This window comes from Mytilus trossulus, chromosome 13 (genome assembly GCF_036588685.1).
Source record: "Mytilus trossulus isolate FHL-02 chromosome 13, PNRI_Mtr1.1.1.hap1, whole genome shotgun sequence".
NCBI classification, from domain to species: domain Eukaryota; kingdom Metazoa; phylum Mollusca; class Bivalvia; order Mytilida; family Mytilidae; genus Mytilus; species Mytilus trossulus.
The window spans coordinates 41,620,589-41,764,767 of record NC_086385.1 but is presented as its reverse complement, the minus strand read 5'-3'; the positions used below and the strand labels follow the sequence as shown (position 1 = coordinate 41,764,767).

At 31.9% G+C, this 144,179-nt stretch overlaps 2 protein-coding genes across 7 annotated transcripts; one reads left to right on the top strand and one right to left on the bottom strand.

The window, feature by feature from the left end:
• The first annotated feature begins 52,645 nt into the window (after nt 1-52,645).
• Nucleotides 52,646-132,592, top strand: LOC134695203 (uncharacterized). 6 transcript variants are annotated; one of them, XM_063556418.1, is made up of 31 exons: nt 52,661-52,808; nt 57,595-59,117; nt 74,207-74,425; nt 75,240-75,528; nt 80,413-80,561; nt 80,807-81,433; nt 81,945-82,592; nt 83,238-83,873; nt 90,075-90,605; nt 91,488-91,913; nt 92,511-93,005; nt 103,890-104,191; nt 106,092-106,115; nt 109,470-109,601; nt 110,265-110,417; nt 110,833-111,571; nt 112,569-112,754; nt 113,388-113,608; nt 114,382-114,393; nt 116,600-116,708; nt 117,875-118,645; nt 119,066-119,182; nt 119,671-120,027; nt 122,170-122,268; nt 122,637-122,757; nt 123,527-124,034; nt 127,042-127,572; nt 128,100-128,294; nt 128,716-128,871; nt 129,512-130,132; nt 130,986-132,592. In XM_063556418.1, the coding sequence occupies exons 2-31, from the start codon at nt 58,391-58,393 to the stop codon at nt 131,232-131,234; spliced, it is 10,350 nt and encodes a 3,449-aa protein (XP_063412488.1). In that variant the 5' UTR covers nt 52,661-52,808; nt 57,595-58,390; the 3' UTR covers nt 131,235-132,592. The 6 variants fall into 6 exon arrangements, with proteins under 6 accessions (XP_063412489.1, XP_063412488.1, XP_063412484.1 ...); XM_063556414.1 differs by having other exon boundaries at nt 89,994-90,605; XM_063556415.1 differs by lacking the exon at nt 106,092-106,115 and adding an exon at nt 105,409-105,432 and having other exon boundaries at nt 89,994-90,605.
• A 10,961-nt stretch (nt 132,593-143,553) lies between these two features.
• On the bottom strand, nt 143,554-143,889 carry LOC134694383 (uncharacterized). The gene has a single exon (XM_063555388.1). The coding sequence runs from the start codon at nt 143,887-143,889 to the stop codon at nt 143,554-143,556; it is 336 nt and encodes a 111-aa protein (XP_063411458.1).
• Nucleotides 143,890-144,179: the final 290 nt, after the last annotated feature.

Genomic DNA, 144,179 nt, shown 5'->3' with positions numbered 1-144,179 from the left:
AAAACACTGGAATTATTATTTTTTAGTAGTTGTTAGAGATAGCCACTACGTGGTTTTACTTCTATAATGTAAATTTGTAATAAGGGACAATGATTATTATTTTTTTTTTTTCAAATGTGAATATTTTTTTTTATTGTAAATGAAAAAGTAAAATCACAATCGGAAAGTCGATGATAACATGGCATAATCAAATGACAAAACACATCAAAAACGAATAGACAAGAACTGTCATATATATATTTGTTAAAAAAATAAATTGTTAAAAAAAAAGAACTGTCATATTCCTGACTTGGTACAAGCATTTTCAAATGTAGAAAATTGTGGATTAAACCTGGTTTCATAGCGCTAAATTTCTCAAAGAAACTAAAAGAAGTACTTACTGTATTTGTATTGTATTTGTTTGTTAAAGCCTCTGGAAATTATAAGCGTCGGTTGCGTAAGTTTTTGGCATGGGCGTTAGCTTTGCTGGTTTTTATCGATAATTACAACAGTTTTAATAATAAAAAAAAACAACATTTTGTATTTATAAAAATTATGAAATTCCATAACCTAAGTAAAATGTTTTCGTGGTTACGCTCTTGATTTCTTCGAAAATGCATTTATTGATCTTATGGAATTTCCTATTGGATATCAGATGTGTCTGATTATAATCAAATTTTTCATGCAACATTAAACTAATTCAATACTATCAAATGACACCGAATAGTATTTGTTTTCTTTATCTTACCATGAAGGTTACACGCTGGGGAGAACATATTTGGAAAAATAAATCTTTAACTGTTTTAAAAAGAACTAGTACAAAAACAACTATTTAAAGTTGTACGCACAAATGCTATGTCTTATATTTGCAAACGAAACAATTATATTGAATCGATACTAGATAAGCAAAGAGCTATTTTGATTTTGAAATATCATATATCCATATGACTGCTTAGAATCAAAGTATTCTTTCTTTTGATAGTAATCTTCTCTTTTATCTTTAATCCATGTTTGGCACTGAACATGCAGCAAACATGAAATTGTATCTCAAGATCAAAACAGTGTCCATAACGACTGAAACATCATTTGAGTAAGTATACATTAGATATTCATACCCATTTGTTAATATTTTAACTATCACAGCTCTCGATTTCATTTTCGAATAAAAGTTGACAGGTAATAAATACATGGGTGTAAGAATTGAATGCACAAAATTTGGTATTCCAAAATGAAGTATTTCCTAAAATAGTTTTATGGTTTTTCAAATTAGTTAATAAGAGAAACGTTCTTTCTGTACTAGAGCAATGAAATAGAAATGACGACATCATATTTAAGGTGTGTATGTCATTTTAAAGGAGCTCCTAGCAATAAATACCGAACCACTAATAATTGAAAACAAAATACTGGTAACTATTTCATGTAGATAAATATTTGCTTACAGAAATTTTGCTGAACCAAACAAGATTTGCAAATTAAATAAATCCTCGAGCTGTCTATGTTACTGAATTTACAAGACTTCATTTAATTAGAAAGTTATTATCGTTTCTGCATTTGGTTTTTTCATATACTTTGCGTTAACTTAAATTTGAACATTTAAACATTATCATTTGCCTGTAGGGACTGAAAGATGACACATTAAACCCAGAACGGGCTGGGATGGGTTCTTTTTTACCTCTGCGAATCTTCCGTTATTGGTGATAAACTTCGACCAAATATTTATATATGAAGATATGGAAGTCCATTTTCAGGCTTTTAACAATTAGAAAATGCGAACAAATATCTTATTAAAACACATCTACGGGTGCAAAGTACAGCCAATGGATTTTGAACTTTGTCATTATTTCACTATTCTTTGTATATAAACAGTATTTCATACAGTTGGTATCCATTCGTTTGATGTGTTTTGATATTTTATTACGATTGAACTTTCCTCTCTGAGTTATTTTTTTTTTGTGATTTTACTTTTTTTCATTGTTATTTATGCTTGACGTTTGGACTCTGGTGGATAGTTGTCACAATTGTAATGATACAACATATAGTTATCACTATTTGAATACTTAGTATAAAAGGATTACACTATTGAAAAAAATGTATTAATAGAAACAACTATAAGAAAATGCCTGAACAAAGTCGGTAATATGACAATTGTTATCCATACTTGTGATGCTCTTGAGCTTTTGATGTTGTCATTTGATTTGGGACTCTTCATTTTGAATTTTCTTCGAAACTCAGTTTTTTGTGATTTTTTGACTACTTTTCATGACCTTTTGGGGTTTTTTAGGAAAAGAAAATGAAGGGATGTTATTATTCTGTTATTGCTATGAACTTAAAAGATGTTGAAGATTTTCTTGCAAAAGATATCTTCCTTTCCGTTACCACACACTTTTAGAACGAAGACATTTGCGTTCACACAAAAATGTTTTTTTTTTTTTCAATTTGATCTTCAGTAAGACTTTATAAAACTCTGTCAATATACAGTGGCCCTTTTGTGTCAAAAAATCTTTTCGTAATCGTTGCTCCTTGGTTCAGTCTATTTTGCATTCCTTAACACGAATGTTGTTTCATCAATTCACACGTTTACATAAAGGAGGAAATATGAGAGAGTCATCAAATTCAATATGCATAACTGAAGAAAGTTAATTTCATCAAGAGAAATCAGTATTCATATGAATATTTTTTTAATTGTAAACAATGTATAATTTGGTTTGTTCGTTTTGTGTGATTGTAGACCAGCTATAATAATGTATTGAGACAACAAAGAAAAAAATTAATTGCAAATTTAAGAGCACATTCTCGGCGACTATCAAAAGGGGGAAAACACACATGTGTCCTGTCAAGCTGTAAATAAAGGCAACAGTAGTATACCGCTGTTTAAAACTCGTAAATCTATGGAAAAAACTAAATTGGGATAACAAACTAAAACTGAGGGAAACGCATTAAATATAAGAGGAGAACAACGACACAAAATTAAAATGTAACATACACAGAAACGGACTAAGCATTAGGCAACATCCGATGAGAATAACAAATATAACATCAAAACCAAATACATGAATTTGGGATAGAAAAGTACCGTGACACGTCTTATAGTAATGTGAATTCACACTCAAATATAAAAGAACACAAACGACACAACGGAAACACAACGTTAAAATGTTACACACACAGAAACGAACGTATGCATTCAGGAAAGACGTCAATACATGTGAGTTGATAGAATAAGATTTTATTCATATTAAGGTAAGAAACAAAATTGGTCTTAACCATGTAAATGTAATAGTGTGACTAAAACTTTTCTCAACCATAACAAAATAATTAAAATTAACAAAAAATCAATAATAGCAAAGTGTCTCTGTGGATAACGATACGTCTATACGCGTCTGGCGTATATATGAAATTTCGATCCTGGTATCTATGATGAGTTTATTTACGACCACTGGGTCGATGCCAATGCGGGTCACTTCTGTGTTGACTTCAGTTATTATTGATATATTTTTTTGAAATACTAACTTAAAGGCTTTTCTGCCTCATGAATAGATTCCCTTAGCTGTATTTGGCAAAAATTTTAGGAAATATTTGTTTCTCAATGCTCTTCAGTCAACTTTGTACTTTATTTGGCCTGTTTAACATTTTTTTGATTTGAGCGTCACAGATGAGTCTTATGTTGACGAAGCGCGCGTCTGGCGTATATATGAAATTTCGATCCTGGTGATCTACGATGAGTTTATTAAATTCGAAATCCTTTCTAAAAACTATGCTGATGCATTATATACAATTGTTAATCGTTACCGTGTTACAACGATAAACATCAAATAACACATCAGTTTTCACAATTAATTGTTTCAAATTTACAAAATGCCGTGTATTCCTTCAGAATAATATTTAATTAGATGCCGAAGACACTCATGACCAATAATACCTGACTTCATGCTAAGTAAAGATAATGAAAACTAAAAAAAGTGTTGAAATTTAATTACAAATGTACATGCTTCAAATTCTATCAAAAGATTGTTCAACTAAATTTCATTCTGTCTAACGATATGCCTAGCGCAGCTATCAGAACAGCACACATGCACATTGCAGTAGAACATACTAAAGTAAGTGTTGCGTTCCTTTGGTTGAAGGTTGATGTTTGATGATCTTGAGTTGCGGGTTCTGTCTCCTCTATACGGCATGTGCAACAAATATAGATAAAGAAAAATAAAAGTAAAATAGTAAAAATACTTGTTATTGCAAGTTGTACAATAGCAAGGCCAACAGTGTCGTCATATTTCAGATATTTTACAGTCACCACTATGTTTTCAATAGCAAACATAAGCGAAGTGATAAGTGTGGTGACTAAAATCCCTTTCTGTAATCCTTTTGCCATTTTCTGGAAAATAAAATGTATTTGAGATAAAATATTAAATGAGGCTGGTTATAGTATTGACATAATTATAATTATGCTGGTGTTCTCGAAGCTCTTTTCCTTTATGATATATTGTAAATACCGATCTAATTTTAGGACGCCTATTTAGGTATTCTAAGATCACTACATCTGCATTCTAACTTTATGCATGCTTTTTGCTTAATTTCTTACGTGAAGATGAAGATGAAATGAAACGCACCATCGGTTATTAACTCGTATATTAAAAATTGTGCCTGATTTTTATCTTTAAACTTCGTGATTCACGATACGAATTTAATTCTCATTTCAAAACAAATTGTTTTCCAGTTTAAATTATAGTCCTTTTTGATAATATTTTATAATTTAATTATGCATTTAATTTATAAATACATGTAATTCTTAAATTTCATAATTGGTGTCGTGTTTTATAAATGTTTTATAAAACAAATATACTTACAAATATTTATAATTTCGCACTTAGGATATGTTAAGGACGAGCTAACATAATATGCGTCCGAGTTAGCTTCGAGAAACAACTTAAGAGTGTCATGAGATTATCCTAATTCCATCCTAAAATTAGTCTTAGGTATGACTTATGACAAATCTTAGGATACTTTCGAGAACTCCACCCTAGGTTGGTAATTCTATAAAGTGGATATAATAAAAAGATGAGCAAGTATAATTTATTTTAAAATATTGATTGTAACTTTGTAGGATATAAGAAAAAATAACTTACTGTATGTGCTTGTTAACAACTATTGCTATATTATATGTCGATTCGAAAAGTTGTTAATTATACTGGCGCATGTCTGAACATATTTATTTAAGGAACTGATGCAATTACTTAAATTATGGAAAATATAAATTCATTGATCTTGTTTAATCCCTTAATTTCTACGAAACGTACTTATAGAACAACTGAATTTCCTTTTTCATGTACATAAAAGTTATCAATCATATCGCTGTTTACATTTTAACGACTGATTTAAAACAAAGACCTAAGAGTGGACAAAGGGTATACACAGGTGACTTTGTAAACATTTAACAGTAGTGATTGAAATATAAGATGTAAAACCAGATAACGGACTATTTAACAAAAAAAGCAATTTTAGGACGCCTATTTAGGTACTATTTCCTTTTGCTTCTAGTTCTGTGCCAAACACCTGTTAATTCCATTTTTTAAATATGATAAGCATCGACAAAAAACATTACTTTAAAATACAATTTTTTTTGGCGTATAAAATTATAATCCTGGTACATTTGATAACTATCTAATTTTTAGTTTTAATTTTATACGTACTGTTAAATACGCAATAGGCAATAATGATCCTGAATTTATTTGAGATTGATCACAATCAATTAATTTTTAATTTTGTTTTATACGTACCTTATACAATGAATAAATTAGTATATTATATGAAGTATCAATATGCAATAATGATCCTTCATTTATTTTTTATTAATTGAAATCAATTTTGTTTCTTAACTTAATTTTGATTGTCTAGGCAATTAAAATTGATAAATACCAATAATTCCTATAAATGGTTTGTTTATCTTTACGTTCAGAATATATGATGGTTGAAAGCATCCCACTATAGTCATTACTATGGTTGTGGTCCGGTTATATGGTCTATGAATCTGCTAATTATATCACACCTTTGTATATGTCCCATTTTGAACCCTTTCTTTTTGATACTCACGTTTTATTCACGTAGTTTGATTCTCAATGTTTCAATCTTGTCCATTGACCTATTGACATTTGCGCCTTATTTAATCAAGTTTGTACTTGTCATTTATACATTGGAAGATGCGGTATGAGTGCCAATTAGACAACTCTCCATCCAAATAACAATTCATAAAAGTAAACTATTATAGGTCAATGCACGGCATTCAAGACGGAGCCTTACCTCACACAGAACAACAAGCTATAAAGGGTCCCAAAATTGCTAGTGTAAAACCATTTAAAAAAACCAACTGTCTAATCTATAATTTTTTTTTTAAAACGAGAAACGAAAAACACGTATAAATTACATAAACAAACGAAAACTACTGTACATCAGATTCCTGACTTAGAACAGGTGAAAACATTTGCAGCAGGATTAAGCGTTTTAATGGTACTAAACCTTCTCCCTTTTTCTGTAACAATAGTATAACATCACAACATTGTAATAAACGTGTATTACATTTACTGTGTTTTAGTTTTTCAGCTGTAAGGCTGCGTCTCAGTGAACTGAATAAAATCTCCCTAGCTTCCCGTTTTAGATAGAAGAAAATTCGACACCGTGTATTAAACCGTATTAAATTGGCTAAAGTGCTTACTTCCATGGTTTTTTCTTATAACATTAAGAAATATTTTGGATTTCATATGACTATACAAAACGTTTGAGGAGGTCAGTAACGGTGATAACCAGTAGAACTGAAACTCGTTAATATCCACATTTGCTGAATTATATATAAATGCAAGTGAAACAAACATGTTTGTAGAAATTAGACATTATAGATTTATTATTCTTATTGAATTTTTCAGATCGTAAAATAAAGGCATTTGCCTAAGTGCTGTAAATTTCAAAGGAAGACGTAAACATAAAACATGATTTTTATAAAAACATTTATAAATACGAAATATTAAAGTACTTTTTCGCCAATTTCGCCAAAAAGTAACTTAAACTCGGCTTAAAGCAGGATCTGCTTACCCTTCGGTCATCCTAAGTTTTTGGTGGGGTTTGTGTTGCTTATTCTTTAGTTTACTATGTTGTGTTATGTGTACTACTGGTTGTCTGTTTTTCTTATTCATTCTTAGCCATGGCGTTGTCAGTGTATTTTCGATTTATGAGCTTGAGTGTCCCTCTGGTATCTTTCATCCCTCTTTTGAAAACGTATCCATAAAACCTAAGTTTGAGAGGGATGGAGATGGGTTACACCTGTACTACATTACATAGATTACTTAGTATTTCTGTTTACGGGAACTGTAGTACATGACTGAGCCTGTTTATGCTATTGTACGGATCTATATATTTTGCATATGCTTGTCGGTGGCGTCGAACAGTTAGTGTCGTCTGCCATACATGTTGTTGTTATGTGGCATTTTAAACATATTGGAATTAGTACAAGCAGAATTCTTACATCCTATAAGCTGTATAGCTATGCTATAAAAATGTACTTAGTCAAAAACTATAATGATGGAATAAGTGCTTTGCTATAAGAATGGACCAAGGGCTAACTTATGAACATGAATTTTATGCTATGCTAATAAAATGCACCTAGTGCTATGCAATTGTTTAACTTATTGGATTGTTACATGCATACGAATATACCTAACACTATGTTAAAATAATATACTTAGTGATCTGCTATATAAATGGGCCAAGTTCTTGCTAAAATAATATGATGTGTGCTGCTATTCTTAAAGAATGTATTTAGAGGAAAACTAAATATTCTTCGTGCTATGCTATTAGCATATACCTAGCGCTATGATATGATAATGTAACTAGCCTTGTTTTATATGCTATTATAATGTACCTAGTTTTATACTTTCAGAATGTGCTTAGTAGAATGCTATAACAATTAACTAATTGCAAAGCTATAAGAAGATGTCTGTGGTATTGCTATATTATACGATAAGACCTAGCGCTATGTTACACAAATGTATCTCGCACTATGTAAAAAGAACGGACCTAGTTATACGCTATTAAAATGTACCTAGTGCTATGCTATAGGAATAGTTTAAGTGGAATGGTATACAAATGGATCTTGTTTTATGTTATAATGGCTTACCTAGTGTTATGCTATTAAAATGTACTTACTGTTTTGATATAAGAATGTACTTAGTGTAATGCTATAAGAATGTACTTAGTGCTATGCTATACAATTTGACCTAGCACTATGGTATGATAGTATATCTATTACTCTGCTATGAGAATGAAATAAGTTTTCTGCTATTATAATGTACTTCGTTCTTGGTAATAAGGGTACAAGCTGATATGTTTAAGAAACAGGCTGGCAAATGTTTAACGAAACAGGTTGATATGCATCTGATACTTTTAGTAGTATCTTATTTACATGATTGAGTTACAAAACTATTTCTGCAACATGTAATTGAGTAAGGACACTTTGTCATCTTCATGTGAAAGAGTAAGGGTACAGCTTCTCATTCTGGTAACCCAAGCTTGACTGGTAGGCACCTAATTGAGAATCCAAGCTTGTCTCATTTGCATGTGATTGAGTAAGGGTACAGCTTCGCCAACACAGATGACTGATCCAGGCTACTCTACATTTGGTTGAGAAAGGGTAGTGCTTCTCCAACATCTAAATGAGTAATTTTGCGCCTGTCCCAAGTCAGGAGCCTCTGGCCTTTGTTAGTGTTGTATGATTTTTAATTTTGGTTTCTTGTGTATAATTCGGAGTTTAGTATGACGTCCATTATCACTGTACTATTATGCATATTTTGAGGGGCCAGCTGAAGAACACCTACGGGTGCGGGAATTCTCGCTACATTGAAGACCCATTAGTTGCCTTCGGTTGTTGTTTGCTCTACGGTCGGGTGGTTGTCGCTTTGACATATTCACCATTTCCTTTCTCAATTTTATTAGTGGAATGTAATGAGAATGTCTTAGTGGTTGTTTTTATAATGTACATAGTAATATGCAACAAATATTTGAATAATTCTCTGCTATAATAATGTACTTAGTGCTATGCTATAAGAATGGACCTAGCGCTAAGTTATAATTATGTATCAAGTGATACGCTTTGAGAATGGATGTAGTTCATTACCTAGTCCTATGTTTTAATCACGTACCTAAAGCTATGCTATAAGAATGTATTCAGTCACTTGCTATAATGATGTAATTAGTTCTTTGCTATAAAAAAAAAAAGACAAAGCCCTTACTAATGATAATGTATCTTGTGCTATGCTATTTGCATGCTCCTTGTGCTATGCTATAGGGTTAACTTACAGGAATGGTATATGAACAGACCTAGCACTATGTTAAAATATTCTTCTAAGTGATTTGCTATAAGAATGGACCAAGTTCTAACTATAATAATACGCGTTGTGCTGCTTTTCTTAAAGAATGTATTTATAGGAAAACTAAATATTCTTCGTGCTATGCTATTAGCATATATCTAGCGCTATGATATGATAATGTAACTAGCCTTGTTTTATATGCTATCATAATGTACATAGTTTTATACTTTCAGAATGTACTTAGTAGAATGCTATAATTATTAACTCATTGCAAAGATATAAGAAGATGCCTGTGGTATTGCTATATTATACGATTAGACCTAGTGCTCTGTTATACAAATGTATCTCGCACTATGTTTTAAGAAGACATAGTTGTTCTTTGCTATTTAAATGTGCCTAGTGCTATGCTATAGGAATTATTTTAGTGGAATGGTATACGAATGGATCTTGTTCTATGTTATAATGGTTTACCTAGTGCTATGCTATACAAATGGACCTTATACTTGCTATTAAAATGTACTTAGTGTTATGCTATAAGAATGTACTTAGTGCTATGCTATACAAATGGACCTATAACTATGGTATAATAATCTATCCATTGCTCTGCTATAAGAATGAACTTAGTTCTCTGCTATAATAATATATTTCGTCCTTTGTAATAAGGGTACAAGCTGATATGTTTTAGAAATAGGCTGGCAAATGTTAAACGAAACAGGTTGATATGCATCTGATACTTATAGATGTATCTCATTTACATGATTGAGTTACACAACTATTTCTTCAACATGTAATGGAGTAAGGACACTTTGTCATCTTCATGTGAAAGAGTAAGGGTACAGCTTCTCATTCTGGTAGAGAACCGAAGCTTTTCTCATATGCACCTTATTGAGAACCCAAGCTTGTCTCATATGCATGTGATTGAGTAAGGGTACAGCTTCGCCAACACAGATGACTGATCCAGGCTCCTCTACATTTGATTGAGAAAGGGAAGTGCTTCTCCATCATCTAAATGAGTACTTAGTGGAATGTTATGAGAATATCTTAGTGGTTGTTTTTATAATGTAATTAGTAATATGCAACAAATATTTGCATAATTCTCTGCTATAATAATGTCCTTAGTGCTATGCTATAATAATGGACCTAGCTAAATTATAACTATGTATCTTGTGATATGCTTCCAGAATGGGTGTAGTTCATTACCTAGTTCTATGTTTTAATCACGTACCTAAAGCTATGCTATAAGAATCTATTTAGTCAAATGGTATAATGATGTAATTAGTTCTGTGCTATAAGAATAGACCAAGCCCTAACTTATGATAATGTATCTTGTGCTATACTATTTGTATGCACATAGTGCTATGCTATTGGGTTAACTTACAGGGATGGTATATGAACAGATATAGCACTATGTTAAAATATTCTACTAAGTGATCTGCTATAAAAATGGACCAAGTTCTTACAATAATAATATGCTTTGTGCTGCTATTCTTAAAGAATGTATTTAGGGGAAAACTAAATATACTTCGTGCTATGATGCTATTATCATATACCTAGCGCTATGCTATGATAATGAAACTAGCCTTGTTTTATATTCTATCATAATGTACCTAGTTTTATACTTTCAGAATGTACTTAGTAGAATGCTATAACAATTAACTCATTGCAAAGCTATAAAAAGATGACAGTGGTATTGCTATATTATACGTCTAGACCTAGAGCTATGTTATACAAATGTATCTCGCACTATACTATAAGAACGGACCTAGATCTACGCTATTAAAATGTACCTAGTGCTATGATATAGGAATAGTTTTAGAGGAATGGTATACGAATGGATCTTGTTCTATGTTATAATGGTTTACCTAGTGCTATGCTATAAAAATGGACCTTATACTTGATATTAAAATGTACTTAGTGTTATGCTATAAGAATGTCATTAGTCTTTGCTATAAGAATGTCCTAAGGGTAATGCTATAAGAATTTACTTAGTGCTTTGCCTTACAAATGGACCTATCACTATGGTATAATAATCTATCTATTGCTCTGCTATAATAATATACTTCCTCCTTTGTAACAAGGGTACAAGCTGATATGTTTTAGAAATAGGCTAGCAAATGTTAAACGAAACAGGTTGATATGCATCTGATACTTTTAGTAGTATCTCATTTACATGATTAAGGCCGTGTTCACAACAAACGCCGTGTAGAGTAAACATGTTTACAATTAGTTTAGTGTAGTGTACACTGGTTTCACATTACATTTGTTCACATCTATACACCTTGTTTAGCTACCTGTACATAAGATTTGTTTCCACTTGCAAACTATATGTCATTTAAATGTTCATTACGTAGAACTGAATTCAAAATTTTTGGAAAATGTTTCTAGCGGTAAGGAAACAACCATTTGACTTCAAAAGGGGGCGGGGGATGGGAATGGTAATATTTCGATCCTCAATTTGATAAAAAAAAAAAAAATGATCATACAGTTGATAAAAAAAAAAGTATTCTGAATCAAGAGTTTCCCTATACATTATAGTGTTAAATATTGAAAAAAAAGTAAAAGATCACCAGCATCTAAAAAAAAGGAATGAAAACGTACGCGCGAAAAAAAATCTGACTCAAATAAAAAAATAAAAAACCCTCCCCCGTTTTTTAAGTGAAGTGGTTGCTACGTTAGGGGGGGGGGGGGGGGGCTAGGATGAAATTTCAAAAAATAGGCAGGACAGGAGTTTTGAGTAAAAAAAAAGGCAAGATGATACACTTCCAAAAAAAAGTCAGGACGACAATTCAGATAAAAAAAAAGTCAGAAAAAACTAATAAAAAAAAGGCAGGACCGAACAGAGTGAAAAATAAAAATGCAGGACAGATGCTAAAAAAAATGCAGGACAAAATTTTTCATCCTAACAGCCCCCCCCCCCCCCCCCCCCCCCCCCCTAAAAATCAAATAGCAGCTCCCTTAGGAAAGCAATTTTTATAATTTTGCAGTAGTTTGAATATACTAGAGATGTCTTGATAACGCATTAGAAAACGTTAGGTGCAACATCGTGCTTACAGCCGAAAAAAAGGATTTAGATATTAGGGATCACTACATTTTTATCTTTTCTGTTCGTTTCAAATGGCATATGGCATTTCTTCTCCAAGGAGTATTTGGTAAAGGAATAGGGTAACTTTTTTTTTATCTATATTACGTGTTATTTAACGGATCTGAGATACTAGACAATATCATTTCACTCACATTTTTTTAGTCATGCATTTATGCGTGAATCGTTTTTTGAGTAAAGACCAGTGGCGAATATTTCTGTGTACGTCAAGTCTATTCGGGAAGACCTTTTCAAATGAATTAGGCAGCAACTATTTACTTCATTTTTTGTGGAGGGGGAGTGGGGCGTGAGCTATTGATTTTTTTCAGGACACATTTTGGTGACAAGTCGAAATCAATTTTAGTATTATATATAGTGGCAGCTGAGGGTGAAACAAACAAATTTTTTTTCAGGGCCAAAAACTGGAAACATTTTTTGTTTCCAAAACAAAATCCATAGCTCACCACCCCCACCCCCTTGCCTTTATGTTTTATACTCAACTATAATAGCCCCCACCCCCATAAGTCAATTGGTTGCTGCCTTATGGGTTCGGCAATGCTGCTTTGAGTCTTGATTAGGTGTTAATAAAGTACGTTAATTTTTTTTAACAAAAAAAATCTGTAAAATTTAGACAACTAATAATTATCAAAAATATCAATTTTACTCAAAACATATACACGATAAAACTAATGTCCTAAATGCCTAGTTTAGTGTACACTTAACCTACACAAGGCTTGCATTGACTATCGACTGTGTGTAGGTAAAACATGATTTAAACTACATGTAAACATTGAGTTTTATCAATGGGAACGCAATTGTGTTTCGTTTACGTGTGAGTTACACTAACACAACACCGAATTTAGGTCAATGTGAACACGGCCTAAGTTACACAACTATTTCTTCAACATGTAATGGAGTAAGGACACTTTGTCATCTTCATGTGAAAGAGTATGTGTACAGCTTCTCATTCTGGTAGAGAATCCAAGCTTGTCTCATATGCCTGTGATTGAGTTAGGGTACAGCTTCGCCAACTCAGATGACTGATCCAGGCTCCTCTACATTTTGTTGAGAAAGGGTAGTGCTTCTCCATTATCTAAATGAGTACTTAGTGGAATGTTATGAGAATGTCTTAGTGGTTGTTTTTATAATGTACTTAGTAATATGTAACAAATATTTGTATAATCCTCTGCTATAATAATGTCCTTAGTGCTATGCTATAAAAATGGACCTAGCGCGAAGTTATAATTGTATATCTAGTGATATGCTTTGAGAATAGATGAAATTCATTACCTAGTTCAATGTTTTAATCACGTACCTAAAGCTATGCTATAAGAATCTATTTAGTCATATGGTATAATGATGTAATTAGTTCTTTGCTACAAGAATAGACGACCAAGCCCTAACTTATGATAATGTTTCTTGTGCTATGCTATTTGTATGCACCTAGTGCTATGCTATTGGGTTAACTTACAGGGATGGTATCGGAACAGACCTAGCACTATGTTTGAAATATTCTACTAAGTGATCTGCTATAAAAATGGACCAAGTTCTTACAATAATAATATGCTTTGTGCTGCTATTCTTTAAGAATGTATTTAGGGGAAAACTAAATATACTTCGTGCTATGATGCTATTATCATATACCTAGCGCTATGATATGATAATGAAACTAGCCTTGTTTTATATTCTATCATAATGTACCTAGTTTTATACTTTCAGAATGTACTTAGTAGAATGCTATAACAATTAACTAATTGCAAAGCTATAAGAAGATCCCGTGGTATAGCTATATTATACGATTAGACCTAGAGCTATGTTATATAAATGTATCTCGCACTATACTATAAGAACGGACCTAGATCTACGCTATTGAAATGTACCTAGTGCTATGCTATAGGAATAGTTTTAGTGGAATGGTATACGAATAGATCTTGTTCTATGTTATAATGGTTTACCTAGTGTTATGCTATAAAAATGGACCTCATACTTGATATTAAAATGTACTTAGTGTTATGCTACAAGAATGTCCTTAGTCTTTGCTATAAAAAATGTCCTTAGTGTTATGCTACAAGAATGTCCTTAGTCTTTGCTATAAGAATGTACTTAGTGTTATGCTATAAGAATGTACTTAGTGCTTTGCTATACAAATGGACCGATCAATATGGTATAATAATCTTTCTATTGCTCTGCTATAATAATATACTTCGTCATTTGTAATAAGTGTACAAGCTGATATGTTTTAGAAATAGGCTGGCAAATGTTAAACGAAACAGGTTGATATGCATCTGATACTTTTAGTAGTATCTCATTTACATGATTGAGTTGCACAACTATTTCTTCAACATGTAATGGAGTAAGGACACTTTGTCATCTTCATGTAAAAGAGTAAGGGTACAGCTTCTCATTCTGGTAGAGAACCCAAGCTTGTCTCATATGCACCTAATTGAGAACCCAAGCTTGTCTCATATGCATGTGATTGAGTAAGGGTACAGCTTCGCCAACACAGATGACTGATCCAGGCTCCTCTACATTTGGTTGAGAAAGGGTAGTGCTTCTCCAACATCTAAATGAGTACTTATTGGAATGGTATGTGAATGTCTTAGTGGTTGTTTTTATAATGTACTTAGTAATATACAACAAATATTTGCATAATTCTCTGCTATAATAATGTCCTTAGTTCTATGCTATAAGAATGGACCTAGCGCGAAGTTATAATTGTGTATCAAGTGATATGCTTTGAGAATAGATGTAATTCATTACCTAGTTAAATGTTTTAATCACGTACCTAAAGCTATGCTATAAGAATCTTTTTAGTCAAATGGTGTAATGATGTAATTAGTTCTTTGCTACAAGAATAGACCAAGTCCTAACTTATGATAATGTATCTGGTGCTATGCTATTTGTATGCACCTAGTGCTATACTATTGGGTTAACTTACAGGAATGGTATATGAACAGACCTAGCACTATGTTCAAAATATTCTACTAAGTGATCTGCTATAAAAATGGACCAAGTTCTTACAATAATAATATGCTTTGTGCTGCTATTCTTAAAGAATGTATTTAGGGGAAAACTAAATATACTTTGCGCTATGATGCTATTATCATATACCTAGCGCTATGATATGATAATGAAACAAGCCTTGTTTTATATTCTATCATAATGTACCTAGTTTTATACCTTCCGAATTTACTTAGTAGAATGCTATAACAATTAACTCATTGCAAAGCTATAAGAAGATGCCAGTGGTATTGCTTTATTCAACGATTAGACCTAGAGCTATGTTATACAAATGTATCTCGCACTATACTATAAGAACGGACCTAGATCTACGCTATTAAAATGTACCTAGTGCTATGCTATAGGAATAGTTTTAGTGGAACGGTATACGAATGGATCTTGTTCTATGTTATAATGGTTTACCTAGTGCTATGCTATAAAAATGGACCTTATACTTGATATTAAAATGTACTTAGTGTTATGCTATAAGAATGTCCTTAGTCTTTGCTATAAGAATGTCCTTAGTGTTATGCTATAAGAATGTACTTAGTGCTTTGCTATACAAATGGACCTATCACTATGGTATAATAATTTATCTATTGCTCTGCTATAATAATATACTTCGTCCTTTGTAATAAAGGTACAAGCTGATATGTTTTAGAAATAGGCTGGCAAATGTTAAACGAAACGGGTTGATATGCATCTGATACTTTTAGTAGCATCTCATTTACATGATTGAGTTTCAAAACTATTTCTTCAACATGTAATGGAGTAAGGACACTTTGTCATCTTCATGTGAAAGAGTAAGGGTACAGCTTCTCATTCTGGTAGATAACCCAAGCTTGTCTCATATGCACCTAATTGAGAACCCAAGCTTGTCTCATATGCATGTGATTGAGTAAGGGTACAGCTTCGCCAACACAGATGACTGATCCAGGCTCCTCTACATTTGGTTGAGAAAGGGTAGTGCTTCTCCAACATCTAAATGAGTACTTAGTGGAATGTCATGAGAATGTCTTAGTGGTTGTTTTTATAATGTACTTAGTAATATGCAACAAATATTTGCATAATTCTTTGCTATAAAAATGTCCTGAGTGCTATGCTATAAGAATGGACCTAGCGCTAAGTTATAATTGTGTATCTAGTGATATGCTTTGAGAATAGATGTAATTCATTACCTAGTTCTATGTTTTAATCACGTACCCAAAGCAATGCTATAAGAATTTATTTAGTCAAATGGTATAATGATGTAATTAGTTATTTGCTACAAGAATAGACCAAGCCCTAACTTATGATAATGTATCTTGTGCTATGCTATTTGTATGTACCTAGTGCTATGCTATTGGGTTAACTTACAGGAATGGTATATGAACAGACCTAGCACTATGTTAAAATATTCTACTAAGTGATCTGCTATAAAAATGGACCAAGTTCTTACAATAATAATATGCTTTATGCTGCTATTCTTAAAGAATGTATTTAGGGGAAAACTAAATATACTTCGTGCTATGATGCTTTTATCATATACCTAGCGCTATGATATGATAATGAAACTAGCCCTGTTTTATATTCTATCATAATGTACCTAGTTTTATACTTTCAGAATGTACTTGGTAGAATGCTATAACAATTAACTCATTACAGAGCTATAAGAAGATGCCCGTGGTTGTGCTATATTATACGATTAAACCTAGCGCTATGTTATACAAAGGTGTCTCGCACTATACTATGAGAATGGACCTAGATCTACGCTATTTAAATGTACCTAGTGCTATGCTATAGGAATAGTTTTAGTGGAACGGTATACGAATGGATCTTGTTCTATGTTATAATGGTTTACCTAGTGCTATGCTATAAAAATGGACCTTATACTTGATATTAAAATGTACTTAGTGTTATGCTATAAGAATGTCCTTAGTCTTTGCTATAAGAATGTCCTTAGTGTTATGCTATAAGAATGTACTTAGTGCTTTGCTATACAAATGGACCTATCACTATGGTATAATAATCTATCTATTGCTCTGCTATAATAATATACTTCCTCCTTTGTAATAAGGGTACAAGCTGATATGTTTTAGAAATAGGCTGGCAAATATTAAACGAAACAGGTTGATATTCATCTGATACTTTTAGTAGTATCTCATTTACATGATTGAGTTACAAAACTATTTCTTCAACATGTAATGGAGTAAGGACACTTTGTCATCTCCATGTGAAAGAGTAAGGGTACAGCTTCTCATTCTGGTAGAGAACCCAAGCTTGTCTCATATGCACCTAATTGAGAACCCAAGCTTGTCTCATATGCATGTGATTGAGTAAGGGTACAGCTTCGCCAACACAGATGACTGATCCAGGCTCCTCTACATTTGGTTGAGAAAGGGTAGTGCTTCTCCAACATCTAAATGAGTACTTAGTGGAATGTTATGAGAATGTCTTAGTGGTTGTTTTTATAATGTACTTAGTAATATGCAACAAATATTTGCATAATTCTCTGGTACAATAATGTACTTAGTGATATGCTATAAGAATGGACCTAGCGCGAAGTTATAATTGTGTATCTAGTGATATGCTTTGAGGATAGATGTAATTCATTACCTAGATCCATGTTTTAATCACGTACCTAAAGCTATGCTATAATAATCTATTTAGTCAAATGGTATAATGATGTAATTAGTTCTTTGCTACAAGAATAGACCAAGCCCTAACTTATGATAATGAATCGTGTGCTATGCTATTTGTATGCACCTAGTGGTATGCTATTGGGTTAACTTACAGGCATGGTATATGAACAGACCTAGCACTATGTTTAAATATTCTACTAAGTGATCTGCTATAAAAATGGACCAAGTTCTTACAATAATAATATGCTTTATGCTGCTATTCTTAAAGAATGTATTTAGGGGAAAACTAAATATACTTCGTGCTATGATGCTTTTATCATATACCTAGCGCTATGATATGATAATGAAACTAGCCCTGTTTTATATTCTATCATAATGTACCTAGTTTTATACTTTCAGAATGTACTTAGTAGAATGCTATAACAATTAACTCATTACAGAGCTATAAGAAGATGCCCGTGGTTGTGCTATATTATACGATTAGACCTAGAGCTATGTTATACAAAGGTATCTCGCACAATACTATAAGAACGGACCTAGATCTACGCTATTTAAATGTACCTAGTGCTATGCTATAGGAATAGTTTTGGTGGAACGGTATACGAATGGATCTTGTTCTATGTTATAATGGTTTACCTAGTGCTATGCTATAAAAATGGACCTTATACTTGATATTAAAATGTACAATAGTGTTATGCTATAAGAATGTCCTTAGTCTTTGCTATAAGAATGTCCTTAGTGTTATGCTATAAGAATGTACTTAGTGCTTTGCTATACAAATGGACCTATCACTATGGTATAATAATCTATCTATTGCTCTGCTATAATAATATACTTCCTCCTTTGTAATAAGGGTACAAGCTGATATGTTTTAGAAATAGGCTGGCAAATGTTAAACGAAACAGGTTAATATTCATCTGATACTTTTGGTAGTATCTCATTTACATGATTGAGTTACAAAACTATTTCTTCAACATGTAATGGAGTAAGGACACTTTGTCATCTCCATGTGAAAGAGTAAGGGTACAGCTTCTCATTCTGGTAGAGAACCCAAGCTTGTCTCATATGCACCTAATTGAGAACCCAAGCTTGTCTCATATGCATGTGATTGAGTAAGGGTACAGCTTCGCCAACACAGATGACTGATCCAGGCTCCTCTACATTTGGTTGAAAAAGGGTAGTGCTTCTCCAACATCTAAATGAGTACTTAGTGGAATGTTATGAGAATGTCTTAGTGGTTGTTTTTATAATGTACTTAGTAATATGCAACAAATATTTGCATAATTCTCTGCTACAATAATGTACTTAGTGATATGCTATAAGAATGGACCTAGCGCGAAGTTATAATTGTGTATCTAGTGATATGCTTTGAGAATAGATGTAATTCATTGCCTAGATCCATGTTTTAATCACATACCTAAAGCTATGATATAAGAATCTATTTAGTCAAATGGTATAATGATGTAATTAGTTCTTTGCTACAAGAATAGACCAAGCCCTAACTTATGATAATGAATCTTGTGCTATGCTATTTGTATGCACCTAGTGGTATGCTATTGGGTTAACTTACAGGGATGGTGTATGAACAGACCTAGCACTATGTTTAAATATTCTACTAAGTGATCTGCTATAAAAATGGACCAAGTTCTTACAATAATAATATGCTTTATGCTGCTATTCTTAAAGAATGTATTTAGGGGAAAACTAAATATACTTCGTGCTATGATGCTTTTATCATATACCTAGCGCTATGATATGATAATGAAACTAGCCCTGTTTTATATTCTATCATAATGTACCTAGTTTTATACTTTCAGAATGTACTTAGTAGAATGCTATAACAATTAACTCATTACAGAGCTATAAGAAGATGCCCGTGGTTGTGCTATATTATACGATTAGACCTAGAGCTATGTTATACAAAGGTATCTCGCACTATACTATAAGAACGGACCTAGATCTACGCTATTTAAATGTACCTAGTGCTATGCTATAGGAATAGTTTTAGTGGAACGGTATAAGAATGGATCTTGTTCTATGTTATAATGGTTTACCTAGTGTTATGCTATAAAAATGGACCTTAAACTTGATATTAAAATGTACTTAGTGTTATGCTATAAGAATGTCCTTAGTCTTTGCTATAAGAATGTCCTTAGTGTTATGCTATAAGAATGTACTTAGTGCTTTGCTATACAAATGGACCTATCACTATGGTATAATAATCTATCTATTGCTCTGCTATAATAATATACTTCCTCCTTTGTAATAAGGGTACAAGCTGATATATTTTAGAAATAGGCTGGCAAATATTAAACGAAACAGGTTGATATTCATCTGATACTTTTAGTAGTATCTCATTTACATGATTGAGTTACAAAACTATTTCTTCAACATGTAATGGAGTAAGGACACTTTGTCATCTCCATGTGAAAGAGTAAGGGTACAGCTTCTCATTCTGGTAGAGAACCCAAGCTTGTCTCATATGCACCTAATTGAGAACCCAAGCTTGTCTCATATGCATGTGATTGAGTAAGGATACAGCTTCGCCAACACAGATGACTGATCCAGGCTCCTCTACATTTGGTTGAGAAAGGGTAGTGCTTCTCCAACATCTAAATGAGTACTTAGTGGAATGTTATGAGAATGTCTTAGTGGTTGTTTTTATAATGTACTTAGTAATATGCAACAAATATTTGCATAATTCTCTGCTACAATGATGTACTTAGTGATATGCTATAAGAATGGACCTAGCGCGAAGTTATAATTGTGTATCTAGTGATATGATTTGAGAATAGATGTAATTCATTACCTAGATCCATGTTTTAATCACGTACCTAAAGCTATGCTATAAGAATCTATTTAGTCCAATGGTATAATGATGTAATTAGTTCTTTGCTACAAGAATAGACCAAGCCCTAACTTATGATAATGAATCTTGTGCTATGCTATTTGTATGCACCTAGTGGTATGCTATTGGGTTAACTTACAGGGATGGTATATGAACAGACCTAGCACTATGTTTAAATATTCTACTAAGTGATCTGCTATAAAAATGGACCAAGTTCTTACAATAATAATATGCTTTATGCTGCTATTCTTAAAGAATGTATTTAGGGGAAAACTAAATATACTTCGTGCTATGATGCTTTTATCATATACCTAGCGCTATGATATGATAATGAAACTAGCCCTGTTTTATATTCTATCATAATGTACCTAGTTTTATACTTTCAGAATGTACTTAGTAGAATGCTATAACAATTAACTCATTACAGAGCTATAAGAAGATGCCCGTGGTTGTGCTATATTATACGATTAGACCTAGAGCTATGTTATACAAAGGTATCTCGCACTATACTATAAGAACGGACCTAGATCTACGATATTTAAATGTACCTAGTGCTATGCTATAGGAATAGTTTTAGTGGAACGGTATACGAATGGATCTTGTTCTATGTTATAATGGTTTACCTAGTGCTATGCTATAAAAATGGACCTTATACTTGATATTAAAATGTACTTAGTGTTATGCTATAAGAATATCCTTAGTCTTTGCTATAAGAATGTCCTTAGTGTTATGCTATAAGAATGTACTTAGTGCTTTGCTATACAAATGGACCTATCACTATGGTATAATAATCTATCTATTGCTCTGCTATAATAATATACTTCCTCCTTTGTAACAAGGGTACAAGCTGATATGTTTTAGAAATAGGCTGGCAAATATTAAACGAAACAGGTTGATATTCATCTGATACTTTTAGTAGTATCTCATTTACATGATTGAGTTACAAAACTATTTCTTCAACATGTAATGGAGTAAGGTCACTTTGTCATCTCCATGTGACAGAGTAAGGGTACAGCTTCTCATTCTGGTAGAGAACCCAAGCTTGTCTCATATGCACCTAATTGAGAACCCAAGCTTGTCTCATATGCATGTGATTGAGTAAGGGTACAGCTTCGCCAACACAGATGACTGATCCAGGCTCCTCTACATTTGGTTGAGAAAGGGTAGTGCTTCTCCAACATCTAAATGAGTACTTAGTGGAATGTTATGAGAATGTCTTAGTGGTTGTTTTTATAATGTACTTAGTAATATGCAACAAATATTTGCTTAATTCTCTGCTACAATAATGTACTTAGTGATATGCTATAAGAATGGACCTAGCGCGAAGTTATAATTGTGTATCTAGTGATATGCTTTGCGAATAGATGTAATTCATTACCTAGATCCATGTTTTAATCACGTACCTAAAGCTATGCTATAAGTATCTATTTAGTCAAATGGTATAATGATGTAATTAGTTCTTTGCTACAAGAATAGACCAAGCCCTAACTTATGATAATGAATCTTGTGCTATGCTATTTGTATGCACCTAGTGGTATGCTATTGAGTTAACTTACAGGGATGGTATATGAACAGACCTAGCACTATGTTTAAATATTCTACTAAGTGATCTGCTATAAAAATGGACCAAGTTCTTACAATAATAATATGCTTTATGCTGCTATTCTTAAAGAATGTATTTAGGGGAAAACTAAATATACTTCGTGCTATGATGCTTTTATCATATACCTAGCGCTATGATATAATCTGAAATTAGCCCTGTTTTATATTCTATCATAATGTACCTAGTTTTATACTTTCAGAATGTACTTAGTAAAATGCTATAACAATTAACTCTTTACAGAGCTATAAGAAGATGCCCGTGGTTGTGCTATATTATACGATTAGACCTAGAGCTATGTTATACAAAGGTATCTCGCACTATACTATAAGAACGGACCTAGATCTACGCTATTTAAATGTACCTAGTGCTATGCTATAGGAATAGTTTTAGTGGAACGATATACGAATGGATCTTGTTCTATGTTATAATGGTTTACCTAGTGCTATGCTATAAAAATGGACCTTATACTTGATATTAAAATGTACTTAGTGTTATGCTATAAGTATGTCCTTAGTCTTTGCTATAAGAATGTCCTTAGTGTTATGCTATAAGAATGTACTTAGTGCTTTGCTATACAAATGGACCTATCACTATGGTATAATAATCTATCTATTGCTCTGCTATAATAATATACTTCGTCCTTTGTAATAAGGGTACAAGCTGATATGATTTAGAAATAGGCTGGCAAATGTTAAACGAAACGGGTTGATATGCATCTGATACTTTTAGTAGCATTTCATTTACATGATTGAGTTTCAAAACTATTTCTTCAACATGTAATGGAGTAAGGACACTATGTCATCTCCATGTGAAAGAGTAAGGGTACAGCTTCTCATTCTGGTAGAGAACCCAAGCTTGTCTCATATGCACCTAATTGAGAACCCAAGCTTGTCTCATATGCATGTGATTGAGTAAGGGTACAGCTTCGCCAACACAGATGACTGATCCAGGCTCCTCTACATTTGATTGAGAAAGGGTAGTGCTTCTCCAACATCTAAATGAGTACTTAGTGGAATGTTATGAGAATGTCTTAGTGGTTGTTTTTATAATGTACTTAGTAATATGCAACAAATATTTGCATAATTCTCTGCTACAATAATGTACTTAGTGATATGCTATAAGAATGGACCTAGCGCGAAGTTATAATTGTGAATCTAGTGATATGCTTTGAGAATAGATGTAATTCATTACCTAGATCCATATTTTAATCACGTACCTGAAGCTATGCTATAAGAATCTATTTAGTCAATTGGTATAATGATGTAATTAGTTCTTTGCTACAAGAATAGACCAAGCCCTAACTTATGATAATGAATCTTGTGCTATGCTATTTGTATGCACCTAGTGGTATGCTATTGGGTTAACTTACAGGGATGGTATATGAACAGACCTAGCACTATGTTTAAAAATTCTACTAAGTGATCTGCTATAAAAATGGACCAAGTTCTTACAATAATAATATGCTTTGTGCTGCTATTCTTAAAGAATGTATTTAGGGGAAAACTAAATATACTTCGTGCTATGATGCTATTATCATATACCTAGCGCTATGATATGATAATGAAACTAGCATTGTTTTATATTCTATCATAATGTACCTAGTTTTATACTTTCAGAATGTACTTAGTAGAATGCTATAACAATTAACTCATTGCAAAGCTATAAGAAGATGCCCGTGGTATTGCTATATTATATAATTAGACCTAGAGCTATGGTATACACATTTTTCTCGCACTATACTATAAGAACGGACCTAGATATACGCTATTAAATTGTACCTAGTGCTATGCTATAGGAATAGTTTTAGTCGAACGGTATACGAATGGATCTTGTTCTATGTTATAATGGTTTACCTAGTGATATGCTATTGAAATGGACATTATACTTGCTATTAAAATGTACTTAGTGTTATGCTATAAGAATGTCCTTAGTCTTTGCTATAAGAATGTCCTTAGTGTAATGTTATAAGAATGTACTTAGTGCTTTGCTATACAAATGGACCTATCACTATGGTATAATAATCTATCTATTGCTCTGCTATAATAATATACTTCGTCCTTTGTAATAAAGGTACAAGCTGATATGTTTTAGAAATAGGCTGGCAAATGTTAAACGAAACGGGTTGATATGCATCTGATACTTTTAGTAGTATCTCATTTACATGATTGAATTACACAACTATTTCTTCAACATGTAATGGAGTAAGGACACTTTGTCATCTTCATGTGAAAGAGTAAGGGTACAGCTTCTCATTCTGGTAGAGAACCCAAGCTTGTCTCATATGCACCTAATTGAGGACCAAGCTTGTCTCATGTGCATGTGATTGAGTAAGGGTACAGCTTCGCCAAAACAGATGACTGATCCAGGCTCCTCTACATTTGGTTGAGAAAGGGTAGTGCTTCTCCAACATCTAAATGAGTACTTTGTGGAATGTTATGAGAATGTGTTAGTGGTTGTTTTAATAATGTACTCAGTAATATGCAACAGAAATTTGCATAATTCTCTGCTTTAATAATGTCCTTAGTGCTATGCTATAAGAATGGACCTAGCGCTAAGTTATAATTGTGTATCTAGTGATATGCTTTGAGAATAGATGTAATTTATTACCTAGTTCTATGTTTTAATCACGTACCTAAGGCTATGCTATAAGAATCTATTTAGTCAAATGGTATAATGATGTAATTAATTCTTTGCTATAAGAATAGACCAAGCCCTAACTTATGATAATGTATCTTGTGCTATGCTATTTGTATGCACCTAGTGCTATGCTATTGGGTTAACTGACAGGAATGGTAGATGAACAGACCTAGCACTATGTTAAAATATTCTACTAAGTGATCTGCTATAAAAATGGACCAAGTTCTTACAATAATAATATGCTTTGTGCTGCTATTCTTAAAGAATGTATTTAGGGGAAAACTAAATATACTTTGTGCTATGATGCTATTATCATATACCTAGCGCTATGATATGATCATGAAACTAGCCTTGTTTTATATTCTATCATAATGTTCCTAGTTTTATACTTTCAGAATGTACTTAGTAGAATGCTATAACAATTAACTCATTGCAAAGCTATGAGAAGATGCCCGTGGTATTGCTATATTATACGATTAGACCTAGAGCTATGGTATACACATGTATCTCGCACTATACTATAAGAACGGACCTAGATCTACGCTATTAAAATGTTCCTAGTGCTATGATATAGGAATAGTTTTAGTGGAATGGTATATGAATTGATCCTGTTCTATGTTATTATGGTTTACCTAGTGCTATGCTATAAAAATAGACCTTATACTTGATATTAAAATGTACTTAGTGTTATGCTATAAGAATGTCCTTAGTCTTTGCGATAAGAATGTCCTTAGTGTTATGCTATAAGAATGTACTTAGTGCTTTGCTACACAAATGGACCTAGCACTATGGTATAATAATCTATCTATTGCTCTGCTATAATAATATACTTCGTCCTTTGTAATAAGGGTACAAGCAGAGATGTTTTGGAAACAGGCTGGCAAATGTTAAACAAAACAGGTCGATATGCATCTGATACTTTTAGTAGTATCTCATTTACATGATTGAGTTACACAACTATTTCTTCAACATGTTATGGAGTAAGGACACTTTGTCATCTTCATGTGAGAGAGTAAGGGTACAGCTTCATTTTCTGGTAGAGAATCCAAGCTTGTCTCATATGCACCTAATTGAGAACTCAAGCTTGTCTCATATGCATGTGATTGAGTAAGGGTACAGCTTCGCCAACACAGATGACTGATCCAGGCTCCTCTACATTTGGTTCAGAAAGGGTAGTGCTTCTCCTACATCTAAATGAGTACTTAGTGGAATGTTATGAGAATGTCTTAGTGGTTGTTTTTATAATGTACTTAATAATATGCAACAAACATTTGCATAATTCTCTGCTATAATAATGTATTTAGTGCTATGCTATAAGAATGGACCTAGTTAAGTTATAATTATGTATCTAGTGATATGCTTTGAGAATGCATGTAATTCAGTACCTAGTTCTATGTTTTAATCACGTACCTAAAGCTATGCTATAAGAATCTATTTAGTCAAATGGTATAATGATGTAATTAGTTCTTTGCTACAAGAATAGACCAAGCCCTAACTTATGATAATGTTTCTTGTGCTATGCTATTTGTATGCACCTAGTGCTATGCTATTGGGTTAACTTACAGGAATGGTATATGAACAGACCTAACACTATGTTAAAATATTCTACTAAGTGATCTGCTATAAAAATGGACCAAGTTCTTACAATAATAATATGCTTTGTGCTGCTATTCTTAAAGAATGTATTTAGGGGAAAACTAAATATACTTCGTGATATGATGCTATTATCATATACCTAGCGCTATGGTATGATAATGAAACTAGCCTTGTTTTATATTCTATCATAATGTACCTAGTTTTATACTTTCAGAATGTACTTAGTAGAATGTTATAACAATTAACTCATTGCAAAGCTATAAGAAGATGCCCGTGGTATTGCTATATTATACGATTAGACCTAGAGCTATGTTATACAAATGTATCTCAAACTATACTATAAGAACGGACCTAGATCTACGCTATTAAAATGTATCTAGTGCTATGCCATAGGAATAGTTTTAGTGGAATGGTATACGAATGGATCTTGTTCTATGTTATAATGGTTTACCTAGTGCTATGCTATAAAAATGGACCTTATACTTGATATTAAAATGTACTTAGTGTTATTCTATAAGAATGCCCTTAGTCTTTGCTATAAGAATGTCCTTAGTGTTATGCTATAAGAATGTACTTAGTGCTTTGCTATACAAATGGACCTATCACTATGGTATAATAATCTATCTATTGCTCTGCTATAATAATATACTTCGTCCTTTGTAATAAGGGTACAAGCTGATATGTTTTAGAAACAGGCTGGCAAATGTTAAACGAAACAGGTTGATATGCATCTGATACTTTTAGTAGTATCTCATTTACATGATTGAGTTACACAACTATTTCTTCAACATGTAATGGAGTAAGGACACTTTGTCATCTTCATGTGAAAGAGTAGGGGTACAGCTTCTCATTCTGGTAGAGAACCCAAGCTTGTCTCATATGCATGTGATTGAGTAAGGGTACAGCTTCGCCAACACAGAAGACTGATCCAGGCTCCTCTACATTTGGTTGAGAAAGGGTAGTGCTTCTCCAACATCTAAATGAGTACGTAGTGGAATGTTATGAGAATGTCTTAGTGGTTGTTTTTATAATGTACTTAATAATATGCAACAAATATTTGCATAATTCTCTGCTATAATAATGTACTTAGTGCTATGCTATAAGAATGTGTAAAGCAAAATAATGTCCTATGAAATATTGTCCAACAAGACAATATATCATGACTATGTACTATGACATTCTGTCCTCATCTATAAAATTATGTCTTGAGTTGGACAAATTTTCATAGTGGAATTTGGTCTGTTTGATTACAATAATTCACAGATGAAAAGTATGAAATTTTGTCCTGCTAAAGGGAAGTAATCATTTGTTTATATTAAGACAATATTTCATAGACTGGTTGTTATGAAATTTTGTCTTGATATGAAGGGGAGGGTATCATCATATATCATGATGGTTAAAAAAATCCTTAAAGTGTTTTCTTCAATTGGCAATAACAAAAAAGAAAATAACAATAAATAAATACAGGTATAAATAGAAAACTAGTTTTGTCATCATGGATGGCAAGGAGCATAAAATACTTTTTGAGTTTCTCAGTCTAAAAGTTTTACTGGAAGGAATTTTAGAAAATCAGAAGAGAGTAATTAGAAGAAAGTCTAATTACTTTTGTATACAGAACAATGAAATTTATTTCAAAAGTTTTGATAAGAAATCAAATGAAGTTATGAAAAGACTTGTGATTCATGAAGACAAATTAGAAAGAGTGATGGTATCTATATAAATATTAATAACCAAATTACAAAATATTTTTTTATTATTATTCAAAAATCTGCATGCTGCATGTTTGTGTAATATAACTTGTATTAATTTGAACAATAATTTTTATTGTGGACAGTGTTCTATAGGAAAATCAATATTGCGCTGTTGACAAAATTTAATATAAAATATTGTTAGCAGACACGTTTTCATAATGATATTTTGTCATGGACAGAATTTCATAGTGAAATATTGTCAATTGGACAAAATTTCATAGTAAAATATTGTCATTGACAAAATCTCATAGTGAAATATTGTCTTTAAGGCGGTGACAATATTTCATGGACAAGCACATTATATCATAATGAAATAGTGTCCTTGACAATATTTCATTATGAAATGGTGTCTTAAGACAATATTTCATATGAAATTTTGTCCAACAGACAATATTTCATGGAGGACAATAATTTATGTTACAAATGGACCTAGCGCTAAGTTATAATTGTGTATCTAGTGATATGCTTTGAGAATAAATGTAATTCATAATTACCTAGTTCTATGTTTTAATCACGTATCTAAAGCTATGCTATAAGAATCTATTTAGTCAAATGGTATAATGATGTAATTAGTTCTTTGCTATAAGAATACACCAAGCCCTTACTTATGATAATGTATCTTGTTCTATGCTATTTGTATGCACCTAGTGTATGCTATTGGGTTAACTTACAGGAATGGTATATGAACAGACCTAGCACTATGTTAAAATATTCTACTAAGTGATCTGCTATAAAAATGGATCAAATTCTTACAATAATAATATGCTTTGTGCTGCTATTCTTAAAGAATGTATTTAGGGAAAAACTAAATATACTTCGTGCTATGATGCTATTATCATATACCTAGCGCTATGATATGATAATGAAACTAGCCTTGTTTTGTATTCTATCATAATGCACCTAGTTTTATACTTTCAGAATGTACTTAGTAGAATGCTATAACAATTAACTCATTGCAAAGCTATAAGAAGATGCCCGTGGTATTGCTATATTATACGATTATACCTAGCGCTATGCTATACAAATGTATCTCGCACTATGTTATAAGAACGGACCTAGTTCTACGCTTTTAAAATGTACCTAGTGCTATGCTATAGGAATAGTTTGAGTGAAATGGTATACGAATAGTTCTTGTTCTATAATAACATTGTTTACCTAGTCCTATGCTATGAAAATAGACTTATTGTTCTTCTATAATAATGTACGTAGTGATATGCTATAAGAATGGACCTTGTGCTTTGTTCAAATCATGTACCTACATCTATGCTACAAGAATATACTTAGTCAAATACTATAATGATGTTATAAGTGCTATCCTATAAAAATGGACCAAGCGCTAACTTATTATAATGTATTTTGTGATATGCTAATAAAATGCACCTAGTGCTATTCTATTGGTTGAACTTAGAGGAATGGTATATGAACAGACCTAGCACTATGTTAAAATAGTCTAATTAGTGATCTGCTATAAGACTGCACCATATTTTTATCATTATAATATGCTTTGTGCTATGTTTAAAATACGGAAAGCTATGATAATGTACTAAGTGCTACATTATATTTTATAATAATATACGTAGCGCTTCATTATCATAATTTATTTTTAATAATGGACCTTAATTTATGCTATCATAATGTATCTAGTGCTAAATTTTAAGAATGTACTAAGAAGATTGATATAGCGATTAACTCAGTTGAATCATATGAGAAGATACCTGGTGTATTGATATGATAAAGTGGAATTTTCTAACAATTTACCTAGTTTCATGCCTTATAATTCTACTTAGTTCTCCATTATATTAATGCGTGTAGTGCTATGTTGTAAGAATGGACCTAGCGATATGTTATATTCATGTATCTAGTGTTATGCTATAAGAATGGACCTAGCGATATGTTGTTATAATTAACGTATTGCTTTGCTAGTAGAATTTTCTTAATGGATTTCTATAATTATGTTCTAAGTGCTATGCTGTAAGAATGGACCTAGTTCTATGTTATTTAAATGCTTCTAGCCAGTTTTAATTTCTAAAAAGACTTAGTTGAAATGTTTATGAATTGATATAGAACTATGTTATTATAGTTTACTTTGTGCTATGCTATAAGAATGAACCTTATTCTTGTTATAATAAAGTACTAAGAGGGGGTTGCATGTATGTAATAATAATGTATCTAGCATTATGCTTTTAAGAATAGAAATAGTTATCTGTTATAAGTATGCACCTAGTTCTATGATATGAAAAATTACTTAGTGAAATCAATATGAATTGACTCAGCATTATTTTATAACAGCGCACCTAGTAATATGCTATATTTGGTGTTTGAATTTTTGTTAGGCTGTACATGTCAGTCTGGCATGTTTTATTTGACCTTAACCTAATTGTAACGGATCATTGCTCAATGTTAAGGTCTTTCTACAAATAATGTATGCAATAGGTATATTATATTTAGTGTATGGAATTATTGTAAGGTGTAAATGTCCAACTAGCAGGTGTGGTCTGACCTTTACCTCATATTCATGGTTCAATGGTTAAAGTTAAGTGTTTGTGTTTTGGTCTGTCTTTCTAATGCTGTATGCAACAGGTCAAACTATTGTTGATGTATGAACATATTTTATGTTGTACATGACAGTCTGGTATGTTTTATTTGAGTTTGACCTCATTTCAACAGTTCATTGCTCAATGTTGGTTTTTTTTGTCTTTTTTTCTATTCTTTATGTCTAATAAGCTTTATTAAGTCAACTATATTTGATGCATGGAATGATTGCCAGTTGTAAATGTCTGACTGACAATTTTAATGTCACCTTGACTCTATTTTGACAGTACATTAGACAATGTTTAGTTTTTTATGGTTTGGACTGTTTCCCGGATTCTGTAACCAATAAAGCCTCTATATTTGGTGAATGGAATGAAGTAAGGTGCACATGTGACCTTTCAATGGTTCATTGGTCAATGATAAGTTTTCATGGTTTTGTCAATTTACCATATACTTTAAGCAATAGGTAAATTATTTTTGATGGATGTAACGATTGTAAGGTGTGCATGTCTGTCTGGCAGTTTCATATAAATATGTCCGAATTTCATGGTTCTGTGGCCAATGCCAAGTTTTCTATTTATATTATTTTATCAGATATTATAAGCATACGTTTACTTTTGTTGTATGGAATGATTGCATGGTGAAATATAAAAATAAGGAGTTTGATTGTCTATTTTAATATTAATGTGACCTCCGTTTCATAGAACATCGCGAATATTAAACAACAAAAAAGATGAGCAAGACAAGATATACAAATGAGCCAAAACGTTGTCATTTGCCTACTCAAAGTCATAATAGTAGTTTTGCCATTAAAGGATATTTTAGCCCTTTAATGTGTAGGGCAAGAACAGTAGAAGATAAAGGCAAACCATAAACAAAAGACAGAAGAACTTATCAACAAAACAAGATTTACAAAGGTCAACAAAGCCTAACTAGTAAGTCCACTTCTATTCACGTTTTTGCCCTTGAATAATGGTTGTTATTATAAGATGTGGTATGATAAAAGAGAGAACTATCAACCAGATTTTATTTAGGTGGATGTAAGCAAAGTAATTACTTAATCAGAAAACCTATACCCTATACATACTATAGTTATCTATAAAAGACACTACATTCAAATTTAAGAACAATTCAAACTTCAAATATAGCAGGCTAGTTTATAAAAAAAATAATATAAAACACAAATATGACAGACACAAACCAGCATCAAACACTCAACTATTTACAGGCTCCTGATTTTGAACAGGAAGAAAATGGCCAGGTTGATATAAAAATAGGATGAGGTATGATTGCCAATAAGACTTTTCTCCACTAGAGACCAAACGAAAATAACAAATATAGTTTACTGTATAGCAATTGAAAAGGAGAAAACATGTACCGCGTAGTAATCTAAAAAGGCAATGAAATAACAAATGTAAAACAATCTTAGACGCAAGCTAAGTGCATGATTTTTGCAAAAAACAATAAACAAAAAACAAATATGATATATAGTAACAATTGACAACCACTGAATTACATGCCCCAAACTTGTGACAGACAAAATGTGGCATGACGATTTAACATGTTTGCTGCACTAACTCCTCCTCTAATTAAAAATACAGTGGGTAAGTGTCCGTTCAAAATAAAAACTATTAAAAAATTAGATGAAAAGGGCTGTTTTCTGCTCTCGGGATAGGTACTTGATTTATTATCCCCTGGATATATTCCCGTTTCAATTCTCAATTTTATTAACTCATTAGAATGCAACAAAGCAGAAAACAGCTACCAGAGAAAGGGCTAGAACTTTCTTCTTTCCATTTAGAAATCGTTTGCATATTCGTGTACTGCAATGAAACTATAACAAAGAAAGCTATACCTGACTATAAACTGTCAATATATTCAGTCAGAATTTCAACTATTTTTTTATCTCTTTTTTCATGATAAAATTAACAAGACAAAGATTTCAAGCAACATTTTTTTTCTTTTATTTAGACATGTCATCATTTTATTTTATTTCAATTTAAGGATTTTATTTTATTGACTTCAAATATTAATATACTTTCCAAAATACTGATTAATTCATTGAAATATACACATAACTGTATATTTATAATTTGATTCCCATGGGATTTCATTTTGTCCCATGGGATATTAAAAATCCCATAGGTTAATTATAGTCCCATGGGACAACAAAAATCATATGGGACTATAATTATCATATTGGACCCCAAAAATCCAATGGGATAATGATCAATCCCATTAAATTTTTACCTGTCCCATGGGATACGGAAATCCCATGTTTTTGTTTTTTTTATTAAATCAAATTGCAAACATATTATTATAACAGCAGAAAAGCTAAGAACTTATTGAATCCCATGTAATTCCGCATATTTTGGTTATATACATGACACTGTAGCTCTAATGAGAGGCGGCGACGGATTTGTAAATGAGTGTTTTGCAAATTAAAAAAAAAAGTGTAAATAATGTACAAAATGCACTTAGTTGAATGCTACAAGCATGATAAAAATGGAGCTAGTGCTATCTACAAGAATGTACCAAATGCTAAGCTTAAAATATGAATTCAGTACAGACTTGGGGTAATTGTAATTGTAATCGTTAATCAGCTGTAATTGATTACAATTTTTCAAGTAATCAGTGTAATCATTAATCAGCCAAAAATCTGATTACATGTAATTGAATTTAATCAATTACTTTTCAAAATACCCTGTAATCATGATAACGTTTTGATTACATTCTGATTACAATGAAAAAAATCTAAAATTGTGTTTTTGGTCATTAAATGAACCTCTGTGTTATTCATATTTGATAAATTTTTAACATGCTAAAATAGTTTGGTTACTGTAAGCATGTCTACTTCAGTAAAAAATAAACTGTTACAGTATTGAAAAGTCATCATTAGCCTAAGCAGAGACATGTAATACAATCATATACCTTTTATCTTAGTAAAATATATTGTACATACATGTATATTCATCGTTTTATAATGATCTTCATATTAATATTTGATTATAACTGTTATTATGGTTATATATTCAAGTAATACTTTTCTTTTGTTAATTTTTGTGATTTTTGTCAATTTTAAATTGACAGGTAGGAGACTAATTAAGGTTTGTTTTTATTGCAATTACCAATTGAGTATGGCTGTAGGGAAATCTAGATGATAAAAGATAAATCAGACATGAACATGATGAAAATTTATCTAATTAGAACAAACTAAATTAAAAATTGGACAAATATGTTGTTTAAAATTTTTTTAAATGTATTTGGACTGGACATGTAAACTGCAATGATTTTTTGTACTTACATATTGTTTACAATTTGATTAAACATTTCTATCAAAATTTAACATAGTTTTAACTAGTATCTTTATTTCATCCATATCTAAATTTCCATAAACTGCACCGTGGAATACATATAAATTATAAAAGAGGTCAGAAGACAAACAAAAAAACTCTTGATTATGATATTTCTTTATTGAATTTAATTCAAAATAATTCAGAGATCATTGGTGATAAAGTGTAATGCATATATGTAGTGAAATTTTGTGATTATTTAAATAGATGAAGTTTAATTATATTTAATAGTTGAAACAAATAAAATACATTCTCAAAACTGCTATAGTTATATTGAACATTTATTCATTCACATCATTCAAATGTTTTGTTTTTAAATTCATTGTAATCAGATGTAATCATGATTACTTTGTCAATGTAATCATTAATTTAATCAGATACTTTCAGAAATGATGTAATCATTAATTTAATTTAATCGTACAAATGACAAAGTAATTGTAATTTAATCAATTACATTGAAAGAAATCGGACCCATCTCTGATTCAGTATTATGTTATAAGAATAAACATTGTTCTCTGCTATAAGAATGTACTAAATGGTATGCTATAATAATGTACTTTTCCATTTAGAAATCGTTTGCATATATTCGTGTACTGCAATGAAACTATAAAAAAAGAAAGCTATACCTGACTATAAACTGTCAATAAATTCAGTCAGAATTTGAAATATTTGTTTAGCTCTATTTTTCATGACAAAATAAACAAGACATAGATTTCAAGCAGCATTTTTTTTTCTTATATTTAGACATGTCATCATTTTATTTATTTCAATTAAAGGATTTTAGTTCATTGACTTCAAATATTAATATACTTTCCAAAATACTGAAAAATTCATTGAAACATAGTATGTAATATCCCATGGGATAATGGTCAATCCCACGGGATTTTGCCCTGTCCCATGGGATATTGAAAATCCCATGTTTTTTTTAAATCAAATAGCAAAATAGATATAATAGTAACAGTAGAAAACCAATGAAATTATTGATCCCATGTAATTCCGCACATTTTGGTTATATATATGACACTGTAGCTCTTATTTGAGGCGGCGGCGGATTTGCAAATGAGTGTTTTGCAAATTAAAAGTGTCCAGTGTTATACACATAACTGTATATTTATAATTTGAATCACATGGGATTTCATTTTGTCCCATGGGATATTAAAAATCCCATGGGTTATAAATTATAGTCCAATGGGACAACAAAAATCCTATGGGACTATAGTTATCACATGGGACCCCTAAAATCCAATGGGATAATGATCAATCCCATTGAATTTTGCCCTGTCCCATGGGATACGGAAATCCCATGTTGTTTTTCAAATCAAATTGTATAATATATATTATGATAACAGCAGAAAAGCTACGAACTTATTGAATCCCATGTCATTCCGCATATTTTGGTTATATACACGACACTGTAGCTCTAATGAGAGAAGGCGACGGATTTGCAAATGAGTGTTTTGCAAATTAAAAGTGTCCAGTGTAAAGAATGTACAAAATGCACTTAGTTGAATGCGATAAGCATGACAAGAATAGAGCTAGCGCTATCTACAAGAATGTACCAAATGCTAAGCTTAAAATATGTAGTCAGTGCTATGTTATAAGAATAAACATTGTTCTCTGCTTTTAAAAGAATGTACTAAATGGTATGCTATAATAATGAACTTAATGTTATGCTAGAGGAACGGATCTACGCTTTTGTATAAGAATGGACCTAGCACTATGCTACAATAATGCCTAGTGTAATACTATGAGAATGTACTTCTAGTGAATGTTATAATAATTTACTTAGTACTCTGCTGTGAAAATGTTTCTAGTTCTCTGCTATAATAATGCACCAAGTGCTATGACATATGAATATACCTAATGCTATGTAATAAAACATCATATGTACAGTGTAGCGGTGTTTTCAGGGTCATAAGATGTAACATAATCGAAAAAAGATGGTAATCCGTCTATGAGATACAGAAGGTTAATCGTTTTATATATGTTACAGACATTTCTAAATTTATGCATTTTGTAAAATGACTGAAAATTCTGGCAATTTATAAAATGCCTGACCTAAAAAGTCAATGTACAATACGAAATGACTAAAATTTTGAATTAAAATTTTAAAAAAATGCCTGTTCAGTTTCAGGCAACTTGTTAAAGAAATATATCATTGAGATGCACATGATAAAAGTGGGTTAAACACAATATATTGCAAAGAAAACATCTAATGGTCCAAAAACTAGCTGGGAAGGTTTGTAAAACATTTGATGTGTTCTTTATAGTAAAACTATGTTAAGTATGTACTCGCTCTGTATTTCAGATACTAGAAGAAAATTAATAATTATTTTGTCAAAATGGCAAAAGGACAAATGGTTCTGTCAATAAACAAATTCAATTTTTTTTTAGAAAATCTAGACTCAGAACATAAAAGTGAAACATATGAAGCAAAGATAAAGAAGTTTGTTTGAATCGACTGACTGCTGTTTGTTTGCTTGTTTTCAGTCAGGAATATGACATTTGTTGTCTAGTCGTATTTTATGTGTTTTGTCATATGATTTTGCCATGCGAATAGAGACTTTCCGATTGAATTTTCCTCGGAGTTCAATATTTTTGTGTTTTTACTTTTTGCACACATTTTAAGACGTGAACAATGTGGTTATAACTCGTATGGGTTATTTCTTCGATGGATTGATTGACCTGGATATATGAATTGCCATTGCTGCTTGTATGGAACTCCATACCTGTTTTAGTTGGCATGTTCTATTATATGCTGTGGACATTTCATTATATGATTGTGCTTTTTTTATTATAAGAATGTGTTTATTATTATAAGAAGGTTTTTTTTTTTGGTCTTTGTAAACTGATTGATGAATAAGACTGTAGTTGACTGTGGTTAAAATCTCCACAAAGAAATACAAACACTAAAATCACAAAAATACTGAACTCCGAGGAAAATTCAATCGGAAAGTCCCTAATCATAAGGCAAAATCAAATTACAAAACATATCAAATGAATTTAAGAGTGTTTAGACCAGATAAGCGTCTCCCAGTATATACGCATCGCTCGTCAATGGCAGATCTCAAAAGTCAAATTAATCATGATAATGTATTTTAATTTTTGTGGGAACATATGTAAAAGAAGATATTCATGAATGACGTGTGTGCTTATTGCGAAACCAAATGGTGTCGAATGTTAAGAGATTTATCAGTGAAGATAATGAAAAACCTTAATGTGTGATGATTCAGGTTTTACCAAATGTGGCTCAACAATGTATCTTCAAAAAATCAGGATAAATAGTGTCTAACAGTTCTGGCATCCAAACATGCCTAAATTTAGAAAAATGTCTGTAACATATATATATTTAAATTTAATTTACTTACAATTCAGCAACCAAATGTCTTTCTCATATGTATGTTTTGTTGTCTTTTTTCATTATGATTCATTCTGTTTATTTCTATTCCTTCCAAACGGTGCTGTATTAGTTCCTACAAATTGTACACGATTCATTAAAACGTTTGATAGCTGGAAGGATGTTTAACTTCATGCTGGAATCCTTTGGGGTAGAAAAGGGTCGCTATTAGGCCAACGTTTAGGTAAAAGGTCTATAATCTATACATCTATCATATATCAAGCTCAACCAGGCAGTCCCACTCTCCTGTGCCCCTAAATATGCCTCATTTTACAACTTGCAATGAGGTCACGGTCATATGAAATCTGACAGATAGACATACAAATCAAACAATAATTGTTAACGCCAAATGTAGTGACTCTATGTTTAACAGTTATTTTTATAGGCCGTACCACAAAAATTAACCATGAAAATGAAATATAAAGCTTGGTACAAAATAGTTTACTTCGCCGCCGCCACCGCTAGATAATAATCCCTATGGCTCGCTTACTACGACAAAATAATGCGACTTTCGTCGTGGAGAGACAAATAAAACCGTACGAAAGAGCTGGACTCTATAAATTGGCCATCAACACAAAACAAAACAGCAATCTTAAAGACACAAAGAACTCATCTAAGAGTATTTGCACACAGGGACAGGTAATACTAACTAAAGTTACATGTTAAGTATAGACTGTCCCAGCTGTTTGCAGTAGAAAATAACTAGAAGCTATTTCAAAAGCAATTGTTATTCCTATGAAAATTATAACTTTTGTTTAAAAAAAAAATATTCTTTTTGGATGAATTGGTGTATAAGATAATTTTATCATGAAAAAAGAACACTTAAAAAGGTTTTTTTTCTTACAAAGATGAATAAACACAATAAGGAATATATTTACAGTGTATATTCCGTTAGTGCCACTTTGAAAATATCAAGATTCTTGTTATTACGAAGCTTATTTGACTGCAGTGACCCAGAATATAAAAAAGAATACTAGTGTTCTTCGAAAATATGCTTTATCTTTTATAACCTTTAAATAAAAATTGTAAAGCTTAAAAATAAAGAAAATTGAAATTGATTTTAAAAAGCAACCTCAATCAGGCATGCACCAGAATGTAATATTCAAAATGTTGATGGTTTTCTGTTAACTAAAGAAGAAGAAAACCTATGAAAGCTCTTCCTATCTTTTTATTATTATTTTATGATTCCATTGTCTATCATGAGCCCGCCTCCAAAATTTCATCAGATGCTACCTTTGTTTCAAATACAAATGAATAAGTAAATCAATACAATAAATTAAAAGAAAAATATCTCGCAGATTTGATTTCGAAAATCAGAAGAATTAAGTATACTTTTTCCGTTAAGTCTATGTATTCGAATCGCAAATATAAGATGAGGTAAAATCTACCTTGTATACATATTGGGTCATTCGAACAGTTTCAAAATTACCTGTATAGTATGAGACTGTCAAATTTGTAGCATCTGTTAAACTTTTATCGCCCTAAATACGCATGAAATGTTGGCCACTGAACATTTTCCATTTTCAGTTTGAGGAAATCAGCCAGCATAATGACTCCCCTCACCATTCAGGATCGAAGTAATTTACCGGAACACTAAGCCTTTAATACGAAATTGGCATAATTGAATAGGATTGTATTGTATTATAACCTTTTTTTTAATTTGATTTTTGCGAAATTTTAGATGTAAGACATGTATGTTTCAATAACTAGTGTTAGACTCTCTAATTTATAGCAACCTTTTAAACTATTCTTGCCAAAAAAGCTACAATACAAAATATTGCTTGCCAGCGTATTACAAGCAAAATAACGAATGGCAATAAGTCGTTACAACTTCATCGAAATTAAATGTCAGATTGTCTCATTGAAATGAGAAAATGAAGAAAAAACATAAAGTTTATTTTCCGCCACTTACATAAAACGAAAATAATCAGGGAAATATAAAAAGATAAATATCTACCTTGTATATGCGGATTTTCATATAGTTTAAAATTCAAATCCAATCTTTTGCTTCTTTTAAATATGTCTGACGACAAAATACTGGTTGTAAACACAAACCATTAAACCAATGAAAACCCATAATACAAGACACACCCTCGGTACAAAAACGACTCACAAAGTGAATTTGACCACAGACTTATTGATCAATTAACTTTTATCAATTTGAAAAAAATTAGCCTACGGACAAAAAAATTAGCCTACGGACAAATTTAGATATAAAATAGAGCGTTGTAAATTAGTTTACCGTGTGCTTCATTTATCTAAATGTGTGTGCTTCTGTCTACAATTTTACATTCCAATAAAATTACAAAAAACGCAACATTCAATATTTTTAAAGGATTGTTTTTGACTTTTGAATCCTCTGATTTTATCCATATATCGCTAAAACCTATTTTTCTTTTCATAATTTTATGACATAAAGTTTAAAAAGACAAATTTGAAAATCTTGGAAAATAAAATCCTTGTTATTTTTTTTTTATAGTTTTTGAAACATAAAAACGGCCAATGTTAAAAGCATGAAAAATCTTCAGAGAATCATTCCCGCGATATTTTCAATGGCTCATATCATAAAAACAGGCACACAGACCCTTCCTTTTTATGCTTTTTAGTGCTTTATTTATCTACTATTATTTTAGAAAAGATTTTTTTTATAAAGCTAGTTATTTTCAAACAGAGAAGAGGGCATCCTCAGATGAAAACGGGTCGTCATAAATTTTCAGCTCATTCGAATTTGGTACACACATGTCATACGAACTAAAATCAGTATACATATTATATAAAAAAAATAATATGTGCTATGATTGCCAATGAGACAACTATCCACAAAAGACCAAAATGACATCAACATTAACAACTATAGGTCACCGTACGGCCTTCAACAATGAATAAAGCCAATACTGCATATATCACAGAATCAGATCTGAAAATAAATAAAGGCGAGCGTATAGAGACTTGTACTTACGGGGCGCCGAATGGGACTCTTGTGGTTTTGTACAAAATTCAATTCTGTCATAACAAAATCATTTTTGTCTTACAAAGCTATGTGCTACAGACTTGTTTTGTGAGAACTTCAATTTTGTTAATTACAAAATTCATTTGTGTAGACAAAATTCATTTTTGTCATGACAAATGTTCATTTTTGTCATGACAAATGTTCATTTTTGTAGACAAAATTCATATTTGTCATGACAAAAGTCAATTTTGTCTAAAAGGTATGCAAATATGTGCAAATATAAACATATTTGCATACAAAATTGACTTTTGTTACCTGATATGGAAATTAAATCACAAAAGTCTATTGTGTGAGGTAAGATTCAATTTTGTGAGACAAAATTGACTTTTGTGAAACAAAATTAACTTTTGTGAGACAAAATTGACTTTTGTGAGACAAAATTGACTTTTGTGAGACAAAATTGACTTTTGTGAGACAAAATTCAATTTTGTGAGACAAAATTCAATTTTGTCATTTTTGTTGAGACAAAAGTCAATTTTGTTAATTTTGTTGAGACAAAAGTAAATTTTGTCATTTTTGTTGAGACAAAAATTAATTTTGTCAATTTTGTTGTGACAAAAGTAAATTTTGTTAATTTTGTCAATTTTGTTGAGACAAAAGTCAATTTATGACGACAAAATTCATTTTTGTGACGACAAAATTCAATTTTGTAACAACAAAATTAACTTTTATGAGACAAAATTGACTTTCGTGAGACAAAATTAGCTTTCGTGAGACAAAAATCAATTTTGTTGAGACAAAATTCAATTTTGTCAATTTTGTTGAGACAAAATTCAATTTTGTTGAGACAAAAGTCAATTTTGTCTCACATTGGTCAATTTTGTCAATTTTGTTGATCACATTGGTCAATTTTGTCAATTTTGATGAGACAAAATTCAATTTTGTTAATTTTGTTGAGACAAAAGTCATTTTTGTCTCACATTGGTCAATTTTGTCTCACAAAAATCAATTTTGTCAATTTTGTTGATCACATTGATCAATTTTGTAAAATTTGTCTCACAAAAGTCAATTTTGTGTAACAAAAGTCAATTTTGTGTAACAAAAGTCAATTTTGTGTAACAAAAGTCAATTTTGTGTAACAAAAGTCGATTTAATATGCAAATTAGTTCACAGAAACCAAACTAAACTAATTTGAATACAAAATTGACTTTTGTCGCTCAATTTTCAAATTAGGTAACAAAAGTCAATTCTGTGTAACAAAAATGAATTTTGTCATTACAAAAGTGACTTTTGTCCACTGATAGATAATTGTGTATGACAAAATTTTAAATTTGTAGTATGATACAAATTTTGTTAAACTGAACTCATTTTTGTTGAACAAAAGTCACTTTTGTCCGTACAAAATTGAATTTTGAGTACAAAACCACAAGAGTCCCATTCGGCGCCCCGTATTACGGGGCGCCGAATGGGACTCTTGTGGTTTTGTACAAAATTCAATTCTGTCATAACAAAATCATTTTTGTCTTACAAAGCTATGTGCTACAGACTTGTTTTGTGAGAACTTCAATTTTGTTAATTACAAAATTCATTTGTGTAGACAAAATTCATTTTTGTCATGACAAATGTTCATTTTTGTCATGACAAATGTTCATTTTTGTAGACAAAATTCATATTTGTCATGACAAAAGTCAATTTTGTCTAAAAGGTATGCAAATATGTGCAAATATAAACATATTTGCATACAAAATTGACTTTTGTTACCTGATATGGAAATTAAATCACAAAAGTCTATTGTGTGAGGTAAGATTCAATTTTGTGAGACAAAATTGACTTTTGTGAAACAAAATTAACTTTTGTGAGACAAAATTGACTTTTGTGAGACAAAATTGACTTTTGTGAGACAAAATTGACTTTTGTGAGACAAAATTCAATTTTGTGAGACAAAATTCAATTTTGTCATTTTTGTTGAGACAAAAGTCAATTTTGTTAATTTTGTTGAGACAAAAGTAAATTTTGTCATTTTTGTTGAGACAAAAATTAATTTTGTCAATTTTGTTGTGACAAAAGTAAATTTTGTTAATTTTGTCAATTTTGTTGAGACAAAAGTCAATTTATGACGACAAAATTCATTTTTGTGACGACAAAATTCAATTTTGTAACAACAAAATTAACTTTTATGAGACAAAATTGACTTTCGTGAGACAAAATTAGCTTTCGTGAGACAAAAATCAATTTTGTTGAGACAAAATTCAATTTTGTCAATTTTGTTGAGACAAAATTCAATTTTGTTGAGACAAAAGTCAATTTTGTCTCACATTGGTCAATTTTGTCAATTTTGTTGATCACATTGGTCAATTTTGTCAATTTTGATGAGACAAAATTCAATTTTGTTAATTTTGTTGAGACAAAAGTCATTTTTGTCTCACATTGGTCAATTTTGTCTCACAAAAATCAATTTTGTCAATTTTGTTGATCACATTGATCAATTTTGTAAAATTTGTCTCACAAAAGTCAATTTTGTGTAACAAAAGTCAATTTTGTGTAACAAAAGTCAATTTTGTGTAACAAAAGTCAATTTTGTGTAACAAAAGTCGATTTAATATGCAAATTAGTTCACAGAAACCAAACTAAACTAATTTGAATACAAAATTGACTTTTGTCGCTCAATTTTCAAATTAGGTAACAAAAGTCAATTCTGTGTAACAAAAATGAATTTTGTCATTACAAAAGTGACTTTTGTCCACTGATAGATAATTGTGTATGACAAAATTTTAAATTTGTAGTATGATACAAATTTTGTTAAACTGAACTCATTTTTGTTGAACAAAAGTCACTTTTGTCCGTACAAAATTGAATTTTGAGTACAAAACCACAAGAGTCCCATTCGGCGCCCCGTAGTACTTGTTGTTGATTATCGCTTTATGTCAAAAAATTTCATAAGAATAATTCATCATGCTTGTCCCATGCATATCTGGGTCCGTATAAAATAAATAATAAAAAAATAATTGGTTAAAAGCTCATTATGTCGGTTAAAAGCTCATTAGAGCTTATGTTTGTCTATGTTTTATATACCATGCCGCCTCTAAATAAAGCTTATTCATTTATTTATTTAAAACATATTCATATGCATCTATTAAAAAATGTATGTTAACCTATTTAATCGGCATCCAATTCTTTAATATAAGGTTAGCGTTTGAGATAAATAATTCAGAGCTATTTGGTGTACCCAACATTTAGAATTTTCAGAGAAAACTGACCAACTCGCAGTAGGCCAAATAGTACTATTCACCTTGTTGACGTTCCTGATGAAGGTGGACCCAGAAAAAGCGCTTCGGTCACATGCATCTTTGAACGTTTTGTTTTCTTTATTATCGATTGCATGACGATAATATATTGCCATGGTTCTTATATATATAAGAAGAAGTGGTGTGAGTCCCAATGAGACAACTCTCAATCCAAATAACAATTAGATAATAAAAGTAAACCATTATAGGTCTATGTACGGCCTTCAACACGGAGCTTTTGCTCACACCGAACAAAAAGCTCTAAATAGCCCTAATCAAACGGGAAAATCAACGGTCTAATCTATATATAAAAAATGTTCTTGACTTTCAAATACTCAGTTTTCAGCGTTCCTTTGGTGAATGCTTTCCTTAAAATTCAGAGATTTACATTGTACTGGTTTTTCGAGAGCAACATTTGTGCATGGCCAAAAATGGAAAAATCCATCATGCGTCAGCGTAGTACTCTCTTCACACGCCCCCTTTCTGACTAGACTTACCTGTGTTCTTTTAATTTGCTGGTACGATAACGTAAAAATGCCGTTAACAATACACAAATAACAAATACGGAACAATGATATCCCTTTTCCTTTTATTTGCAATTTAAAAACAGTAATTGGTTGAAGGCCCCATAATGGAGCTACGTATATGAGAAATGCATATACTTTTACAAGCATCAGTCAAACATGTTCTAAGTACGGGGCGCCGAATGGGACTCTTGTGGTTTTGTACTCAAAATTCAATTTTGTACGGACAAAAGTGACTTTTGTTCAACAAAAATGAGTTCAGTTTAACAAAATTTGTATCATACTACAAATTTGAAATTTTGTCATACAAAATTATCTATCAGCGGACAAAAGTCACTTTTGTCATGACAAAATTCATTTTTGTTACACAGACTTGACTTTTGTTACCTAATTTGAAAATTGAGCGACAAAAGTCAATTTTGTATTTAAATTAGTTTAGTTTGGTTTCTGTGAACTAATTTGCATACAAAATCGACTTTTGTTACACAAAATTGACTTTTGTTACACAAAATTGACTTTTGTTACACAAAAATTACTTTTGTTACACAAAATTGACTTTTGTTACACAAAATTTACTTTTGTCTCAACAAAATTGACAAAATTGACTTTTGTCTCAACAAAATTGACAAAATTGAATTTTGTCTCAACAAAATTGACAAAATTGAATTTTGTCTCAACAAAATTGACAAAATTGAATTTTGTCTCAACAAAATTGACAAAATTGAATTTTGTCTCAACAAAATTGAATTTTGTCTCAACAAAATTGAATTTTGTCTCAACAAAATTAACAAAATTGAATTTTGTCTCAACAAAATTGATTTTTGTCTCACGAAAGTCAATTTTGTCTCACGAAAGTCAATTTTGTCTCATAAAAGTCAATTTTGTTGTTACAAAATTGAATTTTGTCATCACAAAAATGAATTTTGTCGTCACAAAATTGACTTTTGTCTCAACAAAATTGACAAAATTGACTTTTGTCTCAACAAAATTGACAAAATTGACTTTTGTCTCAACAAAATTAACAAAATTGACTTTTGTCTCAACAAAATTTACAAAATTGACTTTTGTCTCAACAAAATTAACAAAATTGACTTTTGTCTCAACCAAAATGACAAAATTGAATTTTGTCTCAACAAAAATGACAAAATTGAATTTTGTCTCAACAAAAATGACAAAATTGAATTTTGTCTCACAAAAGTCAATTTTGTCTCACAAAAGTCAATTTTGTCTCACAAAAGTCAATTTTGTCTCACAAAAGTTAATTTTGTTTCACAAAAGTCAATTTTGTCTCACAAAATTGAATCTTACCGTACACAATTGACTTTTGTGATTTAATTTCCATATCAGGTAACAAAAGTCAATTTTGTATGCAAATATGTTTATATTTGCATACCTTTAAGACAAAATTGACTTTTGTCATGACAAATATGAATTTTGTCTACAAAAATGAATTTTGTCTACACAAATGAATTTTGTAATCACAAAATTGAAGTTCTCTCAAAACAAGTCTGTAGCACATAGTTTTGTAAGACAAAAATGATTTTGTTATGACAGAATTGAATTTTGTACAAAACCACAAGAGTCCCATTCGGCGCCCCGTACTAAGGGAGCAATCATATTTAACTTCAAAAGTGGGAATATGGTTGTTTTGTCGAAGTGAAGAAAAAAAATCGAGCTAAGCGCTAACAATTTTATTAAGTTTTTCATTGCTATTAATCAAATTATTTGGTTCAAAATTTAACACTATATATACTGTCCTCTGATTGCACAGATTTTTTTCCCTCATAAATTGGGGATAAGCATATTTTTTATGTACCTTTCTTGAAGCCCCACGTGGAAGTATCAAAGTAAAAAAAGTGTCACCTAAGTGACAATATTTATATATCAGATTCTCAAAAGATTACCATGTATCGCTAATATAAACTTTTGAAAATAATTTTCAGTTTTCAAAATGCTAACACCTACAAATGGATAGATGAACGCTTAATGTACATCAGCAACTATTACATAAATATGAAGGTTCAAAATAATGTTTATGGTATACGTTGATATGATATGAATGATTAAAAAATATATCAAAAACCTTCACTATTCAAGAATAGCACATGCACGTTCATTGTGACACCATGAATTCACTATTCCAACCGTACCAATACTTAGAACTGAAATCAGTGATAAAAGGCAATATATTTTCTTCAGGAATGCTCAGAGCTGAATTTCTAAGGCCAACAATTTATAAAGAACAGAAATAGTTGATTAAAACGTTAAAGATGATCGTTCAGAATGTACATGGAATGATATATCCATCTGACATGATTGCAGAAAGTAAGAAGTCGTAGAGCAAAACAGAAAAATGTGAAATCAAATGAGATAATACAAATGGGTGCTGGAACAACCAGCAAATAAAATGATCATTATCAGAGCTGTGCGTCTTGTTTTTAAATAAATTTTCATCTTTTAAGAAATATTTATTTTGTCATCCATTTTTTCACCGCCTACAACTGTCTGCCTGTGGTTTTATTTTATAAACTTTTAAGTATCAGTTTATTTTATTTCATTTTGTTTCGTTTCGTTCCGCTTTTTTTTTCGTTTTGAAGTTTACAGGTACCCCTCTTTTCGTCCCTTTTCTATTTTTGATATCTTAATCAAAAACTTAAAAAATCAAACTTTCAAAAAGTGAAATAATCAAAATTTAACGTAAGGTTTAATATTTTTAAAGTTTGATCAAATTTCTAAACTATCAAATTTAAAAACGAAATTTAAAATTTAAATATTTTTATTATTTGGTTAAAATTTCAAAATTTCAAAACTTTTACACAATTTGGAATTTTGATATTTTAAAACTTTGATCAAAATTCCAAAAATCTAAAATTTCAAAACTTTTTAAAACTTTGAATTGATAAGTGTTACACAGACCATATCTGATGATAATGTATCTATCGTTTTGATTTGCAATAAGTAAAATTGAGAATGGAAATGGAGAATGTTTAAAGAGACAACAACCCGACCAAAGAGCAGACAATCAAATGTTTCTTTAACTTTTAGTTACTTTGTTGTTACAATATTTTTGTGGTCCAACATCTAATATTCAAGGGTAAGAAGACATCGTAAGTTTTTGAAGAACTGTTTTTTTTTCGGAATTCATGTTAAACTTTATACTTCTATGGTGCAATTTGCCTTTAAATTCAGATACATTTATCTAACGAATTTTGCCAACTATATAAATTATGTCAGGTATTAGTTGTGCGATATCAAAAGACTTCTATTGTTAAGATGTGTTAATATGGATAGCTGTTTAATATCCGATGGCAAGTATAATGCATATTAAGAAAAGATAACACCCAGTGGCATGTATTACATTTATATCAAGCCAAGCTAACATCCAATGACAATTATTACAGCATATTGAGACAAGAAAACATCCAGTGGCAAGTATTACATGCATATCAATACAACATAACATCCAGTGGCAAGTTTTACATGCATAAGATGCTCTTTATAGCTTGCTGTGTAGTGTGAGCCAAGGCTCCGTGTTGAAGACTGTACTTTGACCTTTAATGGTTTACTTTTATAAATTGTGACTTGGATGGAGATCTGTCTCGTTGGTAGTAATACAACACCTTCTTATATCTATATCAAGACAAGATAACATCCAGTCGAAAATGTTACATTCAAATCAAGACAAGAGAACATTCGGTGTCAAGTTTTACGTGCATATCAAGACAAGTTGTTGATACCTATATCATGGCATTGCACAAATTAAGGTCATGTTTCTGCTCCTTGTGGGCGCTTTAATCAACAATACAATATATTTGAATTTTAATTTGTTTTTTCTCCTACTGTTTATGGCGTCTTTAAACTATATTCATTAGATGTTGGACGTGTACTGAATTATGATTTAGTCTAAGATGCAAGATATTTCTTTAGTTGTAATTGACTTTGAACTACATGTAGCTGTCAGTAACCGCTAGTACTCTCAGATCGGTAATTATTGTCTTTTTTTTGTTTGGATGTATAAGTACCCTGCCACATCCACTCTGTGTTTTTGTTAAATGTATTTCTAATTGTATTCATCTGAGGAGTTTAGTCTTTTTTTTTTTAACTGATTTTTAAAGTGCGTTCTTATGTTGTACTGTTACAACACTTTCCCGGGTTAGGGAAGGGTCGGGATCCAGCTTACCTGTTTTACCCAGCCACATTATGTATATTTGCGCTTGTCCCAAGGTAGGAGTCTGTAATTCATTGGTTGTCGTTGTTGCTATGTGATATACAAGTACTTGCTTTTCGTTCATTTTTGTACATGAATTAAGATAGTTTTCTCGTTTGAATTGTGTCGTTTCGTTGCATTTTATAGCCGACTATATGGTATGGGTTTTCTCATTTTTAAAGTCCATACAGTGACGTATTATAGTTGATAATTTGTCATTTGATCTCTTGTGAAGAGCTGTATCGTTGGCAATAATACCACAACTTCTTTTTTTTTAATCTAAATAAAGAATTAAAATTTTTTAGACTAAATCAGTTTATTAGAGGCTTGGTCCTTGGGTGTCAGTAACAGCTATAGTAGTCCTTTGTTGATTGATGTATCATCGTCATTTTGATAAATTTTCTTCAGTTACCTATATTCTGACACCGGCCTAAGATTCTTTTAAACCGTGTTTTACTGTGCGTATTACAGTGTATTGGGTTTTATTTACTTTTATCTATAGGTATATAGGCGGAGGGGGAGATCTAAAAAAAAAACATGTTTAATATGGCCGCATTTTTCACTTGTCTCAAATCAGTGGCCGTCTTGTATTTTTCTGTTTTTCATTTATATGTCTTGTTTTAGTTTAGTGTGATGTCCATTTTCGCTGAAATAATTATGGGATAGTTGATGCCCGCCTGCGTGTGTGTGACTTTCTCTCTTTATTGAAGACCAATTGGTTGTATTGTGCTGTTGTCTGCTCTTTGGTCGGGTTGCTGTCCTTTTAACACATTCTCTGATTCTATTCTCAATTCTAAGAAAAGAAGAATAAAGAAAATTAGGCAAACAATTTGAAAGGAGAGATAATGATTGGTGATAAATTGTATAGGATAAAGAATAATGAATGTTAAACAAGCAAAGAATAGAGTAAAAGGGTCTCAACTTAAGAATACTGGGTTAAACAAGCAAAGAACATCTATTAAAAGGGAATGAAATTAATAATAATGGGTTAAATAAGCAAAGAAAAGAGTAAAAGGGTTAAAGGGTAAAAAAAAAAGAATATAGCAAAAAGGTCTTAAATTAAAAATAATGGGTTAAAGAAGCAAAGAATAGAGAAAATGGTGTAAAATTAATCTTACATATATCAGCTCTAGTTTCATATGATTTAATGTCGGATTACTTCTTGTGGCAAATATTTCGTATAAAAGAACACTGTTTTGTTTAACACCGACATATGAAGCGGATTTTTAACAAACTGTAAAACATTAATCACGTGATGACGTCGACATATATGACTACGAGATAACTGAAAATTTTACTGAAGAAAAATAGTTCGTGAAACGTTTATGGTTATCATACATCAAAATATAACCCTTAACAACAACAACGTGCGCCAATCTAGTAGAAAATAAAATTCACATATAGCCTACCTTTAACTGATCTAAACACTGTTACCTTCTATAGATATAACACAACACAAAAAAGACTTTTTTTGTATATCAGTGATTTTATTTTAATGTTTTGAATGAACACCGAAAGGTTTTTGTAGCTTTAAATTATATATAAAGTTTTATTTTTCCGAAGTTTTACAGTAACTGTTATATAAACAAAACATTTAAAAAAAATATGATTATGTTTTTTCTTTTGAGTTATCCCCCTTAGACTATGACGTGCAAAATATATATCCGAACTGAAAATTAGAATCAAACATTAATTACGATTTTCATATTCAGACAAGACTTTAGTTATATAATTATTCCCAGAAAACATTACGTCAACTGTTTAATTTAACTTGTAACTTCTGAAATCTTCGAAATAGAGGTTTACCAGTATGAAACAAATACTTCAAAGTTCGTCATTGCTGATATGATCATCTTCCATATATCCAAAAATGTCTCTAGTTTATGTAATTAATCTCGAACAACTTATCTTGCAAAGTATTTTACATACATGAAGACAATTAAGAGAAAAATAATTGGATAGAACAGGTGGAGAAATGTTTCAATAGTTCGGTGTCTTATTTTTCTATGAGTTTTCTTTTGATCTTGTGGTAAGAAATTCTCGTCCTTGACAAAAACTGCTCAAAAAGATGAAAAAGCTAGGTTCATAGTGTACGACTATAAGGTGGTATCATTTAATGTGTTTTCTTACAATTAAAAAAAAGTGTACCCCTTGATTGTACATGTCGTGTACAATCTGTGGATGATTGTGGAAGTTTTACAGACTTTTTAAAAATATCCATATATTGACATAAATCTTCTTTCTCTACTTGATAGAAAATCAAGCTTTGTATTTTTTTTACAATTTTGTAAACTTTGACCTAACATTAAGCACTGTCCTCTTTGACCTAAAGATACAAATGAGTAAACTTGATTGAGTAATTACAAATGTTTGGCTTTTTACTCAAATCGTATTGTAAGATCCATATTTTGACACAAACGTTCTTCCTCTGTATGATAAAAGTCGCCTATTCAAAATCTAATGCATTCTGGGTAATATTTTCAAAAACGTAAACCAAAACGTTGTGATTGGTTTAAAACGTACTAAACTATGAAAATTCAACCAATGACGTAACGTTATGTTCGTTTTGGTGTACGAACAATGAGATTACCCATGATTCTTTAGATTCTGAAATGGCCAATTAAGCATCTTGAGGTTTTTCTCACAATTTGAAAACTTCATCCTAACATTACCTACTGTCCTCTTTAGCCTAAAGATGCAAATAAGGGGATTGCAAATATTTTTCGCTCAAAATAGATTGTAAAATCCGAAATAACTTCGAGTACACTTATATAATCTGGGTATCAGTGTTATTTTAAGACATGCAGTCGTACAAATTATGGCAATGATAAACTTAATCAGAAACAACGTCCTTGTTTTATCTTATTATGTTAAATAAACTCATCAAAGATATCAGGACTAAATTTTGTATATACGACAGACGCGCGTTTCGTCTACAATAGACTCATCAGTGACGCTCGAATCCCAAAAAGGTAAAAAAAAAAAGCCAAATAAAGTACGAAGTTGAAGAGCATTGAGGACCAAAATTCCTAAAAGTTTTGCCAAATCCAGCTAAAGTAATCTTTGCCTGAGGTAGAAAAGCCTGAGTATTTCATAAATTCTCAATTTTGTAATTTATAAATATAACCATATCAATATTAAAAGGTTCAGACAAAGACTGCACTTTGACCTAATGTAATGGTTTACTTTTTATAAGTTGTGACTGCGCTTGGATGAAGAGTTATCTTATTGGCACTCATACCACATCTTCTATATTTATCATAAACACCGATAACTTGAACCAAACTATGAACAAATGTTATAAGATTTTAAAAAATAAAACATTTTAGCATTATTAATAAAGTTTTTGAAAAACAAGAAACATAAATGAAGCTGTTTACGCCTAAAGAGGTCGTACGTTTTTTGGTTTTTTTTCATCAAACTCTTCATATTCATATATATAACATTTTCTCTAAAAAGTATTCTATTAATTCTCTACAAACCTGTATTTGTTTGTCTAAAAGAAGGTTTCTTTCCTAAAAAGGATAGCATTCATATTGAAAGCTGAGAAAAGTACTTTAACGACCAATAAACAATATAAATGTTATCTAATAGTTCAATTTATAAATAGATACAAACAGATTTCCGATTTCCACTGTGAACACGGATCTACGTCCTCGGGCAACATATCACATTTCCAAAGACAGTCGCCGCGATTATCATTACCCTATGAAATTATCAGTAAGAATTTTGATTAGTACATATGTCCCATCTGGAAGCAATTATCCCCTGAGCATTATCCCCTACTGTGCAAAGTGTTTCACAGTTAACTACGAAAACATTGATTGTTCGACAACTTGCAGAACAAGCAGACGTTTTTGTCACTCTATTCACGTGCAACTGTGCATTTTGTGCACGCATTGCAATCGTCTGTATATTTCATAAATCGTTAAACAAATATTTCCGCAATTTACCACTTTTTCAAACTGATGTGTGATTATTAGATAAGTTGAATTCTTTAGGCGGGAAAACAAGTGTCGTTATTTGATAAACATCGTTTTTTATGAGTGACTTTTGGAATGTACTATTCGCACTGAAGTAAATGTGATATACATATGGTAAGTTGTTATGATAAGTAGTGTTAAAGATAGGTTACTTTGATAACATAAATAGAATGCATATACGCCTGTTTTCGTCACTTGAGATTTTCGCTATGTATTTTTCTTTAAAAAAAGACATGTTTAGGGGCCAGCTGAATTACGCCCTTTTCCATTCTCAATTTTATTAAATATTTTTTGTAGGATCAATTTCTGTCGGAATTTATCAACTTCGTACCCTAGAAAGAGAATTGATTATCTATTTTACACATGTTCATTTGGTTAACGCATTTTGGTACTTTGGTGATTTTAATTCAAGTTTTTCTTTTCATGAAATTTGTTTTTTACATTAACTATTTAGAACTCATTACAAATTACAAATCTTGCTGGTCGTCCCTCCGTATTGTTGTCGATTTATTTCTACTTTTTTTGGCTCTAACTAATACTTGGAAACATTTACCACATTGACATGTTTATACTAACCTGCTCACTTTTCATAGTTTATTCTAAAAATAAATATATATTTTATAACCAAAACTTTAGCAGACTTTGTATTATACTAAAAATTTGGAAACATTATTCAAAGGGGTTGACTGATTAAACACACACCCCTTACAACAACTCTCGATGTAATGTCATTTTTACATTTATATGTTTTTGTTCACAATTCAGTCGTCATAAAGTATGTCCAGATACAATAATGTTAATTTATCAAAATTGTCACAAAACTTTGAGAAACGAAGGTGTCAGTACAAAATTTTGAGCAAAGGTTATATCTATAACACTAAATAAATGCCTACAAGGGACAGATCAAAGTTTGTTGAAAAATTCTGCTATTATCTTATATGCATTGTTATTAAATTAAGTCTTCATAACTTCTTTTTGAAATTTCTAAATGGTTAATTTCCCCCCTAGTAGCAATGAAATGTACATCAATGGGCGTTTTTCTATTGTTTGATTTTATTTATGTTGAGAAGAGAGGGATATATTTCCACCTTTGTGTTTACTGTCACATTTGTCAAGAAATGCCCAATGGGTCCATTCAAAAAAGATACATGTACATTTTGTAGTATGTGGTCAAAAGATCATCCTTTGAAAAAAAAACTTTGTCATCATTTGTGTAGTCCGGCTTGATCCATACGGCATAAATACCAATGATCTAAGACTTATAAATGTAGTATATCAATGTAAATTTACTTATAGTTGACAACCTCGTACATATCCAATGTATCATACCTTTTTGATCAAACCTTTTTTCAATTTAACTAAAGAAAAGAGATAAATTGATTGTTTGCTTAAATATTCCATTAAGAAATGTTTCCCATGTTAACAAAAAAATTATTTTACTAAAGTTTTACCTCCTTATAACGACGCACACAAAAAGTTCCATAGTTCCAAAGTTTTTGAAAAGTCATTTCGAATCATTTGACCAAGGATTTGTGTAGTCTTACTATACAAACTTACTGTACAAATCCTTGATTTGACTGTTATAACATTTACATGTCTGACATATTTTGCACACTATTGGACACACCATGGAAATATTGTCAATATAATACTTCCATGGACAGACAAACGAAAAATGTATTTCGGACAAACAACTGTCTAACATTCTTTTCAAGAACTTTATATAGCTACCAAATAAGAAAACATCATTGAGCTAACGATATGATAATAGGGCAAAAATATCAGAGACATACATATACTGTCTGACATTTGGTTGGGTCGTTGTCTCTTTGACATATTCCCCATTTCCATTCTCAATTTTGTATTTATATACCTCTGAAAATATTGAATGTTTATCGTTCTTGATGTTGTAAGAAAAATAATGTTATAAATACAATAATCGATATGGATATGTTAATACATATATTCTTTTATGTAACAGTTGTTTCAATAAGTCGTGGAAGTGTTTCATACGGTATGTTATTACATGTTTTACGTTTGTTACACCAGCAATATCATTAATATTATCCCTCGTGAGGTAAAGTCTTCTAGTATGCTTTATAAACTGCAAAGCCCGGTAGAACCAACTACAAAGCAAATGTATAATTCCCGACTTTGGACCTTTTGAAACCAGACAGACGGTAGCGTAATCGATCTGGAACTTCAATGCTGCAAACATCCAGCCGACACGCATCACTGAATCTAATCATTTCTACGTTCATAATGATGTGCAGTTCGATAATTTAATTACGCATCGCTGATAACATTTTTACATGTCTCATATGGTTCGATGAAGTCACAATCAATATGTTGATAGTCTGTTATTATTTTGAATTCTTTATTGATCGTTATACTTTCTCGTTTTAAAGTCACAATTCAAGGACAGGTAATCTTTATCACAGGTAAGAAATATGTTTGTCAAGTCGCCGGTATCTTATGTAATAAACATGTCAATGGCGGGCGTCTAGTCTTTTTAAAAAAGTGTTTAACAAGCAATTTTTAATGTATTATTATTTCAAAAGTTCAACCGTCAACAAAGTTTCTTTGTTTACTTGCGTATAAACTCAGAGTTCGGAAATGAAAGTTAAACATCCCGTTTCAGTTTTTCGCCGAGATGTTATTTTAAAAGCATCTGCTTCGTCCAAAAAACACTCTGATCGAGGAGAATTAAAACTCCTCTAGTTGCAAAACTTCGAATTAGGGTTCAAATCTTATTTATTCAAAAGACAAGTAATTTTCTATATAGTCCCATCATGACTAATCTATAGTCGGTGTAGTATAAAGTAATGAGCACAGAAACTGCTGGACTAAAATGCATCAAAGTAATCATGACAATAACCATAGTCTATGATAAGCAAGGGCGGATCCAGCCATTTTATAAAGGGGGGTTCCTAACCCAGGACAAAAGGGGGGTTCCAATTACATGTCCCCATTCAAATGCATTGATCGTCCAAAAAAGGGGGTTCCAACCCCCAACCCCCCCCCCCCCCCCCCTCTGGATCCGCGCCTGATAAGTACATTCCTTTGCTTAAGACATTTGTGTAAAGGTAACAGATAGACAGGTAAGGGTAAGTATATGATTTGGATGAGTGATGCGAATTAGTGTTTTACGAACAGTGAGAAATACTGCATGCGTATACCAATACAAGAACATGCTAATGTGATATAATATGATATTAATCCTTTTTTTACTTGCTCGAGACCAGGAATCGGAGTTCTCTCGTTTTATGTCAATACGCAATACACAACGAGACCAACGACTGTGCATGCTTTTATCGTCTCCATATAAATGGGTTTTTTGTACTGTGTGTTGCCATTTCGAATTTGGAAATTATGTCCGTATTTAGTTGTAATACCACCGAATCATACTACGTCTGATGGTTATTAACTTATTATCTTATATGCATTGAAATATTATTTGACATTTTGACTACAGTACGGGATAAGATAACCTTAACTCGTGCCAAGAACTTTTTGAAACAAAGATAACTTCTGTACAATTTTTTAAAAAAAATATGTAAATTTAACAGTTAATCAATGATGGTATCACACCTATATATAGGCCGTAAATATTTTGTTTTCTCTGTAAACTCCGAACCTCTTTTCCATTTTCAAGAAAAGCAAGATTGAGGTGCCCCGGTACATGTGTATTTTAGATTATAAAACATGTGCCAGCATAAACTAGAACATTTTTTTCATTTAAGGTCGTACTTGCTGTTGATTGATGAGCCAGTGAAAGTTTATTTGAATTTTAGAGTACATTTTAATGTTAATTGTATGTATTTTACATGTGTAATCTACATAGCAAGTCATGTATAAATCCTGCTAACAAGCACAAAAATACAAATATGCATTTATAATATAAATATACGAAGCGATACTAGAATGTTTTCTCTTGACAAATGCGTTATAACTTATCATTTAATGGTCAACTTTGAACAACAAGCCAATTTTATTTACTTTCCAATGTCTCAGTTATATTAAATATATATGCACCTTTTTCTACAGAATTATGTTCTGAAGTTGTCGACGGGAATTTTTTATCAGTGTTCTCCTACTTGCAAAAACTTTGATCGAACCCTCTTTTTATACATGACTATGATTATTCCGTCAACAGAAAGATGGGCGTAAGAAAAGTCTTAAAACTGGCTTTGTGTGGCTTTCTTTCTTTTCTTTTTCTATCCCTTTAGTCGAATATTTCCTCAAGTCTTTAAGTATATATTAGCCTTGGTTTGCAATCTCAAAGGTTAGAGCGCTCCTGTGTGGTAAATGGAAATCTAGAAGCACAAAATTTATAAAAACGTTACTTTCTCTTTCTATGAACTTCAAGCTAAAATTTGCCTTTTTATAAAGATCCTGATTATGTATGAATGTCAAATCAAAACAAGAATTAATATGGAGCATGATTTATAACATAAATTGACAAAAAACAATACAATAAAATAAATTTGCATAAAAGTTCAAGTTGCTTGTTGTATTTACTTTGATACACGTATTTGTTAGTTATTAAATTCAGTGAATAATCAGACATTTTTGTAATACACCTATAATATCAATCCCAATTTCTTTATAAAATCTTTTATCATGTCAAATCTTGTGATTTTAATAGACAACGCTGTCATCCTGCGGCATAAATCAAAGGTTTTTTGTATTACATAAATTTCTAGACAAACAATTACCTTTCAGTGCATATGCATAATACACAACTACCGGTGTTTAGAACAAGGTAAGTCAAAAATCTATAATTGCACTACTATACGAATTTTATGGGCATTTAAAAGCCATACCGTGACGGGTTTTTAAACATTTAAAGTCAGCCTTCTTTACCATTCAAATTTAAATTTCTTACTGTTTTTCGTAGGTTAGACTACTCAGTGTATTGGAGGAGAAGCTAGCGGAACGGATATATTTTCATTGCTTTTCAATGAAGCATAACCCAAGAGGTACGTCCGAATAGTGTTTAGTGAGACCCACATTCCTGTTTTGATTGGTAAATACTGATTCATTCATACATAAACTATTGTACAGATTTATTTATTGAGAGATTTAATACTTCTCACTACTGTGTGTATTACAGCATTGTATAGCGTGGGTGACATTTACATTTTACTGTATTAGAGGACCGGTGCATAAATTTACTTGACAGTAGCCTGGATTTATTATGTGAAGCTGGATTCATAGGAGACCAGACTGTAGTATAAGAATTTCGGATTAATACCGTCAAGTGCAAATCAATTCAAATACGGAACCTTGGAGTACATATGTGAAGCTGAAGTTATATGATATTATAAGAATTTCGGAATAATACCATCAAGTGCAAATCAATTCAAATAAGGAACCTTGGAGTTCATATGCAAATTATCTAGTGAATTAAATCAAAGATTTTTACTACAATAAAAGGAAATACATACTCAATTGGACAACTTGAGGTAACAAAACCAAAACTTTTGAGATTACGTGATAAGAGAACTAGTTTATTTAATCTTTAGGCTTACACGTAAACATTTAAACTTCATTAAATTTGTTGTTTATGTAAACGATTCGATAGTCTGTAGCGATCTTTTTAATTGATCATTTGTGAAAGTTTCGTTTGTTTTTGATTATATAATGAAATCCATTTAAATTTAGAAATCCAAAACTACATTGATTTTCCAAATATGGGGTTTGTTCCTCTTTATTGCTTATTAGGGACACTGCTTTTTGCAGTCCCTTCCGACTCTTTCGGCATGAACGGTCAGAAAAACTCTTATACTCGATTCCCAAAATGGAATGCCTGTGTCAATGCTTCCATTGCTTTCGAATTCAGAACGGATCAAGCTGATTCCCTCCTCATGTATACGGACGACAAAGGCGACAACGTAACAAATAATTTCTTTATGGTCGTACTAGAAGGGGGGAGTGTGGTATTAACGTACAAAATTGATGATAAGATGGACGGCAGTATCAACATCAAGCTCGGACCTGGGCTAAACGACAATCGTTGGCATACTGTCAAAGTTCAGAGAAACCGTCTTGAGACCATTCTGACCGTGGATCAGAATTCCGATAGTAGGATATCATTAGACGAAGATATTCATTTTGCTCACATCCCTGAAAACAACGATGTATTCTTTGGAGGTCTTCCGCAGGATCACTTCCGAACGAAGCTTAGATACTTGGCACTGCCATCTGTTATGTTTAAAAACGTTTTCCGAGGTGACATCCGAAACGTTCTTTATTACAACTGCACCTGTAAGCCTGTTCGAGGAGAGATGCTCGACAGCCTAAACGTAGATAATCGTCGACCTGAAGCTTGTGCGGCCAGAAACCCGTGTGGTGAGGCTCTGTGCATTAGCTCTGATAGAGGGTCCCAGTGTAAAGTGGTAGATACCGGATGCGGAAGTGGTGAGTACTATTTTTTTGGTTAGGCGATGTCGGGAGAAGAAGCAACCAATGTCTCCTCTTTGCGAACAAGAAGTTTTCCTTTTCTTTTCTGTTTCTATTCTTTTTTTATTTTCAGTATTGACAATTAGTGTTGCGTTAGGAGAAAGCTGAAAAAAATCAGGCTTCAGTAAATACATTTGAATAACCCAAAGACACAGACTAAAGAATATTGAATAAAACATACAGAATATAGGCCCATAATATGAAAAATAGACACAAACAAAGAAAACAAAACAAAAGGGGGCTAAAACTCAATGGAAAGAGGTCATAAAATTAAGAATAGCAAGAGAAAAATGGCCCAAAACAATTAAAGATTACAGAACTAAGGACCCCTCATCAAGACTCTCATAACCGTTACTGTGGACACACATTAGATTGAAAGTTACTTTGCATTTTATTTAAGATAGTATTTAAAATTGCAGATATTATACATTACTGTATTGTGTATGAGTTGGGTCCCTTTGGGGATTGTGGTATTCAGAGGTATCAACACCATGTGCCAGCGTATAATATTCACTTCCTTGAACATTTCTGACCAAAGATGTTTGATCTAATCATCTGCACCTTTCAATGATGTTTTTGCTTAGATGACAAAAACAAAATTTTCACTGTAAATTTATATCCCATTGAGGCTATTATATCACAAAAAAGATATTATATAACCAATATTAGGTAACTGACTCTAACCTCTTAATATTGAATTAACTGCTTGTTAAAAAAAATAAGCATTGAAATATGAACTTGTTACACAAATCAGTGGACAAAAACTTTGAACTGTTCTTTAAACTGATAGAATAGCTCGTTAGGGTCCGCTAATTGACCCTTTTGTAGTGCTTACAATTTGGGTGCTTTATTAAAGATAATAACGTAAGAGCTTTGTAAGTATTATTAACACGATATCATATAGAATATACAAAATTTTCTCCTTAAAATGATTTATATAAACCGTCAAATGGTTATACAAGAACGCAATTATTCGTAATGCATTTTCCATACTAAGGGTATACCAGTGGTGTTCTGTATTTTATTTCTCAAAACTACACAATCTAGGATCATACGGGTAGCAGTTCCTTTTACTAAAAATACCAGTTTTGCATAATAACCCCAAAAATATACATGGTCATAATTTGTATTGCTCCTACGTGCAAAAATGGAAGATATTTTCTAAACTTTATAAAATGTGAATTTGATTTTCTCAAGTTTTAAAACCTAAATGGATAGAAGCTTTGGGTTAAAAGTAATTCAAATCCTGTATCATTCAATTAGAAGCCGTACATTATATTCTGAGTACCACAAAGTTATACTAATATCATTCACAAATTTCATCCAAGAAGTCATATACATTGTGCTATTGACTCAGTTCCAAAATCATTAGCGTCTTGACTGCCAACAGAAAACATTTAATATCTTTCTCTTACTGCACATTATATACATGTTCTTATTTAATAGTAGATAAAATTAATCAAATAAATGTGAAATGCTACATTTTCGCAAGTAGATGTAATCTTTTCTGTCAAAATAAACACCTACCGTCCTTTTTCAAAACAATAGTTAACACATTCTTACACTATGATGTCATTGGATATGACCATATATTAATAGGAATAATATCAGGTATAATTCAGATAAACCAAATCGGAATAACGGTTTAGAAGTATCACTTATATCCTCCGTTCAAAGAACTTAGCATGAATGATCACTATGCACTATACGATCTCTCTCAATTGAAATGAAAATCAAGCATACTCGAAATTAAAATGAAATATCTGCCAATGGACTTCAGATGTTCGATTAATTAATCTTAAATATAATCATGGTCACTTGATTATTTGCTCATAATTATCTGGTAATTGCTGGTTGTCAATACTGCAGGTAGGAAGGCGAATAAAAGAGGTGGTCCCGGGGTTGGACCCACCTTTTTTCAACGTTGTAGCATTTGAATTGGGACATATATTTTGACCCCCTTTCATCCTTGGTTGAGGACCCCTTTTATGGCTGGACACCCCCCCCCCCCCCCCCCCCCCCCCCCTGGTATTCATTGTAAATATACGAACAAAAGAGAGACGAAATATACCACAAGGAAATTCAAAACTCACAAGTCGAAAATAAACTGACAACGCCAAGGCAAAAAAAATATTAAAAGAGTAACAGTAATTGCAGATAACTGAAAGGGTTAGATCCTGCTCCACATGTGGAACATAGTAACACGTGAAATTATTATAAGTGTATGGTGTTGCCAAAAAACAATTGAATTAGGTTTGTGAAACAAAACAAAATCAAGTACATACAACTAACATACGTATAATAAAGGAAACGTTTCTGATTTGAATGATTGTTCTAAACTAAGAAATATCATTTAATCATGTTTGGTGGTGATACACTCATGGCATATGAATTTTAATATTTTTTGTGTACAATTTCCGGTCCCCAATAATAATGTACTCGCCAAATAGCTATTTACAATTAAACACTTTTTATTTTGATTATGAAAGTTCTTATAAACATATTTTTACAGCATATTTAAACCGCAGACATAATTTGTACGCTTAATTTTTCGGTTCAGAGATTATGTTTTATAGACATGATTCACACTTGTGTAGGTTTTACATGAAATACATGTACCTTTTTACACATCATACATGTAGGTGCAGTTCGAAATGAAAACAAACTTCAGAATTGCAGCATAAACGTGTGTAGGTTTTACATAAAACACATGTACATTTTTACACATCATACATGTAGGTGTAGTTCGAAATGACAACAAAGGATCACAGCCTACACGTGTGTATATGAAGAATACTAGAGAAACAACGTTTAACTCGAAGATATTGCCAAATTATAAGTAGTTATCCAAAATATAATAAGAAAAATACAAACATGATAAAGGCTTCAACAAAATCGAAACCGAAATCTTCTGTTATATGTAAGCTACCAATCTGAACGACATTTTGATTTTTATGTCCTACCTACGATAGTAGAGGGGCATTATGTTTTCTGGTCTGTTCGTTCGTTCGTTCTACTGTTCGTTTGTTCATTCGTCCGTTCGTCTGTCCCGTTTCAGGTTAAAGTTTTGGGTCAGGGTAGTTTTTGATGAAGTTGAAGTCCAATCAAATTCAAACTTAGTACGCATGTTCCCTATGATCTTTTATTTTTTTATGCCAAATTAGATTTTTGACCCCAATTTCCCAATCCACTGAACATAGAAAATGATAGTTCAAGTTTCAGGTTAAAGTTTTTGGTCAAGGTAGTTTTTGATGAACTTGAAGTCCAATCAACTTGAGACTTAGTACACATGTTCCCTATGATATGATCATTCTTATTGCAGTGCCAAATCCCACTTTTACGGTCCACCGAACATAGAAATTGATAGTGCAAGTGGGCCGTCCGTGTACTGTGGACACATTCTTGTTAAGTTTGATTCACTCAAAGTTGTTTTACTTCAAGTTTAATCAGAGTATAAACAATATACACGTATGAATGAAGTCGTGTATAAGGTTAAAATAAGAATAGGGAGTAATGGGCCAACACATAAAGAAAAGAAACGTATGGACAAAAAAAAAGTTACTGCACATATTCCCAATCCGATACGAATAATTCTTTTGGATTTCAAAGTTGTATAAAACCTGTGATTTAGTTTTGTTCAACAGTTCAATAAAGTTATGGTTTTATAGTACATGTAAAAAACGACATATTGGCCTTTAACAGATATAGATACAAAAGTGTTGAAAGTATTTCAAGTTTATTGTAGATTTATCAATTTTCAATTTTCACATTCGGATTTCGTTGCAAACAAAGTGGAGGGAAGGTCTCGGAATTATAATTCTTCAATCTGCATTTATCACTTACAAGTACTTGTTCAGTTCGTTGTGACAGTCGAACATATCTACATGCGATGTGTATCACCATAAATACATTATATTTACATGTTTTATGTATAATTAATGAAGTGTCGAACAGTCACACCTGTTAAATATCTACCTACCTGTAAAATTATCTTTACAAATATTAGGATCAACATAGATTTTGGTCTAAAGACATTGAAGGTCTTTACTTACTGGATATAAGTATGACAAGTGGATTTAAAATGATTAACGTTTAAGAACTGCCCATCTTTTTATCAATGAATACGGCTTTCTTATACGGTGTGTCAGAGGCTTTTTGTTTGTTTATTGTTTTGTCATAAGGCCTTTGCAATTGGGTTTCTCGTTTCACTTTTTGTATAAAGTCTGACGATAGAGTATTTGTTTTCCTCATTGTTGAAGGCCGAACGATGACATATACTTTTTTTTCAGGTCATTCGGAGTCGGATGAATATTTGTCATATATCACATCTAATATTTTTTTTTGCTTTATGGGAGATCGTCATTTTTGAATGAAAATTGGAATAAAAATTACAGAACAAAAAACGGCTTATAAAACTATATTTCACTATAGTATATGATGCAAATTCTTGTCTAAATTTGATGAATCAACAACATTGTGCTTCTGAATTATGCATATAAACAGCCTCATCTTTTAAACAAGTCATGCTTATCGAAATTATAAGTAGTAAAACTAGATTTAACAGTAGATCTAAAACTTTATATCACAGTTAAATCTACTGAAGCATGTCACCAACAGAGATACGTTGTAATTACACTGGTATGAGACTTTGTCCGAACTCTATATATTATATTAGTTAAACAGGTGTAAAACTCTACATAAAGTCTGTTATATAAGACCAATAGGTATCAAGAAGGTGGGATTAAAGTGTACTATCATTTTAATCATTTAAACCTGTTTGAACTGTGGTCTTTTAAGGATAAATGAATCAAAAGGGGCGTATTCCTTTGCCCCATATCAATAATTCGTACATAAAAAATAACATAAAATATAGCGTTCCTTATATCCGATTTCAATACAGACTTGTCTCTTGCCTCCTGAATTTGCAAAATTGTGGCCTTTAATCTGAAAAGAAAAGAAAAATTAACTTGTACATTTTAAATGGTCACAGTTTATTTCAAAACAGAATCAATACAGCTTATACATCATAAATATAAACATGGTACTTTTAGTCATGAATATGCATATACTATTTGCCACTGGACATTAAGCAATAAACACTTAATTAATCCTTCTATCCCCACTTCACATGTTATGGTCTGAATGGGATTTATGGAATTCAGCATAATAGACAAAAAAAAAAGTGCAGAAAAGGACAAAAAGTAAAGAAAAGAAAAAAAGACCAAACACAGACACACAAAATAAATAATAGAAAATACTTAGGTGCTGAAATATAAAAAATAGAAAGTTGTGGTCAAAATAAATAAAGAATATTTAAAAATGGTGTAAACAGTAAAGAAATCAATTACCCTTACTACATGTACTAGACTTTTTCTAGTTTCATGACTATGTAGAATGTAAATTTCTTCATTATCATTCACATTTCTGCACTCGTCTTTATGTATGAATAGTCTGCATCGTTTTACCTGCATCTTTTGATGATGTTACATATGAACCATGTTAATATCATTAACACTATGATGATGTAGTAGATTATTCTATCATAATGACTCGTTCTTATCTCTGAATCATTTGTATGTATCTACATGGTGCCAAATGTAACATGTAACATTGTATTGTACTTAACCCTTTACCACCTATATAAAATTGAGAATGAAAATGGGGAATGTATCAAAGAGACAACAACCCGACCATATAAAAACAACAGCGTAAGGTCACCAACAGGTCTTCAATGAAACGAGAAATTCCCGCACCCGGAGGCGTCCTTCAGCTGGCCCCTAAACAAATATATACTAGTTCAGTGATAATGAACGCCATACTAATTTCCAAATTGTACACAAGAAACTAAAATTAGAATAATACTAACCCGAATAATTCAGTCGTTATATTCCGCTGATCTACGAAGGCTACATTAACGCCTGAACGTCTTCCTCGTTCAAAACCGTCAACCGGAAAATTCACACCGCTTTGCAATATGGGAATTTCGATTTAAATTGGCAGCTAAGGAAGGAGGAGTTCCAGATGTTAATTGATGTTAAATGATGTTAACTGATGTTAATTGGTGTTAATTAATTATTATCGGATTTGTGTTAATTGAACACACGTGCTTGGTAAGACAATTACAAGACAGTTGCGCAGACTCATTATCCTGATCGCCGCCGATTGGCTCTCTCTCACAGAGAGCAGGCGACGCGGCCAATGATCATAAAGAGTTCAAGCCCTCGTGTGGGAGAAAATCGGACACGGAAAGGGCTTGAATTATTCGAGTTAGAATAATACAAGACTAACAAAGACCAGATCGAGGCTCCTGACTTGGGACAGGCGCAAAAATGCGGCGGGGTCAAACATGTTTATGAGATCTCAATCCTCCTCCTATACCTCAAGCCAATGTAGAAAAGTAAATGTACATGTATTTACCTAATTGCCTGAAGAAATAGATGTAACAATGGTACAAGAAAATGCATGAGGAAATTATGTTTTGGGTCACTTTATTTAATGTTGTTAAAATCGAATTATGTGTTATTGTGGGTCAAAATCCCCCACTTGTCTCAGTTTTTCGGGTTTTTCGTGGAATGTTGTTTGTCATTCTTTTCTTTTCTTTCCTGTTTCCTTCTTTGACTTTATAACTTCTGATTGTTCCCTCTCATTGTAACTTCATATATACTTAATAAACACATTTGTGTCGTTTGAATAACTATTGAAGGGGTCAATTGGACGTGTCAATACCGCAGAATGAGACAAAAATTTATTGTCAATCTAAAGTGTTATGTTTATGTTAAATCATATATCCTACAATCGGCCTAAATGATTTTACAAATTACATTTATGCAAATAAATATTTGCTTAAATTGTACTTGAAACTTGAACTTTTTATTGTCTCAAAGACACACTATGGTATGTAAATATGAACAAATAAAATGCACATGTATGACAACTTATAATGTATGGAGTGTTAATAAAATTCATGTAAGAGATAAACCTAAGAATATATGATTTTACAATAGTGCAACAGTTAAGTATAATGTACAGACAGTATGAGGTTCCTTTTATCTAGCTACGGAAAAGTTAGAAGTTGCTGTTATCGTCAAAGTTCATTTTCGAGATCCTCTCTGCGGTACGCATTTAGTCCAAGTATGACCCCTTTAAAAATCTCGTGTTGTCCTGTTTCTAAAGTGATATATAAATATTTTCCGTCGGCGTTCTTAGTTTAAGATGCCAGTGCAAGAAAGTTGATTGGTTGATTGTTGGCACACATAGGGTTTGTGACGCTGAGAAGTAATTTATAATGGAATTGCGTTCCCAGTGGCGGATCCAAAAGGGGGGGTCCGGGGTTGGAAACCCCCCCCCCTCTTTTTTTGCCGATCAATGCATTTGAATGGGGACATATAGTTGGAACTCCCCCCTTTATCCTGGGTTGGGAACCCCCCTTTTTAAAATGGCTGGATCCGCCCTGGTTCCTATACCATTTTGTAGCCACATAATTCATGGTATATAATAAAATATAAGCAGAATGAGAGCGAATAGATGTACATTCATCATTGGTAGTTTGCTTTTTTGCCAAAAGCTACAGATATATTTCCTGTATGCAGAAGTTTTTATAGTCTTAATGTTTTGTTTCAGATACAATTAGTATCCATCATATGGTACTATAACTTGTACTCTTGTTCATACATATGTTAATCAACCTATTTCAGAGGCTCTAATATAATATAAAGAAGGAAAGAGAGAAAGAATACAATTGAAAACTCTTCGTAAAATGAAAGAAAACTTTCATAGCATACTGCTAGTGTTTTTTTCTCTTTTGAAAAGGCATTTATACATTGATATATAAAAAAGAAGATGTGGATATAGGAAGATGTGGTGTGGGTGCCAATGAGACAACTCTCCATCCAAATAACAATTTATAAAAGTAAACCATTATAGGTCAATGTACGGCCTTCAACACGGAGCCTTGGCTCACACCGAACACCAAGCTATAAAGGGCTCCAAATTACTAGTGTAAAACCATTCAAACGGGAAAACCAACCGATCTAATTTGTACTCCACAAGAGAACAAAATAACACAGAAATTAACAACTATAGGTCATCGTACGGTCTTCAACAATGAACAAAGCCCATACCGCATAGTCAGCTATAAAAGGCCCCAAAATGACAATGTAAAACAATTCAAACGCTCAGAGTCCCTATTCAAATAAAACAATTTTAAACACCAAGGTAAAGGATTTTTTTCGACTTCGGCGCGAAATAATGTCAATTTAAGGAGTCGATCCCATTGGGTCACCATAAACATACGATATCAGAGACGGATTTAGAGGATGCAGCGGCCCGGCTCCCCACGCATTATTGAGCTACACATCTGATTAATGCGGAGTTTGTTCCAAGTCCAGCATCTTACTTCTGAAAAGCTAAATATGTAAGCTCTTAACCAAACATTCCAAAATTTGAAATTCATTTTATTTTTTAAATTAAAGGAAGCCACCCAAAAATCTGAAGGTGAAAATTCTTCTTGACTCTTGATTTTTATTCACTTTGCATTAACCTTGTCTGAAAACAGTATTAAGTAGGCCATTGTGTCTTTGGCACTAACTCCACTCTCTACCTTGATGTTAGATCTACAAGTATACTATCATATCTTCTCTTTTCCATTAGTTTTAACGATCATTGATTGTGTTCAGTGATTAAAGTAGCACGCCAAGTCATCATATATTATGATGTACAAAGTATATACTTATATCTTTGAAGTTTTAGGTGCTTATTATTTATTTTTATGTTCAATATGAGTTATTTTTTAAAAAAAACTGAAGACAGAATTTAAGACAAATGTTTGTATAATGTATGGATTCTAATATATTTTCTTGAGCATAGTTCAAAAATTACTGAAATTATAAACTAAATTTCAAAGAATAAGTCGCTCACTACCATACCTACACAGCTACTTTTGCATAGGTATTATTTCTGTACTAAAATATGTAGTACTGGAAATTTACTTTTAATATTCAGTACTATTTTGTTACATTAAAATTGTTGTAATATTTAGGTACCTGATTTTTGGTTACTACCGTTACATTTTCAGAAAATTTGAAAGTTTTTCTATTTCAAATATCTTAAAATTTTGATTTTCAAACATGGAATATTGTGATTATTTTTGTACCAAAATATTTATTACAAATCAAGTACTGTAAAATACAAGTACATAAATATTACAATAATTTTAAAGTAAAGAAATAGTACGAAATATTAGAAGTAAATTACTAGTACTACAAATTTTTAGTGCAGAAATAGTACCTTTGCAAAAGTAGCTGTGTATAAGTAAATAATAATGGTGATGATAATGCATGGCTGCTTAAGGTGGTACCCAACACTTTCCCTAAATTTAATTTGGCTCGTTTAATTTTCATAAAATTTTGACAAAGTATTTACTTTGACGCTTTTACAAAAATATAAAAAATTCAAAAAATTTGAACCAAGCGTTTTATCAGAAAAATTACACTGGTTATATAGCAGTTTTACAAACACTAATTTTGATCATTGAGAAGCTTTACATTGCATTCACAATGCAACGTAATTGAAACGTTTAGCTGATATTACAGAGTTATCTCTCTGTAGTGTTACGTACCACCTTAACGTACAGCGGGAAAGTAATATGCATATTCTGGACGAAAATATGTTAATGTAATGTGAATATTAATTAAGTAATGGACATGTGGGTACATGTAAGTGGGTAAGCGCCTATAAGACAGCAATGAACTGCCAGAAATAACAGAAAAACTATCATTGATTTATAATTGTAATCCAAAATTGAGCCTTAAAGAATAGACAAGTACAAATATTGTCAATACTAATTCATTCCAAGGCCTTATAACCCGTGGATAAATTGAACTAAAATTATTACAGATCTGCATGATACCAACGCCCAATTCATTAAATAATATGCATACATATACATTTGTAACACATAAATGCCAAGAATTCACAGTAAAGATACGAAATTGAAATGATTTTAATCTCTTTCTAAAAGATTGCAAGTACATTGTAAATAAAAAGTAAATACAGATAAGTAGTGAAAGGATCAAGCTGTATACTTTCTTGGTCTTACACCTTGCTTTGACATTGTTGTTGTACTAAACATTCGTCAAGAAACATAATGTACTATTCTTATGGATTGTTACAATGATTGATTGATTCATTATGTTTAACGCCACTTTCAAAATTATTGGCTTTTTCGCAGCGATCAGTTTTTATTGTCGGCGGAAACCAGAGTTATCGGAGAGAACCACCGATATCAGTGGCGGATTCAGAATTTTTCATAAGTGGGGGCCCACTGACTGCCTAAGAGGGGGCCCGCTCCAGTCAGGCTTCAGTGATTCCCTATATAAGCAACCATTTATTCCCAAAAATTTAGGGGGGCCAGGGGGCCCGGGCCCTCCCCCTGAATCCGCCTCTCGATATAGAAGACAAACTAGACACAGATGCACGTGCATCATTACAGATTAAACACATAAATGAGCTTTAGATTCATAAAATAAACAGTTAAAGTTAGCAATCAAAAACTACAAGTCGGAGACAAAACAGAAAAAAACCATGACCATATTCATATTAACTTGATAAACAGGTTCTTTTATGTCATGACAGATGATGATCTTTCATCCTTGAACACTCAAGTAATATTGATTTCAATGTCAGCATAAAGAAAAACAAAAAACGAACTTAGCCTCATTGTCCTTATAAATAATTAAAAAATATCGGTTACGAAATTTAAAATCAAGACGTTAAGGTAGATTAAGTGTATTGTAAATCTGGCTAGACATGCAAGAATGATATATACTCTAGTTAATTGTATGGATCTGTCAGATTTATATCAAAAGCCTTCAATTTTGTCATTTTAGAATTTCAGTCGCAGTGAGAGCTTTAGCTAGCTATAATCCCAGGTTTAATTCACAATTTCTACATAAGAAAATGACTGTGTCAAGTCAGAAATATTACAATTGTTATCAATTAGTTTGATGTGTTTGAGCTTTTGATTTTGCTATTTGATTACGAACTTTCTGTTTAGGATTACCCTCGGGCTGTAGTTTTGATATTTTACGTTTTAATTTTATTTCAATTTTAAATTTTGATTTAGATCTCCTGTGGAATATTATAAAAAAAAAATAATGGCAATAACTAAAATAGCGACCTGACCATCTGTAAGTTGAGCTAAACCTGAAGCCTGGTTCAAGTACAAATTTACTTAATTTAAGAAGCATCGTGAAAACTCTGAGTGGCCAACAGCACAAAACTATATGCAAAATATGACGGACCGTCGGACAGAAATAATGTTTTCAATATATATATACCTAGATTTATCGTCGTCGTATTTTTAACACAGGAAATATAAATTGCCAATGACGTAGAAAAACAAAAAAATGTTCATATACTTACGAAGGACACTTGCATTTCTTATATACTTGTTAAGTGTAATAATTACTTGAGTGTATTGTATGATAATAGTTATCAAAGGTACCACTGTGTTCAGGATTATAATTTAGTACGCCAGACGCGCGTTTCGTCTTCATAAGACTCATCAGTGACGGTCATATTTTAAAAGCATATTTTTTTTTATCTTTTTTTTTAATTTTTTTTTTTATCTTATTGCATGTTTCCAAAGCGAACCATTTATTACGTCTCGGTGATAAAGAAAAAGAAACAAAAAATTTGTTACTTCAACCCAATTATTAAACTGCGACTAAATATATGATTTCGTTTAGAAAAGTTTGTTCAGAGCGTACACTGTAAGGGTTATCTTTCCAGTAAAACGATGTTGTTCGCATTAACGATATCGACTCTGGACTATACACACTTATTTTCATTCCTCCTTTAGAACAAGATTAACACTTCAAATCTTGATGTATCTAGGAAATAATATTTATCTAAGGTTTGAGAATTATCCCATTTTTTAAAATTCAACAGCAAATTATGAATTCGCTCAAGTTAAAGCAAAACAAATCCAATTCGTAATCCAAATGTACAAAATGAAATTGGCATGTTATGTAAACAATATGCACAACAAGTGACATATTATCTGCATTTGATAACCAATATTATTCTATAATATTTTTATTATTAACTATCGACATCTTCACATGAAATTGAATTCAAAAATTTAAGTTTCACAAACACATGCATCTTTGTTGTGTTGTTATTTTTTTTTTTTAATTTTTAACGGCTTTTGAAAAATTTCAATCAATTTTGTCACGAAAACTTGATTAAGCTTTCCCACACAGTATCAAAATCATTTACAGTGCATTGGCGATTATGCACCCAACGAATCTGTACACCTTTAACGACATTCTTATGGCTAAAACACTTAATACAATCTTGATTTATTTCAAGTATAGGAAACAACAAATAAGGACTTTAACCGAGATTGTTATTACCCTCACATATTTTCCTCATTTAAGAGGTTGAAGTGATTAACCTTTGAAATATTTGCCACTGTATTCTAAAAATAAACTGTCAATATAAGTGCGATCTAATAATATGTAAAAGGGTTCCTTATGAAGTTCAACCTGCTTGAAAAAGACGTTTGTTGATTTCTACTTTATAAAAAGAAAATCGAAAGAAAATGATGTTCTAACCCCTTGTTACGTCCCTCTTATAATTGCTTTAAAAATTCATAATCCTCCATTTTGTTAAGGACCTGTTGTTTAATTCTACTACAGAAGTTTAGTTTTGACTTTATATTCGTGTTTCTAATGATAATTTATTGAAAAACAAACAATAATAATCACATAGGATCGAGTAAGACATTTCTTATTCGCTCGCTCTGTAGTTTCTCTCTTCGCAAATAAGTCGGTTGACAGTGTTATAGAATATATAAATCTTACAATTAACAGATTACATAGTCCTTGTCTACACGTCTTTCAAGTGAAAATTGAGATACATCTTTTGCTGACAGTGCAAGAAAAAAATATTATGTACGATTTAATTGCAAACTAATGACAAACACTTGGCAGCATTTTGCTATAGACAGACAAAAAACGTTGTATTGGTATTTACATCACATACCTATCTGTGCAGCAATCAAGTACACACTGATAAACACGAATTACTAAGGAGATACAGGAAAATAAAACATTTGATTCTAAAATTTCTAAATTTATCACACATATTAATGAATACATTTGGTTGAGGTATTTATACAACATAATTTTACTTTAAAACATGATTTTGCGCCAAAACTATCAACATTTGCTTATTGAGATGTGTCGATTCTAATTGTATCTTGTGCGAATAGTTAAAATGTAATACCACGGATAGATTCATTTCTTTTTTAGTCTTTGAGGATTAGTTGTATTCATAAAGCTACAGCTTGCGGTAATACACACATACCCGTAGCCAGGGGGGTTCGGGGGGTTCGGACGAACCCCCCTTTGAAAACAAATAAGCACTGTTAAAGTCAATTTTCTGTTCGAATTGTGACTGTTAAAGTCGAGTTTGTTAGTCGAACGACCCCCCCCCCCCCCCCCCGCCCCCCTTGAAAATTCCTGGCTACGGGTCTGAGTCACATGCATAGTTGTGTATATGAAAATTCTTCCGTCAGACGGTTGATATCTGTCACCACTGTCAAAATATTTGCAGAACTAGGTTTTTACTTTGCTGTAAAATTTTGAAACATTCAACCAAACTTCCGGTCCACTAAAAGCAAATAACGCTTATTATTTCCTGCTTGTTATGTTTACATTTATAGTAAATAATGTCTGATAAAACAAGAATCGAGATAGCATATTATAAGTTACAATGTATCAATGTACAACATACATACGTGTAATCCTTTTATCATTGTTGAATTATAATTCACTACAAAATCAAATTCAAAATCAAATGAAGCTTTAAAAGCAGGTTGTGCTAACCTTTCCGGAGCACATGATATCCCAAGGATTTGATGGGGTTTGTGTTTCAAAGTTTTTAGTTTACTATGTTTCGTCTTTTGGTACTTTCCTAATTTAGTCAGGGCGTTGTCATTTTGTTTTTAACTGCCAGTATCTTTTTACATCTTCCGTCTCTCCTTAATTTTCCATATAATCACTAGCTGCACGATATACTTCAAAGCATGTTTCTTTTTCTGATTTATATTGTCGGGAGCTAAATGATCAAAAGCATGTCTGAGTGTAATTTCTCAGGCTTCCGAATGGAATTACATTCTGATTACCCTCGTTAATTACAAAAGTTACATGGAATTTACATGTTTTTTTGTCAATTAGGGTAAAATGTTAAAAAATCGATGAACTGCACATAGACATACATGACATATAAATAAGGCATGCACGCTAGACAATTACTGCATTTCAACGAAGCATATTATCAACTGCATCTTGCGATTCTTAATGAATAAGCAACAAATTGTTTGCCGTTAAGAACATGTTATAAGTTAAAATAATTTATGTTCTTCAAATACCAATAGAAACCTGTTTAACATGATTCACAGAACACGCTTTGCTCATTGTTGAAGGCCGTACGGTGATCGTAGGTGTTAATGTCTGTGTCATTTTGGTCTTTTGTGGATAGTTGTCTCATTGGCAATCATACTACATCTTATTTTTTATACTGTATTTTAAGCATAAAACAATGTCGTAAACCCAAAATTACGGTTTTGATTTTGACAGATTCATTATCATTCATTAGCATTCGCGAGATACCAACTTTGGTTGATTTCGTGGTAAAAGCTGAAACACGAATTTAAATGTTCAACGAAGCACAACGTTGCTATAGGCTTGTAGCAGACCTTTAATAGTCAAACCACGAAATCAAATAACAACGAAAATACAAAATTTTCTCAATCCACGAAAATTAACAAATTCCCATTAATTTCATTTCATTGTAATTTGGTAAATGTGTTTACTTACTGTACTATTTTGTATATTGGCTTTGCTCATTGTTGAAGGCCGTACGGTGACCTATAGTTGTTAATGTCTGTGTCATTTTGATCTCTAGTGGGCAGTTGTCTCATTGGCAATCATACCACATCTTCTTTTTTATATTACAGTTTTTTTTACAAATTATTTCAGATTATGGAGTCTCTTTTTACTATCTTCCAATGGACAGCATCAAGAACAACATTCTCCAAAATCCATCTGGTTTAGACTCAACTATCACTGGACAACCACTACTTATAAAAGGCGCCAAAAATAACGCTTTGCAGATAAATGGACAAACACAGTACCTCAAAGTCAGCGGTAGGAGACACCGTAAAGAATGTCTTGGTGACCTTGAGCTGTGCTATGAAGGTGAGAATGAATTTTTGAATCAGATTATAGAACCTACAATACCAATACTTTTAATGCTTGTACTATCCATTAGACCGTTTTTAGAGGTACACAATTCACGCTTATGCGTAGAAGATCAAATTTTTAAACATATACAAAAATGCTTTAACCATTGTTATATTCTTTAATTGACAAAATTCTCTCTTAAATAAACTTATATAGTCATTATTGCTTATATCAAATTTAATTGAAATTGGATAGACGTTTCATTGGCAACCATACGACAAATCTATATCTTCTGATCCGTCGGTATGTTAATCGAATTCGTGTTTTTATTATTCCTTGACATGTCTTTCAAAACATATAGTTGCAACACTTTTCTAATCCAATGCATTAAACAATTTTTGGGAAATACTAAAAAAGGTTGTTAACTTTTCAAGTAACGAGCCACTCACCTCTAAGTAATTTGTCAATAAATACAAAAATATTAAACCAACTCAATTCATAAAATCCCAGGAGTAGATTGGGCCATCATTTCATAAAAATATGAGGTCATACTTTACAGTGATTTTCGCGTCTGATTTCGTAAAGTTTATGATTTGGACCTGACAGGACACAGTTAAATCCTCGTTGAGCTCATTTTTGGTATTACTCGTGTCTGGGAACAATATATCCCGTCAATATATATTTTCCTGCTCGTATCGTACAATGCATCCATGTAGGGCTATTACGCGGTTGAGAAATTGAGAATATAAGACACTCAAATTTCCCTATAAACGGTATAAAAGTGCAATATATCGAAGTTTAAATGATTTTTATGTGATTTGTTTTTTAGGTTACACCATGGGAATGTGGTTGAAGTTTTCAAACCCAGGACGCAACGAGGGAATTTACCTGTCCAATGGCGGTCATGATGCAATGTCACATGGAATAGCAATGACCTATCACAGCGGACAAATCAAATTCATCTTCAGAAGTAAAAACGGAAACTATTGGACAGTATCTAATGACAATTTATTGGCTGATAAATGGTACCACGTGACTGTGTCCTGGAAACAGAATAGGGGACTACATCTTTACATTAATGGGAATCTTGTTAACACAATGAACTTGCCACAAAGAAGGTATTTAAACTATACCCTGATAACAGTAATTATCATCCCTTATTTCACAATAGGTCATTTGCAATATGCCAAATGCTGCTTAGATTCTGTTATAATTTATTACACTCTTTTAAAACAAATAACTTCCCTTTGCCAATCGTATACTGGTGCTATGACAAGTTCAGCTTTTTCCCACTCAAAGCATTATAAATTGAAAGTGATATATCGACTTTTAAAAAAGGTTTAGTAAAATAACTTCTTGTATTTCAAAAGCAGTTAGCTAAATAACTTAAAGGTAACACACATTATGCACAGATACATTAGCTGTTTCCACTAGCTTTCCATTGTCAATACATATTTATGCCCCAGACACAGAAAGAAGGGATTTCTAATTACAAAGTAAAGTACGGTAATTGGCTAACAGACTATAGTGACAAAACATATAATCCTTTATCACCATTTATCTATCTAGTGAAGGGTTCGTACAAATATGTGAATGTGATCAGTTTAAGCATATAGTAAGAAGAAGTCAGCTCTCTATCATAAGGTAACTTATCTGTCCAATGGTGGATATGATAAAATGTCACATTGTACTGCAAATACTTATCAGATACTGGGTCAGAAAACTCAAATATCAGCATTAAGCATATTTACAATAAAGGTGTAATTTTTAATTGAAAACAAACCAGAAGATATTTACATTGGTAATGTTGGGGTAAAAAAAAACCAATGGAAGAAGGAAAACAAAATCGACAAAAAATTGGAAAACGCGTTAATTTGTCTACGCATTATACTGCACAGAGAGAACCACACGAGCCCTACAATAACTGGATGGATCTTATGTGATCTGGAAGGGTTGGTAGTTCAAATTCTGCTTATATAGTCAATTATGTTTATAATGTATGAACAATTTGATAAACAATACTTATTCATTAGAAACAAGCGTGTGTTTTAATCATGTTTTTTTTCTCATTTGGTTTAAGTCGCAATATCCGTTTGTACCCAAAAGAAAATAACCCCTGTTGCTTTGAATTTGGTGTGGGCAATTGTCGAATATCTGCACCATATTTTTGTTTATGATTTAGTTATTTCTTAATTAGAATACAAAGAGAGGATTCCATTACCGTAGAAAAATAATGTGTTACTTGCGACACAATCAATATATTTTTATGATTATACTGGCACTATTAAAAGACCTTTATCAATTTTGCTAGTTACAAATACTTTATTTCAATATGCAGTATTCTCAGGCGTATGGCATTGATATAAATTGATACTCGTATATAGCATATTGTCAATTCAACTCGTCTAGAGCTGAGAAATACACTCATCATATATAACACGATTATAACTCTATACGCCAGTATCGCGTTCAGTCTTTACAAGACTTTCAGTCAGATGTCAGTGATTCGGATAAAATAATAAAAAGGAAAAACGAAGTGTGGAGTTGAAAAGCAATGAGGACCTAAAATTATGTAAGATTTTTGCAAAAACAGTTAGTAGATCTATTCGTACCTTATTTGACCATTTTAACTTTTTTGGATTCGAGCGTCACTGATGAGTCTTTTGTAGACGAAACGCGCGTATGGCGTATATACAAAATTTAGTCCTGGTATCTATGATGAGTTTATTTCCTAGTGACGAAATCTTTAGTATTTCGAAAATATGAAGGTTTTGTAACATATTTTTTATTATGACGACCAAACCAATGGTAATTTATGTCAAAACAAAAGCGCTGACTTCATATTATTCTTTGTTTATTAAGGGAGTATTAAAACTTTCAATCAACTGACTTCAGGCCGATGTTTTATTTTCAAGTTTATCATCTTTATGTAAGATAAATAACTTTGATAACTTTAAAGGCGATGTTTTATTTCTAAGTTTATCACATTTATGTAAGATAAATAACTTTGATAACTTTAAACATGTACACATTTTTGTTTCAAGCTATGTGTCAATATAGGTGAGCATTCCTATGAAAATGTTGCTGCTACAAAAAAAAATCAGCATTTTTCAAACGATTAAGATTGAGCATTTTTAAAGAATAAATTGCTTAAAGCGTAAAGCGTAAAATTTACACATACGTCATTAAGCTATATGTCAGTATGGGTGAGTATTACAATAAAAGGTTACTACCACAAACTAATAAGCTTTGTTTTAGTAATGTAAGATGAAGCATTATTTAAGAATACATTGCTTAAAGCTTAAAATTTACACATCAGTCACGAGACCTGTAACATCAATGAACAAAATAATTATTATATACCAGCACCTTTCTTCAATTCAATTTTAATCAAATGAAAACCTTTGACTATAGACTACAGGCTATATAGGCTTCAAGTTGAATATCTCTAAATTTCATTTATAAATGGATAAACTAAAGGTTATCGCGATGAAATAATAATCATCGAGGATACGGTGTTCCTTCTACAGTAGCAAATAGATGATTGGTCAAGATAACATTATCATGTTCAAGTCTGGATTAATTCTGGCATCAGATTTGCCCTCGTTTTGATCGTCGGTTTTGGCTTAGATATCGAATATCTTAGTTCATAGTCTGCTGGTTTGACTTTTGTATCCGACATGTCCTTTTATAATGTTTTCAAGTTTAATCATAGGTATAATGTTTCTCTCTCGGGATTGGTTAAGATATGTTTAACTGTATAGGGATGATTTTAGAGTCCGCTTTGTCCTTATGTTTCTCCGTTATGTTTGGCCTATGTATCCGATCATGAGTCCTGGTTCTATTAAAATTTGGTTTCGTATCCTACACAAAACTTTACGACATACTCTTTTATGTTTATGTTGACCTATGTACCTGATGTGTTCTTTTATTGTCTCTTTTTTAAATTACTTTTGTATCTATCATTTCATTTCACTGTCTCCATCAGGATGAGCTTTGGAGTCCATCATGTCCTTTGAAAATGTATATATTTGCTTGGAGTTCGGTATCCAATATGTCATTTGACAGTTCCAATAGGGTTGGGTAAGGTTTCCGCTGGATTATAAACTCATCATAGATACCAGGATTAAAATTTAAAGCACCAAATACGCGTGTCATCTACAAAATACTCATCAGTAACGAATAACAAAACGAGGTTGAAGAGCATTGAGAACCCAACATTCTGAAAAGGTTTGCCAAATACAGCCAAGGAAATACATTCCTGGGGAAGAAATTCCTCAGTATTTCGAAAAATGTAAACTTTTGTAAACCTTTTGTTATAATGATCATATCAAATTATCAATTATAATTCGTGTCAACACAGAAGTACTGACTATTTTAGAGATTCAAATGGATTATGTGTAAAGGTCTTCGATGTATAAAATATGTTTGTCTTAGTTATTGAAGCTGTTATCAGTAGCAATCAATTTGATCAAAATCGGTCAGCAAGTATTAATATTGGACGATTATCGTTTTAATTTGTCTATTCCAAAAAAGTAAAATAAACAGAAATACTGAACTAAAAGGAAGATTCAGAATTGAAAGTCCTTTATCAAATGACAAAGTCAAATGACAAAACACATTAAACATAAAAAGTTTTTGAAAGGACATCTTTGGTATGAACACATGACTAATTAATCTTATACAGAATTTTAAAATGCAACCATAAAGACATTAAAATATGTTTTGTAAGTGTTAATGTGTACTATGCCAGTTTGGGTAGCTAAAATTCGTATTGTTCATATGCAAAACCTGCATTATTCATATAAACCACTCATATATAGGAGTGTTTAAATTTCAAAAATTTGAATTATAAAGTATTAAAAACGACTTTCTATTTAACATGTGCATTAAAGTTTAAATTTCAGTGGGTGTACCGATATAAAAAGTTAAAGATCTGTCGTCTTCGTTCTTTGTAAACAAAAATCCACTGCAATATAAAAATTTACAGATGTCTATCTCAAACGAAATATTTTACGATCGCTGTTATGTAACAATTTGAACTGATGTAGACGAAATGGGAATCTGTTGTTATTAATAAATGATAAGCCCAGTATCTGATGCAATGTTACAACCATAGGTTCGATGCAACTGCTTGTGAACGTTTTATATAGCTAGTATCACAAGCCTTTTATTTCGACATACAATATCCCTAGTAATGCCTTCTTTTTTAAATTTCCTTTTCATTAAAATTTCTTAAACTACGATTTGCATCCCTAAGTATTACACTTTTTTTTTAATTCTAGACTTGCAAAGGGCGTCAATGAATTTGATTTTTTTTTTGCCACTTTTGTCTGTTGTTAAATTATATGATTGGTATCTGGTGAGTTTTTACAACCATCGGGTCAATGAAACCGCTGTGAACGTTTCTACCGAGTGTATCACCAGTCCACTAGTCAGTTTTTTTACGTTGGCATAACTGATCATAACTTTTTAAATCGAATGTTTGTCTTGCAATTTTCTTCATTTCATGTCGGTTTTTTTGCATCCGAATTGTATTGCTTTCGAGATCCACCGATGGGTCTTGTGTAGACAAAACGCACACCTGATGTAGCAAATAATTAATCTGTATGTTTGTATTGTTTATTAACATGACTAAGAATTCTAAATTGTTTCAAACCAAAACATAATTCCGGTTACATATACAGTATAAAATAAACTACACAGCAATAATTTGAATGCAGAATTTTTTGTATTTCATACGCTAACCGTACGAGCAACATAGAACCTCTATACGTTTGTTCAGTATATCATTTTGAATGCAGATTTTTTTGTATTTCATAAGCTAACCTTCAACACAGAACCTCTATACGTTTGTTCAGTATATGATATACTGAACAAACGTATAGAGATTCTGTGTTGCTCGTACGGTTAGCGTATGAAATACAAAAAATTCTGCATTCAAATTATTGCTGTGTAGTTTATTTTTTTGAATGATAGTTCATGAATTTAATCTTTTCCAGAGTTGCAGTAAGGGGAACAGTCATATATAATGATTTCGTCATTGGTAGATCGAACGACAGACAGGGATTAAGTAACCTGGGACAAATAACAGTTGATGAATTCCGCTTCTGGCCTAAGATGTTGTCACAAAAACAAATACAAGAAAATGGTAGGATTTGGGTTTTGTATGGATTTCCAATCGATGAATATCGTTAAACAAATGTCTGATACCTTTGACTTCTAAAAACATTTTTTTATCAGGTTAAAAAAATTAAAAAAAAAGGACTTTCAGTTAAAGCAATTTTTAGTTGCCAAATTCTGTCTTTACTTGTTAAATTTATGAACTTTCTGATATTATTCATAGTAATTGCTTTGCGCATCCCTTTAAAACGTCATATTGTTGTATTATTTAAGGTCCTATGTACAGATACTATCTCAATATGGATGAAGTTGCTGGACAAGAGTTAATTGTAGACAATGCTGAGACCGAAATAGTAGGAGAGGTTTCATTGGTTAAAGGGAAAATCGGGAAAGCTGTTGCACTCACCGGTCGTGGTGATTACATCGATATTGGAAACTTGCAAGACACGTGTCTTGGGGATCCAATACGCTGTCTCTATGGTTTTACCATATCATTTTGGATCAAACCAACTACTCTTCCAACCAAAACATACTACTTTTCAAGTAGCTCGACTGGTTTTAATATTTTCTCCGAGCAGTATACAATGTATGCAGAAGTAAGAAGTGACAATAAAGTTTGGAGAGATAGTTTTTATGGTATGGAAGTTGGAAAATGGCATTATGTAGAATTAACATGGACTCCAGAAAAGGGTACGGAAATGTTCCTGGATTTAAAAAGAGCATCTTTTCAACGCCGTAGTACTTCTGAACGTCTCCAATCTTCAAATGAGAGAAACTTTTTCATTGGTCGTTCTCATGGCGATAGAAAAGGAGAAATGAATCCTTCAGCAGTGATAGACGAAGTAGAAATGTACTATGGAGATCGAGAGACTCTCCTGGATTTAGATTTAATTCAGAGAGGTGAGAAGAGTATTAAGAATTACTATAGAATGTGATGGAAATGACGTCAGGTTGAACGAAAACGACATATATACATTACACACTATTTGGGTTTGAGATTTATCTAAAAAAAACTTGTGAAAAATAACTGTAAATTAAGTGTCATTTAACACTAACCAATAACATGTATGAAGATGAATATTTACAAAACTATATTTTTTCTGTTAAAAAAATCTCAAAAAAGATACCAAGAGTACAAGAAAAATAAATTAATGATATTACATGCACATTTTATTAAAACTTTTTACATATGAATCTGACTCATAAATTTGATTGAAACTTATTTTTCTGAAATAGATACAACCACAGGTTCCAATTGAAAACGCATTTTAAAAAGATACTACATCGGCAAAACAAAGTAATTCCACATCTTTTTTCTTTGTTAGTTCAATCAAATAAATATTAGATTGCATTAGACAATATGAGAGACGCCGATAACACAAAGGAATTATTCCTCTCTTTTCTGTTGTAGGTAAACCAAACAAGTACCAATTTGCATTAGACAATATGAGAGGAGATATCATAGACCACCCATCTCTGTTAATAGATACATACAATAAACCTAAAATTGTCCGTGGAAAAATAGGAAAAGCACTGAAGTTAAATGGTCAGTCACAGGTAGTAGATATAGGAGAACAATCTGACAGTTGTTTAGGAAACCTTGACCTTTGTCATCATGGCGCTTTGATGGCATTATGGCTCAAACCAACAAATCTTGGGAATGACATGCACTTTTTATCCAATGGACATAATGGTATTAGCATTTCAAACCAAGGAAACGAATTTATTATAACTGCTGCCACGTCTACACAGAAATGGCAGGTCACGACTGACAAACTGCACGTCCACAAATGGCATTTTGTCGAGATTGACTGGGATCCTGAAATTGGATTGAAACTATACATTGATAATAAGTTAATTGGCAATGACTTTAAAGCCGATAAAAGGAATGATCAAATTCCTTCAGATCTGGTTGGTAGATCAGTAGCAGATAAATTTTATTTAGGACGTGGTAATGTTAACATGGAACGTGGTACCTACGCGAAAGGTGTATTTGATGAGCTTGAGTACTGGTATGGACCACGCGACTATTTGGAAGCATTTGGATATTTAAATCGAGGCAAGGTTTTAATTTAAAATTAAACATGGTAATATGTAAAACAATTATATAAGGGTAAAAAGAGAATGAATTTTAAAAAGTTTAACCGAGAGGAATATAACAAGGCTATTGGCAGTATTATTCGTCTACTCTCTGACTTATTCGTTATCTTTTAAATTCTTTCCATGCATTTTTTATGCTCCACGACTTTGTGCAATTCCTAATTCTTATTAATTTTGGTGCTATACACTAAGCTCACAGTTATTTAAGGATCCTCTTGAATATCATCCGCCCAGTTTACTACACGTATACATAAATTATCAGATACAAAATTTTTCTACTCCCTCTAGAAAATATATATCGATAATGTCGGTTCTGGATATGTTTTGTATTTTGGTTTGAATACCTGTACCAAGTCAAAAATCTAACAGTTGTTTTCCAATTGTTTTTTGTGTTCGAGGTTTAGATTTTCAATTTGAAAAAGGCCTTTCCCTTGGAATTTTCCTTGATTTTTTTTTATTTTAACTTTTTTTTTTTGTATTAAAGATTCAAAAGGTATTTTTGGTCCTTATTATATTAATGTTGTTGTTTATGTATCACTGTCGCATCTATTGCGAATCTCTTTGTCAGTAGTTTCTAAATATTCTTATTTTGTATTATCTACAGATAAACCAATGAGTTACATCATTCCTTTCGAATCTATGGATGGTACAACAATACCTCACTCAAGACTGACTATAACAACATTTCGTAACCCAATATTAGTCCAGGGACGAATTGGAAATGGACTTTCCCTAAGTGGAAGAGGTCAGTATTTAGATCTAGGAGAACATCCAGAGGAATGTATAGGAAATCTTGCTCTTTGTCATAATGGAATTACAGTGTCTACATGGCTGAACTTTCAAAGCCTTCAAGACAACTCGTATATTTTCTCAACCGGGAGTAACGGAATACGTATGTACATAAAAGATGACTATTTGAATGTCAAGGTAAATCAAAATAGGAAAGAATGGCATGTACGTATACCAGAGTTTGACATTTCAACTTGGAATTATGTTGAAGTGTCATGGCACCCTGATTTTGGTCTTGGTTTGTATTTGAACAACTCATTGGTTGCCAAATCCACGCATACAGAAACAACTGTAGCTCGACTGCTACAAACAAGACCACGTGTGCTACTAGGCAAGGCTAACACAGGTGATTCAACAGAATCCACCCAGGATGCTAATATGGTTGTTGACGAGATGGAAATTTGGTATGGTAGGAGGGAGGAACTTATGGCATTCGACTACATTCTCAGAGGTAAATATCATTTATACAGAAGAAAATTTAACTTTACAATACTGTTTCTAAAGAAATTAAAGAAAAACTAAGCTAAACAGAAAACAAAGCCATCTTTTGTCATGCAGCAAGGGGTGCGGTTAAGTATTCTAATTTAGATAAATATGGATAGATTTACAGTGCAGCAAATGTTTACTTATCATCTGTTTATCAAAACTAGTTTTTAAGATGGGAAAGCACACTGGTGCCAATCATATCTAAATTATGCTCTAAACGTGGTAAAGCAACAAAAGAAATATAAATTTGGCTGCAATACGTCATAACCAAAGAAAAAATCTGTAATATTCAACTTGAAAAACATAAATATTCACTGCATAATTAAGACGATGACAATTGTTTACTGTATAGCAAAAGTTACAGTATCTTTTTTTTTTCAAAACGATTTTGTTCAATTCTATTTCTCGTATATGTTTTGAATAAGAATATGTTTTATCATATATTTGATTCTTTCATAAACGTTTCATTCGTTGATTTTAATTTTTTTTATAAGTAAGAAATTTTGTTATTTAACATTTATTTTATAAGTTTGAACTTTAACTGTATTTCATAACTTCATTATATTTGCCTACTTATGTATATATAGTGGGTTTCACGCTTTTAACAAAACTTGCACACCTCTCCAAAAGTAGATAATAGACGCTTATAATTATTAAACCATATGAAAGCTTGTAGCATGCTTAATCAGTACTGTACTAAGTATATGAAGGAGGAACATAATATTATAAACAAAATAGTGAAAGTAAAAACATATGAAAAGCATTTGCAAAGTTAATCCTCTTGGGTTCTTTTGAATAAAATGAGATTTGAATGAAAGTCATTGAATATAACCAAAAAGAAAATTTACAAAAATACCGAATTCAGAGGAAAATTCAAAACGGAAAGTCCCTTAACAAATGGAAAAATCAAAAGCTTAAACACATTAAACGGATGAATAACAACTGTCATATTCCTGACTTTGTACAGGCATTTAAAAAGCAGAGGGTGATTAAAAAAAATATCAAAATATTCTTTCGAATGACACGAAGTTTTTCGTTAATAAAATATGTTTTTGTAATTTATGAAAACTTTGAATGCTTATTCATTGCTTTAGTTTTTAGAGAGAAAAAATAATCCAACTGTTGTGTTCCTCCATACCATATGAATGACAAAACACTACTATGCATTTATCTTGTCCTAAATTATATTTCTGTTGTACCAAAGCGCATGCTTTTTATGTTTATAACTTCGAGTCAGAGAGGTAAATGTGCCAAGAAGGATAACTCTAACTACAAAAAATGATTTTGCAAGTCTTATATCATTTGACGATTTTTTATCGTTAATTTGTACAGAGAAAATGTTTATAATTAACGTTAGACGCATTCGTCTGCCATTAGTTTACCACTAAATTGAAGAAAAAAAACCTTTCTGACTTGAACTTATTTTCTATTATACAAGATAGAACTGTTTATTTCTTTAGTAACAAGTGTTATCTACGTTGCTCACTTTGTGGTTTAGACACATGACATGCTAAAATCTTTTCTACGTTTGTTGTTTTTGTGGATTAGTAAAATTAATCTGTACTTTCGATTTAACAAAAAGGTTGACTTTGGTCAGCGCATATGTGGTCAAGTGTTAAATGAGCATGGTCATGTCTCTTTTGATTTTTGTAGTCTATGAAGAGGTTATAGTTTGAGATGTTTCTACTATTTTAAAATGTATGCTTGTTTTCTTTCTACTATGTAATAAGTAAGTTTGTCAAAGGCATGTGCACTCTATATGTAGTATTTTATCTCGTAAATCAGTTGTATCTAGATGGAATCATAACTTATATAAACATATACTAAAGTATGTTAGCTATTTATCAGAATAAGGTGTTAGTATTTAGAATGGCTGTAAATTTTAATGTCAAGATTACGTCGTATATTAAACATACTTTTTTTAAGTTTTCTCAAACATTTTCAAAGTCAAATTATGTTATCATCGCAATAATCAGTTTACCTTATAATTTAAGGGTGTTTGTTGTATGTCTGTAAATGAAGCCCTTACATCACGATTATGAAAAAAGGAAGAACCGTAAATTTGAGGTTTGAATATATTTATTTGAAAAATGATGTTATTCTCTCGAATAAAACAAAATATAAGGTGTTCTTTTTACATTTCGTTGAAAGATTTAAAGAAAGGGAAAAACATGAATTGAAACAACTTGAATCTCTTTCCTGTGTAACATTGACATGTCTGTGTGTATCTTCACGTCAGAATTAGTGTGCATGCTCCATATTCCCACAATTTGCATGCAGACTAAGAAACATATTATAATTCTGTAGATGAAGTTATCAATTATAAATTTTGATTATTGTATATGTGGAACAATTTCAGACACCGTGTGAGAAAGTCTTTCAGTCGAATGTCTGTATATACACGCACATGCGTATCAGATCGCACACTTATCTACTTCCGATACATTGCTGTAACCATGGCAGGTTGCTAAGGAGGATTTCAATCAAAGGTTTTATTGTAGTCTTCAATGGATTTGTATTCGTTTTCTGGTGTTCAGATTTATTTTTGTATTTTATATTCCGCTTTTACGCTTTCCTTCATTTTTAAACAGTAATTCCAGAAAGTTCATAATTTTGTAGTATTAAAGTTTTCCCAAAACCCAAAATAAGCAAAATGTATTATGAGGTGGTACTTAACAATAAAGAGAGATAAATTTGTAAAAATCAGCTAAATGTTTTATAATAATGTATTGTTGAGGAAATATTAAGCTTCTCAATGATCCAAACTGGTGTTTGTCAAACTACTGTATAAAAAACGATTTTTTTCTGATAAAGTGGAAAGTTAACATTTTAGAAATTTTTATATTTTTGTCAAAGTGTCAAAGTAAACATTTTGTGAAAATTAATCGAGCCGAATGAATTTAAGTCAATGTGTCTGGTACCACCTTAAGTCATATTTCACATTGAAAAGTCCTACATATTCTTTCTGGTTTTATTGTTGTTTGAATTTGCAGTGTTTTATCCTTTTCAGCTTCTCATCCATGCTAGATAATTGCTTTCTTTTAACACCAAGGCAGATATTTAAACTTAATACTAACTATTTGATAGGCCTATACGTATATATTCTGCTACTTTGAGATGTTCATATTTTACAATGTGTATGAACATTTTCATGTATTATTTAGTTTCTAAAGTAAATTTAGAATACATTAGTATTTACCTTCCGGAAAGGTTGTTTAAGAATTTTGTAAGTAATATTTTATTACATACGAATTCGATGTTCGGCTTTATGTTAATGCAAAAAAAAGGTTAAATAAGAAGGCTTCCATAGTTTTCGAAATCTATTTTACTGTTGATCCTAGAAGAAAATCCGCTAATTTTCACCATTATTTCTACTGCTAAATACCCCAATAGTGTATCCACTACTTTTCGGTTACTCTGGCATAGGTTTCAGATATATATCAGTGTGTTTCCTGGACACCAAATACAGATGATGATATATATTTTCTGTAGAATTTATCTTTTTAAGTGGTAAAAAAAAGTGTTCGTGTTTTTAAGGAAAAAACAGTTTGTAGATCATAGAAATTATTTTAATTTTGGGGATAGATGGATAAGCTGTTAACAAATATAAAATGAAATAGTACAGCAATGATAAGGAAATATTACCCATTAGATTTCTAAGAATCTAAAAAGTAACATCAATATCACATTGTAATATTTTAAAAGCATATGTTATGTCTAGCTTTAGTATAAAGTTTATTTAGTTTATGTATATCCTTCAAAAATATAGTATCAGATTATATGTCTTACAATAGTATGTTATCATTCAGTTATCATTTGCCTAGAAAATATCGTATGGTACTAGTAAAATCGTAAAATATACTTTCTTGAAGATGAATGAATACTTCAATGTCTTTGTTGATATAACATGTGCAATAATTGCCATTATCACTTAACAGGTTTTTGTCTTCTCTTTATCTCCTTCCAGTATTCAAAAAACTTAATCTGAAATTGAATAATAAATATAACTATATGAAATGTTTGAATGTACGCTCAGTGAAGATTCTAAGCTACTTGTCAGATATTTTGTTAAAGTGCATTGAAAAATGTCTAAAATTGCTCTTGTGGTACGACAACCTACTCTTAGTAATTTTTCGGTCAATTCTATATTAAAGTGATAAGCTAGCTAATTTACAAACTGGATAATAACTGGACAGATCTTTGTTGATGACGTATTTGAATAATTTTTAAAATAACGCTTTGATACTCTCTGAAATGTAACTGAATGACATAACCTATTGTTGGACTATCATTTTAGAATATTGGTTTTCAATGCTCTTTAACTTCCTCATCGATTGTCAGTCAGCTGTTTTATTCCATCTTCGCTAGTCAAGGGTTACGATCCACTTCCGCTCTCTTCATCCTTTTGAAGAGGGTGGGAATGGATTGTAACCCTTAGCTAGCGAAGATGGTTTTATTCCAGCACGAGTCTTGTGAATCCGATACGTCCTTCTCACTATTAAAAAAAACCACCAAAGATGTCAGGTGTACAATTGTTTATGCTTGACGTTTCGCTCGTAATAAGCTCGTCAATGACGCTGGAATCAAACGATATAAAAGGCCAAATCAAATTGAGAAAAACAACAGTTCCGTAAAAGCTTTGCCAAACACAGCAAAGATCATCTTTTCTGCGGTAGAAAATTCGTAGTATTTCAACATTTTAACATTTAAAAAGAGGCTGGAGATACTAAAATAACATTCAAACAAATTAGTCGAAAATATTTTCTTACAACATTGTGGCATCATAACATTTAATTCATAAGTATCATTATAATCTTGGTATCTTTGATAAAGATCTATAAACATAATTATAGTTAATAATCTCTAACGATTGGCACAGGTCAAATGGTCGTTTCAGATCAAAAGTTTATAAAAATGACGACAAAAACTAAAGACAAAATTTACAAGCCTGAGACATTTAGGCTAAAATCCTTTCAAATGTTTTCAAGTTAATGTATCCTTCCTATATGTATAAGAAATTGATTCATTATGTGTAAACTTTTTACTACCGGCTACCGGTACTGCAAATACAACAAGTAACACATATCTGTTTTTCACGATTGCAAAACTCACTGATCGTAATGCCACTCGGGACAGCAGACAAAAATCTGCTGTTCATGATAGCAAAGACGATAATTTTGAATGGCAATCGAATATAATTTCCTATCTGCCGTAATGATATCCGGTTAAAGAATGTAATGTATAATATTTCAAATCTATATAAGTATATCAGCCTTTGTTGTTTTCCCTTCTATCTGTTTTGACTCAAGACTCACCTCTTATTTTTATGCTCTGCTATCCTTAAGTTCTCCTTTTGCATGTGTTTATATTAACTGTTCTGTAATGACAAAATACAAGACTAGTGTATTATGGGAAAATTTATCTGTGAAACCATTGGTCAGATTAGTTTTCCTACAATTCATATGTTTTGTAACGTCAAAACGGATACATGAGAAAGACCTTGCAAAGTTGATTTTTTTTACATTTTAATTTTAGTTAACTACCTCAAAGCATGTTTCCTTTTTGTTTGAACTCTTTATTTCTAATTTCATTGTATTGGGGTCATTAAATACAACAGCGATAATAAATAGTGAGTTCTATTGCACATGTTTACAGAGGTATCTTTTTAATTATGTTTTTTTGTTTGTTTAAGAACGTACGTAGGAAACTGGTCTTTTGCCTGTTTTTGTATCGAGCACTGTTGTATTTTCTGAATTGTAGCCCGTTGATACCAATTTAATCTGTTCTCCATCATTTTTGCTGTTTTATATAAAGGCACATTAAACAAACAATTATAATAAATGATCATCTTTTCTCAATCATATTTAAGATAAAATTCAACAAAAGAACAGTAAAAGACCTCAAATGTTAAAAAAAGTAAAATTACATTGCCGACTTGATGATTAATAACTTTTTTCTATGTGGCTAAATTCAAAGAGGATGAAATTGGTATCAACATTTACCCTATACCTTGTACCCAATGTGTACCTTATTCATGCATGACATGCCATTGAAGACTTTTATTTCATTTTTTCAATTCCAACAGACAACATTCGACACGAGATTTTCTCCATGGAAAGGCAAAAAAATGACATAGTTTATCATCCAAAATTTACTGTTACTCTAGAAAATGGCGCTCGTCTAGTTCCGGGAAAGATCGGAAATGCAGTTTCACTTAATGGATATGGACAGTTTGTTGATATCGGCTCCCACGATGACAAATGCTTAGCTAACCTTGAAAAGTGTAAGCACGGTCTTACCGTTTCTATGTGGCTGAAAGCCCGTCGCCTAGAAGATAATACATACTTTCTATCAACTCCATCATATTCACTCTTCTACCGTGATGGTCGCCTGCAAGGAAAATTCAATCGCGGAGGTAAGATATGGGAGGTATTTACACCTAACTTCAAACCGGATCATTGGCACAACGTTGATCTGAGTTGGACACCGGAAACTGGACTTCGTCTATATATAGACGGCAACTTGGAAGCAGTAACAAAACGATTCAGAGAGCAAATGCAAGGAGATCAGCCAGCATCCAATTCGGTAAAGATCGGGAGGTCTGACAGAACTTCTACCACAGCTGCAGCAGACATTGACGAAGTGCAGTTCTGGTATGGACCACGTGATCAAGTAATGGCTTCCGGTCAGTTGGGAGGTGTGTAAATTATTATAGTAAAAATCATTATATTTTTTCATTGCTAAAACTTAAAATATGTATATGAAATTTGAAGTGATTTTAATGACAAACGATAATTTCATTGGTCTATTTTATTTACTTATTCTATTCGCTACTGTGCTTCAAAATAACAAGCTTTTTGAAAAGACTGTTATAAATTGAAAGTATATGAATAAAAAAAAAAAAAAAAAAAAAAAGGAAAAAAATCAGGGTCTCAAGTTACTAGACTTTAAAAAATAGACCGGAAATGATTCTCTCTAGATTTTTCATATATTTAACACTGACATCATTTTTCTTTAAAACTCTATGAAAAGTAACCAGGTATTTATAACATTTTCAAATATTGCTTTTTAAACTATATGTTATAAAAATAGAAACGAAAATTAAGGATTTGCTGGCAAGCAATTTTAATGGCACTACATTGACCAAACCATAGAATTTTGAATATCTGACAAAAAAATCAAAAACTAGAAAATTGAACGTCCTTAACCATAAAGTAAGGGAATGTGTTAAGAATACTTGTAATACTATGCTCAGACGTCTGTCCATTTTTATATTTTCTCAAAAACATAGTCGTATACATATTAAAATTTGACTGTCTATACAAATCATTAGTTGTTTATATTGACTTTTCATATTCTTGAAGTTAATAGGCATAGCAATATATAGCAATGGAAATTCATGGCTGTACGAATAAAAAAAGGTCATGATTTAAACTGCGAGTTTATTTCACCATTGAACTTAAGAATTATAACGATTCTTGTTTAACCTCTGTCTTATTAGAAATTTCATATGATATAACATCAAACTTGTCCTTATTCGGGTTTCATTTCTTTAATTGTGATATTTTCTCTCATGCAGGATCCGTAAACCATCGACCAGTACTATTTGATCGAACTCCAAGACAATACGGCAATGGAACAGCAGCCATTGTGGGTCCATCTGGAACAATTTACCTCATCAACGGACCATCACGTGCCCAAGGTGATCAACATCCGGCCATCAGGGTCAATGGCAAATCGCAGTACATCTATGTAGGTGATGATGTTATATGTACTGGTAACCTTGACAACTGTCCACAGGGATTTACACTGCGCATGGCAATGAAACCAGAAAACCTTCTGAATAATATGTACTTCCTGGATAGCTTCCCTTTGTCGATTTACTACAGAGACGGGAAGTTATTTGCCACTGCCAGAACACCCACTAAAGCATGGACAGTATCCACTCCTGGTATCAGACAAAACGAGTGGCAAGATATTGAAATTACCTGGCATCCACAAGCAGGTAATAATTGTTGGAGCATCATTCACTTTTGATGCCACATTTATGGCCATTATTTGTTCTGGTCTGTGTGTCCGTTCGTCTGTCCGTCCGTCCTTCTGTCCCGCTTCATGTTAAAGTTTTTGCTCAAGGTAGATTTTGATGAAGTTGAATTCTACCAACTTGAAACTTAGTACACATGTTCCCTGTGATATGCTCTTTCTAATTTTAATGCCGAATTACAGTTTTGACCACATTTTCACTGTCGACTGAACATTAAAAAATGATAGTGCGAGTGGGGCATCTGTGTACGATGGACACATTCCTATTTTTCTTTATTTCAATTGCACATGTATGAATCTTATATGGTTCATGACATACAATCAACAAACAAGAATAGAATACTAATAGAATGAAATCGAAAAGGATTGGGATAACATATTTTACAAATAGAATGGAACACAATATAAATATAAAATTAAATACAATATAAATATAAATACAATGAAATACAATACATAAATGCAACAATTTCATACATATAACAATTTTTCAACTGTGTTAATTTTTTGTTCATAATTGTTAAAAAAAAACGCCAAAATTCAAGTAATTGACTTTCAGGTCTGACAATGACACTGAATGGGGCTGATGCCGCTCATCAAACGTTTGGTACACCCCAGGATGAGGTCCGTGATTGGAGCAGCAAACTGTACTTAGGGAGATCTTTATCGGATATGGTTAGGGAAAGATATGCTGATGCTGTTTTTGAACGTCTTGATATTTGGAATGCTAGAAAAGAGTATCTGGTAACTCACAAAATCATTCGCACAGTAATAACTGGTGGAGGACCAAGACCACCTGTTGTTGTACAGCCACAACCACCTATTGTTATTCGGCCACAACCACCTGTTGTTATTCGGCCACAACCACCTGTTGTTATTCGGCCACAACCACCCGTTGTTATTCAGCCACGACCACCTGTAGTCCAACCTTCGCCACAACCTCCAGTGATTATAGATCGTGGTTCAATTAATGTTATTGGTGGACCTAATGGATTTTACTTGGTAAATGGTTCTTTTGGAATTCTTCCTACACGACAGACGACACCAAGACCAGGTAATTTAACACATATGTGTAGGACTTGATCTATGGTGGGTTCCAGATCGATGGCAAATTCCTCATCTATGGTATATATGACAGTATGCCATCCCAGATATATGGTAAATATGACGTTATGTCATCCCAAATATATGGTAAATATGACGTTATGTCATCCCAAATCTATGGTAAATATAACATTTTGGCATCTCAAATCTATGATAAATATGACGTTGTGCCATTCCAAATAAATAGTAAATATGACGTTATACCATCTCAAATCTATGGTTAATTTGACGTGATGCAATCCCAAATAAATAGTAAATATGACGTTATGCCATCCCAAATTTATGATAAATATGACGTGATGTCATTCCAAAGCTATAATAAATATAACGTTATGTCATCCCAAATCTATGGTAAATTTGACGTTATGCCATCCCAAAAATATGGTTAATATGATGTTTTGCCATTCCGAATCTATGGTAAATATGACATTATGCCATACCAAATTTATGGTAAATATGACGTTATGCCATCCCAAATCTATGATAAATATGACTTGATGTTATCCCAAACCTATTGTAATATGACGTTATGCCATCCCAGATTTATGGTAAATATGACGTTTTGCCATCCGAAATCAATAGTAAATTTGACGTTATGTCATCCCAAATCTATGGTAAATATATATGACATGATGACATCCCAAATCTATGGTAAATATGACGTTATGCCATCTCAAATTTAAGGTAAATATGACATAATGCCATCCCAAAATGATAATAGATTGTTCAGAATCCTAATCTACAACGTATTACAATTTTTTAGTTTCCTTAACTATTGCGGATTGATAGTTTTCAAATCTCTGGCAGATTTTCTGCAATTTTTGGACCAGCCAGTACATATCTGACCAATGATTTCAAAGGTAGCGAAAATGCGGCTTTTAAGTAAAAGCCAGTAAAAGAAAAACGAACGAGGAACATAACTAGGAAGCATATCCATACCAATTTGTGAAAATAAACATTGACTTTAGCAGGAGTGAAATGAGTGCCCGAAAGATTAAACATCTCCAACTCTGTGATAAGAATGCTACATATGTACATCGATCTATCAAGGCTGTGTTTGTGTATTTTGTCTTTCCTTCAACTAGAATATAATAATATTTGTAAACAATTCATACTTGGAAGAAGGATCAAATATACCAGATATTTTTTCTCACCAGGTTGTATCAATTCCTTTGCAAATTCACAGTATCAAAGATCCTACATGTATGTACACATTAAGGTTTTACATACATTTTTGGTATATTTTCGAACTTATGACCTGAATGTAAAATATACCTAAAGATGGTTCAAAGCTATAATTTTGACAGCTTTTGGCAAATTTTGAGTTATTGCACTAAACTTATTTAGAAGAGACATCTTTACACAACAATTTTGCGGAAATTAAGTCACTCTATAAACTGTCTTTCAAATACAAACTAACTAATGCCTGGTCTGTGTTTTTGTAATATATTTTTCTGCTTTATAACTCTCTGATACGTTAAGCTGTTTTCAAATGATTTATATGTCCTACTTCGGGGTATTGTGTTTTCGGTTAGTGCATTCGTTCATTCGTCTTTCTGCTTCAGGTTAAAGTTTTTGGTCAAGATAGGTTTTAGTAAAGTTGATAATAAAGTCTAATCAACTTGAAACTTAGTACACATGTTCTCTCCAATATAATCGTTTTAATTTTAATGTAAAATAAGAGTTTTTATCCAATTTTCACGGTCTACTTAACATAGAAAATGATAGTGCCCGCTTCAGGTTGAAGTTTTTGGTCAGGGTAGTTTTTGATGAAGTTGAAATCTAATCAACTTAAAACTTAATACACATGTTCCCTATGATATGATCTCACGGTCTATCCCCATTTCACTGTAAATAATTCCTGCACATGCACACAGTGTCTTACAGTTACAGTTTCTTATCCGTGCTACACTTCAAAAGTAGTGGTACTCCAGATAGTGGAGGAAAGAATAAAGAAGAAGAAAGTCCACTTCACAGAGAAAATGATAGGGCGAATGGGATATCCGTGTACTATACACATTCGTGTTCTTATGTTGTACTGTAACACCAGTGTCCGAAGTTAGGGGAGGGTTGAGCGCTCACAAACATGTTAACCCCGCCAAATTCTTTTATGTTCCTGTCCATGGTTCGTAGCCTGTATTTTAGTGATTGTCGCTGTATATATCATATAAGTGTTTCGTTCAATAATTTGAACATAACTCGGTTTTCACGTCACGTGCACTTTTAAGAACTCTTTAGTACTCTTCCCAATTGAGAACTTTCCATGTCTATGTAGCAACATTCCAGCAGGATTGCTACTAACAAGGAAGCTATTAAACAAAGAGTTTCAAATGGTGAAGTTGAAATCATCCCTTCGTAAATTTTACGGACGCCATCACAAGTTGGTTGACCGTTATGGAATAACCGTTTCACAGATGATATCGGATATGTTCCTCATGTCGTAACTACAATACCCTTTTCTTTTTCACAAATGAGACCTACCGCATTAGACTATTTACCGGATGTGTAATAACATAAGCAACACGACGGGTGCCCAATGTGGAGCAGGATCTACCTACCCTTCCGGAGCACCTGAGATCACCCCAGGTTTTTGGTGGGGTTCGTGTTGCTTAGTCTTTAGTTTTCTATGTTGTGTCTTCTTTACTATTATTTGCCTGTTTGTCTTTTTATTATTAGCATGGCGTTGTCAATTTATTTTCTATTTATGAGTTTGACTTTCACTCTGGTATCTTTCATCCCTCTTTTACAACCAACTTTAAACATATAATTCAACCCTAATCAGTGAAATTTGCGAGAGATGTCAGCGTATGCACTCTTGTGTTATATGGAAAACTATTTAGTTATCGTATCCATGTATATTCATTATTGGTAATACCCTGTTAAATAAATTATTATCCTGTTAAGTGCTACTTGCGCAAATGCTGAAAAATGTTATCCACTTTTCCGTTTTATAGTTGTTCTCCTATGAAATATGAATATAAGTACGTTAATTATATATGAGATGTTCATATGCAATAAATACTCCTCACAAGAAACACCAGACATAGAAGAAGATCAATGGGAAAGACTTCCTCATGCACTAAACCAGACTGAAAATCTAGGGAGATAATCCAAATTGATATTTATCAAATTTGCAATGAAATGTTTTAGAAAAAAAAAGTCGTCATCTCAATTAATTACTTCTTGGTAGGGATTCGATGCGATTTACCATAGAAGACTGCATCGACAGATAAATATTTATTTAAAGTGATCACAAATTTCAGCTAATTCCTTAATTAGATTCGCCGAACACCAAACAAATTTGAGATTTTTTTGTTTTCCCTCATATTTGGTGGGTATTTTTTTTTCTGTCCAATCCATATATACCCGGTATATTATGGTAAATCATAAGTGTTGCGTTTCTTAAAAGTTTCACTGCAACGGTGGTTTCGTGGTTTGATGCTCGCCTCGGATTTCGTTGCTGAATACAGGTTATTAATTTCACTCTTATTCTTAATTATTAACCCTCTTTATCCAAAGAGCAACATGTAAATACAAATATAGTCACATTGGTCATCTTCCGCCCGATAGTTAGACCCATTCCAAAGTTCGACGTCCGTTTGGTCGTGCTGGATGTATAAGTACGCAGTCAAGTCCCGTCAGATTAGGAACATTAAATGCGATGGCACGCTTTCTACACGTGTGGCCTTTTGCACTGCAAAATGTCTGTCCCTATCCAATTTACCCAAATTTCTAGTGCCAGTCAATATTCACGTCCCGACTTTCATCGCAGACGACAACTATTAAATGACCTACCTATTGTATTGATTGTCAATTAGTTCTGTTTCTGAACTAGCGTTAAATACTTGCCATTGGACGTTAAGTAACTGACTATATATCAATCACCACTTATACCAGCATTGTCATGTATTTGGTTAGGCAGAATTTTTATTTTCATCCTGTCTTGTTCAATTTTTTATTTAATTTTCAATTGCTACTAGGTCAGAATATTTAATTTCCAAATACAGCCCCTCCTCAGAATATTCATTTTCCAAAAATTACCACATTCCATTTCCCAGAATTTCTAATGGTCATCCCTTGCTTTAACTTTATCAAACATCATATAGGATCCCACTAGAACTGATACATTCAAGCTGCATTCCCATGTATCGGTAAATTCAATCACCACAAGTTAAAATCCCACCGGATCCTTTGGTTATCAGTCTTTCGCCCCATTGGGAGCCTCTTGTATTGACTGCACCTGTTTACTGCACAGTAATATTACTATGTGTATACTACCTGTATAAATACCAGGTGATTCATGCTATTATCTGTAAGATTAATTTCTGAAGTCATATTCCTTTCTCCCCGGAGACACAAAAGAAACAGTTTTCTTCTCCCATGGAGCGTGTAGTATAAATGTTAGTATATAAAAACGAAAGAGGTACCTTTTAGTCACAAACTTAAATATTTTTACGGTTGCTTATTTAAAGTCATTTTGTTACTTATCATTAGGGTACCTTTCAGCCATAAATCTTAAATATGTTTGCTTCAAGGTGGCTTATTAACGCCTATTACCTACTATTCATTTGCGATGGTTATCTGAACTGGACATTTTTATTCATCGTTTATTCATCATGTCGTGTTTGATTTCTCTTCCCTTACATGCAAAGTTAACTTCAAATTATTTGATGTTCTTTTTTCTTCTTTCTATGTCTTCTCCTTGATTGTCTGATTATTCGGTTTGTTGGTTTTCGGAGTTTAACTTTCAGCGGCAAATATTTGATGTGCAAATTCAGTGGTATAAAATTGGGAAATGGTATTTACTTGTTATTCGAAGAAACGTAAAGAGAATTGGGTTTGCATCTTTAACCTTTTTAGTGACAAGGCTTTGCGTGAATTTCATCATGATAACATCACTTTTAAATATGAGTGTGCCGTTTATCTTTTTTTTTCAGCCGGTATTTACCTATAGACACAAATGCATTAAAAACAAATGTGTGTATTAAGGTAATTTTAAATTAAAGAGGAATTTGTAAATTTAATAGAAAAATCATATGAAAAAAAAACCAAATTTATGTGCGAGTGAAATGCCCAATTGCTCGTTCTCCATTTAATTAAAATTTAAAATATTTGAAAATAAGCGAGTTATTATTCCTCACCGTCTAAATTTCAAAATCATCAATGATTATGATAACTTTAAATGATTTTGAAAGCACCCAACTGTGGGGATAAGATATTTATAAGTTTATGACAGGTGAAAATAAATAAAGTGGTGCTGAATTTACGTTTCTTTTTAAATTACATTCTTATAACAAACTTTGTAATGAACAGAGAGGTGAGACTATAATAAAATATTTGATTTGATTTGATTTGAACATGCCAATTTATTCAGATATATAATAAATTTACGTAATTAAAATATAAATTCATTTACATGGTAATTAAATTGAAAAATCTGAAGGTAGAAACTAATTGAAAACATATTGATCTATCCCACTTTATACCTCTGAAATCAATGAATGAATGAGCAATAAGAAATTTAACTGACTATTTTTGGCTACCAGCAATGTATTTAACAGTAGCTAAGACTTTTTCATCACCTCTAGATTGCCGGGGGCCAAAAGGAGGGGTGTCATTTTTATATACAAACCATTAATTATATACAAGTAAAATGCCTTTAAGTCAGATCGGAGTGATCGCCTTTGATTAACTAAGGGACGAAAAACATTAACCACCATACCAATGAACTTAGACACACTTTCCATAGCAACATTGGTTTAGTGTACTGGGGATGAGTATAGATAGCATCTATATCACATTTCGTTTCGTAGAGAGGCTAGCTAAAGGGAAGTGACGTCACTAGACAGCTTCTGTATCTTTGGTGCAACACTTATCTTTTATATACCAAGTGGACTTATCTAAAAAGAATTTATAATTGAAGTGTAACGGAAATATTTGAAATATTAGTGACATAATTTGAAAATAGTTTGGTGAACTGAGAGAAGTAAAGAAAAGTTTTTAAAGAGACTGAAGTATGAATGTATAACATTATAAACATGCAGATTTTAATAGAAATATTTGTTAGCGTTGCCTTCCTGATAGGTAAGTGAACTTTAAATATATTTGTTTTGATATATTTTACTTTAAAAACACTGCTCGACTGCTATTATATAAAAAAAAAATTGAATGTAAAAAAGATAAATGAAATGTGTGCATTTTTACGCATCTGAAAAATATTTGACATTTTCTATTTACAATTAACTGTAGTCAACGAAATATAACGACACCACCCTTAATTTTAGCCTAATTTTAGATTCTAGACACCTTAAATCCAATAAAGAACTTTTTTTATGAAATCAAAATGTAAACAAACAGGAAAAATCTTTCACAATCGTCCCCCACCCCTTTTCTCGAGCTATCCCTATAAGAATAAATAAGAGTAAAACAAGTTATCCTGACTGTGCTGGTAGAAAGAACTTCAAAAAAAAACTATCCAGCATCAGTTTATTTAAGGAGCAAAAATATAAATATTTTCATAAATAAGTCCTTTGTATACTTCACACAAGTGTAAACATAACCCCTAGCTGTCTATATTACAGCAATAAAAAATCTTTAGAAAATGACATGTACTTTATCAAAACAGAAACAACTGCATTTAATTATAGTTTTATTTTATTTTTTCTATTTTATTTGCTGAATTTTATTCGAACTAAGGCGTCCATGGAATTCTGCTCGCTGTGGTAGGCCGTCTTATCTTGATTAAAACTGACCATTACACGGATTATCTGCTTCCGAGATAACAGATTAATAATTAGAAACAGACAACAATGTAATTAAAATCAACATCCTCCCCCGCATCATTCATGAACATTAAAATAGATTCACTTGATTGACTTAAACCAGTTCTTTCTTCTGGCCAAAATATCTGTACGTATTTCATAAAGCAGCCCAAGGCTTGGGATTAAGTTACTTGAACACATTTCTCCTCTGTAAAAATTGTTTATTCCATTCTTTTAACAATAAAAATAATTCTTGTATTGCCTAAGCTTCCAGTGTCTCTACTGTAAGAATTTCTGAAATAACGAAATAACCATTTTGAAGTCCAGTGATGATTTTTTTCTTCTGTTCCTAACAATAGTGAGACTAATATATTATAAATATAAGAGGTATATAGACAAATCTTCCAAAATACATATTATTTCATGGGTTATTAGATTTTTCTCTTACATTGAAATATACATGTATATATGTGGCACTCAAAAGCCGAATTTGAAGCAACTGAAGATAATTAAACTCAACTGGAATATTTTTGAAATATTTGTCACTGGACTATAGCAACAATTACTCCAACTGATTACAAGTATACACACTACAATCCCATTACAGCTGATGCGATGATGATTTGTGTTTGATCTGATTCAGAATGTTTTTTAGATGAGTAATACTTCTGACAGATAGGCCGAGATTGGGTAATCTTCTTTCTAATAATAACAAACCATCTGTTTTTTGTCTGTATTAATTACTTCTGCACCTTTAGAGGGGGTACACAAGGAGGATACTTTTTAATGTTTGTGTGGATTTGTAAAAACTAAAGATTAAAAAACCTTAGAACGAAAAAATAAAAAAAGGAAAATTGCCGGCTTGATTTTTTTTTTTGAAAGCAGATTTGAAAGAGGGCCGAAAACGTTTGCCTGGTGCCTTTTAATAAAAAAAAATTAGGAAAATAATCACGAATTGGAAGAATTTTTAATTTGTTCAGCCTGCTTACAAATAACACTGTGAGTGTGAGCCAAAATTTGTTCCTGTGAAAAAAGTTCCAGTGGAACTAATTTCACAGGAAATATGTTCTGGGAGAACTTTTTTCACAGACAATTTCTATATAATTTGTTCCATCTCTATGAAATAAGTTCCACACTTTACCATGTGAAATTAGTTCTGGGTTTGTGAAATTTGTTCCTTACCATGTGAAATAAGTTCCATGTTTGTGAGATTTGTTCCTTACCTGGTGAAATTCGTTCTGGATTTATGAGATTTGTTCCTCACCTGGTGAAATAAGTTCCATGTCTGTGAAATATGTTCCACTGGTTAAAAAAGTTATCTTATATACTGAGCACTTGTCATCAGTGAGTTTACAGTCATTATAAAAACATGTACCATATTGATAATGGGATAAATATAAAAATGTGTAAACATCCAATTTGGATCATGTGGAGTAAAAAAAAAGTTTAATAACATACTCAATTAAAAATACTAAAAATGACACTTAAGAACCAGGAAAGAGAAGAATAAGAAATAAGTCATTCAAAAAAAAAGTATTATAGTTAAAGATGAACATTCATACTTTTTTTTTAAAAGGACAAAGTGACTGATCAATTATATTAACATGATTTAAAGACATTAAGAAACAAAAGACACACTCTTTTAAAACTGTTCAATGACCATAGCAAAGAACATGTATGATTAGAACACCCATGACAGATCAACACAGGAAACAAAGGGGTTGAATACCACATAAACGATAAACTATAGATATAAATTATGATACATGATCATCCCTTTTATTTCTTATATCTTCATAGGAGTCCTACAGTCATGCCTTCAATTATAAATGTACCCCATGCAAGCACAGTACTTATTTTCTGTGAAATAGGTCCCAGCAGAATATTTTTATTGATTTCTATAAAATACCTTTGATCAAAACTAATATCACAGTTATTTCACTTATTTTTTAAAATTTTGATATTTGAACAAAACTCATGGTGCTGTGTTCCGGAACTTATTTCACACTTGGTTAAAAAATTAGTTTCGGAACAAATGTTATAGTGCTGGAACATATTTTCTGTGACATTTGTTCCTGTGGAACATATTTCCTATGAAACTTGTTCCGGCGGAACAAATGTCACGCCGGAACAAATATTTTGTTACATGAGCACTGACCACGGCTCGCGCCGGGATCCAGAAAAGGGGGTTTTGTTTTTCAAAATGGTAAAGTTACTTCCAATGCTATTCCAAAGAGTGGTACTATCTTTCAATCAAAAGGAGGGTGTGCCTTCTACAGCCTTGAATTCACAACTGCTCAAAGTATCACTTATCGAGTCACCTCATCAGCACCGCAGTCACGCTTTGCCGGCTAGCAGGAATAAAACATTGCAACATCGTGTCACTCCCCTTCCGTGTTATGTTCTTGTGAGAGATAAGAGGATAACATGAAGAAGCACTCCCAGTTGATTTTTAACTGTTCGATATTTGTCCAGTTTTTATGTTCTGGGTTGTTTTATATCCCACTTGATTAGGATCATAGTGTGTTTCGGTCTGTGGGTCCGTTCGTCTGTACCGTTTCAGGTTCGTTTTTGGTCGTGGTAGTTTTTGATGAACATGATGAAGTTGAAGTCCTATCAACTTGCAACTTAGTACACAAGTTCCCTTTGATATAATCTTTCTAATTTTTATGCCAAAGTAAAGTTTTTGATCCGATTTCACGGTAGACTAAACATAGAAAATGATAGTGTGATGCATCCGTGTACTATAGACACATTATGTTTGGGCATAGGCGGATCCAGGGGGGTCCTGCCCCCCCCCTTTTGGTGGGAAAAATTTTGTTGATTATATAGGGAATCATTGAAGTATGACTGGAGCAGGCCCCCCCTTAGGAAAAGTTCTGGATCCGCCACTGTTGGGGTACAATAATTACAGAAGAGAAATGGAAATACTTGTACTTCCAATCTGTAAACGGACAGAAAGTCACAGGACAAAAAGTCACAGGACATAAAGTCACAAATTTGGTAAGACAAAAAGTTACAAATAATATGTTGACAATTGTTTGAATATATGTAAGAGAAATATCTTGAAATATTTACTTTTTGATACATATAGCCATATTAAAGTTTAGGAAATGTGTCATTTTACTTGAAAAATAAAGATTTATTTAGTTTTAATCGTACAAAAGAAAGATTTCTTGGCACAATGAAGCCATTTGAGTGCCAAATATTCTTCCCAACTCATCCATGATATGAAGTGATTTGTATTCAAAGTCTTATAAAAATTATTATTTACATCATCAATATTTACCATTATCTTAGGATTCAACAGTGTTCAAAGATCCTTTGGATAAATGTAAATATTTTTTATCAGGTGCAATAAAAGACAAACAAATAATGAACATCACTAACAAGGTATCTATATTCCAAACCCAATACACATTGTCCTCCCTTTTGAGAAAACGACATTGACAAGTATTTTATTGTATGTCCATGGACCCACAGGGTTCATTTGACATCACTGACAATCTTGTTTGATCTACATATTTGTTTGTGTTTGTTAGGGACACTGTTAAGTATATATGTTGCTCAGTGTGAGCATGGAAGTATTTAAGTTATATTGAGTCAATATTATAATGCTTCCATGGTCTGAGTGTGTGAATGGAATAATTCTGTTCCAGTTGACCATTCAATGAATTAAAGTTTTTTTTTAATTTTAATTTGCTCAAATTTTACCTGAAGATAATCAGGGCCATTTCAAGGGGTTTAGGAAAAGGGGATATAATTGTTTTTAGTGGTAATAAAAGTGACAGGCAAAATAGGCTGTTGTATTTGATCAAAAAAGGAGTTGATATCTCTACCTAAATCTTTCTGAACATAATTAGGAAGACATATGTTACCATGGTAACATTCAATACAAAAAAAATAGTAGTCAAAATTTGAAGATTGTATAGTAGGAAAATCCTAATTCAAATATGATTTTAAAAAAATATGGGGTATACGACTTTGAGAAAAGGACTTACATTTAGAGGTCACAATACCGACCAACTATTTTTCTTATTTTAAACCTTAAATATTTTTTATTGACTTTTCAGCCCAGGCAACAACCCAGAGGACAGTTATTAACCCTGGAATTAATGTGGGTTCAGGATCTAGAACATACTTCAGCGGCTACGATGTCACAGACTTCGACAAGTACTTCTCAAATATTGTCCGTTTCTATGGCAACGCATATATCCATTATGATTTTGACAAAGTTGGATTCGAACAGCAGGATATCCTGGCCAGGGTCCAGAATGAGACCTTCACCTTCCAGTTTATTACCAGTGAGCAAAATGGACTGATTTGGTTAGACGATCGACAGGATGAAGATTTGAGAATGTACTTGGCAGTTAAGGTGAGGTTATACACAGTACATATAGATACTTTTAATCCGAATGTTTTTGTTTAAAAATTATGAAGTTATATTAAAAAATTTTGTTCTTTTTCTTCAATTAATTGAAATTGTTGATAGAATCTAAGAAGATGTTGTTTTCAATGTCAAACTAAGAAATCATGAATAATACATGAATTTTATTGTTTCTATGTATATTTTACAAATAAATGCAACATTTAGAAAACACAGACCAAGGATGGGAAGAGCTTCCAGTTAAAAGACAGACAAATCTTATTTATTTTAGTTGTATTTTGTTTTGTAGTAACTCCTATTGATCATGTTATTTATGTAGGTGGAGTGTTGAAATATATGTTGTATGATGTACCAAGAACCAAGAAAGTTAGACATAAATCTAATTATATATAACTTTATTTCAGTACATTAAAGAGAGAAGAGATAATTGAGGACATGGCTTTGGTCTTCATTTATGTATTGTTTGTTTATTAATTAGTATATTGACATTAAACTGTCTGACAGATGTAGGATTGTGTCTGAATGGGTGTTGGTATCTTTTGCCTTTTTTCTTAAAACAAGTTTAAGGCTTTCCAGGTCAGATAATGTCCATGTATTGAAGAATTTTTGCTCATTATTGACATGGGGATAGGAAATTGTTTTCATTCTATAAAATATGAATAAAATGAAAAGCTGGATATATGTTTTTGTCTACAAGAAATTCAATGCATACGTACATGTCAATAAGACAACAACCCAAGGACAAATACCAAAAGATTGAGCTGAATGGAACATGCAATATTCAATAATAGATTGTTCTCCTTACAAAATGGACAACCAGTCTTGTTTCCAGTATTATTCAAATCTGGTTTTTTACGCCCCCACTTAGGGGCCTTTTTTATTTGGTCTGTGGGTCTGTTAATCGGTAGTTCGATTGTCTGTCTGTCTGTCCTGCTTCAGGTTAAAGTTTTTGATTAAGTTGAAGAACAATCAACTTGAAACTAAGTATATATGTTCCCTATGGTATGATCTTTATAATTTTAATGTTAAAGGAGTTTTTATCCCAATTTCACGGTCCACTGAGTATAGAAAATGATAGTGGGAGTGGGGCATTCGTGTGCTATGAACACATTCTTGTTAATCAAGTATTTTGATTGATACTGATTTGACTTTTCCAGAGTATTTATAGTATGTTGTTAGTAACCAAAATTTTGATTTTTAAATAGAATATAATTGACAAAAAAGAATGTGTAAGTACAAAGGTCAAGGAAGTGCTGAAGGTGAAGGTCAATTGGCATGATGAATATGAAAGTAGAAAAATATTTATTTTCAGTGAGGAAAAGTGACAGAATGGATTAGGAGGCATGTTGATATATTTCAAATTTATACATATATTTTTATTATAGCTGATCTAGATCTGCACACTGTGAATATACATAGTTAAGGCCAACATTACAAAAGAATATGTTCTTATAGTCCAAGCCAGTTTTTATCCTTTCTAGAATTTCAAAAATATCTGTGGATTTGCAAATTGTTAGCCTTCTATATTCCATATTTATAATATTTTATTCTTTTGTCTATGGTCCCAAGTTTTGTTGAAATAATTATAATTAATTTGTAAATCTAAAAAAGAATTTGTTTGTCTGCAAAGAAATATTAAACTTTCTGTTAATTTGATAACCAAAGAGAGATAACTCTAAAATATTTTTTTGAATTTTCCTCTTTCATATCATAATTAAAAAAAAAGGTCAGTTTTGTGTTCTTTATGAACAGAATTTTTGTTCCTTCCATTAATTTGTATTAAAAGCAATTTTGCTTTTTTATTTAAACACAATTCAGACTGGGTGTATATAGGTTAGTTAATGTGTATAATTGATGTGGGTAAAATATGACTTATTAATATCTACAGAATATAGAACATGGGAAGGAATGTGTAAGTCCAAACATGTATTGCATGTGTTTGTCAAAATCTGTTTCTTTTCTCATGAAATAGGGATAGAATTTGCAGAAATAGAGAGAAAATTGACGAGAAGAGGTCTTTAAACACAGTGGGACAAAAATCTTAGTAAGATTGGGAATCCACTAGGTTTTTGAATAAAATTTAACTAAAAGAATGAAACACAATCTAAATATGGTTAAGTATTGATGCCTGCTTCTATTTAGGTTTGGCTGTTTGTGATTTAAATACTTTAATTAAAACATTTGAGAAAAGAAACACATTTTTTGACTGATATTTGTAGTGTTATGAACATTCATACTCATATACTTATCTTTTTTTCAGAATGTTAAGATTAAAACATGGAATGAAAATCTTTCTGGGAAAATCTGAAACTCAAGGGAGATAACTACAATGTATATACAAAACCTGTTTAGAATTAATGACAAACAGCAACTATAATTGGTCTAGATGAAAATAAATATATCCACTGTCAGTGTAGAGTATTTTGCGGCCATAGATTGTGAATAACCAGGAATTAGTCCAGATTTTAACTGAATTATCAAATTTTAACCAAATCTATGAATGAATGCCAAAAAGAGTATGTTTTCTAGAAAGATTTTCATGAATTTGTATTCTTCTGATTGCAGTTAGAAACAGTACATGTAGATGCTTTTGATGAATGATTCCTTTTATCACATGATCTTATCACATGACCTTGTCACATGATATGTTATCATTCATCATTGATTTCATACATGGTCCACTGCTTGAATCATATCATAGATTTTAAGTGTCATCATGGTACTGGAATGTAATTCAAAGTCTTAATAGTATCTGGTTTCACCCAGTCAGAGAGTAAACTCTTGTTCAAGGTGAGAACCAGTAGAGTGGTAAGAGAAGGATTTACCGCTTAGCATCCTTGATGACATGCATTGAGGGAACATATCTCAATTCTTTATGAATTAATTTAAATATGATCAGTGGTCAAGTTTAACAGGCAACATTTCAGGACCAGAAAAAAATATTTGATGTTATCAAATATTTTATGAATAGGTTGAATTTGAACATACAAACGTTTTTCTTGGGTTTTTTTCTTGTAAAGTTTTTGTTTTTAATAAACTAGATTAATTATGCAACCCATTGCTTTTTTTAATTGATATTTTTTGCACATCCCATTGTCTATTTTATTCTGCCTAAAAATATACATTTTTGTTGCCTGTTTTTGTTACAAGGTTTTTACATTTTTAGTCATCATACCAAATTCATTTGTATTGTTTTGTTTTGTTTTGTTTTGTTTTATTTATTAATTGTTCCATGTTAAATCACAGTGTCTTTCATTGCATTAGCTTGCATTGTTTGAATACATGTCCTGCTATTGTTGTGTGCTTTTAAAAAATCCAATATCAACCTCTCTTTTTTCTTTCCTCTCTCTACAATTTTGTTTTGATATTCTTTTTGATTTGATATATTTTCTGTTTAATTACTGGTAGTGAATGCATCAGTTGTATCACACAAACTAACTGAAAAAAATATTCATTTTATATGTTCATTTTATGTTTTGTTGGCCTGAAAAAAAAATGTATAATAAATAAGAGTTATTTCTCTTTGTCCAAAGGTTTAGGTATTTTTTGCCAGAATAAAGTCAGGACCCACATCTGAGTGAATATAATTATCCTGATTTAGAGTAATTTCTCGCAATTTGATTGGCTGATATTGTTCTAATAAATTTCAGTACAATTTTTTATTATGTCAATTGGAATTATCTCCCTTATTTATCACATCAATTGGAATTATCTCCCTTATACCACTGACCTAATAAAAAAAAAAAAATGTGAGTTGCTTTATAATTCTATAATTTTTCACAGTTTTAGATTCAATATCTAAAATATATTTGGTTGATTTTTTCCATATATTGAATTTGAATATAATAATATCTCATAAATAAAATCTGGATAAATTCTTTACACAGTGTTCAATTGTCCTAATACGGAATTTATCGGGTCAATAAAATTCATATCGGGTTTGGCTTCGCCTCACCCGATATAAATTTTATTGACCCGATAAATTCTCGTATTAGGACAATTGTGTAACTAATAATATATTCTTCTGATTTTGGAAGCCAAATTATGGTGCGGGTGTTTGAATCCAGTAAATGACTTGAATGTAAGCAGGGATGATAATCTTGACATTAAATATTTTCAATCAATTTATTTTTGTTTTAAATCCATGTTAACATCAATCTTTCCCTGCCACAATGGATACATTTGAACACAGAGGCGTATCCAGGCCTCCTCCTCCCCCCCTTTCGTGGGAAAAATTGGGTTGATTATATAGGGAATCACTGAAGAGTGACTGGAGCAGGCCCGCCCCCCTACAAAAAGTTCTGGATCAGCCACTGGAAAAGTGCAACTTCTACATCGTTTATTTTCATGATATTGATATGTTGTAATCATATTTCAAAGCGGCTTATTACATTGAGAGAAAACATATTCAGCATGAAAAGAAAATTAAAATTCTAGAAAAGTTTTGAATATATTAAGTTACAAAATATAATACGAAATATGAATAATAAAATATACCTTTTATTAGAATTAGATACAAGTTATTGCTATAAAAGCATGTATTTGATATATTATGAATCTTAGTTATTTTAGGAACAATGTATATAACTATGTATTTAAATTAGCCTTTGGTATTATAATATTTGTTTTTTTACCGACAGTAAAATTCACTTAACAAAAGTTAATGCTTTTGTATTTGTATTGTTTATTAATAATTGTTTTATGTTTTTGCTATTTGTTAATTTAACATTTTTATCTCCAGCTGAACATTATAAAAAAAATAATTGGTGTTAAGTTAAATTTGGCAAAAATTTGGCAAAAATTTTGTATTTTTAAGTGATTTTGGGAAAAGGAACTTGCATTTTGGTTTAGTAGGGATTGGGGAGGGATGGTATGAATTAGGGATGGAATTTGGACAGTCAATATGATTTGAAATCAGGAGAGATAAGGGAGGTAGAGAGAATTGGTTGAGGGATTTATTACTAATAACACCCTTTTGTATAACCCTTTATTTGTACAAGATAATAATTTGATGTATTTTTTTATTTCCGTATCCAAATACATGTATTTAAATGTGTCTACTTATAGTTTCAAGTTCTTAGTGGTTATATATGGTAGATCCATTGAAATATGTTTGTTATAACGCAAATTTATCAATGATGTCTAAAGGTTACATGCACTTTTAACAATGATGTCTAAAGGTCACATGTACTTTTAACAATAATGTCTAAAGGCACATGTACTTTTATCAATAATGTCTAAAGGTCACATGTACTTTTATCCTCAGGATGGGTACTTGTTGTTCCATATTGATGAAGGAAATGGACGTATCCAGGAAATCAAGCTTACATCCAGAAAAATCAAAGAATTGAATGACTGGGATTGGCATACCTTTAGAGTGGACAGGGTTGGACGAGAGGTAACTGTTTGAAACATTTAAAAATGGGGGGAGAGGGTGTTCCATTGTAACTTGTGAGGGGGGAAATGGCCGTATCCAGGAAATCAAGCTGACGTCCAGAAAAATCAAAGAATTGAATGACTGGGACTGGCATACATTTAGAGTGGACAGGGTTGGAAGGGAGGTAACTGTTTGAACCATTTACATGCTATTTTTAATTTTGAATTATATTGATATTAAATTGACCAAATTTTTTTTTTTAAATGGAGGGGGACATTTGTACAAATTGTTTTATTTTGGTATTTCGTTGTAATTTGTGTCAAAAACTACTCAATTATTTCATTTCTAACTGGGAAGAGGGGGGGGTGAATTTTGAGTGTTAGACATGTTAGCCAATGGAAATTCAACCTACTATCATTCAATTGATCAGATTTTGTTCATCCTTTATTTCATGCATATACATGTTCAGTTCTGTTTCATTTTCTAGATAATAGGCAAAAATACTAAATTATAAAAAATAATGTTATTAAAGGGCAATAACTCCTGAATCAATAGTTCCATTGGCAATGATTTCAGTTTTATCAGCATTTAATAGATCTATCATCTATAGTTAATTGTTTTTTCTTTTTTCTTTTGTTTTTATTTCAAATGCACAAAATTTATAATGTTATATCTATTTTTCAGCTTAAATTCTATATTGACGAAGAATATATCGGAACTATAACCACTGTAAGAGAGATTCAGCTGATTGGACGAGGAGATGTTTACCTCGGTGGTACACCAATAGATTATACTGATTCTGTTGTTACCCAGGGCTATAGTGGTGGAATAACAAAGGTAAGTCTTTGGAAAGTTATAACATGTATTTCTTAGCATAGGCAGAATCAGGAGGAAAAAAAATTGTTTGATTATACAAGGAATCACTGAAGCAAGACTGAAGCGCCCCTTATGTCAGTCAGTGCCCCCCCCCCCCCCCAAAAAAAAATGTTCTGGATCATCCACTGAAGAGTGACCACATAAGTTTATTTAGAAACAAACTGACAAGTGCTTTTTAGAGATTCTTTCCTTTTAAGACCATGAATGCAGCAGAAATAACATTGATGAAATCTATTTTACTGTGATAAACTTACAAAAAAAACAAATTTTGTGAAATTATGAATATTATCATATAACCCTTAGATTTTTCCTACCTTATAAGATAATATAACGGTTAATTGATATACTACATGACATCTAATTAATACTTTTTCAGATATTATATGTGAAGAATTTACCAAATTTACTTCTCCGTGTCAGCTTGATGCAGTATATAACCCAAATGCATAGTGGGAATGGTGGAAATGGTCATAATGGTATTGATATTATAGTACCCGGACAAGCAATTACACCAAGACCCAGACCAAGAACTACGCCAAGACCTTTTACACCAAGGCCAACACCAAGGCCCTATACACCAAGACCCACCAGACCAATTGAACCAGTAAGGCCAACAACTATCACTCTTCTCAATACCATTTCCTTCCTTAAATCTTTCATTTTACATATCAATGAGAATGCATATGTGGATGTAAGATCCGGTGGAACAATTACATTCCGATTTAGAACACTTGAGTCAAAAGGTGTCTTATTTTTTACCCGTCGTAAAGGTTCGTCTAATCAGTTATTTTTAGCCTTTGAGATATATGATGGTAAATTGTACTTCATTTCTGACCTCGGTGCAAGAACTCGACGAATTTTGGTTTCCGATGTTATTGTCAATGACGGAACATGGCAGAACATCAAACTTGAAATTCAGGACTCAAGGTTATTTATTTCACTCAACGGAATTCAGAAAACTTTGGACCTGACTACAGAGGAGAGGACGCAAGCATATTTTAATGATGGTATATATATAGGTGGTTTTCCAAAAGATTTCAAGTCCTGGTATGTCTGGGGTTCATCTAACAGTAAATTCCTTGGTTGTTTCAGCGATCTACAGCTCATTAACACAAGTAAGTAGGATTTTATAACTGACTACTGTGAATTCATTTATTTTCTTCAATCTTGGGTACCAATTTTCGTGGATTAAGGAACATGTACATGGATATTAAATTTCATGGTTTTGCTGATGTCTACACACAAACCTGCAGAAAATTTGATATTCATTGATCATCTGAATTTTTGTATATCTGTATCCACGAAATCCATGAAAATCTGTATTCAACGAAAAATAATGAATCCACTACTATATTAGTTTTTCTCATTATTGATACAGTGACCTACAATTAAAGATTTTTATTGATCATCTTAACGAGAATTTGTTGCTTAAGTACGGCGAAAGTAAGAGAAGCAATCGAGTTGAGATGACCAATAATTAAAAAGTAAATTAATTGCCTAATCCAGTAAAACCTGGCTAAACCAAATCCTGTATAAACTGAAAACCTTATTATATAAACCAAACATGTTCTTAAGTACCGTCATATCAAATTATATGCGTTCTGATAAAACCTAACATCAGCCAAAACTGAACAAAATCTTTAGTCCTGAAGAGGTTCCATTTAAACCAAGTTTCACAGTACATCTAAATATTCCAAGTTGGGAATTTAACAGCAGCTATGACACTTGGCCACCTTTTTTTCAACCAATAACCAAGGGAAATATTCCCATCATTAATAATACGGTAAAACTGACCCATCGAAAATGTGACAACAGCAAGATGGAGTGCATGACTCAAAATCATGTCGCAAAATGTAAAATAAAACAGAAATAAAGACCTACCTTCACAATTTTTAATAATGTAACTTCATTTAAATTTTATCAACTGATCTGCTCTTTGTTATTTTAGTGAAGCCAATTCTGTCATAATTTTTTGCAATAATTAAAACATCACATGAATTTCCGATTTAAAAGCAATTCACTTTTATGAATTTCTGTTTTACTTTTTCAGACACAAATATGAATGGACCTATTAAAGCAATTCACTTTATGAATTTTTGTTTACTTTTTCAGACACAAATATGAATGGACCTGTGAGGAATATACCCAGTGATAATTTTATAAGTCTTGGTTGTATGGATATGAACAAACAGTGTACTTCTACCAACCCATGTAATAATGGAATATGCTATGATGGAGTTAGACAATACTACTGCGATTGTGCAGGCACTGGATGGGCCGGTACAAGATGTAATGAATGTAAGTTGTCACATGATTAAGTCACATGGTATTGATCAAGTGTAAGTTGTCACATGAAAATATTACTGTGATTGAGCAGGAACTAGATGGGCCGGTACAAGATGTAATGAATGTAAGTTGTCACATGATTAAGTCACATGGTATTGATCAAGTGTAAGTTGTCACATGAAAATATTACTGCGATTGTGCAGGACCTGGATGGGCCTGTACAAGATGTAATGAATGTAAGTTGTCACATGATTAAGTCACATGGTATTGCTCAAGTGTAAGTTGTCACATAATATTATTGTGCAGGCATTGGATGGGCTGGTACAAAATGTAATGATTGTTAGATGTCACATGATTATGTCACATGAAAGTGTTATTGAAATTTGTCACCTGACAAGATCAGGGTCTCAAAGGCCATTAGTAATTTACAGTATCTTTCCAAAAGACATTAATTTTTATTTGTTGATATATTTTAAATACTGCAAAAATAGACACAAATTGATAGACTATATCAAATCAGAAAAAAAGAAACCTGCAACAAAAGACAATTACAGTAACACATTTAAATATCAAAGCAGTTTATCATTGTTTTAGCTAAATGTAATGTTTTCAAGGTAATGCATCTGTGATTTTTTTCCTTTTTAGTTGCAATGATTGGTGGTTTCCAAGGAAATGACTACCTTACATACTTTTACAGCACCAGACAGGAATCTCATACAAATGACATATCTCTCCGATTCAAATCCTTCTTAAGAAATGCATTCCTCTTCCAAACAATATCCAGCATTAGTGATGATTATCTTCGTGCTGAACTTGATAATGGAAGGGTCAAGGTCACCATCAAAGTTGAAGGTCAATCTCCTCAGGTAATGATTCTGATAGAATATTATTTTTACAATATGTATTGTAGTGTCACTAACTTTAACCTAGAAAATAGTTTCTAATATTGATGTACAGATATCAGTAGTTTATAATTTAGAAGGTAAAGTGTTTAATTAAAATTAGTTAAAGGGCATAAGATATAGTTTTGATCCTATGATGAATGTTATTTGAAAATTTGCATACAAGCTATTTTTCACCTCATCAATTCAAATATGTAATACATAATTGAACCTTATGTCATTTTAAAAGAGAGGGGTCCATGTACTCATTTTCAAGTTAAATCAGTTTAAATCATAAAAAAAACAGTTGAAAATATTTCTTTTCCCGATATGTCATTGTTTGACTTTGAGAATATAACATTGTACATTAGCAACATCATTATGTCCCCTGTAACTGTATTGTATGCCCTTCACTAAGAAAATAGATTATAGTTTTTAATACAGATGTACAATTATAAAAATATATCAGTAGTTTATGATTTAGAAGGTACACGTTAATGATTTAACCAAAAGTATTTTCCAATACTAATGTACATATTAAAGATACATGTTTTTTTTCTGAAACATCAAAAACAAAATCTATGTTGAAAAAGAATGTAATATACAGTGCTTCTGAAAAGATATTTTAATATACTTAAATAAAGCATTCAAATATTATTTAAAAATGTAAACCCATTAAAAGGAAAGGATATTTAATATCTGAGATAAAACTTGGCCCAATTTTCACCTGCAGCTTTTATTTTTTCTTTGTTGTACAGCTGCCAATTAAGGTAAGAAAAAGTTAATCCAGGTAAAAAATATTTACAATTTAAATCTGGCGAATGTTGAACAAACACCTTTAGCTACCATGGGAACAAGGTTACTGATGATTATCGCATGTAAATTTAAAAAAAGAAAAAATGAAAAATCCCTATTTTATTATTATATATGTGCATGATGGTGATATGTTCAATCCATCAATAATATAAATTTCTAAATTTTCTAAATATAGACTGAAAATGTTTGCGCTTTTTGAATTTCAGATTTTATCATATACACGTAACGATAGCATCATTTACTATACTTCTTAATTTCTTTTTAACATATCTTATTTTAAATACAGGATAATTCTTTTTTTAGAGTTGTACTTTATTTTAATTTGATCAATTAAAAAAAATATTTGACATTTGTTTATAAAGAGATATTTTACTTATTGGGGTTCAGGTTTTTTTCCAATCTGAGAATTGTAATATTTTTAGATATTTTAAATTATATAGAAATTGTACTGTTAATTGGCATTTGCTGTCAAATTCAAATTTACCATTTTTTTTCCATATTTTTTTTTATATCTCATAGCTAATGCCCCTTCAATAATGACATTTATAGCATCATATCATATAATCTGCATTATAAAATATTTTGTATTTCTTATTAATGCATTCAGAGGATTATTAAGAGGGCAGAACCTCTTTATTACATGTATTACATTAGTGTGAGTATACCCATCTCTGTTAGTGTATAACTATGACTAGGGGAGATAACTCTTATCATTCATCTCATGAATATTCATGTATTATATTGGTGTGAGTATACCCATCTCTGTTAGTTTATAACCATGACCAGGGGAGATAACTCTTAACATTCATCTCATGAATATTCATGTGTTACATTGGTGTGAGTATACCCATCTCTGTTAGTTTATAACCATGACCAGGGGAGATAACTCTTAACATTCATCTCATGAATATTCATGTGTTCGTTTGGTGTGAGTATACCCATCTCTGTTACTTTATAACCATGACCAGGGGAGATAACTCTTAACATTCATCTCATCAATATTCATGTATTACATTAGTGTGAGTATACCCATCTCTGTTAGTGTATAACTATGACCAGGGGAGATAAATCTTATCATTCATCTCATGAATATTCATGTATTACATAAGTGTGAGTATACCCATCTCATACCTGCCAACTGTCACTATTTGCGGGGGATTTCCCCATGGAGGCTCCCAAATTGAAATTTTTAAAGAGCAAGTATGCCCACAATTTAAACAAAACAATTAATTTTACAATGAATTGAGGCTTATTAAAGTATGAAGAAGCCAAAAAACAACATAACACTGTATTTGAAGGCCCATTGAAGGTTTTTTAGGCATATGGCAGCCATCTTTCACGCAAAACCCCCATGGGCATTTTGAAAACTTGGCAGGTATGCCATCTCTGTTAGTTAATAACCTGACCAGGGGAGATAACTCTTCACATTCATCTCATGAATATTCATGTATTACATTAGTGTGAGTAGACCCATCTCTGACAGTTTACCCATGACCAGGGGAGATAATTCTTACCTTCATTTCATGAATATTCATGTTTTACAGTAATTTGCTCTCTAATGAGATAAATTTCTAGTATTGATATATATTATATGACAGTTTATAACCATGACCAGGGGAGATAACTCTCAAAATTTCATCTCATGAATATTACCGTAATTTGCCACTAAAAGGATGAATTTCTTGTATTGATTTGAAATCAAAACAAGAATTTGGGCCCTAAATTACAGCTTGTTGTTAGGTGTGAACCAATGGTCCATATGGAAGACCGTACTTTGACCTATAATGGTTTACTATTACTAATTATGACTTTGATGGAGAGTTGTCCCATTGGCACTCATACCACATCTTCCTATATCTATGTATCTATCCATCACCAGAGAGATAATATCTCTTAATGATTTTGATCTCATAAATATTCAAGTATTATGGTAATTTTCTACTAAAGAGATAAACTTTCTAGTATTAATTCTGAAATATAAAATTGAAAGTTGACAGATGTGAACAAAATTTACAAGATTGGCACATTAAATAAAATGGCTTCCAAAGTATTGTATTGAATTGAATACAGCAAAAATGGTGTGTAATATATTTAACAAACCTTATTATGTTGGTTTTTTTGGTCAATATGCCACCTGTATACGTTCTTGTATAATTTCAGGTATTTTATGTTGGATCTAACTTGGATGACAATAGATGGCATAATTTGTTTATCAAACGACGAGGCAGCTATCTTGAATTATTTGTGGATTCAGAACAACCAGTCATGAGTGAGTATATACAATGTTGACCAAATTGAACAATGAATTCATGTCATATATGGGGTAATATTGCCCTTTAACATCAGGGGTTGAAGTCATAAAACTTTGCTCAGTGCTCGGAGCACAAAAATCATGCTCGAAACATGAAATCCAGCATTTTGATTGGTCGATTCCGAGTCTGAGTACAAACATCGTGCTCGAAAGTTTTATGACCCCAAGGCCAGGCGTCAAACCGTCATTTTAGGCTAGTGTTAACTTCAAATTGGTTAAAAATCTATGGTGATTCGTAAAAATATCCTGATCATGGTTCATCAGAGATCTCAAATAATTATCTTAACCGTCATTTTCTGAGAAAAAAATAACATGATTCATCAAAATCAGACGATATTTTTATCTCCTAAAGAAAGAGTTTATTTTATCATCATACACTAAGAATTACCATTAACCTCATTTGGCAAGAATTTTTACCGTTATTCGTCATGAAGGTACCCCCATTACGACCCTCATGTACAATTGAGTGGAGATTGGATGTAAATGGTACAGCAACCCAATAACATAAATTAATTAAAAATATATCTAGAGAAAACTGAACTACTTACAACAAAATTTCAAGACCCAAAATCTTATGAATGAATCTATATAGGCTGAATCTAGACTAATTGTGATTACCAGAGGATTTGATAGATCATTAATTCCACAACTGAAGCCAGGGTGTTGAAATGAATTGTCAGTAACAAACTTAAACCAAATCAGCCAACTCCTCCCCCTTCTTATGATGATAAAATGATAATAAAAAGTGCTATAGAATATAAAAATTTGAATTCATATTTAAGTATGGCTATGCAATTCTTGTCAGGTTTAATTTGTTTGCAAATTCAAGAAATGGTGTTTGGACTTTTTCATTTTAAATGGATACGGTAAATGATGCCTTTCGTTTGTATTAAAATCCATTGTAATTTCATGAATTTGCTGCTTTTCCAGAATTTGGCATTTTTGCCACTCGATAAATTCCTTTTAGCAATTATAGATTTTTTTCCTGATTTTGGCACATTCCATACTTTCACCAATTTATTGATCATGTTGATCCGCATATTTAAAAAACATTTTGTACTTTCACTGATATAATAAAATAAATGTATCATCATAAATAACTAGACATTATATTCTTTTTGTAGAAACTATCCAGGGTGAAAACTTCTATCTACGATACGACAAGATTTACTTTGGTGGAGTTGGCGACTCTGGAGTTTCTGTAGAAAACCATCCAAATTATCTGGGTCTGATGCAGAATGTTTACTGGGATAGGTTAGACTTGTTCAGTGAACTTAGGGGCAGGTTACCAGATTCCGCTTTCAAAATCGTATGGATCTCAAACGAAGGACAATTGAATAAATTTATATATCGTCCAATCACATTTGCCACTCGTGAAGTCCATTCTGTGCTTGACCAAATGCATATGGGTCTTAGCTTTAGAATGATGTTTAATTTCAAAACAAAAGACGATTCCGGTGTCATTTTATACAGCCAGGGACCCCAAGGTCGATTTGTTGCTGTTGAATTAGTCGATGGGTTTTTAAACTTCCACTTTAATAATGGTTTGTCCAAACAGTCAGTGGTCATCAGAACTCCAGAAAGAGTAAACAACAACCAGTGGCACATGTTTGAGGTAAGACAATTCGTCCAAGGCGGTCAGCAATACTACAGAGTGACCGTGGACGGGACAACTCGGGACATTCAGATTCCAGGGAACCAGAATCTTCAACTAACTGGTAACATGTATATTGGTGGATTACCAACGACCTACTTTAAAGATAGCGCCATAACATCCAGTATAGTATCTCGTCATGGTTTTATGGGATGTCTGGCCTCCGTAGATCTGAATGGATTTTCACCAAACCTCTTTAATTTTGCCAGTGATAAGGCAGCTGTTATGTCTGCATGTACAGGTATGTATATTAATGTTGAAGATGATGAGCAAATTCATACCTACAAACACACCAGTTCTAGTAAGGGGACTTCCCATTTTTTTCTTTAAAAGTTTAAAACCTTACATTTCAACCAGCCCCTAAGGGAGATAAAAAAAAAAGATCCCCCTGTTTTAACCCTTTCTCATCATTTGAGTTGTTTAGAGGATTTTCTGTGACTGATGCCTCTTTTAAGATTAAGGAAATTTAAGTGCATTGATTTTTGTTTAAATCCATATGTTGCGAACAAACTTAAATTACTGAAAATTTAAATAAATCCTTAGGAATTTAAGATCTGAGTTGAAAACACAATACTTCTGCTACATTTATCGCAATTATAAAAACATCCCTATAACTTCACAGTACCAAAATAATAATACAGTTCTATTTTATGAATTTCAGATATTAAAGCCTGTGCTGCTGATTACTGTTCTAATGGTGGGATATGTATTCCTGGTATAGCTTCATCACGTTGTATGTGTGACCTGACTGGATATTATGGACCTACTTGTCAAGATTGTAAGTATCCAACCAATCAGAAACAAATATAGGACCCGTTTTTGTTTAACAAACTTTCCATAGTACATTTAGTAACTTTTTACCTTGGAATCGGGTTTTTAGAACTTTTGAAAGGTTATTTCATTATAACAATGATTTAGGTTTTAAGACCAGAGAACATCAATTGTCTGGACAAGTCCGTTTTTTTTCTAAAATTTTGCATTAAAGGCTTTAAAGCATTGTATACTATGCTTAAAAACAAAAGAACACTGACGAAACAAGAAAAATTGAAAATTTGTTTCTTGAGTTACTTCCCTTTTCACTTTGCTATAATGAAAAAGCATAACATTTTTCCGAGCTAAAATTATTTTATTTTACAATACCATATATTATACTTTACTCTAGAATGTTATGGCTTAACCTTCAGATTTTTTTTTAATCAAAATTTAAAAAGATATATTGTGTACAAGCGTTACATGTTATTATAAAAGAATCATATTTAATTCCAGATCCAGTTGGTGTTTATTTCAATAAATACCTTGAAAATAAACAGTATGGTGTAATCAAATTTGACCTAATTAATCCACAAAATTCCCGAGAAGACAAACTTGCGTTTGGATTCATGACGGAAGAGAAAGACGGCATAATAATGAGGATTGATAGTGGTGGTGCCAACGAGTACATTGAACTCAGACTGGAAAATGGTTACTTGGTTGCACAATACAACACAGGAAATGGGGAGCAGACGATAACCTTTGACCAGAATAGATTGAATGATGGGAAATATCATGTGGTACAGTTCACACGTACTGCCGATGGTGGATTTTTGATTGTTGATAATGTGCAAAAAACTCTGGCCCATCAAGGTATGTACTTTTGTTTAGAGACTTAGCTTAAACTAATTCAAAATATTATTTCATGACAAAACTTATTTTAGATGGGATGTTTAACTTTTCTGTAGAAGTGGCTGTCTTATGATTCTCTAATATAGGATATTTTTAAACCCTAACACATGAAAAGAAAGGATCTCAGCAGATATAACAAGAAACCTTAAACAAAATTGCATCTAAAGCATACCTGTGTTGAAAAATAAAACAAAACCGAATTATTCCTGGATTAGGTCTACAGAATAAAAAACAATTGACCAAAAACTTAATGATCAGAAATAGAAAAAGAGGAAAATTGGCTACCCAAATACAAAGAAAACTTGGTTAAAAGAAAGAAATATATCAATATGAAAAAACTGAAAGAATAAAAGAAGTCTCCACTAATCAAGATCTTTCTATTTTGTTCTGTGATATACGTTTTTAATTATTTTAAAGTGTTCTGTATTACTTTTCAAATGGATAGTTCACTTTACTGGAGGTAAGGTTATAGAATTTAACTGAAGTTAAAGGTCATTGGGGAAAAATTGATTTGTGAAGGTCACTGGTGATTTGTCGGAAATTAATTAATTTTCAGATGTATTCAAAACTATGTGACTTGTGTATTTTAACATGTTGTCAATTTCTAGCTTGGATTATTGGTAAGTGGGTATTGGTGATATATTTTGCCAGATACTTTTTCAATTTTCCAAAAAGAACTGAAAAAATTCTCAATTATTTCACACAAATTTATTTCAAACATGACAACTCTTTTGCAATGATAGAAAAGATAAAATATGTTAATCTGTTCATTCATTTTCACATTCATTTTCACATAAGTTAGTTGAATACTCAAACATGCAGTTAGAGAAAAAGCCGAAAAGCACCCGTTCCAACAAGTTACATAATTTTTGGGGGTTTTAGAAATTTTATGATGCAAGAATAAGATTTTTTTCAGTTCTTTTTATGTACAATATCATATCTTGATCTATACAACTGGTTGTTATTATTATCATGATTTGCATATATTACTTGATATTTCAGAGAAAAAAGAAAAATGACTAATTATCTCCCTTGACAAAATAATAAATGGATTTGGCTTAATATTAAAATAATACAAAATAATCAGAAACAAAATGAGAATTGGAATTTAAAGAAAACATTCCAACAAGAATAATTTGTTGAATTTATTTTAAAGCAAAGATGATCACCATTTATTCAAAGTACTATGATAAAACTGTACAGCATGTATTATAAGTCAAGGGGAGGTAACTACAAAGCTTAAGTTATGCATTCTTAAATCTTTCATCTTTTTGTATCAGGCATACTTTTTCTTAATCAAGAATTTCAAAGGCTGATGAATTGTAAAATGAACTTTGCCTTTCTATAAAAATTTATATCACTATATGCAGGAAGTCCAAAGTTATTGAAATGCAATGCATGGTTAGCACAAATATTGTGATGAAACTTTAAATGGAGAATGAGGGATCAGTTATTTAAAATTTTAAAAGTATTATTATATGTTTATCAATTGCAAATTTTTCTTATAGAATATAATAGCATGAATGCAATAATTATTTTTTGGTTTTTATGAGACTAAACAAATATACTATAATTAAAAGATATAGTATTGTCATTTAGGTTTTTTTTTATGGTTTCAAAACAAAAAAAATCAAATACCAAAAAACATACTTTAGAATGAGGTATTTTACTTTTTTGTAATATTGAAATGATAAATCTAAAGAACTTTAAGGCATTTTTTTCACATGTTTTTGAAATTAACAGGGTTAATTTTCCAACATGATAACTATATTAGTTGTAGAAAAAATATTAAAGTTCTTGAACTATGCTTATTTTTTTCCCAATTGAAAAAAAATACCATGATGCAGATTTTGAGAAGATGAGGGAGGAACTTACATTCTTAATAAAAAAGAAATATTAAGCTTAAACTTAGTTATTTCAGTGGGTCATTTCACAGGTCATTAAGTGATACAGTAAATGTATTTTGTGTTTTATGTGAGCCAGTTAATGTATTTTAATGATGTATTTGTATTTTACGTGAGCCAGTCAATGAATTTTAATGAATGTATTTGTATTTTCGGTGAGGCATTCAATGAATTTTAATGATGTTTTTTGTATTTTCAGTGAGTCACTCTGTATTTGATGAAGTAAAGTATGTCTACCTTGGAGGCCGATTGGACGCTAGCGGTAATGTGATGAATCCATTTACTGGCATCATTGGAGGTATGGAACAGTTTTGTTTTCTGGTATAAAAATTTCTTGACTGCTATTGTTTAAAAGAGGGGCGAAAGAGACTAGATGGACAGTTAAACTCATAAATCAGAAATAAACTGACAACGCCATGGCTAAAAATGAAAAAGACAAACAGACAAATGATAGTGCACAAGACAAGACACACTATAGAAAACTTAAGAGACTAAGTGACAAATCCCCACCAAAAACTGGGATGATCTCAGGTGCTCTTTGTCTAATATTAATCCAGATGCTAGAAAAGACATAACACACATATAAATTTTGGGTTAAAATAATTGGTTATCTGAGTATTTTAGAATGTTCATGTAATATAATTTTTCAACCTTTTTTTTTCCTAGGTGCTTTTTACAAGAACTACAGGTTTATAGACCTTGGAGAGTCAGCTACTGGTGCTAACTGGAAGGGTACTTACTATGTTATCACCAATGGAAGACCAGGATACGTTCTTGTTAGAACACCGTAAGTGAACTCATCGTAAAAACAAGGAATAAAATTTGCGTCAGACTCATTTGTATTGTTTTCATCAGTGAAGCTTGAGTTAAAAAAGTTGAAAAGGCAAATAAAGTACACAGCTACTTTTGCATAGGTACTATTTCTGTACTAAAAATTTGTAGTACATGAAATCTACGCTTACAAAAAATCGGCAATCCCGCATCAGGCTTAGACCCAAATGAGACCCACTTGAAACTGTGCCACTAACATGACTTATCAACTGATGAAATAATTTATCTGATCATTTCATTTCATGTGCTGAATTTCAAAGATGTTTATATAAAAAAGAAGATGTGGTATGATTGCCAACAACTATAGGTCACTGTATGGCCTTCAACAATGACAGCAGATACCACATAGTCAGATATAAAAGGCCCCAAAATGACAATGTAAAACAATTCAAACAAGAAAACTAACAGCCTTATTTATGTACAAAAAATGAACGAAAAACAAATATGTAACACACAAACAAACAACAATCACTGACTTATAGGCTCCTTACTTGGGACAGGCACATACATTATGTATACTGCAAATTTAATAATTAAGAAGAGGGGTATATGCAAGAAACTGTGATAATATCCAAAAACAGACCTCTAAGAGTCACCATTAACCATTTTCTGAAATTGCAAAAAATCATCATGCAGTATTTTTTCAACCATATCAATAATAAATGTATGTACAAATTTCTAAATTTATAGAGCTTATTTAATAAAATCAATATTATTATTTTCAGGAGACCTACAGCTCCCCCAAGAGTCCCACTTCCTCCAAAAACTGGACCCTACCCAATACCAGGAGATCTTGGAGGAGGAGGAGTAGTGGCACCAGGAGCCTCAGGTGGTGGACCCGGAGGAGGAGTCAATGTAGGAGTCGGTAATCCAGGGTCTATTTCTGTTGGAGGTGGTTCAGGAAGTGTTGGTCCATCAGGAAGTGGAGGACCTATAACTGGTGCCCTGACAGGCGGTGGTGCTGGTCCCGTACCACTTGCAGGAGGTGGCGCTGCCGGAGGAGCTAGAGCTGGAGCAGTAATGGGAGCAATTTTGGGAACGATGGCATTTTTGGCTAGTCTGATGTGGGCTTTCTGGGGTTTGAAACCAGGAGTGATTCCATTGGGAGGAGGAGGAGGTGGTGGTGGAGGGGGACCACCCTCAATGTCAATCTCACCACCTACTGCAACCAATCTACCAGTCGCTCAAGCTTTAGGTGGAGGAGCCGGAGGTGGTGGCGCAGGAGGAGCCAAGGTAATTACTTATTGTTATATGGTTAACATTTGATGAAAGAAATTGGATACCGTATTTTGCCATGTATAATACGCAGTTGTGTATAATACGCATCCAATTAAAAATGAAAAATAGCTGGAAGACTGTGTCACAAAAAAGTGACATGGAAAAATTCTATTTAGTAAAAAGTTTAAGTCAAATGAAATTTTAAAGAGGAGAAATTGTATCTCTTTGGCTGTTAATTTGTATGATTTTTTTCTCATCAGAATTGTTGCATTTTGTTGAATGTATGGTGTATGCATTGTTGCTAATTAGATTTAATTTTAGTTATAATTAATTTACCAATCATTCTATATTTTCCTGCTGCTTAATTAGCTGGATGAAGAAGTAAGTCATTTTTTGTGGTTTATTTATCATTTAAATAATTATTATACATTTTAATTTTTGTGCATTGCAATTTTTATTTTGTTTTCTGTTGGATGCTTAAATATTGCTGATTTTGCTTGTGAGAATTGACATTTTATCATGTTTATTGATATTATCTTTTTGAGAAGTTTGTTTTAGTGACGACATATGTAAAGATTCTACCACTGCACTTGCAAAAATTTCATGAAATTTCAAAGTTCAATGAAATACAGATTTTCTTATCTATTTTGTTGGTATGCAGACTTTGGCAAAACCACAAATCAATTATCCATGAAAAATACAATGTTTCCTTAATCAATGAAATTAGTGTAGACGAAAATAAATTAATTCACCGTATACATGCTCTTTAGGATCAAACCACAACTTTCAATTTTAAAATTGCATTTTAAATTCGAAAATTAGTGTAATGGAAAAGAAGGGAAGCATTTCAAAATACAGCTTTTTTTGTCATTTATTAGTAAAGGCTATTTATCATGATTAATGTTTTAATTAATGCGATAAAATGTGACAGTTGTTTTTTAACCTTTTATTAATTCTATTAAATATCATTATATATATATATATTATTTTCAAATTCTGGAATGAAAAGATGCATTCATAATATTTTTATTTACATTATTTATACATTTATTTTGGACTTTTGTTTTATGAATTTTTATCCAAAATCTTTTTGATGCATGTTATGTTTGGCTTTTTTTTCACTAGTCGTTCAACTTTTTTCAATACCCAGAGGTATGTGTTTTCTGAACTCTTTGCTAGAATTTCAAGGGACACTACATACACTAATGGAACAAACAAATCTTGCTGCTTTGTAACACTAACAGGAAGTAATATTTACACACAATTTCAACTTTGCTGTTGGAAGTAAAGCAACTATCAATCAGTTTTACATGTCTTATAAATTTTAAGGTAGATTAAAGTTTATTTGCAGATTGTCATAATTAGATGAGGATATTATCTATGAAAGATCTCATTTCTTTGTCAATTTGGCACATACACATTTTTGGGGAGTTTGTTATTCTTTAATTTTGCTTTCAATGACCTGGGATGTTTATGATTGATTTTCTATAACACAATTCACTGGTGGCAATCACAATTTTTGGAGTTTGGTTCAGTGGTTTCTCAATTAATTATTAAGAACATTTAAAGGAGTTAGAAATAAACTTGACACATTTAAACAGCTGGCCCCTAAACAAATATATATAGTAGTTCAGTGATAATGAACACCATACTAAACTCCAATTTGTACACAAGAAACTAAAAGTTAAAGTAATACAAGATTAACAAAGGCAAGAGGCTCCTGACTTGGGACAGGCGCAAAGGATGACTAGTCTCTAAGATTACTTATGTTATTCAGGCACTGTTATTGGCATAATTCATAGGACTATTTCATTTTGTTTAATCCACAGTTAGTAACTTTGAATATTAGGTTGAACATCAGGCCTGTAGCCAGGAATTTCCAAGGTAGGGTTCGTTCGACTTGCAAACTCGACTTTAACAGTTACAATTCGAACAGAACATTGACTTTAACAGTGCTTATTTGTTTTCAAGGGGGGGGGGGTCATCCGTACTCCCCCCCCCCCCCCCCCCCCCCTGGCTACGGGTATGAATATTACCTTCAAACAAATTTTAACATGGGGAAAAATTGTTAACATGAAAGCTTCTTACTGATATCATTTCTTCTAACTAATCAGCTATTGAATTTAAAGGTGACATTCTTTGTACTTTAAATATAAATCTGAAATGGGGCTTTGAACTTATTTAATTTGTAGTTTGTGTTCTAACTAAAATTACTGTATGAAACAATGTTGGCATTTTTTTTTTTCAATAACTGAATTCTGTTAGCACTTCAATAACCAGGTTTAAATTAAAGGGTTCAAAATGACAGCTTATAGGGTAATATTATTTCAATATTCCGCTTTTATAAATATTTTACACCTTTGTGATTGGGGAAGGATTTTGTTCAATTGCTTACTTTCTGGTGAATATTTTCTGTTTTTTGTTTGTGTTTGTTTTTTTGTCAATGAATCACTTATAGAACAATTGTCATATATTACAGTATATTGTTACATTTGCAGCCAATTAATGGGGAAAAAATCTATAAGATTGATTAAATGCATGTACTGCATCCATAGAAATAGAGCTTTATAAGTGGGTCTCATTGGGGTCTAAGCGTGACGCGGAATTGCCGATTTTTTGTTAACGTGACCATGAAAGTCAAATTATTGTGCCGTGAAAACGGGAAATGAAGTCTAGCGGAACACAGGAAATCACAAAAAAAAAGAAGAATTGCTTACGTACATAATCTAAGTGTGATACGGGAATCTGACAAAACAGTAAGCGGTATCCGGGATCAGAACCAACAAATGGAAGTTTTTAACGACCTTGACTGGCTATACAGCCCTTGCACGGTCGGTATCAGAACCTCCCAATGAGACCCCCTTATAAATACAATTGATAGTGACAGCTTTTAGAAATTAAATGTTTTTAATTGATCAATTTTGAAAGTGATGCTTTAAAAAAGTTTTTTTTTCATATCCTCTTGAAACTATCTGATAAATAGAATGACATTTCTTAATACTTCATTTCTGTTTCTCCTTAGGTAACAGTCGTGAATGGTGGTGGAGCTGGAGGAGGTGGTATGGGCGGTGGTGCAGGCGGAGGATCAGCATTCTCATCATATTATACAAGTAACACTGCAACAGCAGGTGGCGGTGGCGGAGCTGGAGGTGGATACGGTGTGGCTGGTGGTGAAGGATATGGCGGAGGTGGAGGTTATGGTGGTGGAGGTGGAGGTGGCTATGGTGTGACAACTGGCGAATACTCAACCACAACTTCACGAACCATTGGTGGTGGTGGCGGTGGTGGTGGTGGTTATGGAAATGGAACTCTTACTGGCGGTGGGGGAAGTGCAGGATATGGCACTGGAGCCAGCAGCTACTCAGCATCTAAAATGTACAGTTCTAATACAATGGGTGGTCAGTCACTTGGTGGTCATTCTGCTATGGATGCAGGAGAATCTACAACAGCTGATTATGACTTAGCCTCTGGAACAGGAACCATGATGGGAGGTGGTGGCGGTGGTGGATCTAATACAATGAACAAATACAGCACAATGCAGTCCTCTTATCAGGTAATTGACTTAAGATTATCAGTATTCCTGCAAAAGGTTGGTGGTTCACTGCAGGGTCTCTGGCTTTCTCAACCAATAAAAAAAGATTGCCACAATATGGCCAATAGCGCTGAAAGTAATGTTTACCACCAACAATTAGTCATTCTTATGAGGTAATGTGGTGGAGGATATGATATTTATAAAATTTAGAGTTTTGTAGAAATATTCAACCAGTGACCAAACAATACAGTAATTTTGAATGGACAAATCCTTTTCTAAGTGTTTTTACTGTGTTATAATCCAATGTTTCCAATGAGACAACTCTCCAGCAGAGACCTAATGAACTAGAATTTAATAAATATTTGTCACATATGGTCCTCAAAAATGAGAAAAAAACACATTACGGCCTTCAGAGTTTTCTTGGCTTGGAAATTGCAGCATTTCATTGTAACCAATGTAATAAATGATGTTCAAGTGTAATCTTTTTCAATGAAAACATAATCCTGTCATTCCTTCCTTAATTTATCTTCACATGTTTTTTTTTTAAGGTTCAAAATGTAAGAACAGTACTGATCAACAACCAAGGAACACAACAACTAGTAACCTATCATTCTGCTAGTGGTGCCGTGACTCCAGGAGCTGCTGGTGATGAAGTACGTGTAGACTGTTGTCTGATGAATGAAGATGGCCGTACAGTAGTAACAGGATCAACACTAGGACCACCACAAGTGTGGAATATGCAGGTAGGTTTCAATATGCCACGAGTATGAAAAGTAGGTGTGTCTAAATACTGACGCTGGGTATTTTTAAGATAAATTGACTTCAGTAATTAAAGAATTTATGTTCTCTTTTACTAAAGATTTGTATAGAAAAACTATTTATGTAAATAAGATGTGGTATAATTACCAATGAGATTACTATCCACCAGCTGAGACACAAGGACATAGATGTCAACAGCTGTGGGTCACCCTAAAGCCTTCAGCAAAGAGCAAAACCCATACTGCATAGTCAGTTTTAATAGAACTCAAAATTTAGAATTAGAAAGCTAACGTCTTGATTCATGCATAATATATATATGCATTCTATAAAAATCCTTGCTTTCACTGAATTTGAAATGTTTAAAAGCAAAAAAACTTTTCATTTATATGTTTTTTCTGTCTTCAGACAGGAGAATTACTAAGAATAATGAAGGGAGACACAGTTGGATCAACCAATCTCCATCTGGCTTGTAATGAGCGTTTGTTAGTGGGAGCAGTCCATGCTGATTTAGAAATAAATGAATTTTCTGCAAGAAAAGGTGTAACAGTTAAAAAATTACAGGTATGTTTCTGGTTATTAATATTGAATTAAAGGACATGAGGTAGATCTTGAAATTACACAGTTAATCTGGATAAATGATTATTGAGTCTATTATACGTACACAGAGAACCAGCCATTTTAAAAAGAGGGGTTCCCAACCCAGGATAAAGGGGGATGCCATCTATGTATCCCCATTCAAATGCATTGATTGGCAAAAAAAGGGGGGGGGCTCAAACACCACTAATGGTACACATGTATCGGAAATGAATAAATGAAGCAAAAGCCCATAATAAACAACTGTAGGTTAGTTAACATTTACATTCACTTCACACTTATGGGTATTTGGATGTGACAAACCACATCAAATCATTTCATATGGCATTATTATATGTGCAAGGGAATTGTTATCTGTGATTTTCAGTAACCTCACCTGTGCCTTCATTTCATTTATATATATATCGGTACTTGAAATTGAATTTTCAAAGACACACATCAACAGTTTCTGAAATTTAACATATTTGACAAACAAAATTTAGTTCACATTTTTTACCCTAATGCATGACTTATCTATAACGGTATTACTTTCTGTGGGGGTCAGTCAGTGATATTGATGTAATTTATATATATATATATATCATATGTATTTTTAATCGTTTTTCAGATCTGGGACTTTGTAACAGGAAAGCCATTAGATATGGGAGTAGAAGAAACATGCTCGGCTCTATGTGTAATGTCAGATCCCGACAAAGTTGTATTTGGACGTTCAGACAAATTCGGCAACGCTTCAAGTATAGTAGTGTGGGACTTATTAGGTAATCAACCTATCAAAGAGATGCGTTACGATGCCCCTGTAGGAAACAATGACTATATAAATTTCTTAGCTTTATCACAGAATGACCGCTACTGTGTGGCGGGATTCACAAACTCTTTCGACAATTACGCAGAATTTGTAGTGTTTGATATGACATTAACAAGTTATAATATAAACGATGCTAGTATTTTACGATTGGATGCTAATCCTGAGTGTACCGCCATATTACCACATGAAGAAGCATGTACAGGGTTACGTAATGGTGATCTCGTTATTTGGAAATTACGTTCTGGTAATGCTGATCGTCAGTTATTATCATCTGGCGGACATGCCCACAGTAAAGAGGTTAAAGCAGTATCGTTATCACAGGACAATAAATTCTTAGTCTCTTGTTCGGCAGACAACACAATGAAATTATGGGATTTGACAACAGAAAAGCCAGTACAGACAATGTCAGGACACACAGATGAGGTTAGTTTATATCTTTTAATGAAACATTTTTTACCAAGACCAATTGCACATTTTATCTTGCAATTTATGTGCATTCCACTCCATTGAACCCAAGATTTTGTAAAAATTATACAAATGCTCAACATATTTCATATAGTTAAGGTTTTGCCAGATGAGTGGAAATGTCAAAATTTACCTGAGCAGCAAGTTGCCAGAATAAATAATAAACTTTGATGCTTGATGTTTTGTCAATGATTATCTCCCCTGGTATGTAAAAAAAAGTGAAAATCAGATTTCATTAAAGTAAATGGCAAAATGCATTATCAAATTGAAGATAATTTGAAAAGTATATGAAAACATAAAATAAAAGTAAGTTTATGCATATTGATATGAAATAGAAAGTGCCTTCCAAGTAATGTGGTTATCTATTTGATTTTTTAGTGGTAACTAAAAAAAAAAAATTATCTCCCCTTGACTTGTTGGTATACATTTATAAAATAGAAGACAGAACACATGATTATATTAGTTGAACTATCATCTTCAAGAAAACCTTATGGCATGAGTAAAGGAAAGAATTTAAAGAATCAAGTTTTATGCAGAATGAGTTTTGATAAAGTTATATTTGCAATGAGACATTTTAGTGGTAACAAAGAAAAATGATGATTTCCCCTGGTTTGTATTCTTAAAAAAATAAAGTAGCACAAAATTATATTTGTTGCATTTCTTCTTGGAGAAAGAATCAAGGGAAACATTAAATAACGTAAAATTTTATGCAGAATGTGATTCGATAAAATTACTTAGAAGTTCCAACTGTCCAAAGCAAACTCATCTCAATCAACTTGTTTTCTAACTATCTTTCCCTTTCTATTTTTAGGTTTGGTGTTCTGCCATATCAGTTGACAATGAGATCATTGTATCCGGTTCTAAAGACGGTACCATTCGTCTTTGGCGTACTAAAAATGGAAGTGAAATCTGTGCCTTTAATACTGGTGTTGATGTCTTTAATGTTACCATGAGTCAGGACAAAGGAACAATTGTTGCCCTGGGAGACAAGTTTGGAGCTCGTAAACTTATCATGTTACAAGTAGTCAGAACTAAGATTCGTCGCCAGACAACATCGTAATTCTTCAAAAACCTACGCCATTACAAAGAACAATGCATACAACACTTCTTTCAAATTAGTTTATTAGCAAATATTTTTTTTGCCGGACTATGAAGATTTTTAAATATTTTTTTTTGCTTTATATATTATTTTTTTTACAAGCTGATGTTTTGGTCAATGTTCATTTTGATATAATTTAGCTTTAAATATTTTGTTGCTTTAAAAAGAGCTTTACATGTAATGAATGGTGGTTTTTTTACATATTTCTGTCACAAATTTCTAACCAATGTTTGAGGTAAACACGCAAATTATAAAAATATGATGTCTTGCCAGATCACAAATTCTTATATATTTTTTCACATATCTTATATATAACAAGTAAAATTTATTATCTTTATATATTGCCATATGAAAATAAGAAAAATTACTATTAAAGCCATAATAAAAAGTAAATCCTAAATTATTATACAACTATTTGTTAGCAATTATGAGTTTGGTCAAATTATGTTTTCTTTTTTTTCTTTAAACATCTTCTAAAACAACGAAAATAGAAAATATAATTATGTTTTTTATTTGCTCTGAAATTAATATGGAATGTGAATCTATAAACTTTGTTTTATTATGGCCTTTTGCTATATATATACGAAGAACTTTTAGAAAAGAAATTATGAAATAAATTTCCTATAAATGTGAAGACTAATTTTTGTTTATCAGAAATGTAAAACATTGAAATAAAATGAATAAATTGTTTACATGGTAGTATTGGGGTATATTCAACCATCTTGGATCACTAAGTAGCAAGAAATCTAATTGTCTAGATCTATAATGATATAAGGATTTATTGAGGCGGGAATGTAGTTTAATAGTTATACTTAATTTTTAAATGAAGAAAAATAAGTAACTCCATCATATTATTGATTCAGTTTTTACAAATACCAAATATAATTTGATTGATTTAAAAAAAAATATATAAGGGAGATTAATCCATTAATTTCATTTCACAACCCAAAGCTTAACAACAAGTTTGCTGGCATATTGTTTTTATTATAATTTGAAAAAACACAAAAGAAACTAAATTTTGGTCAAGTATGAGAAATTTTTGTAATATTTTTGTATCCCCCCATACTTCCATAAGAATTTTTGTACGAAGTTGCATGATTTCCATGTAATTAAAAAATATGAAGGTGTCTTCCAGACATACAGCTGTTTGTAATGTCAATATGCATGCAACTGTACATGACTTAATACGGTAACATAACAGGGTTGTCAATTTATATTTATAAAAAAATGTTGAAGAATACTCTTTTGTTTTAGATTTGATAAGATTTATATGAATTATTTATTGAATATTATTGCTTTAATAAATGTTTATGCCTAAATGTTGATGTTTTCAATGTTGAAAAATTCATTTATTTGCCAATCATAAGGCCACCAATAAAGGGGAATTAACAATCAAACAAGACCTTGTATTGAATAAGTAATCATTTGGAGTAGCAAAAGAATAAGATATTCTGGCTCAGAGGTTCCGAAATACGATATCAAATGCAATTTGTTATGCCACATAATTCAGAAATCCTTTCATCTGAAAGACTGGTTTACCGCATTGGGGTCTAGTCTTGCATCCAAACTTCATCAGATATTATCTGTTGCTTGTCAATATATGTGCTTCAATAGTATTTAACATGTACGTCAAAGTCACATGTACATGGTGTACAATGATGTAGCTGATTAAAGCTTCAAGCCCTTTAAAGCATCGGTATAGCATCCAGTTTGTATTGAACATTGTATAGGTTTAAAACAGAGGCAGAACATACCAAATGGACAATAAAACTAAATTATGTCTACCAAAAATATTGAAAAATATGCAGTTTACAACACATCCAACATATAAAAAAATTAGGGACTTAACAATATGGACCAGGGGTGATCGAAGGTGCTACAACACGGGCTACAATTCCTGCTTCACATTTGGTACCCATCATGTTTCTCATTGTAATTTAGACATTAATGACAACCCTCATGCAAAAATACTTAAGTAAGTGTCATGCATAGGGTAAAGAATAATAAGTGGTTACCTCTGTGCTCTTATGGTAGCTTGCACACATCAAGCATGGCATGTTGTGGTTATGATCTCCACAATCAACTTTAAAGAGTAAAAGGGGCTTGGGTGGCCTACGTAGTCTAACTACTATCTCACTAGCCAGTCAACACTGATATTTTTGTAGAGCCTGCAAGATAAGGATAGTGATCGAGCGACGGCTGTGTTAATTCACTTCTTTAAAGCTTTATATTTTAGAAGGTGGAAGACCTGGATGCTTCATACTTTGTATATAGATGCCTTATGTACCCAAGTTTCTGTCTATCTTAAGTGCATTGTCCTTGACCTCATTTTCATGGTTCAGTGACCAGTTGAAAAATGTAAGGATTTTTTGTAATGTTAATTTCTTCCTTATAATGAGTAATATGATAACTATATTTAGTATGTGTGTACCTTACGAGGTTTTCATGCCCACCAGAAAGTTTTCAGTTTTCTTTTCTAAAACTATAAGGTGTATGTCAACTATATGTGTGGTATTGAATGATTGTAAGGTGTATATAGGTCGTAATGGAAAGGTATCATCTGACCTTGACCTCATTTTCATGGTTCATTGGTCAGTGTTAAGTTTTCATGGTTTTTTTTTGGGTTTTTTTTTTTTTATCTTAGATACTATAAGCAATAGGTTAACTATATTTAATGCATGAATTGACTGTTAGATTTACATTTCTGTCTGTGATTGTTCATCTGACCTTGACCTCATTTCCATGATTCATTGGTCAATGTTTAGTTTTCTTAAAAGTTAAGGAGGCTCGAGGGTACAAAATTTAAATATTGTTTTTTTCTTTATAAGTTTTATGTATTACAGTAGTATTGTTACTTAATGATATGGTAAAAATATCAACCAACAAAAATCGATTTGTTTTGGCCCCAGATGACTTTCAAAATGTTTATATCATTGAAAAAGCTCCAAATTATCTGCCTTTGGTGCAAACATGCCATATTACATTAAAATTGAAATATCTTTTATAACTCATCGATGACTTATATTTTTTATTATTATTTTCAAAAATATCTTAAACTAAACTATTGTAAAATCTAAGCGATTCCTGTAATTTAGTTCTTTTTTATTTCGATATTACCTATATTTCTCCTATTAGTGATCATTAGTTCAACAAAAGTACCTGAACAAAAAAATGCATGCTTCATTCGAAGGCAGATTGTAAGCTAAAATGAACGGTGACCCTATTTTGTTTAAAAAAAAATTCTATTAAGTATATGATAAAGTTCATTTATAGAAAAAAAATAGCGAAATTCTATATAAACAAATCCATTCATACCCGCAAGCCCCCAACGCTGAAGTCTATATCTTAGAAAAGTAATAGGTCAACTAGTACCATCTTTGCTGTATTTAATGATTGTTTGGGTGTTTGGTTTATCTAGGCGTCATTTTCTTGGATCATCAACAAAGGTTGTGTAGTAAACAGCTGGATTTAGATATTCTCTTACTAAAATGCATGTAATATTTTCCACTGGTTCATAGAACAACAATCCATCTAAAATGCATGTAATATTTTCCACTGGTTCATAGAACAATCCATCTAAAATGCATGTTTATTATTTCCCTTGCTACACATTTGAACTAAATATACATGTAAGTTTGCCATTCCTCTTTTTGGGCAAAAATCACATGCATAACTTCACTACGGGCTATATCTACGTGTACTATGCCAAGAGCCTGTGTTACCAGGTTGCTGTGTGCCACTGTGTTTTTGCGTGAATTATGCTTTGTAGTGACAAATCTGGTCGTTGTTTTCTGTTTTGAATTGTTTCATAAGTTGGTTTCATCACCATTGAAATATAGAAATATATTATGGAATTGTGATTCTATACCTGCAAGCAATGCATGTTATACATTTACAAATCAATATTAACAGTATAATCAATTTTCCAAAACAAATATAATCATTCACAAAACATACAATATTCTTCAAACAACATATCTATAACAAAACTATATAATACAGAAAGTAAAATTGAGAATGGAAATTGTGAATGTGGAAAAAAAACACAAATAGACGAAAGAGCAAAACAATATGGGTCTTCAAAAAGAAACTCAAGAAAAGACAAACTGTCTTGTAAAGCAGTCCAAATACATTTTATTTTAGATCATAAAGTCGAGCATAAAGTACAAATATACGATGTTTGATTAGTAGGAAACTTTTATTGCATGGCATATGATAATCTGCATCGGATGACTTCCGAAACGAAGCTGTACTTGAATGAAAGAGAATATTAAAATTAAAAATTCCAACAGTTGTTCCATGGACTTGTGCAAAAACATCGCTTGGATACTACTGACGGTAACTTAAAGTCATTATTAAAAAACCTCAAATAAAAAAAAATAATGCATGTTTTTTTTATAACCCAATGGATAATTTTCATCATAAAACTTATTTACATCTGCTTTTTTCTGAAGAAAATTCTTTAATTTGTTCATATTTAGAAGAAATTTACTTTATTTCAATTGCTGAAGTTCCTTCCCCGACACATCTCGTAAAAATCCGGTGATGGCAATACGCATGGAAGTCCTCAAAATAAACTATTATCTGATTGTACATGTTAAACATGTGTTCAATATCCATGCTTTTTTGTTGATTGTTGACAAACAGGTGACCATTGATAAACTTCGGCTTCAAACACGAACTTTAATTACCTGCCATATTTTCACAACACCACTGACTGATTGAAAAAAAAATGACGATTATACGAAATTTATGCGAAATTCTGAAAAATGATACCCAAATTTTGGATGTTTGTATGCATTGGTTCAAGAATTTGGAATAACATTATTTTTCACCGGTCACTCGTTTCATATGACTTTACTATCAGACCATTAATCTGTCTTTTCGAGGGCCGACTGAATCCAAATGGTAACTTCAGCATGCACTCTCTTGGAAGCCTTTTAATCAATGACGATTGACACTTTTATGTACTAACTTATATAATATTATGAATAAAAGGAAGATCTTTTATTGACCTCAAAAGAACCATGCGATCGACGCAAACAATACCCAGATCTGATGAATAAACACATGATAGGTACTATATTATAGGATTGGAATTTTGTATTTGCGCCAGACACGCGTTTCGTCTACAAAAGACTCATCCGTGACGCTCGAATCAAAATAAAGTTAAAAGGCCAAATAAAGTACGAAGTAAAAGAGCATTGGGAACCAAACTTTCCTTAAAGTTTCCCAAATACAGCTTTTATAATGTTGTCCGATTGAACAATGTACGTTAGCTTTTCAAAGGTAGTATATAATTCATGAAAAATTAAAAAATAGTAAACATTGCTTTTTTCTTCAGATACACACATACAATTGTGTTATATAGCCCCAGATATTATACCATGGCAACAGTTGTAAAAAAAAAAGGCAAGTGAATTGAACAAATGTGTGAAAACGGTAAAATCTAATAAATACTCATTGTAGCGAAAGAAAGGGTGTTCTCATGTATATAATGCTTATCGCTTGCCAATTTGTTATGTCATGCAAAATTAAAAATCTGATTTGTTTATGGATATAACAATACGTATATATACATTGTGTTCATAATTTTATATGTTTAAAGTTTCCCAACCTATCCATACCCCGTTTATTGGTTTTTGGGTCAATTAATTCCAATTTTCCCGATTTTTTGTGAGAATAAAATGAGATGACCTATACCTTTAATTTACTAAGCGTATAAGCGTTTGTATTCATTAAATCGATTTAAGGGTAAACACTGATTTATTGATAAATTATGCAACATTGGCCCATTTATTTACACAATTTAATATAAAGTGAAGTTAAAATCTACTTCATGACTTAAGGGCATCATATAATCATCGGGTATTAAAGGGGGTATGGATCATTAATATAATTTCATGTGATTTTAAAACATTGAAAGTGACCCCAAAAAACAATTTAGTTTAAATTTAAAAAAGGCAAACACTTATTTTCCTTTATTTGGCGAACTGGAGACCGCAAGCATTATCAAAATATACACTGACTACACCGTTTGAACTTTAATCAGAAAATAGCAGACTGCACACTTCATGAAAATAGGTCAAAAACATTTAAACTTGGCTTACTTATCTTAACCCTAATCATTAAAACAATTGCAATACTATACATGCACCTGCTCAAAGCAAAGATTAACATTTAGGTCTCAAATCTATCTTGACTAGCATTTTTGTCTATATAATAAGCATAAGCCATATTTGTGTTAAAAAGAAAAAGAAAACTTTGTTTTTATGGAATTTTCAATTTCAAAAGCTCGTTACGTGAAAGTTGCTTAATTATGCCATAATGGTATATATTTGCTGTTTCTCAGATGGTTAAAAATGTGGTATATATAAGAGTAAAACTATAAAAGCAAAGACAAGTTTGTTTGAAGTAAAAAAATAAATAAATTCGGGTAGTCTAAATGTGCGGGGTGTGTTACCTTGAGAACTATATAGCATGCTTAAACTTTACTGCTCAGTGTGTCCAGGGGCGGATCCAGGATTTTGAGTTAGGGGGGGCGCAAAGTTTTATGTTTGCCGAGCGGAGCGAGGCGAAAAAAAATTTGAGGTTTTTTTAGGTGAAATTATTAAAATATTCTTCCATAGCGGTGAAATGTAGATATCTCGAACTATTGTGCAGTAAAATGATCAAGAAATTAAATTTTCAAGCTGAAACCGCTTTAATACACCCCTGACAACAATCTACAGATAGACGGACGCAAAGTGAGACGAGACAGTTCACAATTGTTCACCTGACCAATATATTTTGCAAACGAAAATTTCTTATTCTACCAGCGAATTTTAATTTTTAAATTGTCCTTTCATAATATCTGTTTTTTTAAACTCTTTTGAATTTTGAAGCTTGTGCCAGACTTTACTGTGTTCGCCACATAACAACTAAAATCAGAATGAAATGCATTTACGTATACGCAGATACTTTTATTTAATTAATTTCTTGGGACGCCAAGCATGTAATACGGTACAGAATTCGGCTAAATATTTAGGTTTGCAAGTGAGAAACAAATATAGACAAAGAGATACAAATTAATAAACTAACCTTCCGCTTGAAACAGTATTTCTATCTTTCATTACGAGTATTATGAAAGAATCTCACCTGCCGACTGTTTTCTTGATGGTGTCATAATGAAATTGTGAAAGTGAGTAAGGGATGTTTTGGAACTACGATTATCAAAGAACTTGATTATAAAAACCGGAAATACAATGTAACATTTGTATTTACTTTAACTGCTAAAACCCATTATATTTGTCATCGAATGCAGCTACGCGTGTGACACCTTCCTTGGAAATAATTTATAGAACTTTAATAAAGCGTAGGTCAGTTGATTACAGTTGATTAGTAATGATGTTGATTCTGTTAAACTGACTGTTTTATATACTTTGAATGTTAAAAAAGATGGAATGGTCTCTTCTGGTACTTAAATATGTTAAAGTCAACCCATGCTTTGCAAATTTTAGGGGGGGCGCACGCCCGCCACGCCCCCGCCTAAATCCGCCCCTGGTGTCGGTCTAGTACAAAACATGTTGTCTGCTCTTTGTTGGGTTGTTTTCTCTTTGACATATTCCCCATGCATTTCTATTCTCAATTTTACTCATAATCATATAATTTGACGTTTTCTAGTCCCAATATGTATGTACTATTTGCAACTGAACGTAAAACATCAAACCTTTATCATCATGACGCTCTTTCTTTCTGTTTAAAACCTTGAAGGAAACATATGCCGACTGTTTTATATAATTATTTGTATTTGAATTTGACTTTGATATATAAAACAGAAGATGGTGTATGATTGCCAATGAGACATCTTTCCACAAGAAATCAAATGACACAGAAATTAACAGCTATAGGTCACCGTACGGTCTTCAACAATGAGCATAGCCAATACCACATATTCAGTTATCAAAGGTCCGGGTCGAAATCAATATTGAGTTGGTTTACCTTCTATCACTGATTTTATAAGCTAAGGAGTCTATAACTAAAAGAACTCTGCAGTTTTAACAAAAAGTATATATACTTGTATTTAACGATTTGTCAAAACTTATGTAGATGAAAATGCCACTAAAGCATATATAACATTTCTCCAATTGTTATGGCGGATATAAGTTATGTCGACCGTTTTTACAATATTGCGCTTTTAACCTTGCAACTCTAGATTTTGAAGAAAAACTGGCAAGGGAATGCCAAAAACATTGCATGGGCAACAACTTCATAACAGATTGCCTGTTTTTTTTCCAAAAAATTAAGAGTAGATATAAGTTGTTTTGCTGATCATTTTCAGTTAGTTTTTCTCTTAGACCTCAAGAGATAGCGAAAACTGGAGTTTGATCTAGTGGTTGATCAACCTGGACGAAAATCAAAAAATAAGTTCACATCCTATAAATGAAGTGCTCTCATTGTCCTTCTATATATAAACTTTGTTTTAGCGCTATCACTTTCTCAGAATTTCTCGTGATTATATTTGAAATGCATTCAATTTTTGACATCACTTTAGCATGAAGAATGATTTGAGGTGCTGGTCATGAATATAAGGGACTATCTTCTGCATGATTTGTTAGTTACATAAAGATATGGATTAATTTTACTTCAGATCAGGCCATTTAGAAGAGATTTTGAGATCAATCTCTAGTTGGTATAAATATGTAGATTCCCCTCAACAATTCTGAATACAGAATATATATCTTAACTATAGCTTTCGGTCTTGCCCGTTTATAAAATGAGTTATCTTTAATATTTCACAGCAGGGGCGGATCCAGCCATTTTAAAAAGGGGGTTCCCAACCCAGGACAAAGGGGGGGGGGGGGGGGGTTCCAACTATATGTCCCCATTCAAATGCACAGGATCCTCTCAACTTTATTTTTGCTGTTATCTTGTTGCCTCATCGATAAAATTGAGAATGGAAATAAATGTATACCCTCCATCTTATGAACAAATCTAAAACAGTTGCCATATCTACTATCTGCACAATAATTTTTTGCAGTCACAGGCCACTCAGCTTTTGGAAAATTTTGTATGGATTCTTTTGGCCTGTTAAGGTATCAGATTCACATGTAAATGTACGAAATGTACCTCAATCTTAAGATAATTTTCTTCAAGCTTACACTTCAAACTTTCTCAAAATCTACCCAAAGAACCAATTAAGACTATTGTGTTCGATTCTTATGATGAAAGACAAAACAAAATGTATGTCTACGGACTCCACAGCGGCGGATCCAGCCATTTAAAAAGGGGGGGTTCCAACTATATGTCCCCATTCAAATGCATTGATCGGCCAAAAAAAAGGGGGCCCCTCCCCCTGGATCCGCCAATGCTCCAATCTAAAAGTTTGATCACAGGAACCATCTGGACCTTTAGCCAACTCAAAAACAAAAACAATGCACATTGAAGTGCACTTTCCATTACATGCTGTATTATATACAATAAACAATTGATTGTTGGTGGCTTAACATCCAGTGGCAAATATTTAATGCATATTCAGGACAATTATACAAAGATTTTTTTATTTTTTTTCACTATAGTCTTGTAGACTCTTAACAGTAAGATTTACAGCTTTACCTGTTGCATATAGAAACATGCAGACTTCTCTATTGTAGAGCTCATGTTTTCCAAAAGATTGATTGATTGACTTTTTGGGGTAAAACCACACTTTAAGCACTATTTAGTATTGGATATATCATGGCAGCCAATTTTTCTTGGTGGAGGAAGTTGGAGTGCCCAGAGAGAACCCCAACCTTTGAAAACTGACAATCCTAGTAATACACATTTTCATCTTTTTGCAGGATAAACTAGAAATAATTGTTCTCTAGGTACTTAATCACAATTCCCTAACGACAGTAGTGCTGATTGTCAATTATGAGAATTCAATTTGCTGAATAATTCATGCAATATAGCATCATAGTTTTCCAACCACTTACTCAACATTGGAACCCAAGTGATGATGCCCCTAAATGCAAGAATGATGTTCACAGTTCACTAAAACCAAAGTTTTTGACGGAAATGCATCCAATTCGAAAGTTATCTATTCCAATTGATTCAAACTCGAACCTTTTTAAAATGGCTAGTTAACTATTGAATGATTTTAAACTAGTTATTTTTGGGGCCCTTCATTTCTTGCTGTTCATTGTGAGCCAAGGTTTCATGTTGAAGGCTGTTCTCTGACCTAAAATGGTTTACTTTTACAAATTGTGACTTGGATGGAGAATTGTCACATTGGCACTCATTCCACTTCTTCTTAATATATCTATTAAGATACTTTGGGCACAAACCCCATTGTTTCTCACGAGATGTTTTTTTTTTATTTTGTCATTTTCTCTTATATGTTTTGTTTTGTTTGTTTACTAATAATCCTATTGTTTGGATTTTAATTAATAAAATTCTTATTCTCATGTTGACCTGTATGTACATGTACAGTGACTTTTTGTACCCACACGTTTTATCTGACCTATTTAATAAAGACTTCATTACCAAATCTTTAAAAGATTCTATTATACAATTTTTTTTTTACAAACAGTTACATTAAAATATTTGCCATTGATTGGAAAACTCAAAATAATCCATTTGTACATGATGAAGACTGTGCTTGATTTGATACATTCAATCCAACCAGATAATTGTTAACATCTGTTGACCTTCAGCATGGCAAAGAAACAAACCTTCTGATCAACAATACACCAAATATATTAACAAAGTTTCAACTTCATTGATAAGAAACTTTGTGAGAATGAATTGATCATTCAATGTGAGACAGAGATCTCTTGACTTCACACATGTATAGTGATACATTTTTAACAACTAACTTGGGTCAAGGTGTTTCATCCCTGTGATATTTACAATGCTAACATTAAACAAGATGTAGCAAGCTGTTACTACTATTGTTGTCAATTCAATAAATAGGATCAATTTACAACAAAGTGGGAAATCAAGTGTCAGTCTTAATAATGGGCTTTGCCAAAAATATATTTTACATGAATACAACAGGAAACTTTTTCTATATAGATTGACTGATGAAAAAAGGTTTTAAGGAAACCATTTAAAAAGATATTATTAAAGCCGTCAGTAGTTTTCCATACCATTTATCTGTATCCAGTAAATGTACAATTATGGAGAGTTGTCTCATTGGCACTCATACCACATCTTCTTATTTTTATTTCTATACACTTGAAAAATAACTAGTATTAATGTATTATATATATTTTAATTTCATCAACAGTTTTTCACTTTAATATATATATATATACGAGTAAACACTAGACTAGAATTGCTAAATTGATGCTAAACTTTTATATAATTATTTTTTGTTTTTTATAGACTTTAAAAATATTTTTCTATTTCTGATACTTTGAACATATACGAAGCTTAAAAATGAAGGCAAAGTAATGAGATCATTAAAATAAGAAAATATTTTGATTCATAAAATGAACAATATTAGCATTATTTATTCATGCAGTTTAGTTTGGCACAGAGATAAATGTAAATAAGATCATTTAAAGCACCATACACAAAATTATAAATATAAGCATTTATCAATTTTACTTCACAATAATATTTAAAATGTTCTTTCATGCATAAAAGTATTTAACTGAAAATACACTAAAAACAAAAATTAATATGCTGTTTGGAAAAGCTCACATTAAAATAGAAAATAAGCAATTAAAAGTGAAAAAAATATCATATGAAAACTACTATAGTATAAACACGATCTTCGTCTTTGATGGTAATAATTGTGTCTCAAAAATTTAAAATGATAAGAGCTACGTTAAAAACAAGTGCTTCAACAAAGTGAATTCTCTAGACAGTATGTTAAAATATACATTAAAATGGCAGTTTTTTGGCAAGAAACACAAAATAACTTTTAAAACAAATTGACATGTAAAAAACACACAATACAACCTTTTTTTTTTAACAAAAATATAACAACCAACAAAAGTTCATAGGCTGAAAATGATGAAGAAATGTTAGGCACAATTTTAAAATGATAATGCTGCTGAACAAAGATAATGTCAAGCTGTAGTATACACAAGATGTTTCCCCAAGGCAATACACAGTTCATTTTCCACACAACGCATCATTCGTGACGATCCGCCATTGATGGAACGCAACAGGTCGTCTGCTAAAGTAGAATACTTGGTCAATACGCTATCTCCTGGTCGATAATCATAAACTAACGGGAAAGTTATATGTTACAAATTATTTAAATTTAAATTGTAATAAAGTTTCCAACATTTTTTCTAACTAAGAATATTTATTCCCGCTCGATTGCCATCCCGCCGACGCGGATATCCTGAACCTCTTGAGCCTCTTGGACCAATGCACAAATTCCACAAAAACACCAAGTTAGTAAGTCACCAACACAGCCTCCTTCTATTCCCTTTGAATCTCTAATCTTTCCTCTGAGTGTAATTGCAAGATAAATGTCCAACAAGGGAACAAACAGCCCAATTCCATAAAGTAAACAGCTCTCTCCCATCGCTTCGGCATTTTTCCCAAACTGGTAGCAAGGCACAAAATAAGAGATGATGCATAATCCTAAGTTATCAAAGCATCCAAAAAGTCCATGTTGCCATTGTCCTCCTGCCATTTTGACGATAAAATTACTGGGTTAACAAACTTTACGCTTAAAAACTGCAAAAAATATTACGATTATCTGCCACGCCTTTCTACCTCCACACATAAGCAGCCGATGATGCTTCTAGGTCATGCGCAAACTGTCAGTGATATAGTGGGCACCCTAAGGGGTAAAATATGACACGCAATCATATAGATGTTACACAATAGAGAACGAAATACTATCGTGGGATCAAATTGTTCTCGTTAACCCCAGGGCTTGTTTTAGATAAAGGAAGAAAGAGATAAGCAATGATCAAATAA

Coding starts and splice junctions, on each gene's coding strand:
- LOC134695203 (XM_063556414.1), top strand. CDS start 58,391: ATGGGGTTTGTTCCTCTTTATTGCTTATTAGGGACACTGCTTTTTGCA. Junction 110,418..110,832: donor ATAGTGGTGGAATAACAAAG/GTAAGTCTTTGG, acceptor ATACTTTTTCAG/ATATTATATGTGAAGAATTT. Junction 124,035..127,041: donor GTGGCGCAGGAGGAGCCAAG/GTAATTACTTAT, acceptor GTTTCTCCTTAG/GTAACAGTCGTGAATGGTGG.
- LOC134694383 (XM_063555388.1), bottom strand. CDS start 143,889: ATGGCAGGAGGACAATGGCAACATGGACTTTTTGGATGCTTTGATAAC.